This window comes from Pipistrellus kuhlii, unplaced genomic scaffold (genome assembly GCF_014108245.1).
Source record: "Pipistrellus kuhlii isolate mPipKuh1 unplaced genomic scaffold, mPipKuh1.p scaffold_m20_p_13, whole genome shotgun sequence".
Lineage (NCBI taxonomy): Eukaryota > Metazoa > Chordata > Mammalia > Chiroptera > Vespertilionidae > Pipistrellus > Pipistrellus kuhlii.
In genome coordinates, this window is record NW_023425438.1 from 12,033,357 (window position 1) to 12,176,012 (window position 142,656).

Here is a 142,656-nt window from a genome sequence, read left to right on the forward strand (position 1 = left end):
TCCACAAAATACCATGGCCTGGGCGAGTCTATTTTGAAGAAGTGGCATTAGAAGAAGTTTAAGTTTAAAAAATTTGGCTTTCCAAAGAAATTTCAGTCGTTGTACTGTTGATATTTGGCTCTGTTGACTAATTAGTTTGCGGAACACTGCCTTAGAGAGACATATTTGCAAATGTTTCTCTGAGAACTATTAGCTGGGGAAAGAAATACTGGGTGGTGGGTTCTTACTTCAGTTATACTAATTAAAAAAATATCCTGAGGTTTTGCATATTTTCTTAAAATTTTAAAAGACATGTTCTTTTGTTATTTTAAAAATAATTTAAAAAATCATTTTCTTAATTTTAAAAAGTTAAAAGCATGACTTCATGTAATACAGAATGAACACATGTCAAAGACTTTTCAGCTCAGTAATTAATGAGGGAATGATTAAGATGGTGAAGTTCGGTTCAAAGAAGAATCTGAGGAGTGGAGATTTGCAATTAGCTGGCTAAAGGAATGCTGAAATAATGTTGCTTACAGACACAAAACTGGTAACTGATACAACTAACCTTTGGGTTATCTATCCCACTAGTCAGAAATCCCCATGCCTGAGCTCTAATCCAATAGTAAACAGCACAGCCTAACAGTGTATTCCAGATAACCGAAAAGCTCTTAGATGAGCTTGTGGAGCGAGGACACTGACAGGGCAGGTGGCTACTTTCCTGTCTTCTTTCCAAGTTTTGGATGTTTTTTTCTTAACAATACTGACCTTTGTTTCCACGTTTGTGGTGAGGATCAAATGAGAAGATGCTGAAATGCTTTGTAAACTGTAAGGTGCCAAATGTAGTTTCATTATTATGGTTCTTTTACAAAGCCCCTTGAATAACCACTGATGTGGGAAGGAAGTATTGAATGCCCATCCTTTAAACTATTGTTTTTATCCCAGTTCTTACAAAAAGACTGAAAAGACACAGAACCTGCTTTAGTTGCCCTGTCTGTAAGATTTTGAGCTAATAGTAGGGTGTACCTCCCTGGGCTTTGTGGGAACCGATGAGTAATGCAGACTTCCCGCTAAAAACAATGCCTGGTACACAGTGAGTACCCAGGAAATACTGCTTCACCAAATACCTACTGTTATCTCTCCCAAAGTTTAATCTTCTTTAACACCAATGTATTTGATTTCTAGAAGTTCTATTTGATTCTTAGTTCTTTCATAAATCTGCTTTTTTTTTGGGGGGGGGGGTGCCTTATTCTTGTCTCATGTTTTAAATCCCTCATCTTTAATCTTTCTAAACAAATGTATAATCTGTCTTCAATCCTGTTGTAAGAAAGACTGTTACGTAAAATGTGGGTCTAATCTTGCCATTTGTTTTGTCTACTGATTCTCACAGGGATTGTATCTTCATTTTATTTTTCTAATTAAAAGATTTGCCTGCTGTTGAAACTCTACATAGATGCTAGTAAAATAAACCATAGTCCCTTCCATTAATTTTTAAAATAATAGCTTATTAACTAGAGATGACTTAATTGAAACAGAGGAACTCATGGTGCCATCCTAGCCTTGTGAAAACAATGTCCTCTTTTTTTAGACTTTTATTTTGTACCATGTTTATCTGCAATTTGGCCCAATTCCCTGCTAGATCATCTGCTTTATGCTTTGGGATTTTCCCTTTCCCTGGACACTAGTTTTCATTTTGATGAATGTCCCATTATGCAGTGAAAGTATAACTCGGGGCCAGTTACCTCTCTTCTGAGTCTTGGTTTTCTTCTCTGTAAAATGGGATGACAGTTCTGACTGGTTTGGCTCAGTGGATAGATCGTAGGCCTGCGGACTCAAGGGTGCCAGGTTTGATTCTGGTCAAGGGCATGTATCTTGGTTGCAGGCACATCCCCAGTAGGGAGTGTGCAGGAGGCAGTTGATTGATGTATCTCTCTCATATATGTTTCTAACTCTATCCCTCTCCCTTCCTCTCTGTGAAAAATCAATAATATATATTTAAAAAGGGGGGAGGGATGACAATAGGGTTATAGAAATTTTAATTATTGTGCACCATGATGCCTATCATAGTGTAAGCCCTCTGTCAGCTCTTATTGGTTTTATTTTTCTTTTTACCAACTTTTTAAAAAACACTCTTTCTAAATTTTTATGTTTTATTGATTTCAGAGAGGAAGGGAGAGGGAGAAAGGGATAGAAACATTGATGAGAGAGAAACATCCATTGGCTGCCTTCTGCACATCCCATACTGAGAATTGAGCCCACAACCCTGGGCATGTGCCCTGACTGGGAATTGAACTGTGACCTCCTGGTTCATAGGTCAACACTCAATTACTGAGCCATGCCAGCCAAGCTGTACCAACCTTACCCCAATTGCATTTAAAGTCCCAAATCAAATGCGGCCTGATATTACAACCTTTATAACAACATAATCACTATTAACTCCTCACCCCCTCCATAGTGTCTCCCTAACCCAACTCTCCCTGGCTTATCCATCCTCATTTTCTCTGGCTTTCTTGTTGTCTCCTAATCACATCTTTCCACTTAATGAAGTTTTCTCAGTCTCCACGAACCCTTTCTTTTTGGCCTCTAACTAAATCATCTCTCCATCCTAAAGAGCACAAAGTTCCATGTCCTTTATGAAGGTTTCTGACCAAATTTAATCCATACAAATCTTGTTTGCATTAAAAGAGCCTCTATGGAGAGGAACATGGACTGTAGCTTCCTCAGGATTTGTTGGCTTGCTTTGTGGTGTGGCTGTGGGTGTCACCCTAGTGAGACAGAACATTTTCCTACGGGTCAGGGACATGGCATGGGGTCAATGTGTGAATACTACCACCGGGTTCAAGTAGGTACTCTCATGTGTTTTTACATTTTGGCTTTTCAGCATATATTTGATGGGAATTTGGGGCCTGGTCTGTGTCCCTTTAGAGAGTTCTCTTTGTTTCTATCAAGTGCTCCTTGGTCACCAGCCTGGGACCACTGTTTGTTGTTCATTTTTCAGCTCTGGGGGCTTCTGGATTACTCAGGTAGTGTAAATTCCAACTCCAACCCAAGTGAGGGACTTGAGGTTAGGAATTCTGTGATTTCTTGAAATGGGAACTATTGGAGGTATAGAGACTTGAGGGCAAACTGGGCGTGTATGGGGGGAAGACGAACTCTCAGATTTAATGGTTCTCTTTGTTGCTACACTGTGGTAAGCCAGGAGCACAAGTTATGATGAGGCAGTTTTTTAGGACGTGTGTGCCTTTGTCACTGTTTTTTGGTCCTTAGGAAGAAGTGGAGCAGGTATGCTATTCCCACTGGACAAACAGAAATTGAAGCTCAGAGAACACTGGGACAGGACTTAGGTCCTCTGGGGACTCTACCCTGTTTTTCAAAAGATGATGACCCTTCACGAGAGGAAGGCAGGCATTCTTCATCCATCCATCCATTACTGCCCCGATCCCACACCTGTCTTCAGTCTGAACACTATCTCAACTCTCCACAGAGGAGAAAAGGGCTCCTTTCCAGGTGTGCAGTATTTTAGAGCATTTTCACAGGCATTTCTTGTTTTCCAGCTGTGCTGCGAGGCAGGCAAAATGGGTTCTCTGAGTCCACTTTTATAGAGGAGGAATCTGAGAGACCAGGGCTCAGGCTGCTGATGGGGTTTGCTCTGTGGGCCACACATTCAGATGGTATATATAACTGGGGTTCTAACTCACATTCTTTGTCATCCCACACTATGTGATCAGAGATATATGGAGATATGCTTAGAATGCAGATGATAATGGATTCATTTTGCTTGCTTTTTATTGGGGTGAAATTCACAGGACTTACAATTAACCTTTTTAAAGGAATAAGTCAGTAGCATTCACAATGCTGCGCAACCACCACTCTTAGTTTCAAAACTCATCCCCTCCCTGGGTTTTTGTGCAAAATCAAAGGAATGATCTGGGAAAGTCATCCAGTCGGGGTCTTGCCGTGGTAGGGCCTGGGTTGTCAGACTCTCTATCTCTTTCTCAGCAACCTGGTAACGTAGAAAGAGGAAATCACTCCGAAATTTAGTCCCTGGATTAAGCCAGGTTGAGGATATGTAAGGTGTTCATGTTCCAATCCTTTATCTTTTTTTAAATGGCATTTCAACATAGTCCTCTTTCAGGAAACTTTTGCCAAGGAACTCTTCCCAGTCTTGAGAGCAATCGGCTGTGTTTACCTGTCGTTGCCGTAGCGCTGACTTGCACTGTCACAGAGCTTCTTGTCTCTTGAAGGAGTTTTGTCTTCTTGGCCAGGAACCTCACAGCTTTGGAGGTACCACAGTGCTCTGTGTTGTCCCGGGTCCAAAACAGGTGCACGGCAGGTATGTGTTGGACTGTAATGCATGGTGGCCAGCCAGCTCCCGAATTCTATCCAGCACCTGCTGACCAGTGTCCTCCCCACACTCTAAGTAGTGGGTTTGGGCACTGAGGATCTGCTCCTCCAGTGCTGACTGGAGCCCGACAGGGGCTGGTCTGGCTCAGGTCTGCCATCACTTGGGCAGCACTGGCTGAGATGACACGGAAGGCTCTAGCTCCCACATCCTCATCACATGACAAGATGGAAGGCAAGAGCTTTAAGCAGGTTAACCCAAGAACAGAATGACTTTGGCTTTCATTTAAATTCGCCAATTCCAGGAGCATCGGTCCCAGGCTTCGGTAAGTCGGGACGGTCCTTTTGGCTTCCTATGTCACCAGGTGTGGAAGCGCTCTATGGTGGCTGAGGTAGAGGGCTGGGGAGGAGTGTGTGGCTGGGACTTCTAGGATGAGCATCCATGCAGCTGTTGGGCCTACAAACTCACAGTGTTCAGGTTTATTGGAGGATCTTCCTTCTGGCGGCTTCTCATGGCTCTCCATGCCATCACCACGCCGACACCAACTGCAAGGCCACCTCCTGCCGCCACTGGCACAGCCCAGGGGAGCATGTTGGGGCCTTCTTCAGCCTGGCTTTGGAGTAGCTGACTATTCCTCAGAGTGTGGAGGTAAGGACTCTCCTGCGGAGGAGGAGAGGGTCAGGCGTTGGGGCCTCTGAAAACCATCTAGCTGCCCACCTTGGGCTCTTTGGGTCCCTGGCTGGAGATGCTACCACACAGCCTTGCACATATCCCCAGCTCATGGTCTGCAAAGCTCCTTCATCCCACTGGGCCCAGACCTTCCGGAGGAGGGTGTCCAAAGTGGTCAATACCCAGTTACAACCTCCTGTGTGTCTCACCAGCATCTCCCTCCTGTTGACCCCATTGTGAAAGACTGGGAACTGACAGTGGCCAATAAAAGTCTTGGGGGAGACCCCAACTCTTTCTTTTAGGCCATACTGAACAAATATTCCCATCCTCCCATCCAGGGGTGCTGGGGGAGCAGAGAAGGTCAGGGTGGAAGGACAGCTGGTTCTGCAGTCAATTGGAGAACCAAAATGAGAGGGACCGGGAGAGAAGGCGCTTGGGCCTGCCTTCCTGGGTCCCTTCCTCCCTTTCAGCGAACACGGAGTGCCTGTTGCGGGAGCCATGGCTGGGGGAGCTGTGCGAGTGCCTGAGAGCTAAGATATGACATCTCTCATAGCCCAGGTGGGAGATAAGACATGTTGAGAAGCGATCACATCACTGGAGCCTTTCAGTGTCTTAGGAGCAGTGTAAACACAAGAGAGACTAAGGCAGGTGTGCAGGGACAGTAGCCCAGACAGGGCCTGGAGGATGTAAAGATTTTCCAAAGGCTGAGATGGGGGATGTGCCTGCAGAGGAGGCAGCAGTGAAAGCACAGACAGGGCAATCGTGGGGCTCATCAGGGAACTGCTCTATTTTCAGGAGCAGAGAGTGTTGAAGGTGACAGAACAATGTCTAAGGTGCCTTTCTTCCATGGACGGTTTCATGGAGGGAAGGGTTTCAAGTAGTCCTGACAATCCTGGCAGGCTGGTGTCTGCAGTGATCATGAGATGGATAGAGTGGGGAGAGGAGAGAGCTGGGGAGCAAGTTTGGGACTTAGCCAGTGGTCCAGGTAAAGGCAGTAAGGGCCTGGAAAAGGCAGTGGTGGGAAGGGAGGAGGTGGATTGTAGGCTCCCAGGGCAGATTCGGTGTCTTATTTCTCTCTGCCTCCCAACCCCCCAGCCCTAGTGGCATGCCTGGCTTGGGAGAGCTCCTCCACCTTGTTTAAGACAGAGCATGACTCAGACTCCTCAGGGTAGAGGGTGACTCAAGCTTCCGCCAGTCCTGCCTGCCTCCCCTGAGTGCCTCTTCCCCCTTCAGTCAGGACCTCTTGCTTCCTCCTGCCCCTCACCCCTGGCTGCCCCCACTCTGAGGAGCTGAAAGGTGCCTGGAACAGTGGGGAAAGGTGAGCTGTGAGAATGGTGGCAGTGAAAGAAGTGTACGATGCCAAAGCCTCCCAGGGGATTTGTGTGTCTCCCGGTGGCTCTATCGCCCCCATCCTCACCCCAGACACCTGTCCCATGCTGGACAGGTGGGACCGTTACTCACAGGAGAGGGGCACTTGAGTTTGGTTCGGCTGTAGGTGAAGTTGTTGGAGGTTGTCTTACGGCCCACTGGTTCCAGCTGAGGAGAGAAAGGAAATCCTGATTCCTCCGAAGCTGGGAGACCCCTCCTGAAAGAGTGGTCTCTCATACCAGACTCCTTCTCTTTCCAAAACTGAAACCAGCTATGAAGCAAGACCCACAGCAGATACCGGCAGCTCCGGGGCCAGAGCTGGACCTGACTCTCTCACAGAGTGACAGGCCCACCAGAGCGGGGGGCGGGTGGGGGGGTGGGCGGCTGAGTCTGTGTCCTGGCTTTACTGAGGCCCAAGAGAGACTGACCGGTCTAGAGGTCACACTGAGTGGAAGTCAGGGCCCAGCACCTCCATTTCCTGTTTTCCTTGTGGGTGGCTGTGATGGCAGACATTCTGCATTTTCAATTTGTAAAATGGTCATCCTCGTCGTATTTACCAACTTCTTTTAAGTGTATGGGGCTAGTCAACTTCAGGAAAACACATTGGTTACCATGACACCATGACTAGACTCAGCTTGTCAACCTTAAGAAATTGGGTTTTCTCACTTGAGCATCTTTGTATGTTTTCTTCATAGATAAAAAGGTCTACTGACAACATTTCTGTGGTTTAGAGAGGTTCTCCCAAATACGTTTGGCCCTGGGGCCCTCTGAGGAAGAGTCGCAAGCTGCTGGATTTCTTCCGCCCAGCACCTTCAGTCCCAAAAAGGATGAACACCGATTCGAACTGTCCTGAACTTCTGGCCTCCACCATCGGATAATCTGTCCCTACCTGTTCCTGACCTCAGCAGCTCCTGACTCCAGGTATTGCCTGTGAGGTAAGTGGAAGTACTCTGTGCCAGCTAATGACCACACCTGGCTCATGGTCTTGTTTTTGTGTTGACTTAAAGCCTTTATACCTGTTCCTTAGCAACACAGAGGAGGAAGGGCAGCTCTGGTGCCCACATGGTGACTGGACAGAGCACAGCAGGGTCATCCGCTGGGGTCCTGGCTCTGCTGATAACGGCCAGTATGAAGCTAGGCTGGCTCCTGAACTGTCCCGAGGTTAGGGGCAGGGCATTAAACCCTGTCCTGACAATCCCACATTGGGTTGTTGTGAGCATCAAATGAGAAGATGAAATGAAAGCACGTGTGAGCAGGACGTCACTTACACTTGTAAGAGAGCATTATTTCTACTTAGCACCATGGTAACAGAACCACCTGGTGAGAGATGAATACCGAAGGCTAGTTTGGATGATTCCCAATGATGTCCCAGGGACCCAGGAACCAAGTGGTGCCGAGGAAGGCAGTGATCATTTGGGTTTGATGATTGTATGAGTTTCTCTCTTTTTACGGGTTCCCTGCTATCAGAGCAGAAACTATTCTATCTCCAATCATTTAACTGCCCTCCCCTGGATCCCACATCCCCTCCAGCGACTTTTGCCATTACTTCTCATATCCCTAGGGCGAGTTGTTTGTAATCACTGACTGGGCTTCCTGGTCTTCCCTTTTCTCTGACACCCATTCCAATGGGTCTCCAGTCTCCTCACTTGGCTGAAGCTGTCAGTCACCAATGGCCTCTGCCTTGCCAGGTCCAATGGTCACTTTTTCTGTGTGTGTCTACGTCTTGTTTGACTTCTCAGCAGCATTTGTCAAAGTTGATGCCTCCCTTTCAAGCCACTCACTTCTCTGGTTCCCTGGAGATCACGCTCTGCTTGTTTCCTTCCTCCCTACCCCTCTTTCATCTTCCTCTGTTGCTGGTATCAAAGGTTGGAATGAATGTCCTAGGGCTTGGCAGTTGGTCCTATACTCTTTTCCACACATTCTTTCTCTAGGGCGCTCAGTTAAACCAGTGGTTTTGAATACCACCTCTATGCTAATGATATCTCCTCCCCCCCCCCCCCCCCCAATCTCCATCCCTGACCAACTCTCTGAGCTCCAGACACAGATATTTAACAGCTCATCTGATAACACCAGGTGATTATCTGGAAGGCATCTCTAACTTACCACATCCAACAAAGAACTTGGAGTTTTCCCTCCCAAGCCTTCTTCCCTCTACCACCTCAACCACCCATTCCATTTCCTTAACCTCAGACTAAGGTTTCATCGCTACTCAACAGCCAGAGGGTAAAAGGGTTTATATGGCTGGAAAGCCATCCAAGGACTAGGCCCTGCTCACCTCTCTGACCCTTTCTCTCCCTCCAGTCACCCTGGCCTTTGTGTTCCTCAGAAGCTTCAAGCTCATCCCTGACTCCAGGCCTGCACAGGTCCTATCTCCTCTGCCTGGAGCAGTCTGGCCCAGCCCTCTGCATGCCTGGCAGCCTCTCTCAGTTCACAGGTCACTTCTTCAGTGAGGCCTTCTTCTCACCCCCCATTCCTCTCTGTCATAGTTCCCTGCTTTGCTTTTTCTTAAGCCCTGAATGTGGTCAGAAATTACCTTGCTCATTTGTTTGTTATTTGTTCCTTCCCAAGGAGACTGTAGGCTCCATGAGAACAGAGCCATTCTTTCTTTTTGATTGCTGCGTCCCCAGCATGCGGAACAGTGCCCACCACCTAGTGGTTGAGCGATTGGGTGGTGGAAAGGAGATTGCAGTGGAGAAGTGCAGGGGCAGGAGGCATGGGCTGGCCATAGAAACAAGGCTGTTTTTCTAGAGTCCATTTTTTTTTCTTTCTGAAGCTATATGCACCAATGAAGAGCCAAATGCACAGGTCTGGGCCAGGGTACAGTGGGGTCGGGTGGGCCTCTAGACTGCTCTGGGGATTCAGAGAAGACTTCCTGCGAAAGCTGGCACTGGAGTGGAGTGGTGAGGAGGGTAAGAAGCAGGTTGGAAGGGCAGACCGGAGTAAGGGGTGAGTGATGGCAGACACACAGAGGCAGAGAGCATGAGCGGCGTGGGAAATTTCACTCCTTATTAGACTGCCAAGTGCAAATCAGAGGGTGGCGGAGTGGCTGCCAGATAGATTGACTGGGGTCAGGTCGCAGGTGGTGTTTGGTGCTAAGGGGCCAGGCCTCTCCTTTGGGGTGGGTGGACCTTGGAAATTTGAAAGCAGCGTCAGCTTTTCATTTCTGCAGACTACTGTGGTGAATAAATCTCAGGCGCTGGTTTGCAAACCCTGTATAATAATGCCACTGGAGAGCTTTTAAAATATACTAAACCCAGGTGCCACCCAGACTAAGTCAGAATTTCTGGGAATGAGGCCCAGACATTTTTCTTTTATTGTAAGCAAATTTTTCAATGAGGCTGACACACATATAGAAACAAGTACAAATCATAAGTGAGCAGGAATTATTACCAGAACCCTGGGCCCCTCTGCCTCCCTCATCCAGTATAATTCACCCCCAATAAGACCATATATTAATTGACTTGTTTTTGAAATATATGTATGTTGTTGAAGTGTGTTTCCCTAAGTGTAAGGTATTCCATTGTATGAAGGTGTCACAGTTTGTCCATTCTCCTGGTGGTGGACATGGGGACTATGAATAATGCTGCTGGGAAAAGTCTGTATGCAGCTGTGGTGGACCCATGCATTCCTTTCTGATGGGCACATGCCCAGGAGTGGAATTGTTGGGTCACAGGGAATCCATACGTTCAAAGTAGTTGCAGGCATATATTGTGTTTAAAGTCTCCAGAGGATTCTACTCTACAGCCAGAGCTGAGATTTGCTGTTTTAAGGGCCATAAGCCTGGAGACAGCGATGCCATCATGAGGCTAGGCTATCACTCAGAGCCTGGGGAGATGCAGATAGCAGGTGGGGAGGGCGGGGGGGAGATTTCAATACTGCTGGCTAGGCATCAGAAAAAAATAAGGAAAAGCTTTATAAGAAGACAAAAGAATAAAAAGGAGGAGAAAAACATTTCCTGGTATTGCTAATATTTCTGGCTTTGCAAATGTTCCGAACGAAGCCTAAATTGTTAAGAGAGGAGGTGCAGGAGATGATGAATCTATAGGGTGTTTGCTGCACAGTAGGATACCTTGGGTTCACCGGCCAAAGCTTGCAGACACTATGTCATAGGACTCTAATTATGAGACATGAATTCACCGGGTACATATGAGCTTATCTGGTTGGGAGCGGGAAGGCCAGGTGGTGCTGTATCCAGAACACTAGACAACTAAGACCTTTCTGATGGGCATATGCCCAGGAGTGGAATTGGTGGGTCACTGGTAGGGTACCTTGGGATCACCGGCCAACCCCTGCTCTGCCACTAACTGGCTGTGTGATCCTGGCAAATGGCTTCGTGTTTCTGGTTTTAGTTATAGAGCATTCTGGCCAGAGGACCTCTAAGAGTCTGCTATTTATTTATGTCACTCTACGGGGGAAATTCCAGTAAGAAAATACTCTAAAAGTTGGTGTGATGCAATAGCTTTATAGCTGAGATGGCTTTGGATGAAAACACTGGACTGGATAATTATTTCCCAAAATTACACAGCAAAGCATAAGTTATTCTTAGATGATTTTCGTCCAGTTTTACTTTGTTGTTTCTTAAATTAGAAGTATGGCTGGGACAATGATGGGCAGGGAGCCACGGGCAGTCTTGTATCTTTATCTATATGGCTCCATGTCAGTGTGTACCTTTTGTTTTCAGATAAAAACCCCTCCCAGTTTCCTTTATGTATAAAAACCTCTCACCTGGGTGAATAGAGAGAACTACTGAGCTGCTTGGGAAGAGGCCAGAAAGACATCCTTAATTCATGCAGAGAGAGACCAATGAGCTCTGTCATTTTTGAGTCATCAAGCCCCAGGAGACTCCTGGCATTATGCAGGCTCAGAATGCCACCAGAAAATGCTGGGAAGGAAAGGCTAAGGGCTTAGAATTCTGGGCCCTTCTTGAAATCCCCTGACATCTCAGTAGAATAATTGCATAGAAACCCATTTCTTGGGAGCAGGGTCGGGGGTTTAAAAGGAATGAAGTTGTGTGACTCAGCCACTGAAAGACAATAGGACTTTGATTCATTTCTTTCATAGATTTTTGTTTTAGGCTGCACAAACTTGGATTAAAACAATGACCCCGTGGAGGTTGGGTGGGGAAGGAACTAAAAGATGTTGTGGTTGAAATTCAGAGTCCTGGGCTGAGAGTATGATGAAAGATTTAGGAGTGGGTAGAATGTGATGTCAACAGATGGGAAACAAAAAGTGGAGGAAGGCTGAGTCTGCAATGAAGCAGGCCAAGGATAAAACCGGCTTACGTGCTGTTCTGAGGAGAAGGGATGGTGTAGCTAAGGGAAAAGTCAATATTTTGAGTCAGCCGAGTGAGATACTGGACCCATTGGGTGAGTTGACAGGTGTGGGAATATTTGGACAGTGGTGGTTGGCAGGGACACGGTGGGCCTGAACGGCAGTAAAAGTAGCAGGAGTGCAGTCTGTTTAGTCACCATGGGAGAAATGAGGGAACATGCACGTGGGGGTGGAGATTGGGTTACTCACTGAGATTAAAGCAAAAGAAGCCAGAGGACTGGCAAGGCGTTTCATTGCCCTGTGCAGACGGAGCTGGTTGCCTAGTAGTGAGTAGCCGGCTATGCAGGGCAGAGGCAAGGCCAGGGGTTCCTGTGGCCCCTGGGCTGTATGTTCATTGTATAACGTCCCTTTGCCACCTTAAGAAAGGATGGGAACAGGTGACAACCTGGGAAAACAGGCCAGAGGCTCTTTTCTTTTTGCTGTTCAAAGAAATAAGAGTTGGGAATGTGTTGAGACTGGAATGATGGGGCTGACATTTGTTGAATGTTAATTATTGTGCTGAGTGCTGTTTTCACATTACCTTCAATTTCTGAGATCTGTGCCATTTTCATTGTTTTTACAGATGATGATGGCCAGAGAGAGAGAAAGATCATTTGTCCAAGGTCACACAGTAAGGGGTTGAAACTGTTGTTTTCATCTAGTCTACCTGATTACAAAATCATCCCCCCACAATACTAGGGCATTACTGATAGGATCATCTGATCTGTCAGTACAAATGCGTGTGCTACCCTCCTGAGCTTTGGGGAGAAAGGAGCTCTGACAGCCACTAGGCTTTTGTTGTCGACATCCTGGGGTGGCCCTCTTTGACAGGAGCCCACTCGGACCCAGGCACTCACCATGTTGTTCCAGAGCGCAATGGCCATCTCAGCATGCCCGCGTTCTGAGAAGTGGAAACAGTCTTCGGAGAAGAAGGTGAGGTCAGCGCCTCCTCTCTGTGACCAAAGGCAAGGGCATTATCTTCCTGGGACAAGGGCACTGCTACCTGCCCCCACCCACCTAGCAGGCGACCTGGGCATTTCTCCTTTCATTCTTTCCACTCTGCTGATAATGGGGACACCCTCCCAGATATTGATGAAGTTGCCCAATTTTTCAATTTTTAGTTTGTAAACAGACATGAATTATAGCCACCCACAGTCCATCCTTTTCTGTGAGCATCCCTGCCCTAATGTGTTGAAAAAGAATAACATATTTAGGAAGATTTCCATTCTATCCCAATCTAGCAAATAGCAGGGCCAGGCCTCAGGAGCTTGGTCAATGTCGAGTTTCTCCTTTTCTTTCCAAATGAAGCTAGGTTTTAATCATATTAAAAAAAAAAGAGAGAGAAAGAAAATTTAAAAAGGGTAAAGGAGAAGCAGACAGAAAAGCCTACATAGAGAAGAAAACACACCATCTAAGATATGGCCCCACACACGTGCTTCCTAGAAATGCCTGCAGCTTACCTTGTTCAGGGGGACAAGGGTGTTTTGGAAGAAAGGCTGCACGACCACCGCGAAGTCCTCACGCTGCAGGTACTGGTGCCAGTAGGAGAACCTGGACACACCACTCTGAGGACGGAGAGAGAGGCTGCTCAGCCCTCCTGGCCAGGACAGGCAGGTCCTAGCCTTGGGCTGGTCATGATGGAGGCCAACCCACCCTAGGCAATGGGGACTTAAAGGGGCTGCTCTAGGGTACAGGCAGGAGTACCACCCAATTCTACTCTGACGTTTCTGTAAGGCTGGGTCTGAGCTGCTGGCCAGACTGCATGGACCAGAGGCTTCCCCGGTTCACATGGCATGAAGAGGTGAATTATCACATGGGCCCCAGTCCAATGCCAGCTCCCCCAAATGCTCATGAACTTAGGGGATGAGTGTCCTTAGTCTTTGGATTTAAAAACTATGGACTCTGCCGGGACCGGTTTGGCTCAGTGGATAGAGCGTCGGCCTGCGGACCGAAAGGTCCCGGGTTCGATTCTGGTCAAGGGCATGTATTATACCTTGGTTGCGGGCACATCCCCAGTAGGGGATGTGCAAGAGGCAGCTGGTCGATGTTTCTCTTTCATCGACGTTTCTAACTCTCTGTCCCTCTCAATTCCTCTCTGTGTAAAATCAATAAAATATATTAAAGAAAACAACAACAACAACAAAAAACTATGGACTCTAAAAGAGATAGATGAGGTATGCTTATTCTTAAGGAGCTTATAATCCAATTGGGGAAAATGAGACAAGATGTAAAAAAACCCAAAAAACCCATGAGCAGCAGGTAGGGTCAGTGAAGTGCAGGCTGCTCATGGGGAGATATGGGGAGATATCTGAGGGTGAAGTTGCTCATGGGAAGTGGCTTAGAAGAGGTAAGACGACATGGCCTGTGCATGAGATGGGTAAGCTGCAGAAAAGCTCAGAGTGGCCATGTCAATGGAGGAGACGGTAAGTTGGGAGAAAGACCAACAGGCAGTAAATGCCCTCCTCCTCCTCAGGGTGGGAGATGGCAGCCATCACATGACATCACCTCTGGGAGCCCAGTGCTGCTACACTTTCAGGCTGACCCAGTGCTGGCAAGCGGAAGTTCTCTTAGCTTCCCTTCTGAGATTTCTCACTCCCCCCTTCCATCCCCACCCCGCCCCCCGCCTTGGTGTTCAATCCACCTGAATAAATATTTCAGGGCCTGTGACTTGCCCTTAGGGAGCACTTGCTTTCAGGAAAGCCCTGCTGAACGCGTGACTTTGGACCCTTGCTCTGGAGTAAAGGTGCCTCTCACCTGGGGCAGGAAGAGAAGGGGTGCAGATCTACCTGAAAGTTCCAGTTCACCTTCTTCAGTTCCTGCATCTCTGGGGAGTTCTCCTGGAAGCGCCTGAAGCAAGTGCAGTTGCTCCTACAAGGCAAGGAGTCCTATGGAGAAGCTCCCTGGGGGCAGCCTGACTCTGGGCCCCTGGGAGGATGACCCCCCACCCAGAGGAAGCTGCTGCCCACAGAGACCTGGACCCTGTGCTGCCTCACATGGAAAAGGGATGACATCCAGGTGCCTCCACAACACAGCCTTGCTGACTCATGGACCCCGGTCACAGAACTGAACCTCAAGGTCCAGCAGGTACTTGTTGAGAGAGAAGGTGGAAGAGTTGGCACCTGATGCCTAGGCCTCTGTGTAGAGAGCCTTCCCATTCCCCATGCCACCTGGCTGCTCCATCCCAAGCTTGTGGCTTCTGTGGTTTGTCCAGAGAATGACCAGATAGGGAGTGGGATGGAGTTGGGTGACGACTGCCATGATGGCCCAGTCCCTCTCCTTTATGTTCCTAAGGCCTCCCTTCTCTAACTCCAGCTGCTTGGGGATCTCCCTGAGCGCCAGAGTGAGAGGGTAGGGCGGGTCAATCAGCTTGAGATGCCTTGACAAGGTGGAATGTAAGGCCACCTTGCTGGAGGAACCCGCCATACCCCCAGCTGATGCCACTTCACCTGGGGATCTAGGTTTCTATCAATAATGGGAACTAGCTTGTCGTCTTCCCACCAAATCTATTTGACCCCAGATAGGACCCTTCAACCCCCTACAGAATCTCCTCCCCATAGCAAAACTCTGGGAGACCCCCTGGCCTCAGAAGACGGCAACTTCCTGCCAGGGTAACAGCTGAGCTTTAAATAAACTCTAGCCCCCAACAGAAATTCTCTTGCAGTGGCTTTCAAGGACAGTCCTATAAAGGACATTATAAAACCTACTATTTCCCAAGAGCCTGCCTGACTGGGGCCAAGTACTTGGCATGCATTTCCTTTAGACTTCCCATCTCCTTTGCAAGGAGCTTCACAGGTGAGAAGTAGAAAGCACAGAGAGGGTTGGGTGGTTTGGGCAAGCTCCCACAGGTCCTAAATGGCAGAGCCAGGACCTGAGGCCAGGTGTAGCTCAGTGCCTGCTGCTGTCTCTCAAACACAGAGCGACTTGCTGGAGCTGGCGTTTGGAATTATTGACAATTCAGGAGGCTCTAAGGATCATTTGGTCTGCCTGTCTCCCTTTATGGAAAAAGCAAACTGAGGTCCTGAGAAAGGAAGGGACCTGTATATAGTAGGCATTCAACAATGTAGAGGCCTGTCCAAGTGATTTTGCAAGTCCTGGCTAGTTGCCCGTTAGATAGGACTGTGTGCTCTGAGCAATGGTCTCACTGTTGGCATGAGTGAGCCCTGCTCCCTAGAGTACACCCTCACCCTGGGACTGGGACCGTGTACTTACTGAGCTGCCAGTGGCATGTCACATTTCCCGCCTTGGCCCTGGTGTAGGCTGGTCAGCTCCATGACCTCCACCACATTGACAAAAGCCCTTGGAAGCTGTGGGATCAGAGGGGTGGGCTTCCTTAGTCCCCAAGCAGTTGTGAGGGGGCGGGCACTGATGACTACTGGAATGAGCCTAAGGGATCATCTATTCAAACCAACTTCCCCGCCCTACTTTTACCAATAAAGAAACTGAGCCTCAGAGAGGAAATATGATTCTATCGATCTCACTGCATCTTCTGGATCGGCCCCACTTTCTACATTGAGAAACTGAGATCCGGAGAAGTCCCATTGCTGGTAAGCCACACTACCTGGCTGCAAACAAGGCTAACGGGGTTCAGAGGCAAACTCTGTGCCACCAGCAATGTAGTCTGATCCATCAGGATGTCCCCGCAGCGAGCCGGCGGCTGCCTCTCCGTGGCATCCGGTGTCTTAGGCCTGCTCGCTGTGGGGCTCTGCTCAGCGTGCAGCTCCCTGAACAAACTTGCCCAGGTGCACCCTGGGAGCAGCCCCAGGGAGTGAGCGGCAGGAAGGTTACCAGCAGGACGTGGTGCTGCTCTGTCCTACCTCATAGAGGATGTCCAGGGCCTGCTGGATGTGCCGAACGTATTCCCCAGCTGAGTGGGCCTCCTGTGAAGAAAGGAGGGGCTCTCCTCAGCCCTGGGCCCTCCTCAGAGGGAGGAGAGTGGTCTGCTTCCAGCTGAGGGGGCCCGGGGCACCCGGGATGGTGGCAGAGTTAGTGCAGAGGGGCTTTGATGGCACTGGACCGGCTAGAAGCCCAGCCCTCACTGCTGGTGGACAGGGTCTCTATTGGACACCATGAATCCTCCCCTCCTCACCCTACTCTGTGGCATCTCAAATCGACAGGCAGCCCCTGGCAGTGCTGGGCCTGCCACTCCTCCACTCCCTTCCATCACCGGCCTCATTCTTCTCCAACCATATGGCCATGTTGGCCCCATGGGCTCCCCCTAACTCCTACGGTCCTTTTAGGGCTCCTCTGACCTCCATCTTCCGACTGGAGGCTGGTTAGGCCTCTTCCTAGTTAGTCCTGTGGGGTGGCAATTGGGTTCTTTTCACAAAAATACTCTCAGTATAAACCTGCTTACACAAGGACAGGCATTTTCCTGACCCAAGTGCCCACAGGTGGCTCCGAGGTCACTTCTGGCTTCTGGGACCCCGTTGAGTTTAAGATGCAATGACATTTCAACGCCCCTGGGGCGGTGTTGCTGCCTCCAGGATCTGCACAGTGAGGCAGTGAACAGAGGGGCTGGGGGGACCTGGAAGAGCAAGCCCCATGTGTGGGGGGAGGAATTCTCATGCAGCCTCCGGTGGTGTCTCTGAGCCACAAGGAATGATGAATGCCTTCTCCCCCCGCCTGCGCCTGTCAAACATCCTACCATGACCTCTGAGTAATGGCAGCTGTCTTTTTCTGGCCAAATAAAATACAGGATGTCCTCAACTTAGAACAAGATGTATTCCAAAAGTTACAACTTCCCAAGGTTTGTAAGTCTGGACCCGTTTCCTCAGAGAAACAGCGTTAGGCACGGGGGAGGGTTCCCAGGCCGGCAGGCTGAGGCTGGTTCACTCATGATGTCCCTGAAGCGCAGGAGCCTTAGCCAGCCCAGGTGTGACATGGTTTCAGCTCCCCTGCACCCCCTCCACCATCATGAAAAACACCAACAAACAGGGCAGGGACGACAAGCAGGTGGGGGTGGGTCTCGCAAGTTACCCACTGGCTCCCAGAAACCAGTGTGTGTGCATCACAGAGGCCACCCCATTGGCAGTGCCCAGCATGGGTGCTTCTAGACTCTTCTGGAGTCAGACCAATGAAGCTGGTCTCCGAGGGGCCTCCCGCAGTGGGAAATGCCAGGCCTCATGGGGCATGTATGAGCCCGGGCTGCCAGGGCAGACTCGGTGCCTGGAGAGCAGGCACAGTGACTCCCCGAGGGAGCTCAGGGCCCCGGGCATGATAACGCCGCTGGTCAGCATCTCCCTCCCCTGGTCCCCGAGGCGCAGGCCAGTGGCCTACCGGATCCTCGCAGTAATGACACAAGTCGTTGCTCCCAACGAAGAGAGTGATCAGCTTCCAGTCTTTCTCCAGGTTGATTTCCTGCGGGGACAGACATCCTAGGTTTAGCGCTTGGTGTGGGGCATATTCAGGAGGGGCTTCCCTGGCCAGACATCCCCCAAGTGTCCCTCACTCTCTCTGTCTCACAGTAGAGAGACAATGCCTCGCCATCACTGTGATGCTGGAGCAGGAAGAGAGAGAGGGAGAAAGAGAGAGAGAGGGAGAGAAAGAGAGAGAGGAAGAGAGAGAGGGGGAGAGAGAGGGAAAGGGAGAGGGAGAGAGAATATGAGAATATACAGGTGTACACATGTATCTGCTCACACACTGCAGGAGACTATTGTCCTTTGAAATGCTCTTTAGAGAGCTGCAGTCCTGTGTGCAGTGGAGGCATCAAGGCCTTCCGAGGAGCCAGGGCAAAAGATGCAGCTGGAAGCAAAATCCCAGAGCTGCCTCTTGGGAGGGCTCTTCAGGTGAGGAGCAGGGAATAGACCAGGTGAGGGAGCAGGGGGTGGACCAGGTGAGGGAGCAGGGCATAGACCAGGTGAGGGAGCAGGGGATAGACCAGGTGAGGGAGCAGGGGATAGACCAGGTGAGGGAGCAGGGCATAGACCAGGTGAGGGAGCAGGGGGCGGACCAGGTGAGGGAGCAGGGGGCGGACCAGGTGAGGGAGCAGGGCATAGACCAGGTGAGGGAGCAGGGGGTAGACCAGGTGAGGGAGCAGGGCATAGACCAGGTGAGGGAGCAGGGCATAGACCAGGTGAGGGAGCAGGGGATAGACCAGGTGAGGGAGCAGGGGATAGACCAGGTGAGGGAGCAGGGGGCAGACCAGGTGAGGGAGCAGGGGGATAGACCAGGTGAGGGAGGCAGGGATAGACCAGGTGAGGGAGCAGGGCATACCAGGGGTGAGGGAGCAGGGATAGCAGGTGAGGGAGCAGGGGGTGGACCAGGTGAGGGAGCAGGGGGTGGACCAGGTGAGAGAGCAGGGGGAGGACCAGGTGAGGGAACAGGGGGTGGGCCAGGTGAGGGAGCAGGGGGCGGGCCAGGTGAGGGAGCAGGGGGCAGACCAAGGTGGGGCCCGGAGAGGAGCTATGCGGGGACTCAAGAGGTGGGGTGTGGGCTGAGAGGCCCTCCAAGGAGCTGCTCTCCACTCAGCCACCACCATAATAGGAGTCCTGCCAGGAGCTGGATTCCGAGGCATAAACACAGAGCATTAAAAAAGCAATGACTAGTGAGAAGGTTGCGAGGGGCTGGGATCGGGAAGGAGGAAGGACTGGATGAGAAGCCTATTTTTAGAGCCAGCATTTACATAATAGGGCTCTGCAGAGCCAGCTCCCTAAAGGGGGACGCTGTTGGAGGCCTACACCACAATCTCCAGCTCTCTGCTCCATCTCTCCCTTCTGCTGCCCACCCTAGGGGTAGGGGGCAGGGCCTGCTTCTGGTGGCTCCTTTGGGCCCTCATAGGGACATGCCTGGAGCAGGAGCTGCAGTGGGACGTCCCTAGGGGTCTCTCAGAGCCACTGACCCACCCCAGCTGGAGCGCCGGGTCCTATACTCACAGGGCTGTTTTTCATTCGCGCCACCAGGTCCCGAGCCTGGGCTGGCATGTCCCTAGGCAGGAGAAGAGAGGGATGGTTAGAGGGGGCCCAGGAGCAAGGGCTCAAGCGGCAGGAGTTTGGCCCAGCAGGGATGTGTTTCCGAAAGACTCACATTATGTTAAGTTTATTCCCTCAGAATGTATTGAAAGGCTTGACTCTTAAGAAATGGCAGCCAAGTAATAATCAGAGCCTCGGAGCCACATGGACCCAGACCCTGCTGGAGGCTCGTCTGATCCCACCACCTCTTCCTGCCGGCCAGTCCTCCTGGCCACATGAGGTGGCATCTGCTCAACCTCCCAGCAGGGAAGCGCCCTTACAGTTCACCCAGTGCTTTCACTGCAAGCTGAGCCCGGGCACTTCTTAATCGGCTGCCCGTTTTAAAAATAGCCTTTTGTGTATTTGAAAAAAGCCACAGCCCTCCATTATCCCTCCGCGTTCCCCTTCCAGGCTTCCCGACTCCGTCAGCCTTCATGTCGGAGCCCCACTCTCTGCCCTTTAATCCTTTTGTTTTCCTTCTCGTTCAACACCATTCTCCTTCTCCTGACTTTCCCCTCCCAGCAAGACAGGCTGGGGAGACAAAAAAGGACAGGGTTCGCTCTTCCTTCGCCTCCCGATGCCTGCTATGAATAAGGCAACAACTGCCCCGGATGAGAGACCTGCGGGTCAGTGGAACGCTACTCAGCAATCAAGACGAACGGACTACCGGTACAAACAACAACATGGAGGCATCTCAAAATAATCCTGCTGGCTGAGAGGTTAGACACGAAGGCACCCATGGTCTATGATTTCAGTTACATACGATTCTAGAAAAAGAAGGCTCATCTTAGCGACAGACAGCAGGCCAGTGGTTGCTTGGAGTGCGGTAGGGACAGAAAGGGGCAAGGGGGAGCGATTACAAAGGGGCACAGGGAGACTTTTGAGGGTGATGGATGTGTTTATCATCTTGATTGCAGTGATGGTTTCACAGGCATATGCACATACAAAGCATCAAACTGCAGACAGTGTACTGAATGCCAGTGAAACCTTTTAATTTTTATTTTATTTTTTTAAAGTATGTATATGAGAAATTATGTCAGCAAAGAGAAACAGCCAATCGAGGCTTCCTTGGAGGATGTCTTAGGAACAGTTGCTGGTACAATCTGGCCATTTAAAATCTCTGCATGCCCACAATCAGCTGTGGCCGAGCACACATGACACCTTCCCTGCCCTTGTGTCTCATTTACACAATCTGGGCCACACCCGTGCAGTCCTGCTATCAGTGGGCACGTCAGAAAGCTATAAAGGAAGCCTGACCTGGTTAAAGGTGACCACAGAAGTATTTATAACCTTTTAATGGGTTCAAGATGTGACGAGGGGCCCTTAGGGGCGATAAGCTCATGTGAGCACTGGGGAAGTCAGGAACGCCCACTTCCTCCTCTCTTCCCAGCCCTGTTCTTCAGGCTCAGAGCAAGTCCCACCTTCCCTGCGAGCCTTCTCTCCGCTGAGCTCATTCATCCATGCCTCCTCCATTTCCTTCTCCACCTCAGCGCCAAGACTTACAGGGCCTGTGCTCTTCTTTCAGCTCTGCTACCAACTTGTTGCACGAGCTCACTCCAGCTAGCCAACCCTGCCAGGGCTGAGTTTTCCTCACCTTTTACAGGAAGAGGCCGGATGTATCACTTCTCGGGTCCCTCCTGCATCTGTATTGAGACCGTCTAGTCCTCACGCTACACTTTTCTATCCTCTAGGTTTGCACTCCAAGTACGAAATCATTTCGGTCTGCAGGGTTGCCATACGGAACATTTCCCCCCAAACATTATTTGTTTGCTTCACTAGACTGTAAGCCCTTGGAAGGGAGGGAGGTCACCTTCTGACTTTTCTGTATGGTTTAGTAGCCACCGTGGAGCAGCAGTGAAATAGGAAAGGCAGTGAGAGCAGTGAAGCGAGAGAGGGGCTAAAATGCCAACAGACTGAAGAATCACCTCCTGGCTAACAGCCTGGGCTGTAAATAATAATGAAACGATGACGATGATGATGACGACAATGGAGGTAATAATAATAATAATAGTCCTAACAGCAGTTAGAGGTCGACCCCACGAAACCCAGATTTTTTTTTTTTTTTTTTTTGCAGAAAAAATTAGTTCCTCCTGCTTATGACGTTGAGGAACTGACATGGCTTCCTGAGTCTCAGGGCCAGGCCGAGCGTGGGGCCCTCCGGACTGACGGACTGACGGAAAGGAAGGCTCCTGTAAACACAGTGAGTCAGGGCCGCGGCGTTTCCTTGGTGATGGGAGTGCAGCAATCGTGCTAAAAGCAAACACCCAGCACGTTCGGTGCAGAAAATCAATGAACTCTGCCAGGCATTTCAGCTTTAATTATCTGAATTATTGTCAACAACAGAAACCGGAGTGAAAACAAACACCTACCCTGCTGCTCCCCGGCCCCACACCTCACTCCCTAATGTCAAAATAACAGCCCTTTCAGAACCCACACTGCAGGATCCGAGGCGATGGGGAGAGTGGAAGGGGGTTGCCCATGGGGTCACGCACTGAGTCCGAGAGTCCCTGGGAAGTTCGGTGACCCTCTGCCGGGCAGGGAGCTCAAGACCCGAGTCAGCCAGGGCAGATCCTGGGTCCCCTGACAACTTTCACTGCTAAGCTTGGACCCTTCGGGAAACTTTCTAAGCCTCCGTGTCCTCATGCCAGTGCCCATCCTGAAGGGCACGAGGTCACAGGAGATCACCTGCGTGAGGGCCAGCTCAGGGCCAGCTCAGAGAAGTGCTCCGTGTCCGGCAGCAATGACTGCTCATGGGGCCAGGCTCCCAGGTCCCGGCCTCCTCGCTGCCTCCGTTTCCCTCCCTGACTTCCCAGTCCACCCGCCCGCCCGCCTCCCTCCCGTGCCCACGTCCACTCACCGAGCGCGGGCGCCTTCCACGGCCATGTTCAGGCCTGCTGTCTCCTCTTGGGTGCCGGTGGAGAAGCCAAGGATTTGAGGATTGAACTTCTTGAGAATGTCTTTTTGGAGGGAGAAAGCAGGCGGCACAGGTGAGTGGGAGCTGGATGGGCAGCGTTGGGGCTCAGGTGGGGGGCAGGGCGGTTTGGGGTCTTTTCGGGGCTGGGCGACTTCCCTCCTTGCAGATAATGCCTTTGCTGCTGCTCAGGGGAGGCCCTGGCCGCAGCGAGGGGTTGTTGTGGCCCCAGTGATGCCTCTGCGTGTTGCTACTTACTGGGCAGCGTGGTGTGGGTCTCCAAGACCCCATCCCCTCCAGCGCTGGGGAGAGAAACACATTTGTTCAAACCGCCCGGCCTGCTGCTCCACAGGGCATCATGTTTCTGAGTCAGAGCCAGAGAGTCTGCCCCTGGTATGGGATTCCCACCCCCCTTAGGACCAGCATGAGCACCAGGGCTTTGGCATCTCGGCGCTGGGCCACGGAGCCTTGTCTCCGCAGGGCTCACAGGAAAACACCACTCATGGCCGCTGGGGGAGTGTCATCCAGAGAAATGAAGTGGGAACATCCTTACCTCCAGGACAGTCCCCGCCAGGACACCAGCTGGTCACTGGAGTTGCTGGGGCGGGCTCCTACTGCTGCCTGCGAAAGACAAAGAGAAGGCAGGCTGCAGCCTGGGGGGCGGTAGGGGGTGGGAGGGCAGGCTGGTGGCATTGGGAAGGCCCCTGTGCCCTCGTGTAGCAGCCAGGGCCTGGATGGATCTTTTCTGAAAATGTACCAGCTCCTCTCCAGGCCACGTAACCTCTGAGCCGTCTTGATGCCCCAATCCGCTACATACAACCAGCAACCAAGTCCTAGAAGAATCAAGGTCCTTCCTTCCCACACTCTCTAGCTCCCACTTCTTTCTTGTTCCCTTTGCCATAGTCTGAGGTGAGACTGTCATCTTCTCACCGTGGGCAACACAATGACCTCTGACCTGACCCCACGGTCTCCAGGGCCTGCTCCCTTCTTACCAGTTGTCCAGCTGCTCTTCTCAGCTCACCTGTCCTCACACCTCCCCTTGACTCTGACCTTTCAGTGGGCCTCCCTTACCCGCAGGGTCAAAGCCAACCCCCTTTACCAGCTTCCTGAGTTCACCATATCCTGGTTTTCACCTTCCTTCCTTCCTTCCTTCCTTCCTTCCTTCCTTCCTTCCTTCCTTCCTTCCTTCCTTCCTTCCTTCCTTCCTTCCTTCCTTCCTTCCTTCCTTCCTTCCTTCCTTCCTTCCTTCCTTCTTCCCTTCCTCTTCCCCTTCCCCTTCCCCTTCCCCTTCCCCTTCCCCTTCCCCTTCCCTTCCCCTTCTCCTTCTCCTTCTCCTTCTCCTTTCCTGTCCACACAAATCTCCAGGTCTAAGCAAATTGATGTGATACATGAGGGCCTTGGACCGGTGCTGAATTCATTCTCTAAGACCTTTGCCAGTTTTTGTCTCCTTTATAAAATTTTCTCGAAATGCCCTATCTCAAAAAAGAGAGAGGGATTTCTCTTCAAATCTTATAAAAAATAATGCATAGTCGCCATAACTAGTAAAATGATGCAAAGATTTTTTTTAAATTAACCTATCCCATCTTATAATCTTGCCCCATCCCCTCCTCATCCCTGACCCACATACACACGCCACCAAAGCTAATCATACCAAAATTAAAACACATTCACACACCTGGGGGGAAAGTTGTTTGTTTTTACAGAAATACCTGGTTTAAAAAAAAGGGGGGGGGGCTGTGTGTCATCTATATGATTATGTAGCTTCTTCTGTGTGCATTCCTTGTTTTCAATAGATTTCTTGAGGCTACAGCTATGTCTTTCTTCTTTCCCCTCAGAATTGCTAGCAGAGTGCACACAGCAGTAGCTAAAAAGTCGGCTAATAGGATTCACTTGGAGAAACTGTGCTAAGTGCAGGAATTGGGCTCTCTCTGCCCCAAAGAACACATCTTCAAATGGGGTGAGGGGGCTCTGGGCAAGTGTGGGTAAGACCACCACTCTGTGAGTCCGGTAGATGGAGGCGAGTTTTCTGATATAGGTGGCAGGTTTGGCTGAGTACCTTAGCAGAGACAAAATGCTTGGGGACAATGGGGCAAGGGCATGTATAAGTTTATGGCTTCTCCCTAGGGAGGTGGTGTTTGAGAGAGACCGTGGAAGGGCAGAGGGCAGAGCATTATAGATTGTTTGGTGATGTTTTGTGGCTGCCTGGCTGTGTTTCAGTGCCTGACACAGGTTGGTTCTCACTAGTGCCAGCCAAACGCAGAGCCAGTGTGGAGGGAATGTTGATTCCGCACAGGGCTTGCTGGGTGCCCGTGCTGGCGCAGTTCAGTACTCACAGTTAGCGAGTCACCCAGGGCGGCCACCACTTTGATGTCTCCTGGTCGGAGCTCATGGACTAGGATAGACAGGCAAAAGGATGTGGTCAGAGGGAGGTCTTTCTTTTAAAGCACCAACTTGACTAGAAGTCTGAGATTCTGCTGTAGTCCCACAGGTCTCCACTACACTATTTCCAGCCTAGGGCCTTAGCTACTTTGCCTCTTACATCCATTAGAGCAGTGGTTCTCAACCTTTCTAATATCTGTGTTTTCCGATGGTCTTAGGCTCTATAGCAGTGGTTCTCAACCTGACCCACATCGGAAAACACAGATATTTACATTATAATTCATAACAGTAGTAAAATTACAGTTATGAAGCAGCAATGAAAATAATTTTATGGTTGGAGGCCACCACACCACAAAGAACTGTATGAAAGGGTCAAGGCATTAGGAAGGTTGAGAATCACTGCATTAGAGGAACCAAGGCACTCAAGGTAATGACCTTGATGGCCTCATCCATCCTGAGAGGAGCCAGATTCCCACTGGAGCAGTCCAGGGAAGTCCTAGCTATAGGGGTCATGAGTGTAGGCAGAGAGGACCCTAATCCCTGACTGTCCCCACCTCACAGGGCAGGGAGACCTGAGGGACTGCCCCTGGGACTAAGTGGACTGAGAAGTATGATTGGTGGAGAGGCCTGGCAGCCCCACAGGGCTTTTAGGCCAGCTATTCTTGGGTTGCACCAGATCTAGGACTGCATTGCGTGGGAATGGGTGAGGCCCGCTCAAGGCTCCAGGATGTGCTTGCAGGATCTCCCACCACCTGGACACTTAGCAAGGCCCTTGAGTGGCGTGGGAAATGACGCTTTCACTCACCCGAGGTGGGAACACTGCTGGACGGAGTCCACTCCTTACACAGGAAGTCACTGCCCCAGTTCTAAATCAACAGGAGGAAAGACACAACGCCCAACACTCATTGTGCAGGGAAGTTAGCTTCGGACCGAGACTATTATTATTGATTTAAGAGGGGGCAGGGTAAGGAAGAGGGAGAGAAAGGGAGGGGGAGAGATTTGCTGTTCCACTTATTGATGCATTCATTGGTTGCTTCTTGTATGTGCCCTGACCAGAGATCAAACCTACAACTTTGGCATATCAGGACAACACTCTAACAACTGAGCCACCTGGCCTAGCTAAGAAACATTTGGTGGCCACTAGAACTATGTCACTGCAGGGGGTCACGCGAGGGAAGGATCTATTAGTTTGTAGATGGTCTTTGAGGGAAATGAGAGAGGAGAAAGTGGGTGTCTGCTCATCCCTATGCACAAAACACATATTGGTGGGTGCACACACACACACACACACACACACACACACAACAGTCTTTCCCATCTTCACTATCTCCACTCTTAAGTGGAACCAGCAGTCCTGGCAGAACAGGGGAGAAACAGCGCAGTCATTCACGCTGCAGGGGGTCTCCCAGAGAACACATTTCTGGACGCCTAATAAGCGGTTCCAGCTGGGTCTTGGTGTTGTTATTTAACATTAAACTAATGGACACTAATTAGGATGCCAGAGCCGAAACAATAATTACAGTTAGAATATATTTAGAAAAAGAACATGGCATTTTTACAATCGCAGAGTCCCTGGTTTCTGCGTGTTTTTTCCTGCACATGTGTGTATCTTTTTGGATATTTAATGTAATAGCCACCCATTTCCTTGTATGTGTGAACATTAATGCCTGTAACCTGGGCACTTTTAGTCAAATCCCTTCTTTCTTCCTCTCTAAAATACAGAGCACCTTGCCCTGGCTGTGTGGCTCAGTTGTTAGAGCGTTGTCCAGATATGCCAAAGTTGTGGGTTTGATCTCTGGTCAGGGCACATACAAGAAGCAACCAATGAATGCATCAATAAGTCGAACAACAAATCTCTCCCTCTCCCTTCATCTCCCTCTTCTTTCCCCTCTCAAATCAATAATAATAATATTATTAATAATAATAATACGGAAGCAGAGGACACATAAATGACCAGTACCAGTAAGCTGGGGGAGACCCAGAATCTCCTTCCCTCTCCAGAGGAGCAAATACCTGCATGTCCCTAAGATGGCCTGAGGGACAAGCCCAGTGCTGAGCGCACATTAGGGCTCCACAGACAGGCACTGACTGGTTGGCTGATTCTCCACAGAGGTTTTGGAAGCTTATTTCTTCTGTTTTAATCAGATGATGACAAAGACAAGCCTTCTCAAAACACTATTCTCACCAGGGAGCAAAATGAAACTTCTTTTAAATATTATTTGCTTAATTTGATATAATTCAGTTTATTCCAAGGAATTGCTCAATTCACCACACGCATGGATTCCTTCTTCTGTGTGGACGTTCTACGCAAGACAAGAATGTGCTTGCTGTGCTATGGCAAACATCAGGGAGCATTTTAAAAAATGTTCTTTAATTGTGAGTACTTCAGAACTATCTCAGCCAGCCGGTGAGCCAGAGTCAAGCAAGTGCCGTACCAATGAAGAGACACAGTTGGGGTCTGTCACAGGGGAGAACCCCACACTGCAGTGTGCCCCATATCCTGTTAACTGCAGACGCTGGTTCAGTAGGACTGGGGTGGTGTCCGGAATTTTGCATTTCTAATGAGTTCCCAGGAAATAATAATGTTGCCTGTCTGTGGCTAAAATAGCAAGCTATTGAAAAAAACCACACCTTGAAGGGCTGGGTTTTGAACTCGTCTAAAGCAGCAGAAGCAAAGACACATAAGACAGAGGACAGGCCTGGTGTGGTCCAGGATCCCCTAGCCCAGTTGTCGGCAAACTCATTAGTCAACAGAGCCAAATATCAACAGCACAACGATGGAAATTTCTTTGGAGAGCCAAATTTTTTAAACTTAAAACTTCTCGTAAGGCCACATCTTCAAAATAGACTCGCCCAGGCCATGGTCTTTTGTGGAAGAGCCACACTCAAGGGGCCAAAGAGCCGCATGTGGCTCGAGAGCCGCAGTTTGCCGACCACGGCTCTAGGCCATCATCTTTGGAGTAGTAATCATTAAAGCTGTGGGCCCTGAATCCTTGGGGTCCCTCAGAGCCAGTACCATTAACTGGAACCCAACCAGGCTCGGGAACCGCCTGGATATGCATCAACTGCCTGTTGGGCCCGGGCCCTGGAATTGAGATTCTTTCCACTCAGCTTCCACCTTTCAGGAAGTCAGTGGCACATCATACCTATGGCCTCCCCTTCATCCTTTGAAAAGCTCAGTTGCCTAATCAGAAATGATGTTTGTACAAAGGTCAAACATCCATGGCCACTTCCTCTTGCTGGCTGCTAATGTCAGGTAAGCTCCAAAGAACATGTTAGGACAATCCTGGAACTCTGTGGTTCAGGCGATTTTTTTTTTTAACATTTCCATTTTCAGTATGTAAGAAGGGCACACTCCTGCTTAAGCTAACTACCACTCTGAGACCTCCATCCCACCCCGAGTCACTGGCAGGTGGGAATGGTTTGTCCCCGAGAGAGGCAGCTGGGCACCAGGAGTTACCTCGATGGCAGGCTTGGTGGGGTATGTGTAGTTACTGTTCCGGAGGGTTCTCAGGAAAGGCTCATTCTGAGAGAAAAAAGAAACCACAAGGAGAGGTTATCTGACAATATCAGAGGTTGCTTAGGAAAGAACTAATAATCCTGTCCTCTAGATTTATTTAATGTGAGTTTTCTGCACTCAGATAAAAAAGAACTGTGTAAACATAATTTTGTTCATTCCTTAGGGGGTTTTTCATATTGTCTTTGGCAAGGGATAAAGGAAAGGCCTAAAAAATGGCCATGTATGTTTTATTCAGGGATCTGAGAACATCGCCCTAATCATCACACTGATCTGTTTTCTTTCCTTTGCGATTTCTCTGGCAAGCGATTCACATTATAGCAATTTTTTTTCCTTTTATAAACAGTGTTATGATGATCAATTTGCTTTTAATGTCTTCTTTCCCCTCGTTTCAGAAGAAACAGGCTCTCTTCGGTGCCGGTCCTGCCACGGCCTCTCTCGCATCCCGATCCCATTCACACCATCATGTTCCTGCCGGGCATCAGATCTGAGTTTGCAGCCCCAGGAAACACTCATTTTACAGAGGAGGAGCAATTGAGGCCCAGAGTGAGCGAGGGGTCTGTTCCAGGAACTGAGCAAGTAGTGAGTGAGAACAGGGCCTGACCTGCCTGGGCAGGCCCTGCTGACCAGAAACAGCCTGGTTCCATTCCTCACACTGTCAGGCCCTGTGTGGTCAGACACCGAGTGAGTGGAAAATGGACTCAGTAGAACATTTTCCTGAGACATTTCATTTACTTTGATTGAAGAACCAAATCTACATACGCCAAAGTCCCAGCCCCCCACACAGGCCCTGGCTCCCTGGGCACCACACACGTCTCTCCTTCCTCCTGAGTGTCAGCATTCCTGCTGACACATGGGCTGGAGTACTCAGTGCCGAGAGCAGGAAGGGCGCCCTGGACCACCTGCAACTGTGCGAGGCAGAGAGGCCTTACGTGGTGTGTCCCAGCGGCTAACCAGGCTTGTCTCCGGCTCATGTTACTTAGCATTCCAGAGCATTCGCCATCAAGAGGGCAATCTGGGAGCTTTCTATACATAACTGGCCCACTTTCGTTGTGCCCCCTGTGTTCAGAGCACCGTGCTAAGTGCTAGGATACAGGGAAGTGTCCAAAACAGGCAGACAGAGAGCGTGAGAAGCTTCCAGGCGGCGGTGAAATGTCAAAGAATAGTGTGCCATAGTGCAGTGATTGGGGAGGAATGGCCGTGAGATCTGGGGATGTACGGTTCTCAAAGACCAGACCAGCGGTGGGTGGGTCTCTAGTTAACATGCTCCCCCCACCAGTTCAAGGGAGCCCTGACTGGGCCTAGGGTGTGGGGCCTGGAGCTAGTCCCAGAGTGAGAAGCACAGGAAGAACCAGAGAGCAGAGGCACACCCTGCTCTCCTGGAGGTGCTGAATGTCAGACTGGAGAGTGTGCCTGGTCATCCGCTGCAAGGGTTGGGAGAGGGGCCAGAGAGGGCCAACTGAGTCAAAGAGTCAGAGGTCAGGGAGACACTGGGATTCAGCAGGGAATGAGGTCAAAGCTGGAACCGTATGAACAGGTCCAGGGCAGTGGCAGACGGGTAGCCAGGCGCCCAGGGCTTGTTTTATTGACCAGAGGCTGCTGGTACGTGCATGAGTCAGAGTGGCTTCCAGGCCTGGAGTTGAGCAGATGCCATGGAGGAGAGAGCCTATTGTTTGATCTGATTGGCTCTCTTCGGCTCTGCTTGTAACACCCGTGAGCAGAAGGTGAAGCCCATTCAATTCCAGCACAAGGAAGTCTTTGCAAAGACGGTGTGGCCTGCCTGGTGGTGGGGGCAGAGCCGGGACAGCCACCTGATGTGAGTCAGCACCATGCGTCAGAGGCTTTGGGAAAAGGTCACGTTCGTCTTGGCTGTGTCACAGGTTTAAAGTTCCACCGCAAAGGAGTGGTGCTTCTGGCTCTGTCTGTGCTGCTCAGACCAAACAGGCAGGTCTGGGGAGCCCCCTGGAGAGGGGCCATGCTCCAAGAAGGCATGCCTGCTACGTGAGGCAGGGCTCGCGAGGCTGTTCTGCCATAAATGGTTCAGGGCACTGAAGAGAAGATCAGGGAAGGGTGGTGGGAGGGAGGAGGACATAGCAGCCATGACCTCCGACATCCCATCCCATCCCATCCCATCCCATCCCATCCCATCCCATCCCATCCCATCCCATTAAACTGGGCTGGTTCATGACCTACGAGGCTAATTTCACAACCTGGTTATGGGTTGCCACCGCCCGGAAAGTACAGACATGTAAGTAGAGGCTGTGTCGATGCCTTGGGAGGATGTGGTAGAAGAATTCATTTATCCAACGAGAGTCACATTAACAGGATGCCAAGGCCCTCCCACGGAGAACCTAAGGTTATAGAGTTCTCTGTTGTTTTATGATGGGAAGATAGGACCAGGTAACCTTTAACCTGCAAAGTGCTAAGAACCTGAATGGGGATGGGGGGAGGGAGGGGAAGAATGGAAAGCAGGGGCAGGTGGGAGGGGCACTGGGAAGTCTCCTATCAGGTAGGGTCCTGCCTGAGGTTCCATGCTTGTAGAATGGTGGAAACCACGACAGCGACAGAAACAGGAAAGCCCTAAGGAGCACAGAGTCTGGGAAGACAGACATTTAGTTCCTATTTTAATACTTCATATTAAAAAATGGGCTTTTGAATGAGAGCTTGTTGAGTTTGAGGTGATGGTGAGGTCAGGGCAGGATCAAGGGATTCAGAAGTCCAAAGCATTCAGAAGGTCACAGTGTCCCCCACGTGTCATTCGAAATAGAAACACCATCAAACAACATGCACAATGGAATCCAAAAACCTCCGCGTTTTCAAAAATAAAAGGCTGGCTGTGCTATTGCTGGAGATGATTTTGGTTTCTCTTTCTCTGCCTCTCTCTGTGCCTCTCTCTGGTTTCCCTGCTTAGCGGATGCCCTGACCATTCATTCCTTCACGCTGCCGTCTCAGTGACCTTGTAGCAGAGAGAGCATCCAGGGGGAACGGCTGGATAGACAGGGGTTAGATAGACAGAGGGGAGTTGGGAAAGAAAGAAATGAAGACACAGACTGGGGAGTCTGGTGCAAAGGAATTTAACAGGAAGCCCCGGAAACGGGCAAATCTCCAAGTGAGGGGAAGGGAGGAGAGAGAGATGAGAGAACAGGGCTGAAACGTGATTGGACAATGTCCACATTTGCAAGGCTGGAAGAAGAGAAGAGGGTCATTAAAACAGATAAGTGCCTTGGCTGGACAGCTCAGTTAGTGTGTCGTTCTCAAAAGCCAAGGTTGCAGGTACGATCCCTGGTCAGGGCACATGTAAGAATCAACCAATGAATACATAAATAGATGTAACAAGTCAATCTCCTCCCGCCTCCCACAATCTCTCTCTAAAAAATCAATCAATCAATCAATCAATCAATCAATCAATCAATAAAATAAATGAAAAATTTAAAAGATAAGAAGGGGAAACAACTAGAAAACAGAGCAACGAGGTGCTTTCACATCTAGGAAACTCAGGGAGCAGAGGGTTAACTGTCAAACACTTAGAAAGAGCAAGATGAGTAAGAGCTTAGAAAGGACGGGGCTGGTCTTCAGCTGCTTTCTTCCAAGCCTGAGGAGCCGCCGCCAGCTTCCTGAGTTAGGTAATAAAGGCAGGAAGGGGAGTCCACAGAGTGGCTATTCAAAAGTTGGCTGTGAAATCATTTGTCCACCCCGAAAATCCATTAGAAATCCATGGAGTGTTAAGGGCCTGAGCTGGCCCGGCAGAAAGCACTTGCAGTTGGCTGGGGCAGGGGAAGGGCAGGGAGGAGTCTGAGAAAGCTCCCCATCGCTCTCTTCTCTCCCGGCTGGGTCCTGCCTGTCACCTCTATGTTTAGACAGGGCTCGCACTAAAATACGAGCTGCCTGGCCCCCGTCAGCTCACGCTGAGATGCTGGTGGACTTTATATAGCTCTCGGGCGGGCACACGGGAGGGAGCAGATGGGACCTGAGGAACACAGAATGCTACATTGCCTGGTGCGGTGAAGTGGGGCTAGCTGACAGATGGAGCCTTTGGGAATGGGCCCCGGGGTTGCCTGGCAACCGCTTCCTCCAGGCTGGGCTTCTAGGGCTCTAGGAGGTTGGATTTGCTCTCCTCTGCTCACCAAGGCTCAGCCAGGAGGAGGAGCGGAGCCCACTGTGGCTTGAGTATTGGTGGAGCGGCACCCTGTCGGGGCTCCTTGCTGGGGCAGAGAATTGGCACAGGTCCCCTTGAGGCCCATGGCGCCCCAGTGCCAAGGCTCCAACCTGGTACTTAATAAACGTTTGTGGGGAGGAAGAGCAACGACAGACCCCTGGAATGGGCTGTTATCACATTTACTATTTAGTGGAAGGTTGAACGGGCAGAGTGAACATCTATGGCTGATGCTCAATGTAATCATACGGGTGTAAAAATATTGAAACACTAGAGGTCCAGTGCACAAGATTTGTGCACTCAGGGAGGGGGTCCCTCAGCCTGGCCTGCACCTCTTGTAGTCTGGGAGCCCTCAGGGGATGTCTGACTGATGGCTTAGGCCTGGTTATCTAAGCCATCAGTTGGGACATCCTCAGCATTGCTGTGGAGGTGGGAGAGGCTCCTACTGCCTCTGTGCTGGCCAGCGGTGAGCCTGGCTTCTGGCTGAGCAGCACTCCCCCTCTAGAACACACTGACCAGCAGGGGGCAGCTCCTGAATTGAGCATCATAGCAACTGGTCATTCCACCGTTTGGTTGATTTGCCTATTAGCCTTTTATTATATAGGATTTACCTCCAGCATGGTTTATAGTCTCTTCTCTGAGTCCCCAAGTGCCCCCACTACAGAGGTTGCCTGGTTCCTCCCCGAGGACCCCTTAGCCATGCTCAGGATTTTGCATTAGTCTATTTACAGCTGGCACAGCACAGTCCTCTGGGGCTCCCCAGCCTCTGGGCCAGCAGCTGGCCTCTGAGTGGAGGCATCCACGCGCACTGGTTGTTACTATCTCCTTTGCTCCAAGAACCAGACCCAGCCACCAAGCCCTCTGCTGCCTCCGCCCTCACTTCTGCATTCCTTCTTCCCATCACTCGTGTTCTCCAGACTAAGGCTGATGGCACAGAGACTGAGCCTGGGCTGCAGACTGGGGTGAGGAAGGTAGCAGACAGGGTGCTGTCACCCTCTCTGGAGCCCTGGCAGACACACGGGGGAGCTATAGGGCCACTCCCTGTCCTGCCGGAGGGTGGGAGCCGGTGATGCAGCCGATCTAGGAGGGAACCCAGCATCCCAGATTGGGTCAGGCCCCTCTGCTTCTATTGCCACTGAGGGCTCTCGGGCCTCAGCCTTATTTGGTTAACAAGTCGTGAGACAGGGCCAGGCCGGGAGAGCTGCAGGCAGTGGGAACATGAACTTGCCCCTACCCTAGGCCCGAGATCAAGTTGAATAACCACGTACATTCGTTCCTTAAAAGGAGCTGAGTCCTCACCCGAGCCCTCACAAAGGCCACTGCGATGTGCCCTTCTCCACACAGCTCCCAGGCCGTCCTCTGACCCTCTTTCTGCTGGAAACTCCCCATTCAGGCTCTACAGACACTGATCACAACTTCTGACCGGCTGGCTTCTCTCCTGGCCTCCACCTGCAGACTGACTTTCCTATCTGCCTCATGTGTGGCTACTCAAAGGAGCCTTCTTGCCCTAGCCAGTTTGGCTCAGTGGATAGAGAGTCAGCCTGCAGACTGCAAGGTCCCAGGTTTGATTCCAGTCAAGGGCATGTACTTTGGTTGCAGGCACATCCCCTGTGGGAGGTATGCAGGAGGCAGCTGATTGGTGTTTCTCTCTCATCAATGTTTCTGACTCTCTATCCCTCTCCCTTCCTCTCCGTAAAAAAAAATCAATAAAATATATTTAAAAAATAAATAAAAGGAGCCTTCTGGTCATCCTTCTGGCTTCCTGACTCTCCTGCTCAAGAATCCATGTTCCCCAACCTCATCCTCAACCCAAAGAAATAAGTGCTTCTTCCCTTTCCATTCTCATTCACTTCCTTCCACCCTCCAAAGGCCATCCGCTTCCAGTGGACAGCAAGATGGGCAAGGAGGAAGCTGGGGAGGAACATGAAGGGGGAAGGGCGGGGTCAGAGCTCTGGGCTCCTCCCTCATTACCTGTGTGGGGCAGGAGAGGGGTATATCTGCTGTCAGGTCCAGGGTGTCCGTTTTCCTTCCCAGGGGTTCAAGCTGATTGGGGAAGGAGAGAGAGACACAGGTGTACTCATTTGTTTACACGGATATGAACATCTCCCTGCCCTGGGAAGGCTCCCAGCTCGATGTAAGGGGCTTTGGCTTCCACTCCTGGCTCTGCCACTTGCCAGCTGTGTGATACTGGGCACATCTCTCAGCTTCTCTAGGATTCGGCTTCCTCATACATTCATAATGTAGCTGGGCTGTTGAGAAGCCTCAATGAGAAGCCTATGTGAGTGCCTGGCACACAGAAGATGGTACATGTATGTGAGGGCTCTGCTTTGGATTCATGTAAAGAGTCATCAGCACAGAGGAGAGAGTGTGGCTAATCCTGGGATCGTAAGGACTCTGTGTTTTCAAATCCATGGACGTGTACAGATGTGCGGCCACTGCTCCTCTGTACCTTGCTGGCCAAGGGAGGCCTAGAACTAGCTCCTCCAGTCTGTGGGGGCGGGTGCTTTGCTCTAGACTACCCCAGAGAAACAGGACCCCTCACTTTACCATGTTGACCCAAAGGGCTCTGGAGAGCTGGGAGTGGAATTTCTGGCTTGGGTGGATGCAGTCGGGGGCGAAGAAAGACATATCCAAGCGCCCATCCTGGAGGAGAGAAACAGACCTTCCTCAACACCCTGTTGGTGCTGAAGGTGGAGAGGGAGCCACAGCTGACTGGCTTCACCCCTGGGATTGACCCTTCAACACACGTCTCACCTGGGGGTGCTCTGAGCCACTGGGCAGGGCCTGATTACCTCAAGAGGGAGATCATAGCAATTCCACAGATTAATAGCCTTGGGTGACCCCAAACCTCATTGTCCTTCTGGCCCCACAATTTCCCTTATTAACAAAAAGAGTCCTATTTGATTTTAGGCACATTGGTGTGATGCCCTAGTCCATGCCATGCTTGAGGGCATGAGATCTAGTCCCTAAGGAAGTCTTGGCCAGCCAGATGGGGAAAGCTACTTCCCAGCCATTGGCCAAATGCTCCTGGTGGACTTGGTGGGGAGAATGGGACCCACTCTCAGGGAAGGCCTGGGCAAAGCCAGTACCAGGGCAGTGTGCCACCTTCCCCCTTCCTGAGGCACTCAAGGTTGCTCAAAGCTTCTTCCAGTCAGGTGAGGCCCTTAGGATGGACACCCAGGTGGACAGAAGCAAGTCCCCACCAGGGACCCCTCACAGCTCTTCTGCTCAGAGTGGGAATGTCAGGTGCAAAGCAAGCAGGGGTGGAACCTGAATGCCCAGGGCCCTCCTTTGTGACCACAGCGCCATGTGTAGGTGGCAGAAAGGGAGTATTCTGGAGCCGGGCATGTTCGAATCTTGCCTCTGTGTCCTGTATTTCCTCTATGATTTCAGGAAGGCTACTTCACATTCCTGAGCCTCCGCTCCAGGGGGAAAATAAAACTCACCTCCAAAGGCACTTGTGGCAAGCACAGTGCCTGGCACCTAGGAGATGCTCTATAACAGGGAGGCTGCTTTCCCACCTCAGGCTGGCTCTGGGAATGCAGCTCAGCTGCTCCAGGAGGCTGCGCTCAGCAGACCTGCACCTGGGGAGCTGCCCGAGTCTTTCCCACGTTGCTCACTCTCTCGCGGGGAGCACCTGGCATTTCTGCCCTGACTGTCCTCCTCCCTCCGGGAGCCCCGCTGGGCGGGGCAGGGACGTACCTCCAGGACGGGGAGCCTGGTGTTGCGGAAGAAGGGCTGCAGCACCACGGAGAAGTCCTCCCGTGTGTCGTAGCGGCCGGATTCCACTAGCTCGAGCATGCTGCTCTGGGGACACACCCATGGGGGCCTTCAGCACAGGCCCCCGGTGGCCCCAGGGCCCATGGGGCAAGGGTGGGAGTGGTGGGCAGAGCGCCACCGCCCTGGGAAATGGGGGTGGTGGTGCTGACTCAGTCCTTCCTCGGAGCTGAGCAGGCAAACACACTTGATTGCAAAGCTCTTTCCAGAGAATTGGAAACAGGTTGGGTCGCCTCTTTGGTTTTGTTTTTAAGGGATCTGCAAGCTCTGAAGGGCCAGGCAGAACGTCCCACAAGAAATGGAAACCTGAGAAGTGTCTCCCAAGAGCCCCCCCAGACTGGGGACCTGCAACCTCTCCACCCGCTGAGGAGGTGAGGGGGCAGCTGGGCCCCCGTGCAGGGGAGGGGAGGGTATCCCATGAGGTATCCAAGGCTTTGGTCCTCCTCAGGCCAAGCGTTGGGCCATGGGGCTTGGCCACCTAGACTCCCTTGAACCCACTCCAACCAGGTGCCTGAGACGGAAGGGGCTTAGATGGTGAAGTCTTCCCTCAAACCCTGAACAGCTCTTCCCTTCCCTGTGTGCCTCCCTCCCCTCGGGGGCTCTGGGCAGGTGTGTACATTGCATGGGGGCGGAGGGTGGGGGACAGAGCACACCAAATGGTGCCCTTCTTGTCTCACCTGGTAGGCTCTGGTGATGGCTTCCAGCCTGGCCAGCTCCAGGGAGCTCTCCCGAGGCGTCAGCACGCAGTTACACAAGACGCTGCACAGAGAGGGAGGCAGGAGGGCCGGAGCCCGAGCTCCAGTAAGGGGCTGGCTCCGCTGCACCGGCAGCTCATGGAGCCCGGGCTTCGGAGCACCTGCGCCTAAGGCTCTGATGCATGCGCTGGGGGCGGGTTTCAGGCCTGACACGGGGCCTCAGGATGCAGGGAAGAGCATCCTCTCGTAGTAACAGAGCACAAACAGTGCTCTGCAAGCGCTGGGCCAGAGCAAATGACACCGGAAGAGTGAATCTAGGCCCTGGCCGGTTTGGCTCGGTGGATGGAGCGTTGACCTGCAGACCGAAGGGTCCCAGGTTCGATTCCGGTCAAGGGCATGTACCTTGGTTGCGGGCACATCCCAGGCAGGGAGTGTGCAGGAGGCAGCTGATCAATGTTTCTCTGTCATTGATGTTTCTAACTCTCTCTCCCTCTTCCTTCCTCTCTGTAAAAAATCAATAAAATATATATTTTTTAAAAAGAATGAATTTAGGCAATGAAAGTGCAACGTTTCATTTTTACGAATAAAATAAACATGCATCCTTTGGCATTGGGCTTCCCGTGCTCAGGCCCTCAGAAACCTCCTTAGTTGGCACCAGTGCCCAGTGTGGCGTTTATTTTGTTATGAATTATTTCATGCCCATGAAATGCACTTCATGCTATCAGCTCAGATGGCGTGGCTCAGTGGTGGAGTGTTGACCTATAAACCAGGAGGTCATGGTTTCATTCCCAGTCAGGGCACATACCGGGGCTGTGGGCTCCCTCCCCAGTGGGTGGGGGAAGGGGTCATGCAGGAGGCAGCCAATCAATGATTCTCTCTCCTCATTGATGTCTCTATCTCCCTCTCACTCTCCCTTCCTCTCTAAAATCAATTTTCTTTTAAAAAAGAGAGAGCACTCAGGACAGTGCCTAGTTCATAGTAAGTTCTGTCCAAGTATTTGTTACATAAATACGTGAACATAGAAGGTATCTTCTGCTTCCGTTTCGCCATCCCATGCTGTACCCCCCCACCCCTCCACCACAGGCTGGGGCCACCTGTCTTTCAAGCACTAGCCTTTGTCCCAGCTGGCCTCTTCCCTGGGGCTCCCCCACATCACAGACACCCTGCTGACACGTTGAGGTTGGATATGGGGTGAATCATGGCTCTAACCTCTCAAAAAGGAGTTGTCCTGGCACAAGGCCCCCTGTACAGACTTTGGGCACGTGAACAGACCACGTCACAGAGACCTGAAGGCGTTCCCGCTGCACGAGCCAGACCAGGAGTGAGCGCTCCTGCCGCCGAGGGCAGCCAGCACCTGCCTACCTGGCCTGCTGCACCGGGCACTTGTCTGGGTTTGCCAGGAACACCTGCCGCATGACACTGGGGCTCATGAAGTCCACAAGGTTGACCAGGGCCCTGGGCACCTGAGGATAAGGACGGGGGTAAGAGAGGGGATCCAGGGGCGCCTCCTCCCTCTGGCTGCTGAGTGGGGGTCGGGGAAGCACCGACACTGGGCTTTCACCCAGGATCCTGCTGCCGTGCTCCCCATGGCTGCCCAGAAGGGCAGCCCAAGGGAAGGGGTGAGGTGGCAGACACAAGTCTAAATGCCACGAGCTCAGCTCCGTCCAGCCATCAGTCAGTGAACCCAAACCTGTTAGCTTTCAGTGTAGTGGGCTAGGTACCCTGTTTGCCAGACATTAGCCCTGGACCATGTCTCTCTGGCCCCGTGGTCGGCAAACTGCGGCTCGCGAGCCACATGTGGCTCTTTGCCCCCTTGAGTATGGCTTTTCCACAAAAGACCATGGCCTGGGCAAGTCTGTTCTGAAGAAGTGGGGTTAGAAGAAGTTTAAGTTTAAAACATTTGGTTCTCCAAAGAAATGTCAATCATTGTACTGTGGATACCTGCTGGTATTTGGCTCTGTTGACTAATGAGTTTGCCGACCACTGCTAACCTGGACTAACTCTGCTGAGCAGGTCCAGACTCAGCCACCCAGAGAACAGCCTGGTGGTTAAAGGGGCTTGCCTATGCCGGGGGTGGGGGCAGAGCCCAGTGCTGGGAAAGGGCTTGCTCTGGACACATGTGTGGCCCAGAAGGCAGTGCCCAGCCTGAGAGTCACCCAGCTGCTGCCCCCAGGGTGTCCTGGGTATGGGTTGGAGGGACAATGAGCGCCCACAATGCCTTCCCTGGTCAAGCCCAAGATCCTTCTGGGCTGATTCCAAAGGCAATGAGGCTTCTGTGTGCACAGGCCCCAGCCTCTGGAAAGGGGAGGAGCCTTCACCTTCTCTCCCCCCTCCACCTTCGCCCTGCCCCCCATGCCTGAGCTGTGCCACCCACCTCTCTGTGCAGGGTGTCCAAGGCACTGCGGAGATGGTCAAAAAAGTTGGCTGCAGAATAGAGATTCTGGGAAGAGACAGGAGGGAGAGGAGGAGCTGGTTAAGAGGAGAGGGCTGTGGGGTGGGGCGGGGGGGGGGGGGAGGCGAAAGCCCCCTTGGCTCCAGCCTCAAGGACTTGTCCTCTCTCTGGCCTCCAGCCGTCACCAGCTCATCGTCGGAATCTGAGACGAGCAGCCGCTGCTATCAAAGATGGGCCAGCAGAAGACTGGAACCTTCAGCCAGAGCTTGCGTAAAGAGGGAGAAATGGAGAGTCCTCCTTCAAACTGCTGGGGGTGTGGGGGTGTGGTGTGGTGTGTCCAGTCTTTTTCTTTCGGAATTTTCAGGAATTGTAAGAGGGAGGGGCAGGGTAGAAGCACCATTGAGCTGCCACCTGATACCCTCACACTACCTGGAGCCAGAAACCTGAGGGTCCTGGGGTAAGGAGTGTGCCCGTGCACACACACACACACACACACACACACACATAGGTGTGGGCGTGCAATCCGAGGGTGGATTCTAGGGATCGTCCTCAAAGAGGCGCTCCCGAGCCTACATGCCAAAGTCAGGAGCCATGAGCAAGCTGGGCCCCCGTTACCGAATCCGTGCAGAAGTCACACAGGTCGCTGCCTCCAATCAGCACCGTGATGACCTTCCAGTCCTCATGGAAATTTACTCTCTGCGCAGAGGGAGGAACAGGCTTGATGAGTTCCAACAAGCAAATCCAAAACACCACCGCGCTAAGACGTCCTTGTCTGCTTGAAGTCATAAAATCAGAACGGCAGAGCTGAGAGGACTTTAGGGGTTTATTTATAGATCACAGGATCTTAGCATCCGGAGGGATGCTCAAGGACGTGGTGATCAGCAACAAACCTCTCCCTATCAATGCAATCTCCTCTGAAGGGTGGCCTTGTTGGGTGCCTCTAGCGACAGGGAGGCTCGCTGTTCTCACAGCACACCAGTCCACGTGGGGACTTTTGTGGGTTAGGGCATGAGGGTTTAAAAGTAGCCGTAAATCAGACTCACGTGATCATCTTTCATCCGCTGGACCAGAGTCTGGACCTGACTTGTAAGTTCCCTGAAAAGGAGAGGAGATCAGTCCTGTTCAGGAACAGTGCCCGGGTTTTCCCTCCCAAAGGGCCTGTCCTGCGTGAGCTGGCGGAGACCCCTCGGCTCAGGGACAGGAGCGCCTTGCCTGTTCTGGAGAGTTATTACAACAAACAACCCTTTGAAAAGCCCACTGAGTGTTTGTCCTAACGCTGTAGTCAAAGGACCTGCCAATCACAATTGTTCCTCATCCTCTCCTTTCTAGAACCACACGTGCAAAGCACCTTTTAGGATTCCATGCTGGGACGCAATGTGTAGCCTCTGAAGGACTGGCCTCGCTCCTGAACTTAGGTCCATAGAGCATTGGCATGCTTCCCCTTTCTGCCCTGGCTGCCAGGAAGCTCACAGCGTGATGCTCAGATACAGGAACCATCCAAATGCTCCTACTGATGGAGTGCTTTCCTCTCCCCGTCATGGCTGTGGTTTTTCTCTTAAGTATATGTTATTTTTAAAAATAAACGTATCTCAATGCTCTTAGAAATAGACGGAGAATAAATACACATGGCACACGTGTGTGGGTTTGTAATTTACGAAAGGACTGGGCCCCGGGCACCCCAAGCTCCCACTGGTTCAGGGCCCTGTTGGGATGGATCCTCAGCCTGGTGATCTCCTGGGACCTGATGGTGGGCCCGTCTGCCCTGACTCCCATTCTCCAGGCTCAGCAAATAGCTCTGGGCTGTGCCCATCAACCAGAGGGCACGGGCGTCAGTAAGAAGATGACAGTGTGACAGAAGCGCAGCCGACGGGGCTGAAACAAGGAACCCAGGCCTCTGGGACTCCTGGGTCCGCCTTGGGAGATCGGCCTGGGAGGCTGGGCACTTCTGCTGCTGGACTTCTCAGTGGCACTGCTGCACACGCATACATGCCCCCTTCGCACACGCAGGGCAGCATTACCCCGAAAGGGGGTGCCTCCCACAGGCCCCCTCCCCAAATGCGTACTCAGCCTTTGCTCCAGGAACAGCCTGATTGAGGAACGCGTTGGTGTCGTTAGCTTCGCCTGTGCCCAGCGCATAGCCTGTGAGGTACCCGTTAAACTTCCGAAGGATGTCTGCGAGAAGAGGGGGAGAATGGGACGCGGAGCTCAGGATGGAAGGCCAGGGATCTCTTCTGGTCTAGAGTCGCCAACGTGGGCTGTGCTACCACTCTCATGCAGCCCGGAGGGAACAGGACGGGACAAGACAGCAAGGGCCTCCCAGCTCGCGCACTCGCGCGCTCGCTCTCTCTCTCTCTCTCTCTCTCTCTCTCTCTCTCTCTCTCTCTCTCTCTCTCTCTCTCTCTCTCTCCCCCCTTTACAATCCACAGAGAATCCTCGCTGTCTCATCTGACTGCCTCCTCACACTCTGGGCCCGCTGAAGAAGAGGAGGCTCAGAATGTCTGGTGACCTGCCCTGCGTCACCTGGCAAACACACAGAAAGGACAGGGCTTGAGCCCAGGTCTCTGAGCTCCAAATACGGTGTTTATTCCAGCCCTATAAGCCGCCTGTCCCCATGCCTCTCCTTCCTTTCTTTCTTTCTTTCTTTCTTTCTTTCTTTCTTTCTTTTACAGAATATTAATTCAGTGTTTGGTTATTCATAGATTACCCCCATTAAAATTTAATGCATGCCTCACGTACACAGTCTTTTTCTGCCCCAGGTGCTTTGAAGCAACAGAGGCATTAGATAGGAGTGCAGAAGGCAGAGCTGAGCAGGGAGCAACGGCAGCACACGTTAACAGCGTGGCTGCTGTTCTGCAGAGGGCTCTGTTCGATCAGGAGGCTTAGTGGAGTTCCAATGAATGTGTCTAAACATGATCACAATTCATTTATATTGGCCAGAGAATGACCCCTACCCAGACAGGGCGCTGAGGGTATTTCATTGTCAACAAGCCCCTCCTCCCAGGTCAATAGCAGTCCAAGGAAGACGCCGTTTCCTCCTTTCCTAGCTGAGAGGCATCTCAAGAAACCCGAGGGTCAGATGCAAGGAGTGGGCAGACGCCAGCCCCTGGCGGTTACTCACTCGGCAAGGTGGTCACGGTCTCCAGGGAGCCGTCTCCTCCTGAACTGCAGGGAGGAAGCCGGTGAGATCACATCAGTACGTAGGTTTTTTGTTTGTTTTTAGCATCCATGCCATCAGATGTGCTAAACCCACCCGTCTCTTTGTGTTTGAGGGATTCTGAGAAAGTCTGAATTTTCCAATGGGTTGGTTTCCCCCAAGTCCAAGATTTGAAGGCAAAAGAGAGCCGTTTCTTTTCTCCAACAAATCAAGAGGGAGAGAGCTTAGCTGAGTATCTACTATGTGTCCAGCCAGGAACTCCACTCTCTGCATTAGTTACCTCACATCTCCCCAAGCTTATGAGGTCGATGCCACTATTTCCATTTCACAGAATAGGAAGCTAAGGTTCCCTAACTTTCTAAAGGCTACTAAAACCCAAAAGGTGACAAAAACCAGCTTGAGCTGGAAACCTTTAGAAAACGCATAACTCCTTTCTGTCTAGTGAGGAGGTCAATCTCACAGCCTTTCTACCCCAGTCTAATTTCATCTAATCTAATTATTTTCTGGCCTTCAATCTAACCCTAAGACACTCAAAATTTCCTTTCTTTCCCTGCATTAAAATTGAATATATATGGGAAGGAGAGAAGTATACCTATTTTAACAGAGTTCAATGGTCAGATGCACTGCATTTACTGTTATTTTTTCCCTCTGCACTTCTCTCCTCAATCCCAGCCTTAGTCTAGAACCATGGTCGGAAAACTGTGGCTCGCAAGCCACATGCAGCTCTTTGGCCCTTTCAGTGTTGCTCTTCCACAAAATACTACGGCCTGAGCGAGTCTGTTTTGGAGAAGTGACGTTAGAAGAAGTTTAAAAAATTTGGCTCTCCAAAAAAATTTCAATCATTGTACTGTTGCTATTTGGCTCTGTTGAGTAATGAATTTGCCGACCACTGGCCTAGACCAATAGATCATAAAAACACAGTGTTTAGCATCCAGCCCACCAGGACAGGCTTCCGGAGCACAGGCCATGAATCAAAGTCATAGCTGTACTTTACTCAAGGAATGGAATGCTTGGCATGAAGTTGACTCTTGCATACCAAGGTGGTCAAGGGCTTACTTAAGCCAAACGCTTAGCAGTCCCTGGTCCTGGAGAGAGAGAGCAGCCAGGTGAGCCCTGCCCTACCAGCCTCACTCAGGTCTCTCTCTCCCGCCTCCCAAAAAACGTCTGACCCGAAGTTGGCAGATGGTTGGGCATTTGTATGAGCTTCTGATTCTTTCCCAATTCTCCACCACGCTGCTGCGTTAGCTGCTTCTGACCCTCCTTTCTTTGAACTAAAAGCACGAAATCAGAACACCCCACACTTGCAAGAAAGTGATAAATCATGCAGCGTCTCTAATCACGGTGTTCTCACTCTGCTTCTTTTTCTCCCTCAATCAACACAGAAACATAAACACAGAGACACAGGTAAACACACAGGGCAAGTACTTTCTACTGTAAAAGGTACCTTTGTTCTAAAAATAAGTGTTCTAGCCGATCAAGACCAATAGGCTACGGAATCTCTCTCTCTCTCTGAGCCCATTTTAGAGCGAACATTTCCAGGAGAAAAGAGAGAATTAGACAAATACATATGGAATGGGAAGTGTAAGCCCTCATTGTGACCAGAACGATGTGAACCGTGAAAGAAAACGGATCCATACGAACAGCGAGTCTACAGGAGAACTGCAGACTCATGTGATTGGAATGACACCATGAGCTCAACGTTACACCATGAGCTCAGCGGCTGGGCTTGCGCCTCTGCTGCCAGCACAGCGCAGGGAAACACAGAGGAGATGCTCAGGAATGCTGGCCGAAGGAGCTTCGGTAATGTGAGGCTGAACTCATTAACAAGACCAAGAAATGCGTTTTCTGGTAAGTTTTATTTTGGTCCTTTGAATGGTGTCCAACAAGCAAACTGAGTTCGATGAAAAGAAAAGGCAATGCTCTGAAGTCCTCTGGCCTGCCACACCGTTAAGCTATGGTTCTCACAGGTCCAGCGACCTCAGAAATACGCTCAGCCAAACCTCCTGCTCACAGCCACCCACCTCCCGATAATTTGGGGTCCACTTCTCCCCGGTCCAACTCCATGAGGCCCGCCCTGTCCACTTTCCTTAGAGGAAGCAGATCTAATTGCATTTTTAATTTTCGTAGGATCATTCACTGTCTAGTATTTCCAATCGGGGAGCATTATTGACTTCAGAAAAACTGCTTTTTTCAGATTAGTCTAGTACAGAGATTTTTAACTTTTATTCACCTCATGGCACACATAAGCTAATTACTAAAATTCTTCGGCACACCAAAATATATATTATCATTTTGGCTGATCTGACACAAAAAAAAAAAAAAATAGGTATACATTTGACTCATTCACAGTGATGACTGACAACCTAAGAAAAAGAAGTCAGTGTCCCTGACGCAATAGTCAGGTATTGCATGTTTTAAAATTGCTGTGGCACACCAGTTAAAAATCGCCGGTCTAGGATGTGGACCGTTTCCAGGGGATGCTAATAGGTATACAAACAAAGCAGGCCTTCTGGGATTAAGGGAAACACTGGATTAAATAGATACAATGAAAAAAAAATTTTTTCTTCATTGTAGATCATCTCAGAGCCTTTAATATGCTAACATGCATGAGGAAGGCTATGGTAGGTAATGTTTCCCCCAAAATACAAATAATTTTTCCCTCTTCAGGAACGTGGCTGGGGCTGGTGTTCCCTGGAACACACTTTGGGGAACAGTCTACATAATCCACCGTGTGTCAAGCTGTCTCTCAGGCTCTGACCCAGAGCTTCACCTTGAACACCTGGGAATCCTGGGGCAGGTATTTGAAACATTTAGAGCAAACGAAGGGCTTAAAGGACTAGCAGCCATCGAACAGATGGGGCCTTGGAATGAGAACTCCAAGACAAACGTGAGTTCCTATGGGACCTCACTTGCAGGAAGAACCGGCACAACGGCCACATGTCCCTCTTGCTGCAGAGAGGAACGTTAGGCAGAAGGTGGCCTTTGTGTGCATCTGCCTCTCAGGACCTGTCCAGGCCAACTGTTTGTAAAAGTGTCGGGTCACCTCCCTTCCCCAACTGCACACCAGGTCCAGCGTCGCCATTACCCATGGGCCGGCGCATCTATTTTCTGTTTCCCACATTTTCTGTGATGTGAGGCCAGGGCCCTCGCTGGCTAAGACTACATGCAGCTGCCACGGCCTCAGACTTTTTCCGGGTTGGAGTAAGCTCGGCTTCCTTCCTTCCTCTCTCTCTCGGGTGTTTCTGTTCCTCACAGTCTCAGTAACGTTTGGGGCACAGGAGTCTGGAGGGGAGGCTCAGTTTTGCTCCCAGGCAGCCTGCTAGTGGCCACTTACCTGGCTAAGATATGTGGAAACCTAGGGGACATCAGGGCTGGGAGGCGATTTCCTCAGCTCTCAGGGTGATGGCCTCTTGCTACCCACGCCCTGGGTCCTCTCTGTGGGTGGCTACAGGCTGAGAGAGGACACCTCTGAGTGTCCTCAGGGATGACCGGAGAATGGTCACAATCCTAATCACCCCAGTGTTCCCTCTCACTTTCTCAGAAGGAACGACTCATCGGAATAATTCACTGCGAAGGAGAGGGAGGAGGCAAGTGCATGGCCGGGCCACCCAGCTTCTTGTTAGCACGCTGCCCTCTCGTGGCTGGCTCTGTTCTAGTTGTTCTGAATCCTGAGCTCATCGCCAATGACTGGCAAGCATGCTTCAATTCTAACTTTATTAGGAAGGAAACTTAAGAACACCCACATCTAACCACCCCCCTGCTACCTTGAGCTTTTCTACTTCTGTGGCTGGAAAGCTCTCTTTCCCCCTTTCCCCAACCTAATGGCTAATCTGTGTCTCAACATGACTGGGGACCCGTCTTCTCTGGGAAGCCAGGTTGGAAGTCCCCCTTTGGCATCCATGTGGCACTCGGCCACTGACCGGATGAGCACAAGCATTGCCGGTGCTCCCCCTGCATCCCCCTCAGTCCACGTGTGTTGGCTGTGACGTTGTCTTGGTTATTTCCTCCCGAGGCGGATTGCATTGTGGAGTTTTCTGAGTAGGTGTGTACATACACGTAAAGGCAGAGGTGCGACTACAGACCGACACGAGTGGACACATAGAGACACAGTAGACAGAGACGTGGTGCACGGATACATGCAAACGGGTGGGTGGAGACTCAGAGAGCTGGTGGGTGTTTTTCAGGTGCATTTCATGTTGGCTTTGCTGACCCAGGAGTCTGATAAGGACCCTGGTTTGCTTTTTCTGCACAATTAAAAAAAAGAAAAAGAAAAAGAAAAAGAAAGGTCACCAGCAGTCAAAGATCTCTCTGCTCACCACATGGTCACATCTGGCAGACAGACACAGAGGTTTTCCTTCTGAAAGCCCCTTCCAGACCTGGTCCCAGCTCTCTGGTATAATATTTATGTCTTTACAGGAGACAGCCCCCCCCCCATCTCTAGGAGTGGACATGGGATAGAAGGGGGCTATGGGTTAACGTTACCTATATGACAGCCCCCGATACTGAGTGGTGACATCAGAAAGGTCGTCTGGTTTGGAGCCGATTCCATTGCCAGCCTTAGGAAACACACAAAAAACGCACGGGGAACTCAGCAAGGGAGAGCGCGCGGAGGCTGCGGGCGTGCAGGGGGTCCCCAGCACACGCATCGCGCATGAGCAGAACGCTGGACGCGAGTCAGAAACCCTGGGCTCGCGGCCTGCTCACCGCAGCTGCCTCCTCGCTGCACGGAGGGCCTGGCTTGCTTATGTCACAGCGCTCCTTGCATGACCAAATGGGATCAGAGTTGTAAAACAAAAAAAAACCAAAAATGGTTTGGAAGCCTCTGAAGTGCTTTACAAACGTGAGACACCGTTATGGTTTTACTGTCAGCGTCATGCTCCGGAGTTCCTCCTAAGCCCGAGGAAGAGGCCGAGGATCTTGGCGGGCTGCAGTGGGCAGATTTCTCATGAACTTGACGCTCCTCTCCTTCCCCGCTGGGGCCTTCTGCAAGGCAGCCCATGGCTATAGAAGAGCGGCCTGCCTGCAGCCCTCTGGGACGGCGGAGGCCTTCTCTGAACTTAGGAGCAGCACGCCAGCCACAGCCCTGGAGTTGCTGCTGCTCTCCGTGCCAGGCAAAGGGGACAGGGCCTGAGCTGCACCGTCTGCAGGGGAAGCGCGCCCACACGGCGGGGTGTAGGAGGGTTTTTGAGTCCAATGGCATTTTTGCAATGGTTAAAAAAGTGGAATAGGTGTCTGAAACCTCCACTGCCCGAGAGCATTCAGTCCCCTCCTGACAAGGACCTCCCTTGGCACAGCTGAGTGAGAAAGGGGCTGCGAAACAAGCCATGGCCATGTTCTTAGATGGGCAAGGCCAGAGCAGGGAGGGGGACACGGCAGGGATCGGGAGCGCAGGCCCTGGAGTTGGCACTGGCACCGCAGCTACCCCCCACCCCCAACTCCACCCCTGGGGCCTTACCGTCAGAGAATCCCCCAGAGCAGCCACGACTCGGATGTCTGCAGGTCTCAGGGCGTGCACTGCGGAGACAAGCGGACACACTTGAGTCTGTGGGAAGGAAGCTGGGTCGGAGCCTAGTGCTTCTTTAAGCAAGATCGGGAATGCCAGCGCAGGGCGCCTGGGCCTCGCGGGGCTGAGGGCCCATGGGCCCTGGAGGCAGGGGTTGTATAAGGACAGACTTTCCCCATAAGGACACAATAGAGGAATCCTGGACCTATGGGAGGGAGCGGTGCAGGGAGAGAGGAAGAAAAGGGAATGGAAGGAAGGATGGGAGGAAGGAAGGGAAGGAGGATGAGAGGGAAGGGGAGGAGATGGGGAAGGGGGGAAGAGGGAGGGAAGGCGGCACAGTGGGAGGGAGGGAGGGAAGGCATGGTGGGATCCCACCACTGTGGTGCCAGCTGTTATGTGGAATACCAGCTGTGGCCCCAGTGCAGAACCAGGTGGGCACTGCGCCATCGGAGATGCAGTTCTGGGCCTGACGCGCTCCTCCGCCCCCCTCCCCCTCCACCCTCCCCCCCACCCCCACGCCCATTTGGAGTTGGTTCTGGATTTCCAACAACAACTGAGAAATAATCGGATCAGGCCTTCTTGTGCCCCAAGTGCCTTCTAAAGCTTCAGGTGACAGGGATCGCAGAGCCTAGAGCCCAGGACAACTCAGAGCTGGGCCACTCTTGGGACTCTCTCAGCACCCCACACCTTACCTCTGGGCCTCAGTGAGGTCAGGCCACTGGATGGGAGGTCACACGCTCCTCCCCGTGCTCCCTGTAAGGGGCTGACATGGAAGGGCAGGGAGCAGCTCCTGGCCTGATACCTTGGGGCCTGCCAGGTGAGGCATCTCACAGGGCAGAGGGAGACCAATCAGGGACTTGTCCCAGGCGACTGCCCAGACAGGAAGCAGGCACTGAGTTGCATGTGAAAAATGCTGTCAGAACATTCACGGGCTCCGGCGACCCTGTGGAGAGCCCTGGGCCCTGGCGTACCGCTGAGGGCTCACCTGAGGTGGGTGGTGAGTCCGAAGGGGTTTTGTCGCCGCACAGCAGCTGGCTCCCATGACCCTAAGGGCACAGAATGAACCTCAGGGGTGAATGGACCTGAGCGTCAGACCCTGAGAGAGCTTTAACAAACAGACTCTTGTCCCCTTTTCCCCCGGGGAGGAGCCAAAAGGGCATTTGAAGAAGGTTTCCTAGGTGATTCTGGACATCAGCCACTCCTGGGATCTGCTAACAGTGCAGACCCCTCCACCAACTATGCAAGAATCCCGGGATCAGCAAAATGACCACACCCCACCCCACCCCACCCCCAGCCCCCGTCCTGCTTCCAGAGCAGCTTTATGGGGAGGATGGGATCGCCACCTATGTCTTTGCTGACGCTGTGACCTGACAGGCTGGGCCCATTGATGGAACTTACCCCGCCCTGCACCTCGCCTAAGGTGTAGGTGGACGGACTTCATAAAAGAGTGTGAACCCCTTGTTCTCACCCACCCTGTTGGGCCAGTCCCAGCTCAGGGGCCGCCCCCTGCATTGGCTGGTGAGATGGGAGAAAGCAACTGGCAGATACCTGCACGCTGTTCTTGTAGGTGCTCAGAAACGGCGAGTCCTGTGAGAATAGGGGGGGTGAGCAACACTGTGAGCCCCTCCCTGCCAGGCTGACCCTGGAGCTCCTTCCCAGGATGCACTGGGGCCCTCTCTGCAGCCCTGACCCAACCTGAACTCCCAGGAACAATTAGAATAAACCCTGCGGTGGCTCCCAGGAATGGCCCGGCCTGCTCTTCACCTCCCACCCCGCTGGCTGGGTGGCTGTGTCTCCTCTTTCTCAACCCTGCCCCTCCCAACAGAGCACCCCTTTCTTCTCATACAAGCCCTGTCTCTGCTCCCCAGGCCCCCTGGCCACCCCCTGCCACCCATACCCTGCAGCAGCCTGGGCTCCTTCCTGCCCAGGCAAGACAAGTCCAGCTTCCTGAGGTCCTGCCTCACGTGAGCCCAGCTCAGTGGGACCCACTGGGAATTCAGAGGAGCTCACAGAGGCCCAAGAATCTCCCAGCAACATGTGAGTGAGTGTGGGGGCCTGATCGACGTTGCCTTCCTGGCTAATGTCTGCGTCCCAGCGCCAGCTTCCAAATGACCACCCCACCCACCTCCCAGCAGATGTTATTCTGGAATCGGTTCCTGTTCCTCGCTCTTCCCATCGTGCCCTGGAGACAGTGGCCACATGGCGATGGAGTGTCCTTCTGTCCCATCCTGCCCTTGAGCTTCTCCCCCCCGCCCACCTTCCCAATGAGAGCTGGGTAATGATGCCGTGTTCCCCCTTCTGCCTGGAAAGAGCTGCCCATAGCCCAGGCCTGTGCTAGGGCTGGCAGTGCCAGGAAGAGATGGAGGAGCCCCCTAGGGCCTCCTGGCCACAGGGCTGTCACCCATCACAGTCCAACCGGAGAGGGCACCATGGGTGGTTCCCCGGAGCCTGGGGTGGGTGAGCAGGCGAACAGAGCTGTGGTGTACAAGGAACTGAGAAACCTTAATGTGACTTTAAAAGGCTGGGAATGACGGAGCTGTGGCAGGATGTGCTTTTACTGTACCTCGTTTGGACACGTGATATTGATCTTGCTTTGAAAATCATGCCATCTTGACTTCTGGCCAACGGGTTCCAGCTAAACCAAGAAGCAGGAAGGTGGGGGCGGTGAGAAAGAGGTGGCAAGAATGGAGAGGTCAGGGCTGGAGGAGGGAGGGAGGGACAAAGAGGTGGATCTGATATCGGTGCTGTACCAGGACTCACAAAGCCCGAGTGATGGGCCTCTGAGGTCCCGGGAAAGCTCTCTGGGGTCTTTTCTCAGCAGAGGAAGGACATTTTCCCCTGAACTCGGTCATCTTACCATGTTGTTCCAGAGAGCACTGCCCGAGTGGGCATGAGACTTCTTGCTGAAGTGGAAACAGTCTGGAGCGAAGAAAGAGCTGTCCGGCAGCCCCTCCTGGCACAGGGCAGAGAAGAGGGGCTGTGTTAAGCGACGCTGGGGAACATGGATTATGCTCAGACACAGCTGGGCATGACCTGGGCCTCCCATTTCTCCACGGCGCGAGCTTTCTTTACCGGGGTCTTTGGCATGTCCACTCTTTCGAAGAACGGCTGCACAACCACTGTGAAGTCATCCCTCGTGTCGTAGCGCCCACCCTCAACCAACTGGTGCGTCCGCTCCTGCAGGAGGCAAACGGGAAAGGGTCAGGGCTCCCTGCACCTGTTCCGGCTTGGTGCAACCCTCTTCTCCGCCCAGGAAGGAAACAGAGTCTGGACTTGGAGTGAAATCAATCTCAACTGATCTGGAGTCCACTATTTTTAAGATCAGCCTTTATCTCAACCTGTCCTCAGCCTATGTTGCCGTTGCATACATTTGACCATGGAATGTAGGGGAAGACCCAAGTCCATCGGCTTGATCCTCTTGTAAAGCTCTTGGTTAAAATTTGGGGAGAGGGCCCGGCTGGTATGGCTCACTGGTTGAGTGTCAACGTATGAGACAGGAGGTCACGGTTCAATTCCTGCTCAGGGCACATTGCCCGGGTTGTGGGCTCGATCTCCAGTGTGGAGTGTACCGGAGGCAGCTGGTCAATGATTCTCTCTCATCATTGATGTTTCTATCTCTTTCTCCCTTTCCCCTTCTCTCTGCAATCGATAAAAAATATATATATTTTTTAAAATTTGGAGAGGGGTACATATTTGATCAAATGACTTGTTGGGATAACCCTTACATTTACTTTATTCCTGTCCTACATTTGTTCAGAAAATCCAAGGTGAGTCCACACCATTGAATGCCTATTTCTATAGCATGGTGTGTGAGCACACGGCTCCCGGACTGCACACTCCTGTGAGCCACTCAGGTCTGTCCAAGAAGGTGATGAAGCTGTTCCTCTCACAGCTTCCACTCGGGCTCCGTTCCAGGAGGACCAATTAGCCCAGTTCTGGCTCTGCTCCTGCCAGACTGCCGTCTGCCTGCTTGCCAAGTGCTCACCATTTGGGGCCAAAACCCTGGCTGCCGGGGGAGGTCAGGTTAGCAAACCCGAGAACATTAGGGTGGTCACTTCAGAAGATACCATGCACCATCTCTGTCCAGGGACAGCCAGAAAGAGGGCCCCTGTGTGGGAATGCCTCAGTGTGACCTCCCAGGGGAGTCTCCTGGATACAAGCCGAGCCTCGAGTGAGGCAGAGGGTGCGGTGCCACTAGCTAGATGGTGGATTTCAGCAAGATGCTTTCCTTCTCCAGACCTTCATTTCCTCATCTGTAAGTGGAGGATGTTTGGCAAGACCTCGACCATCACTTAAGTCCTTCCCAATGCTACTGGTTACTCCATGGATCAACCACAATGGCTCACAATGGCACCATGCCTCTTGAGAAATGAAAGAAACTGTCTAGAATGCCTGGCGCCTGGAGGCACTAATAGCAACGATCGTCTCCAGGGGGAACCCATCACTTTTGCTGGAAGTAGGGAGGGAAAGGGTCCTGAGAGAGGGCCTAATGGCCTCAGGTGGCTGAGGTGTGAGTTCCTCCAGGACACTAAGTTAGAGTCTCAGTGGTAGCAAGGTCAGGCCTGCAACAGCTGGCTAATCTAGAAAGGTTGAAGGCAATTTGGTGAATCGTTCTTCTTTTTGTCTACCCAGCATCTGAACCCCCCCCCCCTCTCAATATATATTTTTATTGATTTCAGAGAGAAAGAGAGAGAGAGAAACATCAATGATGAGAGAGAATCATTGATCAGCCACCTCCTGCACGCCCCTTCCTGGGGATGGAGCCTACAACCTGGGTGTGTGCCCTGACAGGAATTGAACCATGACCTCCTGGTTCATAGGGTGACATTCAACCACTGAGCCATGTTGGTCGGGCTGAACCCACTTTCTATGTCTGAGAAACTCCTCTGTTAAGAGGACAGCCTGCCACTAACTGTAGAAGATGAGAAAGGAAAAACTAGCTTCTCAACGCCCCTTACAACTAGGCAAGGGCTTGTGCTGAGGGTCCCCAATGGACACTCCCATTGGAGTCACACGAACTCCATCCTGCAGAGGGCAGCACCTGATCCAGTGGTGTCCATGGTGTCTCATGGACTAGTTCTTGGGCCTAATTTTGATTCTTAGGGCTTAGTCCCTAAAACCCCATGATTCTGGTGGCTTGGCCTCTGACCTTACCTTTCTAGCTCTTTCCAATATTTGGATGAAATGATAAATCTGATTCAATCAACCAGAATGGCACAAGCTTTTGTAGCTTGCACCCAAGAACCCCACCTGGAATAGGTCTACTCTCACGGCCATCATCTCCACTGCCTTCCCTCTCCTGGTGCCGGCCTCGGAGACCAGGCGCCTGCTCACAGAGAGGGCGGTGCAGAGGGCAGTCACACAGAGGGCTGAGCAATGGCGTCAGAGCCTGAGAGAGATCCTTCTCCTGAGCCCTGACACCCCTGGCAGGTGGTGTTCTCCTGAAAGGGTCTGCAGAGAAGTGGTTCTACTCTAAGGAGACCTTGGACTTGAAGGATGAACCCACTTTGGACGATGTTTGCAGGCTGGGAGTGACCGGACAATTAATTTTGGGGAAAGACAAAATAGAGTCAGGGGAGTCTGCTGCTCTGATCAAAGTTTTGATGGAGAAAGGCCAGGCATGAACGACCCATAGGATGTCTGAAGGCCACCTGCTGACTTTTTTTCTCCTCATGTTCCCCAGTAACACTCATTCCCCCAGGAGGGGAGGACACGGGGAATGCATGTTCTCTCACGGAATCCTCCAGACTCCATTGGTGGAAATAGTTTCCTACCGGGAGTCAGAGGCTCCTACCCATTCTGCACAGACAACTGGAAATAACTGAGACTTGGTGATATGTGTTCAGTTATGTGACTCCATAGCTGATAAAGTAAATGAAACCACAGTCGTCCCCCCCACCCCCACCCCCGTCTTGCAGGATGTCTTTCAATATGCAAACTGGTCAGAGGTAACCTCACACCCGGTTGGGATCACAATAACTTTGGCACAATCTCTTTCCAACCTGAGCAACCAAATCCACAGCAGCCCAGAGCCCTTGCCCGCCTCACCTGATACTTCTTGTTTAATTCGATGAGGGTGGCAACCTCTGTTGAGTTATCATCATACTTCAGGACACAGGGGCACAGATTCCTGCAGAGCAAACAGAAGAGGTTCCCACCCCACCAAGTCACGGTCTGAGTGCATGGTGCAGAAATGCTGGCCTGAGATTCGGAATCTGTTCAGCTTGGAGGTGTCAGGAGTCTGTACTAAAGGACTGGCTAACCTGTCCGGTGTACCAGATGGAACTGAGAAAATCTCCCAGACCTGGATTTGCTCGTGAAGATGAGACAGTCACTTCTGAGATCCGCAGGCATGATTTTTACAGAGTGGAGTTGCCTCATGACTGCCTGAGGACAGTGCAGTACGGGTAAAGAACACCTCCTTTTCAATAACAATAGTGATACCGATAATAATAATGGCTAACGCATATTGAATAGCTACTGTGCCAAAAGTCTTATGAGTATTAACCTGTTCAGTTCTCTTTAGCTATTCTAGAATTATTATCATTATCCCCATTTTATAGTGGAAAAAACTGAGGTGATTTTTCTCAAGGTCACATGGATATAAAGGGTAGAGCTAGGACTTGAACTCCAGTCTGTCTGGTCTGAACCTGAGCTCCTAATTCCTGGTGAAACTGCCTCTGTCCAGTCTGCAGCTCTGATCTGGGCTTTTTGTCCAGGGGGATAAGATGATACTAGTGTGGGGAGCTCAGTCTAGACTCAGCACCCACTGCTGAGACGGAGCAGCAGAGAAGGCAGTGCACTGGACAGGTGGCAGGACAAGGTGACTTTGAACCTGTCTAACCCACAGTCTGTGAGTTGGCCATCAGATTTGAAAATGAACCTGGCAAATGCAATGCTCTGAACCTTGAGCTTTAATTGTCTGAAAACCCTGCCCATGATTGGCAGCAAGAGGCTCTTGGGTGAGCTGCTCTGAAACGGAATGAAAACACTGAACCCCACGTGGCCCGGGGACTGGAGAAAGTGGGAGCCAGCGGATGCGTCAGTAGCTGAAAATAGCTCGCCTGACACCGGCTGTGTTAATAGGCGTGTGTCATCCGGCAGCCGCCCCCCTGATCTCAGCTCCCTCAGGCCTCCTGGGGGGACCTGTGCAGTCTGGGCCCTGAGGTGAGGTTTGGCATGGATCTTCAGGGGACCAGCCAAGTATCCCTTCATTTCAACGAGCAAATCTGGACCTTGTGAATTATTCATTCAGCCCTTCAGCCAACAGCCGCTGAGCCTCCGTGCTGTGCTGGCAGTGACTCAGACATAGAGTTCAGGGCTGTGGCGGAGAGGCACATGAATAAATACCATGTGATATGCTGAGGCGCTACAGAGCTGGGGGCAGTTGGGGGATGGGCAGAGCCACCATGACCTCAGTGGATGGTCCAGAGGAGGCCTTGTGCTCGGGCTAGAAGGACATCTTGTTCCTGAGGGTCATGCAGACGTGGGATACCAGAGAGGGCACCCCCTCTGTTTGGCTTCCTAGGAGCTGGGCGTCCGTTCTCCGGGGAAGACTCTGTCCTCTGGGCCCTCTTGGTTCTGATTGGAGCACCTTCTTTCCCATCAAGTGACAACAGCCCTACGTTTGTGAGCACCCAGCCTGGAGCACCATGCCAGACAGAGGCTCCCTCTGTCCTAGAGATGGGGCCCTGGGAAGGGGGCGCTCTGCATACACTGAAAAGTAGGTCTGCACAGGCCCCCATGACTCACGCTCAACTCTTCCCTCCCTGGCCGATGGAGGGTGTCCTGAGCTGCCGTGACAGCAGAAGCATGTTAGGTTGCAAATGCATATTCCAAGGGTAGCTGAGGTCATAAGAGTCTCCTCCACTAGACCTTGTCAGGCTAGAAAATGGGGCGGTCCTGGCACTGCTCACACTCTGCATTGGGCTCTCCTAACTCATCAGAGTAACTTTCTGCTCAGGGTGCTATGTCCCTTGCAGGAGCAGGAGCAGGAGCAGGAGCTTACCTGAGGATCAGCCGTGGGCAGGGGACTTTCTTCTCTTGGTACAGCTCCCTCAGGTTGACGATCTGCATAGCCTTTACCAGGTTTACAAACGCCCGAGGGACCTGAGCAAAGGCAAGACCAGTCCCTGAGAGGCTGGAGGCTGGGCAGCCCCCCTGTTGGCTGTCAGGCCCATGGCCTTCCATCTGGCCCAATCCACTTCCTGCATCACCGCCTCTCCCTGCCTCTCCCTCCTCCTCCCCATCGACACCCATGTGTTTAGGCTGCTGGGACCAGGACAGACAGCATGGTCGTTCTGGTCTCCAGGTCAAGGCACCAGGAAAAGGCACCTCAGCCAGAAGCCAGAGCCGCCTCCAGGCTGGTCTGAGGCCTGAGGAGAACTGTGGTTGAGCTGCACAGAGGCCCCGTGACCCGGCCCCGGTACCTCAGCGTGGAGGATGTCCAGAGCCTTCCCAATGTTGTCAGTGAAGTTCTGGGGGGAGTAGCGGGCCTGCAGGAAGAGGAAACATCTCAGACCATTCGTCACCCAATCTCTATGCAGACCAGGCGGCTTCTTCTCTTGGATTCCCTCCTTCCTATATTTCAGCCAGAATGGGCACCACTGAAGCATAGGTTTGCATTGGGGTCCCAAGCCTCCATACCAACCCTACAGCCTCAGGCTTTTCATGACCCCTTTCTTCTGCAGGGGAAGTACCCTTTCTCCTCCATGGAGCGATGGAAAGCTCTAGATCCACGTCCTATCAACTCGATGCAGGGCCTTAGCTAAGCCACAACCCATCTCCGGGTCCCTCTATAATGGGTGTTGGAGCAGAGGACCCCTAAGAGCTCCTGCAGCTTGAACATCCTCTGGTCCTCTGCCTTGACCTCTTCTGCTGAGGCAGGGGTGGGGGAGGTCCGTTCCGGGGGCCATCTAAGGCCCAAGAAATCATTTGGTCTGGCCCTGCCGAGGCATTAGGGATGAGTTAATGAAATGTTTGAACAAATAGAGCAGGCCAATTTTTAAATTGCTAATTCTGTATGGCCTGCCAATGATCTGTTATAAATATTCAGATGGCTTTTGGTAGAGAAAAGATTCCCCACCGGACCTCATGTGCCAGGGAATCCACAGCCCAACCAAGTCACTCCAGGAGATAATGGAGGGCAAGGGGGTCCTGTGAACCCCTCTCGCAGGCAAAAACATACTTGAATGGTCATTTTCTCTTGATTTCGGTGTGGTCCTTACACTTTTTTAAAGCAGTGGCATCCTTTCTGAATGAAGTCTAATCAAAAGCCTTGCCCTACCAAACTAATCAGAGTTGTGGTGAAGTGGTGGAGGGCCCATGATTCCACCTCCCCACCGGCCCCAGAGCCCCAGGGCTCCACTGTGGGCCCCTTACATCAGAGCTTGAAAAAGCCAGATGCCAGGACTTCAATGCAGGAAAGGAGGGGCCTGGGAGCAGGGTCACCTCTTAGGGCCACAGCAAGACTCACCACTTCCTAAATTTTGCTCAGCTTCCTAAATTTCTGCCTGACAAATGTCCTAGCCTTCAGTGCCAGCTGGGAAGTCTCCTAAGTCTGTATAAACTCTGACACTCCTCCCACCCCATGCCAAATTCCCAAGTTCCCAGGGCAATTCTGCCTTCAGTGTTTCACCAGACCCACACATGGGATTTTCTCAATTGTGTTATGGTGAATTGCCTGTGTCATCCTCCCCTGACGGTGGGAGTTTCTTGAGGACAGAGACTGTGTTTTCACTTGTTTGTTTAGCTCCTAGTACCATGCCTGGCGTATAATACGTGCCCGGCAAACGATACTAGAAATAAAATTTAAAAAAAGTCCTGTTTATCAGAAAACACTGTAAACAAAGCTAAATGGAAGGCAACAAATAGGCAACATATATGAAAAAGGGTTAGTATACTTGACATAAGGGGTTTTTGTAAATCAATAAAGAAAGATAAATGCCTTAATAGGAAATGGCCAAAGGGCATAATGTAGAATTTATCAAAAGGAGATATTCAAACAAAGGAAATAAAAATGTATTCTCACCTAGAAAGTAAATAAATGCAAAATTTGAAAATGATACAATTTTTTTTTCATTGATCAGATTAGCAGTTATTAAATAACATACATTGCCAGTTGGAATAGGGAGAAATAGGCATAATTGGTATAAACATTCTGGGAGCCATTTGGCAATATGTACACAAAGCTTTAAAAATATGCAGAGTCACCCCCAAATGAGATAGATGGACAGATATAGGTTAATGTGGCACAGTATTAACAACCTTAAAGTCTCTGTGGTGGGCTTATGGGCACTTACTGCACCAGTCTTTCAGCCTCTCAATATGTTTGGAAATTTTTCATAATAAAACATGGGGGGTGGGGAGAAATATATATATCTTTTTGCTTAGAGAGCTTACTACTCAGAATATAATATATCAGGAAATAGTTCTGGATGTACATAAAGGTGGTTGCTTATCCTGGTGTTATATATAATAGGCCTAATCAGAAGTAATATAAGCTAAGTACTCAATTATGGCCAATCTATATGATGGGCTACTACTATACAGCAACTAAGAATTAAATATTGATATAGGAATATCTTCCCAATGTGTTGCTATTGAAAAAAAGAAAGAAAGCAGGTTACCAAACAATATTTTCAGGTTGATACCAGTTTTAGAAAATAAGAAAGCATTTTCTCCATAGTTACAGAAAATGCTAGGCACATATCAAAATGTTAGCAACGGCATTTCTGGATGTTGTAAATATGGTACAGAGAACATAATTTTCTCTGGGCTTTGATATGATTTCTGTGTGTATTACTTACACAATTAAAAAAAAAACCTACTTAAAAGAAAGTCAGCTGAATTGAGTGTAGAAGAGGCGTGCCCAGCATAGATATCACCATTGGTATGTATATCACCAAGTAGATTCGGGCTTAACACAAAGCAATTTACACCGACGCCAAATACTACTTAGGGCTGCCTTACAAGTTCAAAAGCTGCCCATCACTGGAAATGTTCAACCACTGAATTCTGCGAAAGGCGGTTTTGTTGTGGGTGGAGACTGGTCAGGATTGCTGTGGGTTTCTTCCAGCTCAGAGAACCTGGGATTCCAGGAAGAGGCACTGAACCCACAGGGCAGCCGCCTGGCTCCTGGGCTTCCCATCAGCCTAGAATGACTGGGCTCTGGACTTTGCCCAAGTGCCTGCATTAGGAAATCAACTTTCCCATACAACTGACGGCACGAAGGCAGAGAAGCGAGGCTGCTCAACCCAGGAGAAAGGAGCTGACTTACAAAGAGATGCCAGGTTTGGGGAGCACTGGAATGTTATCTTGGTTTCTATTATAGAATGATAGGATCAGGCCTCCTCCACAGAAACCTAATGAGGATTGATCTCATTGGCAGTGCTGCTCGTCCTGCTAAAATCTCATCCTGGAGGTCAATGCCCACTCAGTCTTGGGATTATTCCAAGGTTGGATCCATGCCAAACCACAAGCCCCAAGTCCCAACCCAACAGCACTGCTCCAGGCACCTGTGGTGGAAATCCGTCCCTGGGGGGGAGGGGGGGTTGTGTGTGTCTTGAGTTAAGGGCCTGGGACCTACCAGATCATTGCAGTGATCACAGAGGTCATTGCCTCCTATAAACACGGTGATAATCTTCCAATCTTCCTCAAAATTTACCCTCTGAAATGAAAACAAACAAACAAGTAAATGCCTTATCCCAGAGTCAAATCAAGGAAAATGCAAAGTGCTGAATACTCTTAGGGGAGGGTCCTCACACACCACAGGGTTTAGAGGACACTGATGTTTCCTGTTTATTGGTTTTGGGGCTCTGAGGTCATAGGTCACAGGTCAGAGGTACTAAATCACATGTGTCAAACACAAGGCCCACGGGCCAAATCCGTCCCGCCAGGCCTTGCAATGTGGCCCGCACCACGCTGTCATCACTGCACTCCGCTGCGTTTCCATCACAATGACAGTTTATGACTGTTCAGTAAACCATTCGGCCCGCGATTTAGGCTGGATTTTAGATTTTGGCCCCTTCTCTGATTGAGTTCGACACCCCTATACTAAATCATTGTGTGTTTTTTTGTTGTTTTTTTTGTTGTTGTTTTCAAAAGGTGGACTTTCTAGACTTCCACATGGCCCTGTCCTCCTCCTAAGCTGACTCTCTCTGTCTCCATGGATTTCTCCCGTCCAATCCCTGCTCTGGGGAGTCTGACCTCAAGTGGCCCCAGGTGGCTCCTCCCCGAGACTTACCGTGTCATTCTTCATCAGGCCCACCAGCCTCCTGGCCTGAGCAGGCAGATCCCTGTGGGCAGACCCAGGAAGAAGTCATGTGAGGAGCTGGGACTGTGAAGCTGGGCTGGGAGGGGACTCAGCAGAGGACAGGAACAAAATAAACAGCAGGGAAGTTGGACTGAAGGCCATGCCATCTCAGAGCTGGGGGGGGGGGGGGGGCGTCATGTCTACGGATGAGCGGAACACTCCACGGTGAGACAGGGACCACTGGAGGACTTGTTTCCTGACTGGATTATACACTTTCTCCCCCAGCCATGCTCACTCAGGGCACATGGAGGCTGCATGTGAGTGTTTGGTGTCATGCATGACTCCTGCCGTGACCTCAGCCTCAAAGGGCCCTCACTCTCAAGGTGACATAGCTGAGCCAGACACACGTGGGTATGACATTTAGTTACCTCTTGCTAACTGTGGGAATGTGATTTATGTACCTAGTAAAACAAAAGCAAAAAAACAACAACAAACAAAAACCTGCAAACATGGAGATAAATCCCCAATCTTAGAGGGTCATTGGGAGCAGTAAGTGAGATGGTCAAAACTGACCCATGGAGGAAGAGCCCTTATGAGCGCCAGGCAGCATGGGTTTGAGTGCTGGTCCCACCACTGGCCAGCTCGGAGACCTTGGCTAGAACTTACCCTTGCCCACTCTCAGTTCTTGCCTTTGTAAGGCAGGGATGGTAAGCATACTTTCTCCACAGAGTCACTGGGAAGATTAAATACGGTGCCCATAAAGAACTCAGAACAGCCCTAACCAGTGTGGCTCAGTGGATAGAGTGTTGGCCTGAAGACTCAAGGGTCCCAGGTTCAATTCCAGTCAAGGGCATGTACCTTGGTTGCAGGCACATCCCCAGTGGGGAGTGTGCAGGAGGCAGCTGATCCACGTTTCTCTCTCATCATGTTTCTAACTCTCTATCCTTCTCCCTTTCTCTCTGTAAAGAAATCAATGAAATATAAAAAAAAAAAACAACAACAAAATCTCAGAACAGCACATGGTGAGTGTCCATATTATAAACCATCCACTGAAATATTTGTACTATCATCATCACCATCATCACCAGTAAAGTCCCTGGCACAGTGCCCTGTAGGAAACACGAGCAGTCTTCCTCCTCCTTTCAGCTGCTAGCCCAACTGGCCTGGTCTTAGTCACTATCAACCAGGTACCAGTCAGCCTGGGCAGGAATTCTGGGTAAGCCTTGCAACCTCTTGGAGGCCCGATTTCCTCATCTCAATGTCTGAAATTATCAGATGTGGGGCCAGAGTTTGGGGTGATTCATTGGCCTCTCTGAGCCTCAGTATCATCATTAAGAAAACATGGGTATCTGACCCTCTGCTTTGTCCAACTCACAGTTACTGTGCAGAACACAAAGAATAACAGTAACAGAGGCACTGTGTAACTTGTGCTCTGCTGTACCGGTGTAAGGGGTGATGATCAAACCTCGGATAACCCTGCAGGCCATGTCATTGAGTTGATGCATCTTTCTAGGCCACTTGGCCTCTTTGTGCTCCCATTTCTGTGATACGGGGATAATCATCTCTCACTCTTCCCTGCAACTCAGGGTGTGCTTGGGCAAATGCATTACTTGCATGAAAGAGCCCCAAGGCCCGTGGGGCTAAGGTTTCATTCTAGGGTGCCTTCCTGACATGGGCATGTGAAGTCCAGAGCCCAACAAGCATGTCTGAGGAAGGGACAGAGAAGAGGGCGTAAAATATGAATAAATTAATAATAAAAACGGAATCTCTGGTCACATGAGATTCACAGAGGAGAAAAGGAATTTGCTCAAAGCATATACCTGGCATCAGGGTCAATTGTGACGAGTCCCTGGGGTGGAGTTGGAGGCAGGCTAGCAGCTTTCTGTGTCCCACAGCGAGGGATACCTCAGGAGAGCCCATCTCGTCCAGTCTTTGACCCTCAGACCCTCCCCCTGGACCAGCCTCCCCGACTGTCATATATCCCAGTCTAGGCCACGCCCCCAACTAGGTCCCCAGAGACCTTGCATTCACCCCCGGGCTCCCCTGCTCACCCAGAGACGGCTCCGGCCACAGCCTGGTTTAGGAAGGCTCCGGGGCTGTTTTCTTTCCCAGTGCCGACGGAAAAGCCTGTCAGGTTTGGGTTGAATTCCCGGAGAATGTCTGGAAATACAAGGAAGAGTCATGCTCAGGAGTCTCCCACCCCACCCCCAAGTAATGTTCAAATTCCTCTACTAAGCGCCAGTGATATTCAGAGCCAAGCAGAGCTTGGGCAGCACTCCCAGCCACTTACAATGAATGATTGCTGAATAAACGTGAGTCTGAGTAGTGCTTCTCCCATCATTTCCCTCCCCTCCCCCAAGTATATAACTTTATTAGGATAATGCACACACCATTTCAAAGTATACAGTTCAATAGCGTTAGTGCAATTGTGCATCCATTACCACAGTCAACCTGAGACCATTTCCATCACCCCCAAGAGAAACCCTGTACCCATCATCCCAAAGTGAAACCCTCCATTCCCTCCAGTCACTCACTCTCCGTTCCCTCCAACCCATTAATCTATTTTCCTATATACAAATATAGGCGGCCATTCATCTATTTTCTCTATATACAAATGTCCTTATTCAGGACATTTCATATAAAAGGATTCATACAGCACAATAGGTCTTTTGTGGCTGGCTTCTTTCATTTAGTATAGTGCTTCCAATGTTCACCCACGATACAGCAGGTGTCAACACCTCGTTCCTTTCTATGGCCAAATAATATCCCCGTGTACAGACAGGCCACATTTTACTTGTTCATCCATCAGCTGAAGGACACCTGGATATTTCCACCTTTTTGGCCATTACAAATAATGCAAATGTAAACATTTGTGTACAAGTTTTTGCCTGGATTTTTCTTGGGTACAGATTTAGGAGTAGAATGGCTGGGTATCTGTTTAATCTTTGGAAAAACTCACAGAGTTTTTTCCAATGATGTTACCATTGTATGTTCCATTGGCATCGTATGAGGGTTTCAGTTTCTGCACATCCTCACGAATACTTATTGTTATTTGCTGTGTTTTTATTATAGCCATTCTAGTTGCTGTGAAATGATGTGGTTTGATTCGCATTGACTGTCACTGATATCAAGTATCTTTTCAGATGCGTATTAGCCATGTGTATATCTCTTTTTGAGAAATGTTGATTCAAATCCTTTGCCCAATTTTTTAAAATTGCAGTAAAACTAACATAAAATTTACCATCTTAACCATTTTTAAGTGTACAGTTCAATAATATTAAAAACGTCCATAGTGTTGCCTTTGCCCATTTTTAATTGGGTTGTCTTTTTATTGCTGAGTTATAAGAGTTCTTTATATGTTCTAGACACAGTTTCTTATCAAATGTATAACTTGCAAATATTTTATCTCACTCTTTGGGTTGTCTTTTACTTTCTTTGGGCTTTTTCCTTTGAAACACAAATGTGTTTAACTTTTGTCCAATATATTTATTTTTTTCTTTTTTGTCACTTGTGTTTTTGGTGCCATACCTAAAAAGGCATTGTTTAAACTAGAGTATGAAGATTTGCTCCTCTATCTTCTTCTAAGAGCTAATTTTAGCTCTTACATGTAGGTCTGCATTTCATTTTGAGTTGATTTTTGTGTATGGTGTGTGGTAGGGGTCTCACTTCATCCTTTGCATGTGGCTGTCCAGTTGCCCCAGTACCATTTATTGAAAGGACTAACTCCCCCCCCCCCTCCCCATTGAATGGCCTTCGCATGGGCTAAGTGTGTAAAGAGAGTCCACCTGAGGGGTGACATAGTCTCAATCCTTTGTCAGTCTCTTTGGTGAAAGCTCTTGGGCCTGTTGATTTTCAATTATGTTATCCATGATAACAGTGTGGGAATTAGAAAGCCCAGCAAGCTATTGTATAGGCGGGGCCAGCTCAGAGCCAGTCAATCACACTTACAAAAGCAACCCAAAGCATCTCCTAGCAATAGGGAGGCTATTTATAGCTCTCGTGTGTAGATCTAGAAATAAAGAAGACAGGGAGTCCTTGTGCCATAGGACTGTACCTGCTTAAATTCAACAGGATTTATAAATAGCAGAAACAGATAACCAAGGTGAAGCACAATCAACTCTGCCTATGTGGAGATGAAGCAATCCCCAAATTCTTAGTGATTTAGAGCTCAAATAACTTCCTAGCTGCTAAAGATAGATGACAAAGGCCTATATTACAGGAAGAGTAAATGAGAACTGGACCGAGGGAATTCCTCTCAGGTATAATTATTAGCTATAGATTTTAGGGGGGGGGGGGGATTCATTTTTAACATTTATTGCAGGTATCCTTAAGAACCAGCATGGTGATGTGCACCCACAAAGGGGAATAAAAAGATGAGTAAGACAAGGTTTTCAGAGAACCTAGTCAGGCTTGAACACATCATTGCAAGCAGGCTGTGGGTGAAATAATTGAAAGAAAACTCCAAAGGCGACTGTGTTCGCATAGCCTGAGCGAGGTAACTTCTTTGTTATCGCTCAGTACGCGTTTCCTAAAGCGGCACCTGGGAATTCAATGCCTGCATGTGGTGCCTAATGCAGCCCTAGCCTCCATCACTGCTGGGCAGAAAGGTGAGGTGCTCTGCTCTTTGGATAGGCCATAGCAGAGATGGGTTTCCTTTCCTTCCTTCTTGAATCATTTCTTCATAATGACTTGCACTAAGATTTGGCCTGAGGTGTCTTTTTTTTCCTTTCGTGTTCTCTTCCTTGGACAAATACAATTTCTCAAAAGAAAAGAAAAACCACCTCCCAGCTTTTATCACTCTCCAGAAGCAAAGCAGGGCGACCACAATGGCGAAGCAGCGCCCCCTGTCCAATGCGGCTGCCTCCTGCCACCTGGTCCCCTGCTATGCCCGCGGCCGCCACCAGGGGGCGCGGAAGACACACGCAGGGTGACTGCAAACCCGCCCTAAACTCCCGAGGGAGGGAGCGAGTACTCACTGGCCAGGGTGATGACGCTGCTGACGTTCCCGTCTCCGCCCACGCTGTGTTGTGGGAATAAAAAAAAGAAAGAAAGAAAAAAAAGAAAATGAAGATTAGAAAACCCAGCGATGCCAAAACACCCAGACGCTAGCAAGACAGACCTCTCATCTTTTGAGAAACACCCAGGGGGCTTGGAGCCTGTCTTTCATTTATGATTTCAGTAAAAAAAACAAAAAAAACTTTGAAAAACAAACCAGACTACAGCAACGCCTCTCCCCTCTCCCCCGCAAACCTGAACATCTAAGCAAGAAACAGTCATGGCTGACTTTGCACATTTTACCTTGAATGTTACTGGGGCAGGGATCCAAGTGGATCCCCTTCTCCCCAGCTCCCGTCCTGCCCCCTGGCCAGGGGCTGGGCGTGGCTATTGTTACTGAGAACACAGTGCAAGGGTTTGCCCTCCATGTTCTCCTCCCCTTGGGCTTGGGCAAACCCGCTTTCCAAGGTGTCTGAACCGAGAGAGCACCAGCTCCCAAGCACTTCTAACATTCTGGGGAAGTAAACGTTTCTAGGCATGAAAACATGCACCATTCCGGAGCTTATTGGGTTCCCTGCTTCCCATAGTCCTTCTTCCTCTGCCAACACGCCTGGGAACTTGTAAAAGGCTCTCCAAGTGGGTGGGGCTTAACGAGCCAGCGACGATGCCAGGGACTCAACACCAGCTGGTGCCAGGGAGGCCGGATTCCAGGCTGAGCAACCCCCAGGCCTGTGCTCGCCTGGGTTCAAGTCGGGGCAGGAACAAGCCTGCAGGAAGCATCGGGCAATGGGGGAAGCCGCCGTGTGAAGTGTCCACAAGCCTCCACACTACTTCCTGGCCTTTGACCTGGCTGTGTGATCTGGGACAGGTCATTGTCTTCTCTGAGCGTTCCTCACCTGTCCACCGAAAATCCTTTCATAGGGATGCCAGCTACCATTTATACCTACTTTGTGCCAGGCATGGCGCCGGGAGCTTCGGTTCTAATCCTCCCGACAGTGCTCACACAATATTATCAAAGATGAGGGGACGAGCTCAGAGAGGGTAGGTCACTTGCCCAGGTTGCACAGAGCTGGGCAGCCAGGGTTCCAGACACACTCTGGCTCCAAAGACCACTGCCTCTGCCTGGGATCCGTTCCCACGGGGAGAACTGGAAGCTGGAGAAGCTCTTCCACCCCAAACATTTCCCTGGTGTCTCCCCCAGACGGCTCCTCCCGGTCCCAGGCCCTGCTTTAGGAAGTGCAGTGGTTAGGGAAAGCTGATGAATACCTTCCTCGAATTCAACCCAGAAGTTTCTCACGAAAAATACGAGACGGCACATCCCTCTGTGGGAGGGATGACTTTCTACGCTGCCCAGGGCTCCTCCTGATACTGGGGCAGGGATCCAAGTGGGTCTCGGGGGCCGGCCGCACCTCACTCACCTCCAGGACAGGCCTCGGTACTGCGTAAACACGTCCAGGACGTTCCCGGGCGTGGACCCGGCCCCGTTGCCTGCCTGAAGGGAGCAACACGGCGGTGAGTGTCCCTGTCCGCTGGCCGGAAGCCCGCGCCTTGCTCTGCTCGGGACGCCTGGGCCCTCTCTCGAACCCAGAGTGCGATGGCTCCTGTCTCAGAGCCGAGCAGCCATTCCTGCTGGGACTCCAGGCTGTCCGCCGCTCGGCGCACCCCAAGCAGCCCTGCCCGGGCCAAGCAGGTGTCCCTGGTCTAGCCAGGTGCTCGAGGATGAGGCTGCACGTCCATGTCCTAAAAGGACACATGTCAGGGCCTGTTTTCTTCATTTAAAAAAGTTGTGAGATCTGGCGTGAAGGAAGCATATCACCATTCTTCTATATGGCGGTGCCTCACCCAGACGGCTGAAAAGTGGCCATCAAGTGAGAGGCTGCATGCCTACCCCTCGGCTGAGGGAAGAGCAGGGTCTTTTACCACCACCATGGGGACCCTCTCAGCAGGCGGACGTCCCTCGCCTAAAGCTGCTGCTTCTGAGCAAGGCCATGCCCGAGGGCACACGGAAGGCTCCCGGCAGCCTGGGGAGGAGGGCGGGCCTCCAGGAGAGCGCCCCTCTCCCCCCAGTGGTCCCTGCTCTGGTGCCCAAGTCCTCTGCCGCTGCAGGTTATGTCGCCCTCAGTGCGGCCTCCCCAGGGAATCCCAAACAGGCTGGGATTCCTGGGGACTCCTTCTTCCCAGAGCCGTGGTCCGCAAACTGAGGCTCACAAGCCACATGCGGCTCTTTGGCCCCTTGAGTGTGGCTCTTCCACAAAATATTATACCAGGTGTGGGCGTGCACGTACAATGCGATTGAAACTTCGTGGCCCATGGAAGCTTCTGTAGGGGAACCTCAGGGACCCCCCCTAAGCAGGCTCTCGGAGAACCTGTGCTGGCTTTCAGGGACAGCTCTTTGTAGGGCCTGGGAGTCACGGGGAGAGGCTGCAGAGAGGGGCTTCTCTCCCACTGACCCACTTCCTCACCCCCAGACCCCTCATCAGACTGCTCCTGTCTCATCCCTCTGCCCCTCCCTTAGCTTTGCCACGTGGACAGACAAAGCCTCAGGTCTCTGAGGGACGGCAGCTCTGCGGGTGGGGCACCCGGTCCAGTTCCGTTGTGCGACCTGGGCTGGGTCACTTCTGCCCCAGATGCTCCCTCTGGGATCCCCCGACTTCCTGCTCTCTCCTTCGTCCCAGTGCAGGGAGAAGAATGAATGGGAGTGCAGAGTGTAGGTGGGAAAACCAGATGGGCAAGGAACGCCGGGTTCCAGGGAGCACGGGGATGTAGAGGGACTGGCGATCGGGACCTGAGATGGCAGCACTTGAGAGCCAGGGGTGAGGCTTTCTCTTGCGGTCGCCCCATGACCCCAGGCCAGGCCCTACCTGCTCCTTTCCCTCCCCTCCACAGTCAGGGTCACTCACCGTGAGGGAGTCGCCCAGGGCTGCGATCACCTTGATGTCTGAGGGCTTCAGCCTGTGAACTGAGAACCAAGTGGGAGTGAATGGAAGATCGGGGTTCCTGCCTCCCGGGAGCCTGGGGCGCAAGTCTGCTTTCCACAGCAGTTCAGCTCGGACAGAGAGAGTCCGGGCCCGTCCTTGCCAGGAGGGTCAGCAACAGCAGGTCCTCCGGGGGCACCTGGACACAGGGCGCGGGGCTGGAGGTGGCCCCGCTTGCAGGGGGAGTCTGCTGGCTTTTGAGGAAACCTGAGGCCACAGGTGAGCATCATCCTCAGGGCACGAAGTGGCCCCAGACATGGGGACAAGGGAGGGAACTCTGGTGGACTCACGGCCAACACAGACTCTGTTCTAGGATCTGGTCACATTCGGGGCAAAGACTCCTATCATCCTGCTAAAAAGAGTAGCTCAGCTTCTCTACAGTGAAGATGGGAAATGCTTTCATACCTCCATTTTCTAAAATTGAGGTGAGATTCTTACAACATAAAATCAACCACTTTAGTCAACAATTCAGCGGCATTTAGTGCTACTGTCACAGTGGCACTAAATATTCGTGTTCCCAAACATTTTCCTCTCAAAGGAGACCTGCCCCCTTTGCAGTCACTCCCCATCGCTCCTTCCCCCCAGCTCCTGGCAACCACTAGCCTGCTTTCTGTCTCTGGATTTGCCTCTTGAGGACATTTCCTACAAATGGCATCATAAGATTGCAGCCATGTGTGTCTGGTCCTTCCACTTTGCATGTTCTCAGGGTTTGCCCATGTTATAGCATGTGTCAGTGCCTTGTTCCTTTTCACAGCTGAATAATATTCTATTGCATGGACACACCATATTTTGTTTGTCTATCTGTCCATCATTTGAAGGATTTACATTTGGGTTTGTTTTCACCTTCTGGTGATTGTAAACAGTGCTGCTATGAACATTCATGTACAAGTGTCTATTTGAAAGCCTGTTTTCCATTATTTTGGATATATATCTAGGAGTGGAATTGGTGGGTTATATGATACCATGGTTTTTTTGAAGAACCACCCAACTGGTTTCCACAGCCTGACTCTATGTTTTATCTCTTGGGATGCACATACTGTGCTGTGGCTAAGCAGCTACCTACTCACACGACAGACATATTCAACACCACGCCGTGGCTGGAAGCCCTGAGACTACAGAGTGATCAGAAAAGTTAGGTGGCCTCAAGAACCTCATGGGCTGAGGAGGAACGGGAAACAGCCATGGTTACAATAACTGATAGGCTGGTAAATGTAATAGCTGAGAGGTATGAAGTGATAAGAAGTGCTGGAGCTGAAGGAGGATTGACCTCTAGGGGTGTGGTGGGTGGTTCTGAGCAGGCTTCATGGAGAAAGTGGTGTTTGAACTAAGCCTCAGGACATTATGAGATGAGATGGAGAGAGAGCCAGGCAGGCGATGGAAAGCATACAGGATGGATGTGGTATGGTATGGCCTGGGATGCCTATGAAGAACAGATAGTTGTACGGTTTGGTTAAGGGATCAGTATGGAAGACTAACAAAAATAATGCTGGAAAGTAGATTAGGGCCACAGGCCTTTTATGCCTGGCAAACATGAATTTTGCTAACCAGGGTTCATATGGGAAGTATGATAATTAATATGTAATAGTACAAGAGTAAATTCTGTATTTTGCACACTCACACCTGTAGACCTACTTATGCCCCACCCTGCATGTATACAGACTAACTTGCATGGGTATATCTGCCACTATATTTATCTACCCCTTCACCTTATACACGTAGGAATGCGAGTCCAAGTGCATGCTTGGAACCACACCTAAGATTCTTTCTGCCTTGTGTAGCTCTGTCCTTTCAGATCACAAGCCTCGCCTCCTCCTACCCCCAGTATCTCCCGTTCCCCTAGAGTGCCTTGTCCCACAGTTATGCTGACTTTGCCATAGCTCCACATTCCTCTTAGATGAGCCTCCCTCCTCATCTCTGGTAGTGCAAGGCCGAGCTACATCGTCAAACAGCCTTCAGGCCTTCAGAGAAGTCTAACAGCATTTGTGCCAGGGAGGGGCCCACTCCCCGAGGGAAGACGCCTGTTGTTTCAGCAGTCATTGCTTAAAACAGATGGACTGAAATGTGTGTGCAAGGAGGCTTTCTCTACAGCTCTTCTTTGGCAGGCCACTTTATAAATACACAGTGACACCCAGGAAAAAGATGCTTTTGACACAGCTGGACAACCTAAAGCCCACTTCACTCATCAACATCCCAATCGTGGCTGTGTCATGACACCTCTGGAGGAAGCAGCATCAACACTCGGTATATCCATGTCTTATTTCCTTCCATGGAGACATCTTGTCTACCTGACTGACGTCTGTGCTGTCTGCAGATCGGGACCTGCCACCCCCGAGGAATCGCTCTCATGATAGAAGTCCCTGCCCTTCCCTGACAGCAGGCAAACTAACACGTACACCGTTGTGAACGTGCGTATGCAGAATATATAGGCTCACGGTCCTCAAATGTGAGCACGCATCGACCATCTGGAGAGCTTATTAAAACACAGATGGTTGGTCCCCACCCTCAGAGTCTCTGATTTGGTAGGTCTGCGGTGTGCCCAAGGATATGTGGTTAGGAGAAACAATATCAAATCACAAAGCCAGCTGCACACATTAGCGAGGCTGAGCCTAAGAACTTCAAAACGACCTCTTCATCAAAGAAACCAGAAGGTTGATTTTTAACTCCTGTTGATGAGAGTTAATCACCATATTCTTGTTGGCGTAATGGGTAACACAGTGAATTCTGTGAAACTCTAAAGGAAAAAGGTTAGGGGAAACCCTTGGGGTGACACCTGTGGAAGAAATGGATATATATTTGCATCAAAATCACATTTTCATTTGATCAAGAGGCAGCTGAAACCAACCATTCCTGTCTCCAAAATTTATAGCAAACAGAAAATACACATTCACATGCATGCATACATATGTGTGTATATACACACGTGTAGACAGATTAATTTATGTGTGATAGGGGAGGGGACTTCTCCCGTTGGTCATCCTAAAGGATTTCCTGTAAGAGATAAGAAACCAAATGAGCCAAGGCTAGATGGGAGGCGTTTGACTTATCTGGGATTTTATTAAGATAGAGTCCAACACGTATCATCGGTTTCATATCTGTAGACCTTGATTTGAGCTTTGTTAATAGCATCATGTACAACACAGACACAGCCTGGAAACACAGCAAGCACTTTAGCAATGGCTCTCCTTGGGAAAAGAACTATTTAAAGATAAGATTATGTTTGTGCGGACTGATTAGCTAAGCATTATCTGGTACAAATTGTGCAGCACCTTGGAAGGAATTGATAAACACATCATTAGCTCATCAAGATTTCTTCAGAGGGGACCTCTTATCAGAAGGCCATCAGAATGATGAGGAAATACGATGAATAGCAAGGAAAGGGTAGGCAGGAGTGAAGAATTGGGGAAACTACTCTCTTTACATGAAGAGTTACACCCAGGAGAAAGGCTTGGCACTTTGGAGTTTTGTCTTGTGAAATCCAACAACTTAACCAAGTGGAGCCATTTCAGAAACAAAAGCTCTCTGATTTTGGGGACCTATGTAAAGACTTCTTCAATGGTGGTAAACTGCTGGAATAAGAGGGGTCCTTGTTTACTGCCTTTGAAGTGCTTCAGTGTGAGTTTATATAAAACATGTGCCTCGCACATAGTAGGAGCTCCAAGAAAAGTGTTATGGTCAATGCCAGGCTAAGAAAGGGGCTCTGTGTCAGGGATCTGACAGCTCTCCAAGCCTAAAATTATGGAAACTACAGGGAAGGGAAACTCTTATTTATCCAGATGTCTCGGGGTGAGTTTGAATTTGCCAAGCAGGCTGGTCTTACCTAGGCGCAAGCAGGCTGTTCCTCCCTGAGGGGCATCATGACTTCCTGGTCACAGGCTGGATTAAGTGGCAAGACCCAGAGCAGCGAGTGGCTACACAAACAGCATCAGGGTCTCCACTGGACATTGCAGTGCTGGTCCCAATGCAGTGAAAGCCTTAGGGACCACTCAGTGCTGTGCCCTGGGGCATTTTTCACACCAGCTTTTGAGTACAGTCAGTCCTCGGGTTACATTTCATCGCCATCTCCCATTTATTTATTAAAAAAAAAAAGTTCTGTCATTTCGACCTATGTACATATGTGCTTTATGTTTTTTATTATTTATTTACCGCAAGTAAAGGTCAGGAATTGTTCTCTTTTAAATTCTTTTTACTGTCCCACTTCATTACTGCTGTAGATGTGCCCTCATGTGAGTGGCGTTGGTGCTCATGTAGGTGGGTTCCGACGTACGGCGAAACATTCCGTAGGAACGGATCTCGGACATAACCCGAGGACCTCCTGTAGCTCGTTTTAGCCAAATGGGTAGAATAAATCATATCAGGGACTCAGAAAGAAACCAATGGCTTAAATGAATGAATGGTTCTGAATCACACTGTTGGTGACAGTGGCATATAATGAGCTTTGTGGATCCCCATTTTCAAATACACTGGTTTTTATTTTATTTTATTTTTTTATTTTATTTTTATTGATTTCAGAGAGGAAGGGAGAGAAAGAGAGAGAAACAATCAATGAAGAGAGAGAATCATTGAGGGGCCACATCCTGCACGCCCCACACTGGGGATCAAGCCTACATCCCGGGCATGTTCCCTGACCAGGAATTGAACCGTGTCTTCCTGGTTCATAGGTTTTTCACTCAACCATTGATCCAAGCCAGCTGGGCCAAATACTATAAGTTTTCTCCCTGCACAGAATTTGAAGCTTGACTTTAACTTCAAAAGACAGCCAATGAGCCATGTCCCTCTGGTTCCTTATCATTGCCACTCTTCTGTTTGCAAAATGCGACTCCTTTTCTCACTGGGAAAACCTTAAGCCAGCTACCAGGCCCCAACACCTTTTCTCTCAGTTATTCCAACTATGTTAGGGACAGGGTCGTGGAATAATGTAAAATGATGTAAGTGTTTATGAAGTTGTGAAGCCCACAGGAGACAGTGCCTAGCAAACTGCACAGGTGAGCGGACTGGGAGGAAAAAATCAAAGGCTTGCATCCATTCATTCATTTATCCACCCACCCGTTGGCTATCAAATTCCAATTGGTTATAAAAATTACATCAACCCTATACATCTCACCCGAAGCCCATAGACCAGTGGAAGAGGTTTATCTCCTGGGGGCTCCCATGGAATGAGGGTGAGGCTGCCAGGAGCTCTGGCTGGCCTGTTGAGGAAAGCAGTATCCTATTAGGAACCATCACATTTGGTTAGCTAGGTGTTGTCTCTGGGTTGGGTTGAAAGAAAAAAAAGCAGGGGGGGGGGGGAGTTGCTAAGAAAGGTTTCTGAAAATTACTCTGAGGGCAAAACAGTTATTTTATAAGAAAAATGGTTTGAACAGGAGATACTTTGGTCGTCAAATTGTGGCTTGAGAACCACATGCGGCTCTTGGGCCCCTTGAGTGTGGCTCTTCCACAAAATACCATGGCCTGGGTGAGTCTATTTTGAAGAAGTAGTGTTAGAAGTTTAAGTTTAAAAAACTTGGCTCTCCAAAGAAATTTCAATCGTTGTCCTGTTGGTATTTGGCTTTGTTGACTAATGAGTTTGCTGACCACTGGTCTAGTTGGTTTGAAGGTCTTTTTCTACACTGAGAAGTTGTTGATTTGCTGAATTAGAAATATTCAATAATTCAGATTAGTTCAGCAAACATGCATGGGTCCTTACCAGGTGCTGAGTCATTGGGGATATAAAGATAAGATAACCTGTTATAAGTATGTATCAGATGCCTTCATCTTGATTAGAAATTGTAGATGTGATCTCTAGAAAAGTGAACGACCTCACCAGAAAGATGATCATTATCAAGAGAAAATAATAACGTGGCCCTGTGCTAAGTCCATTTGCCTACTCCATTATAAGTCACACACATGCTTAAAATGTCCAGTCATAGGTCATGCACAGCATTGAAGTGTGTTTTTCATTATGGGCCAGTTAGCAGTGGTCATTTGCCTAAATAATATTTTCCAGGTGGGACCCAGTACTGATCTGTGAGCGCAGCCCCACCCTCCTGCCCCGCTGCCTGGGGAGTGTTTCCGCCCCATGCCCGCTTGGTTAGAGCAAGCCAGCCTAAATCTGCCCATCTGCTTATCCAAACAGCCCCTATCACCAGCGTATCTCAGATCTCAAGGCCCTGAGATGTCTGGCACTTACACGTTCAAGTGCCAGGGAATACCAATCCCTGGGGTCAAGGCATGAGGAGGAGGCTCAGATTTTATGTGGCTTTTAGATGCTGAGATATGCACTCATGGATTGGTTGGTTATCACTGTCATGACAGGAGCATAATCTAGGCAGATTGCAAAAACACTTTGTAGATCATTCTTGCAGAGTGATAAGATTAATGAGAGGACGGATAGCATTTCACTGAAAGGACTATGGCTATTAAAACATGGATATTCCTCCTCTCCTCTGCTCTCTCTATACATAGACACATAGATAGCAACTCTGAGGGCCTACATATGAAGTTAATAACTTATTTCTACTGCTAAAAATCCTGCTAATAAACTAACCAAGAGAAGTGGGTTGTCACCAACTGTATGAGGGGAAAGTCAAAGACTAAAAGAGCAAGAGAGAGAGAAAGAGAGAGAGAATGTAACTCAACCACCTATTTTCTTATTCTGCATTATAGTACAAGAGCCAGTTATACACCAAAGTTTGTGGGAGATTTGGCTTAAATAGAGTGCATAGGGTCGAGACATGTGTGGGAGGTAGGCTAATAGCCAGATATTTATTTGTTCTACTAAACAATCAGCAAAAAGAGGCAACCTAAATAAAGATTTACATCCCTTAATAAGGAACATTATAAACTGATGAACAAAAAGATAGATACAGAGACAGTAAAGAAACAAACAGACTGTCAAATTACAGCGGGGAGGGTAGGGAGATCTGGGGGAGATAAGAGATCAATCGAAGGACTTGTACGCATTCATATAAGCATAACCAATGGAGGAAAAACTATGGGGAGGGAGGGCATGTTTGGGAATGGGGGTGGGGTGGGGTGGGGTTGGGGATTGGTAAGGTATGTACACATATAATATCTTAATTAAAAAAAAAGTTCTCAAAAAAAAAAAAAAAGATTTTCATCCCTGAGATTCCTGCTAGACAGTGCGGCCTCTCCAGACTTAATTGTCTACCCTGCAGGGCACACAACATCTCAACAATAAATGAGCAAGTGAACAAGTCAATGAACCAATGAGTCACCCTCCAGGACCCCATCTCACTGCTACAGAAATGTTCCGGGGCTGGTGTTTGGAGTTGCCTGGGTCACCATATACTCCCCGCCCCCAACTCCCACCTGTGAGTTCCCATAGTCACACACACAGCCATCACTCCCAGACTCACAGGCCTGGAGCAGAAGGCTCGGCCCCTCCCCTTTTGTGGCAAGGTCTCTGCCTAGAACATTCCATGACTTTCATTTTCATATCCAACAACATTTTAGAAATATCAGCAGCAAAAATAACACATTTGTAAGACAGCTTTCCTGTTCTGTGTGGGGTTTGAATGTGTGTCCTGCACGTCGCTCTGACAGGGACTGTGGCCTAGTTACTTCTCTTTCTGCTTCCAGGTACATTTGCTTTTTGGAGAGCAAATCACCTTATCAAGGCTTGATGGCAGGGACAATAACATGAGCTCTGCAGAATATGGCCCAGCACGCGGTTAATGCTTAATAAATGCTTTCTGATCGTATCATATTACATCACATTAGAACATATCATATCTTATCACATCACATCCCATCATATCTTATTTCAGTTAAAGAATAATCAAACACAGGCATGAACTTACAAATATACAGGCATACTTCAGGGATATTGCGAGTATGGGTCCAGGGCACCACAATAAAGGGAGTGTCGCAATAAAGTGAGTCATCATCTCTTTTGCTGGGGGAGGGTATTGCCTTCAATTATGTGACAAATGCAATATCTGTGAGGCGCAATAAAATAAGGCATTCCTGCACATGCAGAGCTATTGCTACTGTCCTTGAAAAACCTCCCGGGTATAGCTCAGGCTGTGTGCAAAGCCCTTGTGACTCTACGGGTGCCCTTACTCTGACGAGTCCAGGCCTCCCACAAGCTCACAGATCACTTGATTCAAGCGTGTACCTGAGGTGGGAATCTTGTTGGAGGGATCCATGGAAGGGCACCTGAATTCCGTTCCATCTCTCACCTGAAACAAGACAGAGAAATAGGAGAAATGGGATATGTTGAAATTGGGTAAGGCGTGGGGTCTCTAAAATTGGAAAATATTAAAAAAAAAAATAGCAACCCAACCATCTTTTAAGATTTCTTCCTCTCATTCAACACACAGATTCAGGTGCCCACAACATCTTCTCTGAATGCTTCCAAACCTGTCCCCTCTTCTCTGGTCCCTTCACCTCAGCTGACATCCAGGCCAGGTTCTTCTTGCCTGGACCACTGCAGTATTCACAGCATCACCACCTCAGGCCCTGGCTTCCTTCCCAGCTTCTTGGGGGCCTCTCTCTCTCAACCTAATACAATCAGGCCACTCCCCTGCCCAAATTCTCAGAGAAATCAGCACTCTTTTAAAAGTCTGTTTTGGGTATTGCTACAGCCCCAAAGCTGAGAACAGTACACAGTAGATTCTCATAAATATTTGCTGAATAGTAAATACATTTCTACTCTGATTAATATCCACACAATGGATTAATATCCATCCTTCTTAGCATGGTCTACGCAGTCCCAGTCATTCAAAACCCTAAGAATTGACCTAATGCTCTGCACTCTCCATGCCTCCATCTCTTTGCCCAAGCTCTTACCTCTACTCTCCCTTTTCCTTTCCTTTCCTCCGTTTCCCCACATTCCCATCCGCCTGGTTTAACCTCAGGCATCCTTCAGGGCTGAGGTCCTGGGGACTCTCTGGGAAGTCTTTCCTTCTCTCCTGCCTCAGTTAGCTGCTCCCTGAAAGCTCCACAGAGTTTGATTCCAGAACATCTTCCCTTGTGCAATAGTCCAGCTTGGCTCCACTAGACCAAGTTCCTTAGGACCAGCGAGTATTTTATTGATGTTTTTGCCTCCCATGCCTGGTATCCACCCATTCCACCCACCCACCCATTTAGTCACTCAACAAATAATGATTAGATACCTACTCTGGGTTCCTGCTCTCAACGACCTTGAGTCCTAGAGGCGTAGAGCAGGTAGGTAATCAATAACTGTAACCTGCAGGAATGTATCTCTCCCTGTCATCAGATGAAAACAATGGCAGCACGGAACGCATAACTCTAGCATGCCGATCCTATCACACATGCTTTATACTTATTATTTGTTATGATTTCAAAACAACTCCAGGAGGTAGGGCTATAACTTTCATCACTTCCCATATCCAAATAAACAAGGCACAGAGAAGTTCATTAGCTCGTCCAGTGACACAGAGCCTGCAAGTGCAAAAGCCTGTACTGGAACCCAGAGCCAGTTCTCTGCCCTCAGATTGTCCTCATTGCTGTGGTGACAGTTAGAAGGTGCAAGACAAGTGGATGTGCAAGAGAGTCTTCCACACTGTGCTTCTCAGGCCCCGGCCATCAGCACTGCCTCCACCACCAGGAGTAACCCTCTCCCTCTTTTATACAGTAAGGAGGCAGTGATGGCACGAGGCCGAATTTGATGAACCCGTTTCAGCTCCCAGTGCCCAAAGAAGGTGGACATCAGCCTGCAAGTGTCTCGGCTGCTCAGAGCAGTGCAGGTGCCCTATCTAATCTGACAGAGAGGATCAGAGTCATGAGATAAGCAATAAGCAGGACATGAGTAAGTGTGAGGTGGCCCTTGAAGTGGGAGCCGATATCAGAGGCCTGTTTGGCTACAGATTTTGCTATATTTCTCAGCTTTTCCTGTTGATTTTCTCTTCTGATGAAGGCCTCGGATGAATTTAAACTGATGAACGAAACAGAGGCATGGGTACAGGGAATAGACCGACAGCTGTCAGAGGGAGGAGATGGGAGACTAGATGAAAGAAGGTGAAGAGATTAAGCAAAAAAACATATATATATATATACATATACATACATACATATATATCTATATATATATCTATATAAATATAGATATATATAGATATATAGAGATATATATAGATATAACTCACACAGACGTAGACAACAGTGTGGGAATAGCCAGGGGGAAAGGAGGTAGGGGCAGGTGGAGGTGGCCAAGGAGGAGGTAATGGGGCTGGAGAGAGACTTTGCTTGGGGTGATAGGCAGACCACACAGTGTGAAGATGATGTTTTGTTAAGTTGTACACTGGATTGCTGAAACCTGTGTGGGTTTGTGAACCAATGTCACTCCAATGAACAAACAAACAAATAAGACTGCAGAAATGTTATTCTCTTAATTGCATTTTCTTAATCCTCAGAGATTGGGCTTCCAGGCTAGTCCTCAGTGTTTGGCTCAAATAAACACTCATAAAAGCTTCCTGTTAAAAACAAAGGGGCTTGTCCTAGATTGGGGAAGGGCCTGAAGAGCCTTGCTTTGCAGCAGGACAGACAGGGGCAGGCAGTGTCGACACCCAACCTCCCTCCCGCCGTCCCAGCCCCGGGGAGCTGTAGGACGCTGGTTGCCAGGCTGCTCTCGAGGCGGAGATGAAGGGGAGACCTCCTTCAAGCACCAAGGAGACAGCCACACCCCTGACCGTCACCACCCAGCCTGCCCTTGGGGTGCCAGGACGTTTCCACAGGCTTGGCCAGCGGTACAGCCCCTGGCTCATTTGCATGAGTGTCAACCACAGAACACCTCTCTGTACCTCCGGCTTCTCACGGGGCTTTGGCGGCCAGGACAGGTAGTTGCTGTTGTTATAGGTGAACAGATATGGCTTTTCCTGCAGAGAAAAGCAATGCGTTGTAACCAGGACTCAGACATCTGCACCCTTTAACCATCAGGCTGTGTCACCCACAATGCCTCTGGCCAGCTTGGAGCATGCACACTATCCCTTCAATGAAAGTCATTCTCTGGCTTTTCCTCTCTGTGCTGCCTATGAGGTCCCTGAAGGAGCCCATTCACGCTTTAAGATTCCCCATTGGCCATTGCTGGCATCTCGGGCTCTCTACCTGTAGGTCATGTTACCAGCAAAGTACGTATGCTTCCATGAGAGAAGAACTTAGTTGAAAGCGTCCTGGCAGCCAGAGCAAAGAGGGAAACAAGGTGAATTGCACTGTTCGTATGGCCTCGCACCAAAAACTTACCACTTCACCCAGAAAGCCAAAACCCGGACTACCATTAAATGACAAAAGGAATTCTACCCATTTCTGGTATTTCCCCATTCATTCATTCATTCATTCAGGAACATTACCCGCATGCCTATTACATATGTAGCACGTGGTGAAGAAACCCATCTTCCCATTGGGGACACGTGGGGCCAGGTGAGATACGGCCTTGCCCCTATGCCCTCCCCCTGGGTGGAAGGGGCCGTAACGCCATGAAAACAGCTCAGTTCTGCCACAACGGCTACGTTTGGTAAACCTCACATGTGCCAGGTATGCAAAGCCGTGACGGGACCCGGAACAGACCCACAATGCGAGAGCGGCCAACACCTCGGCCAAGTGAGACCCCACCTCACAGCAAAGCCCGGTTGGTGGCCCCATCTCTCTGCCGATTCAGCGAGAGGTTTCCTCTCTCCCAGGCCTGGCCTACCTGAGACGGACACTTCATGGGCCAGCTCTCCTTGGCACTGAGCAGCTCGTCTTTCTGTCCTGCGGGCTCCATCTAGGAAAGAGGGCGATCTTTAGAACAGAAGGTGATGCTCGGGTGGCAACAGCATTCCAGGTGCCACCGAGAAAGACTCATCCATCCAGCGTTCCTCCGAGTTGACCCTGGATGCGGTATCATGTCACCTGGGAACACGTGAGAAACGCAAGTGTCCTCCCACCCCCACACTCCAGACCTATGGAGCCGAAACCCTGGGGTGGGGTCCAGCTCTCTGCATTCTAGCATGTCCTTCGGGTGATTCTGACATATACTCAAACTGAGCCCACTGCAAGCGAGGAGTCACTGACTCCTACCCCTCTTCCCCCGCCCTGAGATCACAGGAGAAGCTGAGCACCGGGGAGGCTGGGCCAGGACAAGGACATCAGAATCCTTGATTCAACTTAACGGCTCTCCGCTTCCTATGTCTCTTGATTCGGGAATGGGCCATGGTGGCATCAGCCCTGACACAGGCAGCTACTTAAACAATAACCAAAGTCTAAACGATAACCAACGTCTAACAACCAGACGAAGCATGCACGGTGTCCCGGCAGGTGCAGGCATCAAAGGGGAGAGAGGAGAATGAAGGCTGCTGAAGGACTTGATGTGGGAGCAGTGTTGTACAGTTCCCATTGTTATTTGTCAATGCCCTGGCTGCTAGCCCGCCTCTCACACATGCCTCATTGTACGTCCATAAACACTGAGAGAAAAGCGCAGAGGCTTTAGAGCGCCTGGGTTTCCTCCTGCAGGAGCCGTCTTCTCCCACGGGAGGGCTACTCCCCGCAGGTGCTAGGCTCCAGGAACACCGTAGGCCCTTGACCTGACGGGACACAGGGTCAGGAGGCTACAGGACGGAGCACGCTGCCTGCCTCAGCCACAGCTCTGCCAGCCTCCACGCAGCTTCTGGCCATATCTTGTCCCAGGATCTGTGCCCACTAAGCAAGAAGCAGGAGGAGAACATGAACTCTTCTCGGGGCTGGCTCTTCACCCAAAAGGGCAGAGTCCGATAAGAGGGTGCAATTAACCTTTCGGAAAAGGAGTGGCCTCCCTCTCCTGGGGGAGGAACTGCGGTCCCTTCTTCCAGTTTCATTCTGAGGGGAGGACCACCTACAGGGTCAGCCTGCGCCGAAAACAGGTGTCCAGTGGGCCCGGGGTGGTGGCCAGGTGTCCACCTGGCCTGCTTTCTTCTTTCCAATCTCTCAAACACTTAATCAATAACGGAGTCTGGAAAGGAACATGGGAAGAGCCACATCTTCATAATTCTAGTAGAATGAATACAGCAGAGTCATGGGACTCACTCAAAAAACAGCCAGAAGACGCCTCTAGGGAAACCCCTCCCTCTTCCCTGGCCTGGAGCAGGAGCCCTGAGGACTCTCGGTGGGAAATGCCTGATTTGAAGAGAACGGGGCAACTGCTCACTCAGGAAAGCCCGCGCCTCTCCTCGGGCCCTGTGACATCTGCTGTCACACTGAGCGGGAGACCCTCCTCCCCCCGTGTCCCTCTCACCCTCGTCCTCGCCTCTCTCACAAGGGGTTAAAGGGCGCATGTGTGCCTGTTTAAATGGACAGGATGTCACCTGGGCTCAGTAAAGGCGTTGCCACTACTGCCACCATCACCAGATGACACGCAGTGGCAGGATGAAGGGAGAAGGAGAAAGAAGGAGGAGGGAGGAGGGAGAAGGGGTCCTCCCTCCCTGTCTGCTCTCCCCAGCTTCTCTCTGTCTGGCCTTCTGAGGGCTTCCTTTGTTCCCAGGGCCTCCTTGTCCTGTTTCCTGTGCTGTCAGACCAGCTTCCGCTGTCTCTCGGCATGCGTTTGGCTTTTGTGTTTCTCTAGTCTAGATCCTTTGCTCACAAAGGCCTTGGCCTGGGCACACTGGCCTGTCCTCCTCTGCCACCTCTCACAAGCCCCCCCACCATGGGGCTCTCCTGACCGCTTGCTCTGTCACTGTGGATGCCCAGTCCAGCATCACTGCTGGCTGAGTTCAAGTCTACTCTTGTCCCTCTGAGGCTCCTGACCCTTCCAACTGGGCTGGGTGATGGCCAAGACCGTTTGGTGTGTCTTTGTGTCTGCCTTGGCCCCAGCACAGGGAACACAGTAGGTTCTCTCTTGTTTCCTGGGAGACAGATGGCGTGGGAGGGGAAGGAGGTAGTTTGGGCTGAGCTGGAATAGTCGGCCCTTCTGTCCAGAGAGAGGGCGGCGGGAGGGCAGCCCTGCCAGAGGGGGCAGGTTTGCTTCCTCTGCCTCCTCAGGAGATGGGCAGCAGGTGGTCCCCTCGGAGATATTCCACCCAAGGGCCAGGCCCACTGACAAAGAAAGCAGATGCCTTCTGTAAGGAGAGGGTGACTCCATGGACAAGGGCTGCAGGGGCCGGTCCCGCCCCCGCCCGCTCGCTCGCTGCTGGTGATACTCAGCAGAGTACTTAGTAGAAAAGATGGAGAAAACATTTTCTAATCCAAGGTAGAAGAAAAACAAGTTCCTGTCACTGGAATTCTAAAAATAGGGTAGCTTGGATAGGGAAAAAATAGGGAGAAAAATAAACGGCAAAATCAGGTGCCTGTCTGGTACCAAGGCTCGAAGTTTTGACATTTCATCCCACCCACCAGGCAGCCCTGGGGGGCTTAGGAGAGGGGAAACCAGGCACAGTTACGTGAGGAGCGCCAACACACATCCAATACGCGCTGTGAGCCAGGAGTGAGCTGCACACACGCCAGGTCCGGCCAGTGTTAGAATCTGGGGTTTTTTGTTTGTTTGTTTGTTTTTAATATACTTTGTTGATTTTTTACAGAGAGGAAGAGAGAGGGAATAGAGAGTTAGAAACACTGATGAGAGAGAATCATCAATCAGCTGCCTCCTCCACAACCCCTACTGGGGATGTGCCCGCAACCAAGGTACATGCCCTTGACCGGAATCGAACCTGGGACCTTTCAGTCCGCAGATCGATGCTCTATCCACTCAGCCAAACAGATTTCGGCAGGATCTGGGTTTTGCAGAAAGGAAGGGGAGATGCTCAATTCACACAACCTGTGAGAGATGGCATTAGGATTCGACCCAGGCCTCCATCGCTCGAAAGTCCATGCTCAGCCCAGGTGCCACCCTGGGCCATGAAATCACGTGCTGGTGCTGAAATGTCACGTGATGGAAAGCTGGCCTGGATCTCTGCGTGAGATGGCCCCTAGGCCCCACTGCAAGTGCATCTCCTCACATACTCCCAGGACATCCTGGCCTCTGCACGCTGCCAGGGCTGTGCCCCCACTCTTGGAAGAGGCAGTGAAACTCCCAGGTGGGCAGAGCTAGCCATGCCCACATGTGGGAAGGATCCCTGGTGGCCTGGCATCATTGCTCTGGGACCCGCCAGCGTCCCGCAGTCCCTCCATCAAAGCAGTGGACAGGGTGGGTGTGGTGGTGGAGGCCCTGCCCCTCCTTAGGCCAATCCCCGGGCTGGCCCCGCAGCCCCCGGAACCCCTCCCAACTCACCATGATGTTCCAGAGATTCAAGGCGAGGGTGCTGGGATCCTGGTGTGGCCACTTCCCCTGAAAGAGAACCACATGAGAGCGCCTGGGCCCCAAGGACGGGAGGGCTTGCCACGCCCTGGAGCTGTCCCTGGCAGAGACGAGGTGGCCCTGCTCTGTCCAGACTCCTCCTCTCAACCTCTCCACAGCAGCAATGGCAGCCACATGGGACTGCTGTCGGGGGTCAGGCATGGAGGTGAGGCCTGCAGGAGCGGGCCAATCCCTCACCATCACGGCTTCTCCACACCTGAGCCAAACAGCAGGAGCAGTGTGACAGGAAGCAATTCCTGTGTGGTCTGAGTGGCAGGGGGGATGGGAACTAATATACCTCTTCCTTCTTTAAAAAAAAAAAAATTCTTTTTTTATTGATTTCAGAGAGAAAGGGACAAGGAAAGATAGAAACATCAAGGATGAGAGAGAATCACTGATCGGCTGCCTCCTGCATGCCCCACACTGGGGATGGAGCCCACCATGCCAGCCAGGCCCTCCTCCTTTTTTTAAATCATCATTTAGACGTTGTTTAAGCCCGGCCAGTGTTGCTCAGTGGTTGAGCATTGACCTATAAGCCAGGAGGTCACGGTTTGATTACTGGCCATGGCACATGCCTGGGTTGCATGTCTGTGTTTAAGTCCTGGAAGGGGCACAACTCCAACAGGCAGGAGCCAGAAGCCTGGAGGGGGGACTGTCCCGGGCACACAGTACGTCAGAGAGACCCTATTGACCACGTGAGGACCCACCCCATGCTCATGGTCTAGGCACCCCACTGGGAGAAGGGGTACTTGCCCAGTGACCTGGGGGGAGTAGAGTCAACTCAAGCCACCCTTCCTTCCAGGGGTGGAGGCAGAGAGCCTGCGGCAGGGGGAGGGTGCCCTGAGCCCCTCACACCTGTTCACTCACGCCACCACCTGAGAGGGCGGGGACAGCAACAGTGGCCCCGACTTCACAAGCTGGGAGCCGGGCAGAGTTCCGACAGCTTGCCCAGGTCACACAGCTGGCCCGTGTCAGAGCCGGGAGCCTTCCACTCAAGCCCAAGCTCTGTGCCCCTGGCCACTCTGCCTCCAGGAGCCTCCCTCGGGGGCTCTCCAACCCCATGGGGAAGTTGCGCAGCAAGTATAAGGGAATATTGCAGCCTTTCCCCCTGAGAGCGCCTGTCCTGGGTTCAGTGGGTCCCACCTGGGCGGGAGAGGGAGAGGGAGAAGGAGAAGGAGGGGGTGCAGGCCCGGTTGCTCACAGTCCCCCTCACTCACCGAGCGTGGGGACAGGGCCTCCTCGTAGAAGAAGGGCTGGAACACCACCGAGAAGGACTCCTGATCGTTGTACCTGCTGGAGGCCAGGAGGCGGTCCCAGCTGTCCTGGAAGGGAGAGCAGAGCGTGGGCACGAGGAGCACAGCGAGGCCCCGCCTCGCCCCCCCAGGAGCTCCCAGCAGCCCTCAGCCATGAGCAGCGCATGCCACACGCTTTCTGAATTCATCCCACAGACAGCAGCCGGGCACGCAGCCAGGGTGCCATGCTCTGCGAAGGGCTAGTTCGGTAGAGAGACGTGCCGTTAACTGTACAGAACGTGTCGCCTCTGGAGAGAAGGGCCACAGGGCTTCACACATAACTTTCTGCTCGAACCAAAGTCCTCGTGTGAACATGTCAACAGGAAGTGTGTTTGAGCTGTTTGCTGGCAGGCTTGGTAGCCTCCACAGAGCCATCCTCATCCTCTGGGGGTCTCATCTCTAAAACCAGCGGCCCACCTTCAGGGCCTCTGAGTCGCCTGGGGCTGTGGGCTGGGGTACGGGCCCCCAGCCTGGGTACACCCGGGTCAGCAGCCACAGTGCAGTGGTAGGCACACTAGGTGATAATGACCCCAATCCTTTCTGGATGACTCTGCCCAGTCCTTCACTAGCGAGGGAACCACCGCTGCCAGTATTGTCCTCACTTTACATGAGGAAAAATCTAGTCACACTCGGAGTGAACCGAGAGCAGCTCTCTGTTCCTGACTCTGTGGGAGAAGGGGGGGACTTACACCCTAACCGTTCCTGCCACCCTGTTCTCCTCCATGACCTGCCCCTGAGAGCCGCCAGCCTCTCTGAGGGGCTCACCTGGTAGGACCACTGTGCCACCACCCGGGACATCTTCGAGGTGTCTTCCGAGCAACTGCAGGGCTCTGCTGCGAGGCTGCAGGGAGAATAAGCCAGAATGAAGCTCGGATCAGGGGCTTGGCTGCTGTGGGGGAGTGAGGGGGCTGGGGCCTGGCCGCTCGGGGAGTGGGAAGGAGAAGCTGTGGTCTCAGGGGTGCGCTGTGACCTGGCTCCCGCAGTTCCCCCATCAGGTGGGGAAGGGAGGAAGGGAGGTGGAGACATGCCCCCTCACTCCATCTCCGGATGCACCGCCCTCCCTGCCTCCTCACCACACACCCACCTCCACATCTCCCTCCCGACTCCCTGTTCTTTCTCTTCACCTCCCCTTTCTGCTCAGACTGTACTCTCCTCTCCATTGCCCCCACCCCCAGCTGTCCCTACCCTGACTCTCGCCACGTGAACTTCTTTTCTGAGTACAAAGCCAGAAATCTCAGGATCTGGGGTCAAGGAGTTTACATTCTATGACAAATCTCAGACCTACATGCCAATCACATTCTGTGAAGACAAAGTACATTTAGGCTAAGCTTTCTTCCTTTCCAGTTTCTACAAGTATCACTTCTTGGCTTATGGATATTTTCCCAAACCTGCTATGTAAACTCTCAGGTCATTCTAGTGGGGGCAGGCCATCTGACTAAATCCCCAAGGGAGATTTAGTGTGTAGTGACATAGTGACATGCCCCGCCCAGCTCCTGGCACCTGGCAGCTCCTCCACAGATGCTGGTCCCATTCCGCTCCCTCTTTACCTGAGCTGGGTCCCGTGGTGCCGCGGAGAGCCACCCGCAGTCTCAGAGAGGTCCACCAGGTTCACAAATGCTCTGGGGACCTAAGAGAAAATGGGGGTTGGGGGGGGGGGAGAAGATGCGGTCATCATCGCTGCCCAGGGTCTTCCCTGGAGCCCTAGGTGTGAGACCATTGGGGGTCTGGCTAGCGTGGTGGGCCTCTATGGGAGAAGTTTGGTTGGGGTTGGTCCAAAGCTGCCAGCCCTGCTGGTGATGCAGAAACGTGGCATTCACCACCCTCATGGCGGGTAGGGCACCATCCCACCAGGTGTCAGCGAGGAAGCAGGACAGGACCACACTGGTGACAGGACTCCGGACCCTCGGCCACAGGGACGCTGCCTCCCAGGAGTCAGACCCGCAGAGCTTGCCCATCACGGTCCCTCCACAGAGGGAAGCCCTGGAGGGGTTTCAGGGACCCTCCCGCCTCACTGCCCCCGCACTGTTCAGGGGAGAGGGGGGGTCAATGAGCTTCAGGGAGGGGCTGTGCGTTCTCCTCTTCCTGCCCAGGAGTCTGCCGGAGATATCTTTTGCAAGAGTTGAGGGCGCTAAAACCAACCCAGGTTTTATTCCAAGTCTCCTCCAGACCCTTCCCCTCGTCTTGCTCTCCCTCCTGGGAGGTCTGCCACTAGCTTTCTCTCAACCCATGGAGGCAGTTCGAGTAACCAGGACCTTCCCTGCCAGCCCCCAGCCCTCCGAAGGGCAGCACCATCTATCCTGCAGAAGGCAGACACTAGGCAGCATGGAGGGGGAGAGGGGGCACCCAGAGCCTCACCTCCTGCAGCAGGTAGTCCAGCATCCTGGTCAGCTTGGCCATGCTGCCTGTCACGTGCTTGTGCTGGGAGAGGAGACAGGTGCTGAGTGTGGGCGGGGCCAGGGAACATGAGGCCAAGGATGCCTAGACTCAGGCCGCCCTGTCCCTTCTCCTCCCCACCCTTCACTCTCAGTGGAGATGACAGTGACCAGGGCCCTACAAACTAGACGCCCATTTCCCACACACAAACTGTAGAGTTTCCAGAGCTCCAGGGTTTTGTCCATTCTGACTTCCCCTGCCCATCATCCGCTGGGACAAAATCAAAAGCCCCCGAGTGAGAAGTTCCACGTCAGGAAAGGGCAAGCTCAAGGTCAAAGAGACGCTACAGCTAGCATTGCATCATGGGATGGGAGATAGGAAACAGGACTTATTCCCATAGGGCGAACACAATTACCCTTGGGTTTAAGGTCCCAGATGGGCCTCGAAACTTCCAGATGGCATTCTTTCATCAGACCTCTCCCTGCCACATCCACCTGAGTGAGAGTATTTAAAAACACCCTTTTCCCACTAATGCCCTGCAGGTGATAAAAGTAAATACACAAATGAGAGCACTCTGAAAACAGCCCCTGGTTTACCTCTTCAGGGTAAAAAACACCAACAAAAACACAAGACAAACAAACAAAAAAATAAAACACACCAAATAAAAATAAAACTTGACGAGACAAATTGCTAAGCCGCCTGTAGATCAGCTGTCCCCCGAAGGAAGACAAGGCAGGCCCAGGAGCTGTTCTGCCTCTCGGGGGAACGCAGGCAGTGATGCTGGAGACAGCTGCCAATCACCCGCACTGTGACCGCACTAGACTCTCTCCCCACCCAAGTCCCCAGGCAGGCGGGAGGCCGCGGGCGGGAGCTTGGCCTCTGGAAGCCAGTTGAGCCTGCTCTGTGGCCGTAGCCAGAGATAAAGTCTGCTGTCTCCCTTTCCTCAGGTGGCGTGAGTCTTTCTCTGAACATGACCATGAGCACCTCACTTTTCCTTCTGCAGAGCCTGGGGACCTCTGGGTGGAAAGGCCCTCGCTGCCCACACTCAGGGCACTGAGCCTCCACAGGGATCCTGGGGGTCCCTGTGTGCTTCTCCCCGCCAAGGTGCTTGTCCACGGCTGCAGAGCGAGTGGGGCCCACTGGTCCCTCGGGTGCTGGATGCTTGTCCCCTGGGCACCAACTGTCCCTGTTCCTTAATGGAACACAGCAAACTCTTATAGACATGCCCCTCGTCTGTACGGTCACACATAATAAACTCCCCCTTGAACCCAAAGTCAGGAAAAAGCTTGTTTTTCCACATGAAAGGACACATTTTTGTGTGTATCTTGCTTTCACAGTCAGAAGAATGCCTCAGTCAAAAGGTACAAACTCTTTTACGTTTCCTGAAGCCCCCTGCCACCGTGCCCTCCCAATGCCGACTGAACCCTGTTTCTAAAGGCATTTGCAACAAATGAATGATAGATTTCTTGCAGTGTCATTGGCTTTGAGTTTTTTCTTCTTCATGTTTTTCTCTTCTTTTAACTGATTTCTCTTCCATCTTACTCATTCACAAAACTAGATTTTAACCTGAGAGCAGTAAAGAGTCCAGACCCTGTAAGTGTCTGGCAATGGGCTAGGCCAGTGGTCAGCAAACTGCGGTTCTAGAGATGCATGAGGCTTTTGGTCCCCTGAGTGTGGCTCTTCTACAAAATACCATGGCCTGGGCAAGTCTATTTTGAAGACATGGCATTAGAAGAAGTTTAAGTTTAAAATGTGGCTCTCCAAAGAAATTTCAATCATCCTGTTGATATTTGGCTCTGTTGACTAATGAGTTTGCCGACCACTGTCCTAGATAGTCACCTACTAGAAATAAAAAAATGCAGTCACATAGTTCATGTCCTGCATCCAGGAATGCTAAAGAGCCTGGAGGATGGTCTACGGGAATTAACAGTAGGCTTCCCAGTTCAAGAGGTGATGACAAGAGTACACATCCTGCTTTATTTCCTAAATTCCGTACTTAAATGACATCAGAGTTAAGAGAGGTAAAACAATTTTTAACTAGGGGGCTGATTTTTCTCAATTGTATAATAATCATTGACTTAGCTTATCTATAACTCAATTTCCTTTACCTGATATCAAAGATGGTAAAATACCTTTCCCTGTATATGTTTCCTTGAATCATTAGGTATCCATCTATCCATCTACCCACCCATCCATCCATCCAAATCCTGAAATACTACCCTGTTTCCCCGAAAATAAGAAAGTGTCTTATATTAATTTTTTCTCCCATAGTTGCGTAGGTCTTATTTTCAGGGGATATCTTATTTTCGGGGAAACATGGCAGTAGGTGCCATCAGACCCAGCCCAGGTGTAGATTAGTTCATTCACTCTGCCCCCACCCTGGCATTTGCAATCCCTCTGACCCCCAGCCTGTGGGTTACCTGTTGGGTGGAGGGACACAGGTGACACTGGTTTGTGTCACTGAAGAACACATTGATTAGCTTCCAGTCATTTTGAAAGTCAAGTTGCTGAAGAAAAAGGCAACAGCATCAAAAAGCGATAGTGGTAAGACCTGATACCAAAAGGGCTTTCTTTTCATATCTTTCAATTTCACACCCCCACCCCCTATAAAATCTAATTTTTTTTTTCAAAAAGAGAATTATATGGTGGGAAACTCAAATTATATAACTAATTAAGAGGGCAATTTGGAAAAATATAGTTAAAAGACTTTTAAGGGCATACTCTTTGATTCAACAATTCCATTTCCCAAAACATATTGTAAAGAAATAAGAATACAGGAAAGATTTAGCTGCAACGATGAAGCCTGTTTATAACAGTAAAAAAGCGGAAATATAAGTGTCTAACATAGGGGATTGAGGTGCAGATTGTTAAACACTCATAAGATGAAACACTGTGTTACCCTAGCTGGTTTGGTTTGGCTCAGTGGATAGAGCATCTGCCTGAGAACTGAAGTGTCCTGGGTTTGATTCTAGTCAAGGTCACACGCCTGGGTTGCGGGCTCAGTCCCCAGAAGGGGGTGTGCAAGAGGCAGCCTATCAATGATTCTTTCTCATCACTGATGTTTCTATCTATCTCTCCCTCTCCCTTTCTCTCTGAAATCAATATATATATATATACACTGTGTAGCTACTAAAACAATGTTGGAAAATATAATTATTGTCATGGAAAATACCACACTTAAGAAAGCAGTTATAAAAGTATCTACACCGAGTAGCATCCTATTGTACTTTTATAAACTATACACATGTGCTTGGAATAAATGGGCAGCCCCAGGCACAGAGCCAGAAGAATTCTTACCTGGTTCTTTTTCATGCTCTTCACCAGTTCCTTTGCCTGAATCCACAAGTCTCTGCACAGAGGGAGGTGAGCGGAGAGGAAACCAGTTCCGTATCACTTTGTCCAGGGCTGGAGGCTGGCCCCTTGCCCTGCCCAGGAGCCAGTCTCCGAGTTCAAAGCTACCCTACCAATCCTGTCCTGGAGGGCAGACCATGTCCCGATTTTTAAAATTAGGCCCACTAGGCAGACTTAAATCGGTGCAGGAGATGCACTGTGGCTCTGACTTAACCCAGAACTCTATTTTTAAGCCCCTTTGACTTTGCCAGGTCCCCCCTTCCCCAATGTCCCTACCCCGGAGAGAGTCAGGAAAGAAACTTACTCAGCACCAATGTGGGGTATCACTCTCCTCCCAGGGGTGCACGCGGGCCTCAGAACTGAGGGGTTGAAGTGTTTGATGATGTCTGAAAGGACTAGAGAAAGGGAGGGCTGGTCTGAGGGTTCTGGCTCTGACAGCTGCAGGTCACCTGTAGGGACTGTCCCCTCTGGGGTGAGGGGCCCAGGGTCACCGACCCTCTTCCAAACCATGGCCTTCACACCGGCCTTGGGCCGTGAAGTCAACCTCGTGGCAGGCCCCCAGAAACCGAACGAATGGAGCTAAAAATGAACCTCTGTCCAGCGCTAGGCCAGGCTCAGTACTCAGCATCTTCTATGAGGGAAGGGGACACAAGCTAAGAAGCTAAGCAACGCACTCGAGGTTCCCAGGCTGAGAGAAGCTGGGTGGCATGGACCCCTGGGAAAGCGTACAGGACAGGGGACCCGGGCAGGCTGTCTCCCGGCCCCTCTCTCCGGAGAGTGACAGCAGGTGGGAGAGCTCTGGGGAACGGAGATGGGAGATCGTGTCCCAGCGCTGACAGCCAGGGGCCGCCAGAAATAGCGCTGCCGGGAGCAGTGATGTGATGTCTTGCTCCGGTAGAGAAGAGGGCAGAGCGGGGAGAGCGTCGTGAGAGGGAGATGCCCCCGCACACTTCCCCCGGGTCCTCCTCTCTTTCTGCCCCCACCCAGAAGTGCCGGGGGCTTCGTGGGAGCAGGATCCAAAGGGCTCCCGCTGAAGGAGCCGGCACTGTGCAGGCAGCAGACAGGGAAGGGGTCGGGGAGAGAAGCTGGGCTGCAGGCAGGACACTGGCCACTCAGCCTTGTTGGCTTGGCAGCCATTAAGGTCCCGTGTGACTCAGTCTTCTTCCTCAACCCAAACTCATGAGCATCCCTTTCTAGGCCCCAAGCAGCTTGCAGAAGGAGCCCCTTCTCACGTGTGGTGAGAAAATGGGGAGCTCTGTGGCCAGTGGAAGACTACCTGTGTGTGCATGTGTGTGTGAGTGTGTGTGTGTGAGTGTGTGTGCATGTGTTGTGCAGGAGTGCGGGGCCGAGGGGGGGCGGAGGGGAGAGGCATTTTTCCTCCTGGGCATCAGGACAGCTGTGAGGGCGAGAGACCTCTCTGTCGCTAGGTCTTTAAAACAGAATTGCTTCCCAACTAGAGGAGTTTGTGCTGGGTGGCCTCTTTGTGCTCAGACAGTTCCGTGGTTCTTTTCGCATAAACCTGCCTGTCCTTGTGTCTTCCTTCTGATGTGCACCTGTCCATCCTCTCTGTCCTCTGGTTCTCAGGCTGCGGGGCTGGACCCCTGTGTTCACAGGACCCCTGCCATGTACTGACCATGTAACCTGGGGAAAGCCCTGCCTCACCCATCCCGCCTCAGTTTCCCTCTCTGCACCTGGCTGTGGTGGGGTAGGGCTTGGTGAGACTTGAAGAGCTCTGGGCTCCGGGGCTGAGCAGGGTGGGCCGAGCGTGGGCGGCGCCATTGCACACTGCATGGGTCTGGGCGTCCCCAGCGCTTTCTCCTTGGAAGGCCTAGTACACCTGTGCTGGCTCAGCGCCCCCTACCCACCCTGCCACACACACACCTGCTGAGCTCCCAGGATCTGCCCTCCACCCCGCCTGCCCGCTCGCCCTGCCCTGCACATAGGCTGGGTCCCCTGGCAGCTCCAGAGTCCTGCCTCTGAGAACACTCAGGGGCCAGACCTGTCCTCACTGCCCTGCTTGTGCGTGGGCACCTCCGGCCTGGTGAGGTGAGACTCCTGGCCTCGCTGCTTAAGGAGGGGCCGCCAGGACGTGGCACCAGGCGGGCAAGCAGGCACAGCCCCTGTGCTTGCGTTTCAGGATCTAAACTATACCCTATCTTCCCCAACACCACAAATACACCACCCATTTCTTTCTTCCTGCCACTTAAGGGTAAACAGGGCCAAACCTAGGAGGGCTGTGACGGTCACCCAGTTTGTCGGAGCCTCCTCTTTCAGCAACTCTGGCCCTTTCCAAGGGACCCTCCCACCACTTTGGCCACCAGTATCCCCTGGAGGCGGAGCACCGGTCTCCACCTGCCCCGCTAGAGGGCGAGGCTGAAGGCAGGCCCAGTGCCTCCCTCACTCCGTCCTTTGCAGGGAGCCCAGTCACCCCCAGGCCCGTGGGGACCCTCCTGGCTGCACTGAGAGGCCACCGGCCCCCTCACTGCCATTGCTCTCAGGAGGTCAGCTCAGCAGAGCACACGCTGCATCCGAGCCGCCTCGCTCTAATTGTAAGGCAGCGAACAGTGGTTTCCTTGTCATCGGCTCTAACATCCCACGAGCTAGTTCAGCAGGCGCTGGGGGACTTGAGGTTTCAGGGTGACTTTTAATAGAGTCACAAGGGGTGTCTGATGTTAAGCGAAGGAAACAGGTTGCAGAGAGCACATCATCAGCACATTCATATGTAAAGTAGCCCGAGTGTTAACAATGATTATCTCCAGATGGTGGCATATCGTTGATTTTCTTTTTTTTTTTTTTTTCCTTCTGAATCCAATTGATATATTTATAGCTTTGGGAGTTATTGCAAGATGAAAGAGGCTGAAAATTAGACCGGGCCCTCTCCTGTAGTGGGGGGTGGGCAGTTCCTGCAGATGAAGTGCTTTTGGTCCAGCTCCAGGGGCTGGTGTGTGGGGTGGGGGAGGCTCAGGACTCTGGCCCAGCCACCCGACCCCTCTCCCACGTCCTCTAACCCACCAACGCCTCCTGGCATCTGTTCACTCAGGGACCCTCAGACGCAGTTTTCACGCCCTCCTTTTAGGGTGACTGTTCCCCCTTTCTCCTAGACTCCACAACCAAGTGGCCAACAGGGCACATTCTCTCCATTTACCAAAATGTGCTCTGTCGGGAGGGATGGGACAAGCTGGGATCTGGCCCCGAAGGTCCAGGGCTCACCTGTCACCACTCCCATGCATGCCTGCTGCGTCCTCTTCCCAAGCCTGCAAGCAGAAGCAAACACGCACGTGTCAGACTGGATGTGTCACGGGGCCAGCAACCCCCTGGGCCTGACAAGCTTTGGCTCAGCCTGGCTCTGCTTTTTTGACTCTCCTTCCTGGAGTTGGAGACACAGCTCAGATGGCAAAGGAGTCACCCAAATGAGGTCCACAGCTTGGTCTGGGCCCTTCTCCCCACACCCCCAGCTGGAAGGGGCTGCGGGCCCCGGGAAGAATGAGACAGACTCTGGCCCACCCTGCACGCAGCCCCTGAGCAAAGCAGGGCGCCTGGATGATGGAGGGAAGCAAGAATGCCGAGTGTGGCCTTTCCTGCTTTTCCTCCAGGGGATTCACAGGCATGGGGCGTGCGGGCCTGGAGGCAGGAGACTGAGGTCTCCTAAGGGACACCTCTCCGAAGGGAGCCGGAGCAAGGCCTTTCCTGCCTGGCCCTGGAGAGCAGAGCAGGCCCTCTGAGGCTTGCCCCCCTCCACGGCTCTGTGATTCCAACATAGTTACCATGGCTGCTTCTTCGCACCGGCCGTCCCCAGGTCCGGGAGCTGGAAGAGACAGCAGGTGTCAGTCCAGCCGGGAAGGCCGCCCAGCCTGTCCTCCTGAGACCCCAGCTGCCCATCAGACAGCCCCTCCCACCGACTAAAGGGGAGCATTGATCCAGAGGAAGGTCACATCACCCAGGCAAGGTTTTCAGGGAGGAAGAGTGGCAGGCTCCCTCCAGAGCACATGGGGCAGAACCCAGAGAAATAGAAGGTGCATGCATGTGTGTACTTGTTTGTGTGCACGTGCAATGTGTGTACATGTGTGCATATATGCATGTTGTGCGTGCGTGCGTGTGAATGTGTGTGCATGAGCATGTGGGTGTGTATGGTGTATGCATGTGCATGCGTGTGGTGTGTGCATGTGTGTACTGTGTGTGTGTGCCTCTCCTGAGGCAGAGGAATAGGAGCTGTGAATGGGTCTTCAATATTTTACACGCAGCCCCTGAGCAAAGCAGGGCGCCTGGATGATGGAGGTTGCATGTGTTGTGGTTGACTTGTACTTATATGAGCCACAAGTGTTAGTTTGAAAATGATTTTTACATTTACAAATCTGATGTTTAAAGTTCTATGAGGAAAAGGGAGTTCAGAGCAATTAACAAGCCAGTGCCGGTTCCTGTCACAGGCGAGTGCTTGCGCCTTGGTTACAGAAAGCCCCAGGAACTCAAAGCAAAAGTGTTTGCATTGTGGGCTTTTCCCAGGTTAAATTCACTGTCTCTCTTCCCCAGGCCTGCCATTTTATACACCAGGCTCGGCTCACACAGCCAGCTCTCTGGGCAGACAGGTCTTACTCTGCGGGTGGAGGTGCCCGTCAGTGTCATGATAATGCCTCTGGGGCTGGGGCACCATCCTGGACGGAAGCTGTGTTCTGGGCCTCAGGCTCACAGACGGAGAAAGGATTCCCTGAGTGACAGGCAGGAGCTGGGATATGAATAATTCATGAACACGGAGCCTGGCAGAGCTGGGGCCAAAGGCTGGAAGTCATTGATTGGCTTGACTTCGGAAGCCTGACACGGAGTGATTTTCCTGCCCAAAGTGGAAGGCTGTGAGTCCTCCAGCGAGTGTCACACATTCCGGGCTCTGGAATGCAAGCATCAGCATGCAGGGCACACGGCTCAGCAGTGTCAGTGCGCTCCCCGTGACACAAAACCTTTTTTCTCACCATCTCCCCTCTCCCAGCTCTCCCAGCAGGAAACTTCCACCTTCACCCCAGTCCACACACACACAGACACACACACAGACACACACACACAAACACACATCACACACACGCGTCACACACACATGTCACACACACATCACACACACACACACACACACACACACACACACACACACGTCACACATGCAGCTTTGCCACCACCGGCACAGCTAGAGGAAAACGAGGACAGGGACTCTGTTTGCCGATTTCACTGGGTCTGTGGTCAGTTTCTGAGTGAAGTCCCATACTCTGCACACAGCCGTCACTGTGCACGGGGAGTGGGCTGGGGCCTGTGCGAAGGGGGAGCAGCTGAGGCTGTGGGGAGCACAGCCTGCAGCAGGGACAGGGGAGGGACACTCCTTATATAACAATCCCAACCCCTGTCTCCCACCTCCATCCCCTTGAAATACTCACAGTTTCCACATGGCCAATGGCTGCCACGAATTTAATATCGGAAGGTCTCAGAGAGTGGACTGCAAAGAGAGGAACCCAGGGAAGAGGGTCAGGTCTACATTCCCCACAATGCGGGCCAAGGATGCTGGATGGAAGGGGCAGACTCCTGTCCTCCCGTCTGAGGACAGCTGTGAAAGCTGAGCCACGGGTGCGAAGAGCTGAAGGCCCTAGGAACCTGCTCCCAAGAGGCTCACTCCTCTCCAGAGGCCACACTGCGAACTGAACTCCAATCTCCAAAAGGTGTCCCATGGCAGGTCACCCTGGGCCTCATTTTCCCTCCCACCTATTGCACGGCTCTATTTCTGGACCACCCTTCATGAGAGGGCAAAGCACTAAAATGAGAACCACTTGTGCACATAAAGGATCACACTGACTTGAAGATTGCCGGCGAACAGCACTCAAAGCCTATGAACAGACGTAAACATTGGATGCAGTCTGTACATGAATGGCACACCAGCAAGCCTCCATGTCCATGTGGGCTGCCAGTATTTCTAGAATTCAGTCTCCCTAGAAACCTCTTTCATCCAATGGGCTCCCCAAGAAGCCGTTTCCTAAGAAATGCATCGGTTTCTTTCCCGCCTACACTCCTTGTGTAACAGTTCCTGTCACATGGTCTGTGGTCTCTCCTGGAAGTTGCTCTCATCAGCCAAGCCACTATGGGGTCCTGTTGGTTTTAACTCTGACTAGTGTGTCAGTCTGAGTCCCACAGTAGAAATAAATGAGGGGGAAGGTGAAGGGGTGAGGAACTAGGGATGGGGAAGAGGAAAGATGCGAATCACCAAGGTACAAGAGAAGGCGAGCTGGAGCCTCTGTTGGCCACACCAGAGCCATGGCTCAGGGGTCACGTACCTGACTCAGAAGGCACATCGGGTCCTGACTTCCTTAGGTTGCATGCAAATGGAAAACTCTTCAGGCTTTGCAACTGAAATCAAACATCAGAAACATCAGCTGCCTTAGATGGAAACACTGCAGGTCCTGGAAGCTTGATGTAGAAACGAGCGTGTACTTGTTCTAGCTACATTCAAAGTCCAGAAGCAACAATTGTCCACAGTCATGGTTTTACTAATCCCATACTGTTCACCTAGGACAAGGGGACACTTGGGTTTTGTTTTGTTTTTACAACAATTTTAGCAGGTGGGATGTCAGGGTGACTCTGAAAAGTGGGATGGAGAAGGAGGAAGCCTAAAAATCCATTCTTGGGATGATGACAAAGTTCTGGAGGTGGACAGCAATGATGGTTGTGCAACAATGTGAGTGTACCTAATGTCACTGAAGGATACTTTCAATATGATTATAATGGTAAATGTTATGTTATGTGCCTTTTACCACAATTAAAAAAAAAGAAATACATTAAGAAGAGACCCACTGTGCCTAGACGAAAAGATTTTTGAAAATCCATCTATGATATATTTATCTGTATTATCTACCTTCTCTCATATAATTTGATTATTTGCACCAAAGCAGGTGGATGGGGCGCTATGTTTATATGCTGGGTAAACTTGAAGCTGGAGACTTGAGTCTTCACCAGATTGGCGTGTGCTGAGCCCAGAGGCCTCCTGAGAGCAGAGGAGGGGCTGTGGCCAGTGCTCGGGTCCTCAAGGCCACTCAGGCATCCTCAGCTCTCACAGGAGTCCAGAGCATCTGCTTCTGGGAATCACATGAGTGGCTGTGGGAAGGGAGATCCTATGTTTTATCCCCAGAATGGAAAGGGGCAGAAGAAATACTGCAGGTCCTTAAATAAAGTCATTTCATTCAACTTCTACCCTGTTTCCTCGAAAATAAGACAGTGTCTTATATTAATTTTTTCTCCCAAAGTTGCGCTAGGTCTTATTTTCAGGGGATGTCTTATCTTTCTATGCACTAGGTCTTATTTTCGGAGGATGTCGTATTTTCAGGGAAACAGGGTAACAGAGATGAGATGCCACGGAAACGTAACTCTTGTCTACGGCAATTAGCCTCTGGTAAAACCGGTTTCATTACAGGTCCTTTCAGCGCAGTTATAAGAACCCCTATGTTCATAGCAGCACAATTTACAATAGCTAGGATTCGGAAACAGCCTAGGTGCCCATCAGCAGATGATTGGATAAAAAAAACTATGGTACATCTACACAATGGAATACTATGCTGCCATAAAAAAGAAGGAATTCTCATCATTTGCAGCAACCTGGATGGAAATGGAGAACATGATGCTGAGTGAAATAAGCCAGTCAATGAAAGAGAAACACCACCTGACCTCACTCATTTATGGATAATAAAGAACATTATAAACTGAAGAACCAAAAAATAGATATAGAGACAGTAAAGCAACAAGCAGACTGTCAAATTACAGTGGGGAGGGTAGGGAGATCTGGGGAAGATAGAGATCAACCGAAGGACCTGTATACATGCATATAAATACAACCAGTGGACTCAAAACTCTGGGGAGAGATGGCATGTATGGGAGGGGGGACAATGATATATGTACATAGATAATAACTTAATAATAATAAAAAAGAACTTATCAACGGTGTTAAGTGAGGACTCACTTGGCCATCTCTCTCACTATCACAAGACACAAGTTAATTCCTCTTGAATTACCGATGGCAGTAAGAGATAAAGCATTTACTCTCAGTTCTTATCTTGTGGATATGCTGGGAAGACCTAACCCAGATGCCTTCAGATAACTCACAGCATCTGCTTCAAGGTTCATAGAGATAGCAGCCCATTTATAACTCGTCCGGGACACTTCTGGGAACCACCCACTCCATCTGCAGGATTGATGAGCCCCAAATTCCAGAAGATACAGTCACGCTGCCCTTGTCCTGCCTGGCAGGCAGGCCATCCCTGGGGGCAGCAGCTGATCTGGCTCATTCCCTCAAGGAAGGGACCTGCCAACTTGCATCAAACCTTGGATGTCAGTGTGGCTCACTGGTTGAGCATCAACCCCTGATCCAGGAAGTCATGGTTCTACTCCTGTCAGAGCACATACTGGGGTTGCAGGTTTGATTCCCAAGTGTAGGGTGAATAGTGAAATATGGTAGCACTCATACTTGGGTAAAAACTGCTGTTTGAATTTTAACCTTGCTATCTGACTTCTACCTTCGATTGCTTGCTTAAACAATAGTAGTTACAGGAGATTGACTCCCACTGACTCAGTAGCTTCAGGGGTAGAAACTGTAGATAACCTTTAGTTCTGCTTTTGTATTATGGGCAAGATAGGGCCACATCCAATGTCAAGCAGATGTGACTGGGAACCAACCCTGCAGGCCGTCCCCAGTCTTTAGAATTTAGTCCTGAGGGGCCAATCAGGGTTAGCCGAGGCAGTGACATCACCGACCTGAATAAAACTCCTGGACTGGGCGATATTCGCTCTCTTCCGCCATGCTGCCAGCATGAGTGGGATAGCCTATGCTAGCATAGAGATGGCTCTTTTGTTTATTGCATCGGACTCGGCTCCCTGGTGGTCCTTGGGGATCATGACTGGAATCCCCAGCCAGGACCATGAGGGACCCCAATCCGGAGAGCCTGACTGGCCGCGGTAGGTGTGTGTTTGTCTGTGTTTTTGTGTGAGCGCTCTGGAGGGACTGCCCCTCCATCAGGGCTCTCACCTGGGTGTTTACCGGCTGCTGCGTCAGCCATGGTTTGAGTCCGGATTCGAATCTGTAATAAATTCTAGCATGCTTAATCAAATTGGCTCCGGTGGTCCATCTCTTGGGGACTCGCTTCGTAACATTTGGAGGCCCCAGCGAGATCCCACAAGGGGGGCTTCTCAGTAAGCCCCTCTAAGAAATTTAAGAAATTTCAAGTCCTCTGGAACTTCGGACCACACCCGGATCTGCCTGCTCGGCGCCGGTAAGTCAGGCCTGGTTTCTCTTTAAGTTTCTTGAAGCTTCTTCTTCCTGGTTTGGTACGTACCCTGTTATCGTGAACTCGGGAGGCGGGACGCCGCTGAACTCCCGGTTCGCAACCGAGGTGGTGACGACCACCGAGGCCTGGTTTTGGAGTCTGGAGACTCCCTGGTTCTGTCTGGTTTTGGAGTCTGGGGACTCCCTGGTTCTGTCTGGTTTTGGAGTCTGGAGACTCCCTGGTTCTGCCTGGTTTTGTAATGTGGAGACTCCCTGGTTCTGGTCTGAGTGAGTGTTGTTCTGGTCTGAATGAGTGTTGTGAGTGTTGAGAGAGTGCGGCCGCAATTGAGTGTGTGGGAATTGGTAAAAGTGTTTTCGTTTTTTCTCTTTTGGATTTGTTTTGGACTTATTTGTTGCCTAACTGTTTATAGATTGGGAAGAAAGAGAGAAATGGGGCAAGGAAACTCGAAGGAGAGTCACCTAAGTCCCCTTGAATGTATGATTAAAAATTTTTTCTGACTTCAGAAAACGGGGTGAAGGCTATGGTGTTTCTGTAGATGCCTTCACTCTCCGGAGACTCTGTGAATTGGAGTGGCTGACATTTGGGATTGATTGGCCTTCAACAGGGACCCTAGACATGGGGCCCTGCACGGGAGTCCGGCAGATAGTCTATAGAAGCCCTGGGCATCCGGACCAAATTCCATACATTGATATCTGGATTGATGTTCTTTTTGATAACCCCAAATGGCTGAAGGAGTGTGGTTGTCTCCCTGACAAAGGAAAATTGGGAAAGAGACCTCCCAGGTCCGTCTTACTCGCCCGGCCACAGGCGAGCAGAGAGAAGCCGATCCAGGCGCCTTCAGCACCCCCGGTTTTAGAGGCTCCTGAGGAAGACCCGATGCCGGGCCTGAAATTCCCTTGCTCACCCCCTTATGTGGCCACTGCTGTCTCCACTACTTTCCCAAGCGAGGGGAAGGGGCCTGACCCCCCAGTGAGATCTCAGAGGAGAGTGGAGTATCCCTGCTTTTGGCAGAACCCCCAGGGGCTGGTAACTTTACACTCACCAGTCCACCCGCGATGACTGCCAGCAATTATTAAACACCCTGTTTACCACAGAGGAGGGAGAAAGAATAAAGACTGAAGGGAGAAAACAAGTTCTTGACGGCCATAGGGAGCTGGTTACGGATTCAGCCCAGATTGACACAGTCTTCCCTTTTGGCCCACCTAATTGGAACCCCAATTTGGTGTTAGGAAGGGTCTCAGAATTGTTTGTTTTAATTGGCCATTTAAGTTTAATGTAATTAATGATTACAGTACATTGTAAAATCTTTAAAAGAAAAGGAAAATATTTTGTAGGCCACTTGGTCCTTGTGTGTGTGTCAACTCTTAAGTTATAATTTTAAAATCAGTAAGAGCTTGTCAGAAAGTTCAGGGAGTCTGATTGTAGTGTAGGGGTCACCGGTTCCCCCATGGCACCTTTGCTAGCAAGAGGCAAGCGGCGGACAGCCTGATGAAAAAGCCCTGGTGGAAGCACCACCTTCAACACCTGGGACCCCTTGGACCCGAGTGCTCCCTGCCTCAGCCCACCTGGTGTCTATTCCCTCCAGGGGTTGTTTTGAATAGCTGGAGGCAGCATATAAATTCCCAAGTCATTGTAAGCAGCTTTTGAAATTCCCCACAGTGAGGAGGAAACTACCTAAATGGTAATGGTAACAAGTTTACATGGATGGCTGGCCGGGAGTCTTCAGCTAAAGAATGTGTTCATTTGCATTTGAATGCTACTCCACTGATCTGCAGGGAGTGGCAGGTAATTCCATGGTGAAGATACCCTGATGGCCTTGCTTACAATGTTTAGTCTTTGTCATTGGTATCAGCTAAGCAGAGTCATATAGCTACTTAAGTATGAATTGTGATTGAGAAATGTAATGTTACTTGCCAGCTTTAAAAGTTCAAAGTATAAATTGAATTAGGAAAAGTTAATTGCAGTAACTAAATGCCTAGAATATGGCAGACTAAACTGTTTTACATGTGTTAAGAATAAGCAGTAATGATCAAAGATTTCAAGGATTGATTTATTCTCATTTGTCAGATGAGGAATCTATATGATGCTTGAGCCCTATCCAGGTTGTTTCATACAGACCTAAGTAAATTTGTTGGGAATTTATAGTGTGCCTCTTGTGAAGAAGTAGGCCAAGTCATATATTTTTCTCTTAATGTAGAAAAAGTGATAGCCATATTAATTTGTTTTGTTTTGCTTTTCTCATATGTCATTGTTATCATTTCTAATTGCATTGTAAGCTTGAATTTGGGCTTGTACCTGCATCTTGTATTTTGTTTAAACTTTGGGAATCATTTTTGGTTTCAGTCATGTGTATCTACTTTATAGATTTAAGTAGACTTCATCACAAAGGTTTATAATTTATTTAGAATTGTGTTAAAACAATGTGAAAACATGGTTTAACCCCCCCTTGACTGCTTGGACACTTTTCACCGGTTCTATTAGGGGACTTAAAGGCACAGTTAGAAATTCTCCCGTTCCCCATTCCAGGCTTATCAGAATCTGAGATCTTTATCTGTAGGAAGAATGTGGCAGTTTAAAATTCAAGCGGCTACTGGGAACAGAGTGCTAGACCTGCTCTCTCTTACCTCTGCCTTTTCTAAATATTCTAAAATAATAAAAGATTTGAGGTATGGTTATAGACTTTTGAAGGACATAGAAAGAAGGTTTAAAAGCTAAAGTAAAATAGTGAAAGTTTTTATGAAAGTTGTGCATGTGATGAGAAGGAGAAACAGGGAGAGAGGGAAAGAACGAAAAAGAGACTCTGGGAGTCCGAGAGGGAAGGATTTAGACAGAAGCAGAAGAGAAAGTGATATGAATGTGTAAGTATAAGTACAGAAGGTGAGGCCAGAAGAGACAGAGAAGGTCTGAAAGAAAGAGAGACTTAGACTCCAAGGGTTTTTAACCTCGAGGAAGAAGACTGACAGGACCAGGGTTCCTTTCAATTAAGCCCCCAAGGGTAACCTTACAAGTGAGAGGCAAAGCTATTAATTTCCTGGTGAGCACTGGGCAGTTTATTCAGTCTTAACAGAGCCGATGGGACCTCTAGGAAGATATCAGTCCAGGGAGCCACCAGACAAACTGACTGTTTTCCTTGGACATCAAGAAGGACTGTAGACCTAAGAAGGAACACGTACTGGAGGAACGCAGCCGCTGAACTGGACTGAAGTAGAACAACAGGCCTTTGAGGCGCTAAAGAAGGCTCTCGTCTCAGCACCTGCCCTAGCCTCGCCAGATGTCACGAAGCCCTTCCACCTTTACGTGAGTGAGGTAAGAGGCATTGCCAAAGGGGTTCTCACTCAGACTCTAGGTCCCTGGAAGAGACCTGTGGCCTATCTGTCTAAGAGACTGGACCCTGTGGCAGCAGAGTGGCCAATGTGCCTCTGGGCAGTGGCCACCACAGCATTGCTGGTGAAAGCAGACTCTGGGCCAGGAGCTAGCCCTGACAACACCCCATGCCGCTGAGACCCCCCTTCGGGTGCTCCAGAGAGATGGATGTCAAACACCAGAATCACCCAGTGCCAAGCTCTTCTCCTGGACCAGCCCTGCATCCGGTTCCATAAGACACTGGCCATCAACCCTGCCAGCCTGCTTCCAGATGATCCAGAGGAACCCATTCATGACTGCATACAGGTAACAGACGCAGTACTGACAGATGTCCTGCCGTCATCACCAGATGAGGTACTGTACACTGATGGGAGCAGTTATGTTCAGGATGGGATCTGATATACAGGAACAGCAGTAGTCACCCTGGACCATACCATTTGGGCACAGTTCCTGAACAGAGGAACATCAGTAATCCTTTGGCCCTAATTGAGGCCCTTTGATGGGGACACTGTGCCATTCACTGGGAAAGAGGGTTACCAACTCCAGCCAGAAAGGACATTATTTTAGCCTTATTTGAGGCCATCTGACTCCCAAAAGCAGTTGCAATAGTGCACTGCAAAGGACATCAGAAAGGGGAGACAATTGAAGCCAGAGAAAATAGAGCCACAGACCAAACTGCAAAGGAAGATGCCCAAAAACCAGTGGGGCCTTTACAAGTCTTAGTAACCCTGCCGGATCCCAACCTCTACACCAAAGAAGAGGAGGAATTGGCTGAACAGAAGCAGGTCATCAAAGGACCAGATGGTTGGTGGACCCTACCAGATGACAGACTGTTGGCTCTAAATCGAATGTTAGTTGCCCAGTCAAGCCAGGTTACCCACTTAGGCATCATCAAGACTCTTGAACTTCTGTGAGGCAGATACTACAAAGCTTAAGTAAGGTAAAAGCATAGTCACTAGAAGTACTGTCTGTATACAGGTAAATACTAAGCAAGAATAGAGAGACCCCCTGGGAATTCGGGCCCCAAGGAAATTCCCTAGGAGAGCATTAGAAGGTTGGTTTCACAGAGATTAAGCCACCAGCATTAAGGTATAAGTACATTCTAGTTTTTATAGACACCTTCCCAGATTAGGTTGAAGCGTAGAACAGAAACTGCCTCTATAGGAGTCAAGAAATTACTCCAGGAGATTATACCTGGATTCAAGCTGCCAGTAGTCATAGGATCAGATGACAGCACAGTCTTTGTATAATAGCAAGGTATCTCAAAGTATAGCTCAAGCCTTAGGACAGGCATGAGTAGAACTCTAAAAAGTTTAATTAAATTTGTCCTGAAAACCGGTGAAAATTGGACCAACCCCCTGCCCTTCACCCTCTTATGGGCCAGGTGTACCCTCTAACGGGAGAGGTTCCCCCCCTCTTTTTGAGATCATGTATGGTAGAGCTCCCTCCATCCTTCCTGGGGTCAGGGAGAAACTGAAAGCTAGAATTCATAACCATTCCCTTGCTCAAGTCCTTACATGCTCTGCAATTTACCCAGAAGCCATGCATAAGTTTGTTCCAGATGCACTGCCAGTGCCCCACTGTGGACCCTGTACACCCCTTCCAGCCCAGAGACTCTGTGTGGGTAAAGAAGTTCACTGTCCAAGGACTCACCCCAACCTGAAAGGGATGCTACACTGTTATCCTGAGCACGCCCACGGCTGTTGAAGTAGACGGCACCCAGACCTGGCTACACCACTCCCAGCTCCTGCACAGAAAATGGCCTGGATCCTGGCAACCAGCAGCCTCACCGTGAGATCCCTAGCCTGGGCTCCACACAGGCCAGGAGACTTGATGCCTTCAGGAGGGGAACTGGACTTCAGTGAGGACAGTACTGATGGGAACTGTGTTACTAGGGGTCTTGGTAACTATAAAAACATTTTTTGCTAACCAGTGAGAAAGTCTAGGGCTAAGTAAGGCTACATGTGCTAGGGGACTGGAAAGCAAGGAAGTAGGATGAGTCAATGATTTGACTCATGTACATAAAAACCAGTGGGGAATGAAATATGGTAGCACTCATACTTGGGTAAAAACTGCTGTTTGAATTTTAACCTTGCTATCTGACTTCTACCTTCGATTGCTTGCTTAAACAATAGTAGTTACAGGAGATTGACTCCCACTGACTCAGTAGCTTCAGGGGTAGAAACTGTAGATAACCTTTAGTTCTGCTTTTGTATTATGGGCAAGATAGGGCCACATCCAATGTCAAGCAGATGTGACTGGGAACCAACCCTGCAGGCCGTCCCCAGTCTTTAGAATTTAGTCCTGAGGGGCCAATCAGGGTTAGCCGAGGCAGTGACATCACCGACCTGAATAAAACTCCTGGACTGGGCGATATTCGCTCTCTTCCGCCATGCTGCCAGCATGAGTGGGATAGCCTATGCTAGCATAGAGATGGCTCTTTTGTTTATTGCATCGGACTCGGCTCCCTGGTGGTCCTTGGGGATCATGACTGGAATCCCCAGCCAGGACCATGAGGGACCCCAATCCGGAGAGCCTGACTGGCCGCGGTAGGTGTGTGTTTGTCTGTGTTTTTGTGTGAGCGCTCTGGAGGGACTGCCCCTCCATCAGGGCTCTCACCTGGGTGTTTACCGGCTGCTGCGTCAGCCATGGTTTGAGTCCGGATTCGAATCTGTAATAAATTCTAGCATGCTTAATCAAATTGGCTCCGGTGGTCCATCTCTTGGGGACTCGCTTCGTAACAAATAGGAGGCAACTGATCAATAATAATCTCTCATCACTGATGCTTCTCTCTCTTTCTCTCTCTTCCTCTCTGAAATAAATACAGATATATTAAAAAAAAAAAAAAAAAAAAAAAAAAAAAAAAAAAAAAAAAAAAAGCCCAACCTTGTTTGACTCAGTGGATAGAGCATCAGCCTGCAGACTGAAGGGTCCCAGGTTTTATTTCAGTCAAGGAAACATGCCTGGGTTGCGGGCTCAATCCGCAGAAGGGGGCATGCAGGAGGCAGCCGATCAGTGATTCTCTCTTATCTTTGATATTTCTATGTCTCTCTCCCTCTCCCTTCATCTCTGAAATCAATAAAAAATATTTTAAAAAACAAACAAACTTGGATTTGCCCACTGGAAGAGATCCCTTCATCCCTCAAAGAGGACAGAGCCCTTACCTCTGGTGATAGTTGCTCTTCCAATGTATTCTCTCCAGGGAAGGAATGGACTTGGGTGGTCCCTAAAATAAAGCAAAAATAGTTCTGGTTATTTAGCTGGAATTAACTCCCACCCAGAAGTGCACATTGCCTGCCCTTCCTCCCAGCCCTAGCTGTGTGCCCAGCTCAGTCACATCCCTGTGTTAGGAAAGTCTAGATTCCGTTCCTCCCGCTATCACCTCCATTGTTTGGAACACCCTACTTCCATGAATGCCGCCAATTAGAGCAGAATCCCCAGGCTGAAAAGCAGACGTGTTATCTGAGAGGGGTCAGCAGTGACTCTACGCTGTGCACAGGCACATCATGGCACACTCCTTCACTGGCTCCTTAGCAAAAGGCAGAACTCTCGAGGAAGGTCACGTTAGACAAATAGCTGCTGTGGTTTGGGGAGCCAGGACAAAGCAGGGGGGTGAAGGCCTTTCTGGAACAGTCTCACCAGTGCCGTGAGCTTAGAAGAAGAGCTCCTCGCGGGATTGCCAGCAGCCACGACTGTACATAATGGCTGGGCAGGGGCTGTCTCGGGGGGGTCTTGCTGAATGCAGGCGAAGGGGAAAAAGTCAGGTAGCAAGATGGCAGAGACACTACCCATCCCAGCTTCCTGTGGGACAGTCTTTTAAACACTTTTCTCTTTTAGTTTTAAAAACAGACCCCTCTAAGTGTACAAATTAATGTGTTTTCCCATAAAGCATTGACCTTTTAAATATCCAAATAATAGTACAGTGCCATCCAGCACCTCTCATCCTCAACGAAAGCCATTGGTCCCCTGATCTATGAAGTTGTTTTCTTATATAAAAAGGTTTTTATGATAGCGAGCTTACTCAGAACTCTATACAAATTTTAAATGAAATAACCCAAGCAGAAGATCTAGCCCACTGCCTATGCAAAGTATATATTGAAAAGGGTTAATTTTGGTAAAGATGCTATTGCTTTACCATCCAGACAATCCAGGAGGACAGATGTGATTATTAATACACTTTTGTAACAGCAAAAGTGAAAAATTATTTTAGAGAGGCAGAGCTGGGTTGAGAGATCTTGCCTGCTGACTCTAGTTCTAAAAGGTTTTAAAGGGGGCTCAAAGAGGCTATTTTTGAAGACAGTTGACGGATCCCTTCATTTTTCTCCCCTGCAACTATTCTGAACTATGCTGGGCCTTATTTCTTTCCTCTGCAGACATTCTATTATGCATTTCCACATTGAGGAGCAGGGAGGGAGAGAAGGAGAGTGGGAGAGGGTAGAGAGAGATAGAGGGAGAGAGATAGAAAGAGAAGCTGTTGAGAGTCATAAATGCAGCAAGAATTTGAGGGGTCAAGAGCCAAAGAGAAGTAAAGAGAATAAGCCCAACAGTTGATGCTGTTTTTACCCTTGAAGCATTTTCCAAACTACAGGCCACAGATATCAGCAGGTCGGAGGCTGATGTGCTGTGAAGCTTCAGCAGTTCCATGGAGGTAGGGAAATATTGGGGCTCCATGCCCATCAGAAGGAGGGTTTGCGGTAAATGTCCCGGGGTTTCAGCTGGGACTCAAAGAGCTAGACCCTAGGCATAGAGATGCACTTGACACAGACCAGCCTCCAAAAAGACTAAAGCCAGGCTTTCTTGTTTGTTTTAGTTTTCAATTAAACTTTACATTCAGTATTATTCTGTATTAGTCTCAGGTGTACAGCATAGTGGTTAGAAAATCATGTACTTTATAGAGTGGTCTCCCCAATATTTCAAGTACCCACCTGGCCCCATACATAGTTATGACATTATTGACTATACCAGGTATTTCCTAGTCTGTCAGTTACATCTCTGTGGTTATTCTGTGACTACCAATTTGTACTTCTTAATTCCTTCCCTTTTTTACTCAGCCCCCAAACCCCCCACCCCTCTGGCAACCATCAGTCTGTTCTCTGTATCTATGGCTCTGTTTCTGTTTTGTTTGTTTGTTTTGTTCTTTAGATTCCATGTTTAAGTGAAATGATATGGTACTTATTTGTCTTTGTCTGACTTGTTGCAGTTAGCATAACGCCCTGTGGGTCCATCCATGCCTTCGCAACAGGTAAGATTCCATTGGGTATATTTGTCACAGTCTGGCTCCAGATTAGATTAAGGCAATCTGCCTCTATCTAAACACCTGCCAAAAGCAAAAGTGAAGCCTTGATGGAAAAAGATAGCAACACCCAGAACATGAAATTATCTTTCTGCTTTTTCCTATCCAGTGCCTATCGTGTAATAAGAAAAACAATTCCCAGGAGACAACACACGCACAATAAACAGAAACTAAGAGAGAAAAACAAAACAAACAACAGAAAGTGAAAAGTGGTGGAATAAGGGTAATGTCTGCAGCTCTGTTAGCCTGCCGTTTTGTTCCCTGTTTGGGATTGGAGGTGAACCGATCAGATATTTAACGGGGAAACCCCAGCAATGAGAACTGAAATATGCTCGCACATATTCTGGGCTGACTGGAAATCTATGTATGTGGTAAAGAAACCTGCAAGAGCCCTATGTACAAGTAAAGGAATGAGAAATGGGAATTGGATGCAATTTTGTGTTTATTTTCCCATCTACTCACAGACCAATAAACAGAACCTTACAAATGCCGGGCGTCTGAGCATGACCTCTGTCCAACCATTGGCTGATCAAGAAGCCATGTAGACCCAGGCCTGAGCCTCTAGGATTCCAGGTTAAAAAAAAAAACACACACACAAGAAATAATAAACTGCCGAAACCGGTTTGGCTCAGTGAATAGAGCGTCGTCCTGGGGACTGAAAGGTCCCAGGTTCAATTCTGGTCAAGGGCATGTGCCTTGGTTGAGGGCACATCCCAAGGGAGGGGCATGCAAGAGGCAGCTGATCGATGTTTCTCTCTCATCGATGTTTTTAACTCTCTATCCCTCTCTCTTCCTCTCTGTAAAATATCAAATATATATATTAGTGTGTGTGTTTTTTTAAAGAAATAATAAACTGAGCAAAGAAGACATCAGTGGCAGGATAGATGAGAGAGACTGATTCCACAATTTAAGTCCAGACAAGTTTCTAAGAACTAAACCAACAACTCCCAGAAAAATAAAGCTGAATCCAGAATTGCTAAATTTTATTGAATACATCCAGTTATCAACCAAAAGTTGCTAGAAATGCCTCAAACCTGAAAAGTTAGGCTTCTGCTCAGGAAAAAGAGCAATGAATAGAAACTGGCTCTGAGTGGGCTCAGTGTTATATTTTGCAGGCAAAGTCTTCAAGGCAGCTATGAGTTGAAAAGAATTTAAAAAATTATGTTCAAAGAACTACAGAACTAAAGACCCTTTTACATATATTTACATAGCTATAATATATACTTATAATCAATTCCAGAGCTGAGAAGCATAATAACTGAAGGATTTACTAGATGGGCGCAGCAACAGACTTAAGATGGCAGAAAAAAGAATCTGTAAATGTAAACAGATCAATAGAAAGCACATTTCTGAAAAAGATAGAGGGGAAAATAAACAGAGCCTCAGAGATCTGAGCGTACTGTCAAGCATACAAACATACAGGTAATAATTCCTAGAAGAATCAAAGAGAGAAAGAGGCAGAAAAAGATTTGAATAGATAATTACTGAAAACTTCTCATATTTGATGAAAAATATTGAGCCATACATAGAAGAAGCTATATAAAAACAAAACCGTACGTAGGAAAATCACAAAGAAAATTTTACCAAGATGTATCAACTATAATAAATATGTCTAGGCATAGTACTAAAGATAAGGGGGGGGGGAATCTTGAAAATAGCAGAAGAAAAGCAACTTTTTAAATACATGAGACCAACATGATGATTAATGGCTGACTCATCATTAGAAACAATAGAGGCCAGACAACAGTGGAAAGACACATTCAAAATGCTAAGAGGAAAATAGTTCTAGAGGAATAAAGAACAGAAAGAATAAATATGAAAGGGAAATCTAAAATAATAATGACTGTAAAAACACACACAAAACAAACAAACAAACAACCAAACAAACCAACAAAAAAACCCAGAAGCCAGAAAACTATGACCCATAGGGTCAACTCTGTCCACAGCCTATTCTTATATGGTTCTCTAGATAAGAATTGCTTTTACATATTTAAAAGGTTTGCAGGGAGAGAAGGGGAAATGGAAAGAAGAAAAATATGTGATAGAGACCGTATATGATTCACAAAACCTAAAATATTTACCATTTGGCCCTTTACAGAAAAAGCTTGTCAGTACCAATATAAATAAATAAAAATAATATAGTGTGGAGTTTAAAATATATATAAAATTGCTGTGTGAGCAGATTTGGCTGGAGTAAACAGAGTAGCACTGATATTACACTTTAATAATTCAAGGTTGCATGTTGTAATCTTAAATGCCAAAATGACAAAAAAAATGTATAATCAGTGAGATATTAATGTTGGTAGGGTGATGGGAACTGAAGCAAAGAAGAAGAAGAAGAAGAAGAAGAAGAAGAAGAAGAAGAAGAAGAAGAAGAAGAAGAGGAGGAGGAGGAGGAGGAGGAGGAGGAGGAGGAGGAGGAGGAGGAGGAGGAGGAGGAGGAAGGGGAGGGGGAGGAGGGAGAAAGGAGAAAAGATCATAGAACAGGTAGGACACATTGAAAGTGTTAAATAGATCACTTGGGAAAATCAGAAAAAAGATGCTAAGGGGAGGTGTCTGACACATGGTAAAGATGCAGTAATTACTAGTTACGATTATTATAATTCAGTGTCAGAGAGATGGTTAGTAAAGGCCATTTTTCAGACCCTTCCCAGCTCCATATTCTGGGGTTTCCTCATAGAACTATATAGTTCACGTTTTCAACTTGAAGATCTTGATCATCCATGATAACTGACTGCCCTGGGGTGTCACAAAGAAGCTCCGCCTGGAATCAATGTAAATGTCTAGACCTGAAGACTCACATGGAAACTGTGGACCCCTTGGTCCTGTCCCCACTGAATCCTGGGATAGCGTGGGCCCTCTCTCTGGTTCTCTGCTTCCCACCAGGTACATGGGAAGAAAGTTTCTTGCCTATTTCTGCAGCGCCCTCAGGCACTGTGGGGAAAATTGTCAAAGCATCTGTGACATTGTTGAACCCAATCCAGGAATCCCAAAGGAATTTTTCCTATTTGGAAGGTTGTTTTAGCCCAAGCTCATGAGTCTATGAAAAGCTTAGAGCTCTAAAAAACAAAAACAAAAAAACACAACAACTCCTCACCTCCATAAGGTCAGTAAGGGGAAAAAACATGTACTTTTCCACCTTGATGGGAATGAAAGAGAAAGACATCTGTGTACACTCTAAGAGACAGGCTTGGCTAAGATCAACCACCCGCAGTGGATACAGCCACTAGGGAGGGCCTGGAGCTGACAAAGGACCCTTAGAGCATCCAGCCTTGGCTCCCAGAAGTCACACCCAATTCTCCCTCAGGGCAGTGCCTCCTGGAGCAGTGATTCCCAGCACATGGCCTGCTGCCTAGACCTACAACCCAGAGATGCAGGTTGGACTGGCCCTGCCATTTTGTGACCTTGATTGAGGGTTTCTCTCTGAACTTGGACTTGCTCACCTAGAAAGTGGGGGTGAGACTGGCTTCCCTTCCTCCCTCATGGGGTTGTCATGAGGATCAAAGAAGAAGAAAGTGCTGTGAACCAGAGGGCTGTACACATGCCAGGGGTGAGTGATCTTTCTGGATGAAAGGAAGGTGCTTGCCCCGGGCAGTGGGGAGGACGGTCAAGGCCAACACATGTGGCCTTAAGTCCACTCTTCAGTGTACATTACATTCTTGGCCTCTTTGAAAGTGTATAATGTCCTCACGGCAACCCTAAAGAGGAGGCAGATAGGATCCTGTGGGCATGTTTTACACGCTCAGAGAGGCCAGGCGACTTCCACCAGCTCACACAGACTGAGGGTGAGCAGGCCTTACACTCTCTCCCCTCCTCCCCACCCCCTGCACCCACTAAGCAGAGAGTTGGGAAGGGGAGGGTCCAAATCAGCCAGTGTTTGTCCCTGTGCTGGTTTGGACCGGAAGCTGCCAGGCTTTCACTGTCATTCCTACTCGCACCCACGGCCTGTGGGCTGCTGCTGACCCCCTGTGAGCAGGCACATGACTGTGGTGGGACCCGAGTCAGAAGCCATGAGTCACATCTGGCTGCTGCTCCAACATGAGAATTCCATGTGCTCCGAGGAACACGGGATGTTAGCTTGGGGAGTCACATGCCAGAGTCAGCGGAAGGTGACACGAGGGCCAGAGGACCTTTCTGGGGAGCTAGTCTGACCTCTGCATGTTTGTCTTAGAATTCTGGAATGGCTGAGGTGGGCAGATCTCTGAGGTCATCTCATTTAATACTTCTGGACACTAAAACACAGAGGGGTTAGCAAACTTGCCAGAGACCATTCAGCAAGTTGCTAAAAGGGTCCTGTGTGGAGCTCGAGTCTCTTTAACCTACTCTGGTTTGCTTTCCCTGATGCTAGGGCCTTCTTACAAGGTTATAAAAAGGCTTATTAGTATGGATGTTGTTCTCTAACCCGAGTTCCCAGCAAATGGGAATTTACTCTTCGGCCAATAGGACTTACACCGTCACAGCCCCTGGGCAGACACAGCCTCTAGTCTGATGAGGTGACAAGAAGCACTAGAGATGATGTGGACAGCCAACCCATCAACCTCTAAATACTCCACGTCTTGTGCTGATGACCACAGGGAGACCCCACCACCCATTGCAGATCCCAGTCCAACCAGAGACCAGTGCGCGCTCATGTCTTCACCTACTCATGTCACCCAAGATCCCACAAGCACACCCGTGCCCCTAGGCCGGCAAGGAGGTCCTAGGGAACACCCTAACAGGAGAGAACCTACTCGAAGTTGACATGAGTTTTGCAGTTGACTGACTTTATGACCTCAGACAGGAATGCTTTGCTTTTAGACTGTATTTTCCCCAACTTCCTCCCGTCCCGGGGACAATGAGGCAGACCCAGAATCAGCAAGGAACACCCTGAAGGGGGTCCCATGGTGAAAGTGAATAGATGGCGCCTGGGCAGCAGCCTGGAGCCCTGACTCCTCCTACACTAATATCCTCCTGGACCCCTCCCAGCGGCAGCCACCAAGGCCAGAACATTAAAGAGGACAGACAAGAGACACGCAAAGCTGGGGGTGGGGCATGATCATGATTAGTGAGCTCCAACCAGAAGGATTCTTAGGGAACTGTGTGCCCTCAGGAAGCTCTCCTCCCGAAGATGAATGGGAATTTCTGGTGAGAAGAAAGGATCAGTTTCTCACTGCCATGCTTGGGCCTTCCCAGAGCCCAGCACACCCACTGCTGGGCTCTCCAGAGCTGGGTATACTGATTCACCAGTGTGCCATCTCTTTCGACTAGTGACCTTTTACGTCCGAAGCCAACAGACACATCTTGCCCCAAATGCCACTTGCATAGGCTACTTCCTGCGGGAGAACCTTTCATAGCACCCCACTTCCGCTCTAGCAAATTCAAATTCCAGAGTTCAGGGTGACCTGGGGCCGGTCACTTTACCTCTGTAGGGTTCCGTTTTTTGTAAATGTGAAAGAAAAGATTTGGATGAAATTGTTTCAGAAGTCTCTTCAAGCCGAAAGACACCAGGATCATCTCCATTGCTCTTCTTGTCTTGGGATTTCAAAATTTCCCTTTATGTGGCCATTGCCTCCCAGCACCAACCCAGACCAGGCCTGCCCTGCTCCTCACGCCCATGTGCTGGGCCCCCACTTTGCCTTTGGCGGTGCTGCTCCCCACACCTTGTTCCTCTGTGTTTACTTAATCCCATTCAGCCTCCAGCGCTCAATCGAGTTTCACCTCCCACATGAAACTTCCGCAGCCCACATTCATCTCTCAGTTCTCTCAATCCTGGTGTTTTCATTGCAGCCACTTGCACCTATTTTGGTACTTAATTCTGTCAAGTGATTTTATGCAGATCAGCTCTCTCTCCCCAGAGGGTTCCTTACATTTGGTTTATGATCTACCAGCCAGGCTCAGCCAATTCCTGTTCTTAGAAGAGTACTCAGACAGTTGACTGACAGCAGCAAAAATGCAGCTTGATGAAAATGATTGACAACAAAGTCCTAAAAAGTAACAAAGTACAGATGACATCCCAGGCAGGCAGGACTCCTGAGCCTCCAGAAAAGACCCCATACCTGGGTGGGATGCCACCAACTAGGGATAGGACCCACGGAAGTCCCCACCCATCTCTTCTCAAAAACTGGAAGGACTTGGGCCACTGGAAGTTGAGATTGCTTCCAACTCTTATTTGGCAAGACTGTATTTCCAGAAGGCTAGCAACTTCCAGGAAGGAGGAAGGACTCTGGGCCCTTGTAAAACGAACATTGACTAGCTTCACTTGTGCTGATAACAGAAGAGATACTTCTTCCCCACGTTTGGCTTTGAGGTGATATGCCTGGGATAGGGGCATTACCAAGGCATGACAATCCCCTGGAAAATGAAATTCAGGTGAAGGTTGTCTTTTCTAATATTCTTAGAAACAGTGATTTATTTTTATTTTTTTTAAATTATTTTTTGTTAACTTGCTTTTGCCAATTGTAGTTTTGAGATAATGATACTTCAGTTTTATAAACCCAAACTTTTAGAGCAGGAATCTGTTTTCCTTATCAATGTTAAAGCTTAAATAAAGCCCAGTTGCAATTCTTTCTTCCCTGGGGCTGGACTGTAATGCAAGGTGGTGGTCAAGGGTCCCAGCTCTGGACTCTGACTCAGGACTGAATTCTGACTCCTGTGCTTATTAGCTGGGTGACCTTGGGCAAGTTATTTAAGTTCTGAGACTCAGTTTTCTCATCTGTAAAATGGGGGTAATAGTACATCCCTCTTAAAGGGAGGCTGTTATATATGCACAATGCTTAATGCGGACATTGGCTGTTCTAAAGATCACACTATGAGCTTAATTTGAAGTGATCCTCAAATGGGAATGTCCCATTGCCTGACAGAATGACATATATAGTCTCTGAACACAGACATTTTTATCCTAGGCCTCAAAGAATCTCACAAATAATTTTTTAAGGAGTTTGAGCAGCTCACACACACACAAAAAAAAAAAAAAAAAAATAAAGCACAGAAAAAAATAAGGCATTCAGGAACATTGACTAAAACAAAAATTAGCAAGGAAAAAAATAGAGCAGAATAAGATAAAAGACTTTGGATACTGAAATGATTAGACTGGCTTTTGCACTTCAATTTGGATTTGTCCAAATAATTTCTGTATTGCTAGACAAAAGCCAGCCTAAGTGTTCAATAACACAAAACAAAAAAGCCTAACAAAATGTTCTAGATTGAAAGAGATTAAAGAGGCAAGACAAGTAAACGCAATGTGTGATCTTTGGTGAATTTAATAATCAGTGACTGATAAGTCAACTAATTAACTCAACACAGTAGCAGATTAAAGAAATGAATCATACAACCATCGAATTATGCGCAGAAAAATATTTGATACAATTTGACATCCACTTATGATTTTTTAAAAAGGGTTAGAAAGTTAAAAATAAAATAGAGTCTTCTGGGTTTCATAAAGAGTTATCTACAGAACAGTCAGTAGTGAACACCCTACTTTCTGACAAAACATTAAATACTTAAAAAAAAAACCACACACTTGGGAATAAGATAAGAATACCTCCAACCACCATGTTTGGGAAAAATTATCATGGAGGTACCCACCAACACAGTAAGGCAGAAGCTAAAAAAGGTACAGAGATTACAAAGAGCAATAGAACTGTCATGATTGACAGGATGTATCTATAGAAAATCCAAAAGGATATGCAGGTAACATTAAATTTTGTTTAATTGGGTTCAAAATCAATGTATAAAAATCAATTTTATTTCTAGACACCAATAGCAAATGTTTTCAAAATAAAAATTTAAAAATCTGTTTACCATATAACAAAAGGCATATGCCTAAGACACACATGCAAGGCCTGAACAGAGAAAACGATAAACTTTGAGAGGCATTGAAGATCTAAGAGCATGCTCATGGTTTGGAAAACTCAATATTGTGAAGATCTCTCTTTCCCCCAACGTGATTCATAGATTTCAAAGCAATTCCTATCAAAACCCAAACAGGTGCCGAAGCCGGTTTGGCTCAGTGGATAGAGCGTCGGTCTGAGGACTGAAAGGTCCCAGGTTCGATTCCGGTCAAGGGCATGTACATTGGTTGCGGGCACATCCCCGGTAGGGGGTGTGCAAGAGGCAGCTGGCCGATGTCTCTCTCTCATCGACATTTCTAGCTCTCTATCTCTCTCCCTTCCTCTCTGTTAAAAATCAATGAAATATATTAGGGGTAAAAAAAAACAAAAAACAACAACAACAAAAAAAACAACCCCAAACAGGGTTTTCGCTTGTTTGGTGGAATTGTCACATGGATAGTAAAATTTGTATGAAAGTTTAGGGCCATGTCATTCCTTAAAAAGAAGGAAAAACAGCCCTCACCAGCTGTGCTCAGTGGGTAGAGCGTCAGAACGAGAACTGAAGGGTCCGAGGATCGATTCTAGTCAAGGGCACGCACCTTGGTTGCAGGTTCCCTGGTCCTGGTTGGGGTGCGTGCAGGAGGCAACCAATCAGCGTGTGTGTCTCTCTCACTGTCTCTCCTTCTGCCTTCCACTCTCTTTAAAAATCAATGGGAAAATATCCTTGAGTGAGAATAAACAACAACAAACAAATAAAGAAGGGAAAATAGACTTGTTTTTCGAATAATAAAACTTACCATAAAACTATAGAATTAAGATCATGTGCTTTTGGCACAGGGATAGACCAATGACCTAGTAAAGCAAAACAGAGTTTGAAACAGATGCCAGCATGTGGGGATCCTTATATTCGATATATGAACAGAGGCGGCTGACTAGAGCTGTGAGGACACAACTGCTCAGTGAATGGTGCCAAGACAACAAGGCACCTGCACGCAAAATACGATATATAATTGGGGTTGCCTCTCCCCTGAGTCACAAAAGCCAATTCAGATGAATTAAACACCCGAAAGAGAAAATCAATTCGTAACGTTTTTAGAAAGAAACACAGGCTATCTTCATGATTGCGAGGCAGAAGAGGATTCTCCAATAAGAAGCAGAGAGCACAAACCATAAAGGAAAAGATGAAACACTTTGGAACTAGAGAGACTGAAGATACAAAGGCCAGACCACAGCTGACAACGGAACTCCGAACTCCCACACATCTGCAGCAGCCCAGCCCAGAAGCCCGCCCACCACCCTCAGCAGCCAGCCTAGGCCCTAGAATCACAAGGAACAACAACAGCCTGTAATTATTGGAATCAAGAGTCCAGGTCAGTGGTTGGCAAACTCATGAGTCAACAGAGTGGCAAACTGCGGCTCGCGAGCCGCATGTGGCTTGCAAGTCGCAGTTTGCCGACCACTGCCCTAGGCGGCCTGGACTTGGCCCATGACTGCAGCTTCCCTACTTTTGTCCCTGCTTACCACTCAGGCCCAGCCTGAGGAAGCCAGATATGTTCCCCAAAAGGATCACCTAAGACAGTGGTCAGCAAACCACGGCTCGCGAGCCTCGTGCCACTTGAGAGCCTCAGTTTGACTAATGAGTTTGCCAACCACTGACCTAAGAGGCCTCCAGCCTCCAACCAGAGCACCCCTGCAGCCTCCCCCTTCTCACTGCCAAGCTCTCCATGCCCTTGCCTGCCTTGGAGTCTGCCTAACACAAGCGGCAGTGGCTGACCCCTTGCTATAGCCATTTCTGAATAAATAGCCTCCATTTGTTCTCATTTGGGTAGGTTTCATGCCCTATCCCCTTTTCTCCCCAATTAAGGAATTTGCTCATCTAACGTTCCCTAAAGGGAGTGGAAAGATGATCTTCAGAGTATACAATATCTGCCATGCTTACAACAAAGAGCAAGTGCGCAGCATGCACAAAAACTCCTAAAAACCAACGAAAAAGAAACAAACCCACACAAAAGTGGGAAACAGGCTTGAACAGGTACGTTATGAAAGAAGAATTCAATGGGCAACAAACAATATTTTAAAAAGCACTGCAGCCTCATTGGCAATTAGAGAATGTGATCATCTGGGCAATAAGTACAGCAGGTGCACTCCCCCCTCACACTCCACCCACATTGCACCCCTACCTCAATGCTCCCTACCTTGCACCACCACCTTGCACACACAGCCCTGGGCTCAGGTGTCCAAGGTGAGCAGCAGGACCAGCTCTTGCACCCAGCCAGGCCAGGCTGCTGGCCCATGCCTCCTTCCTTTCTCTGTGGCCTCCAGGCATGTGCTTTGGCTCTGGGCCCGGCCTCTCACCTGGAGGGGCTAACCTGGCACCGTTAAAGCCCTCCTCAGTGTAAAGCACATGTGTCAAACACAAGGCCCTCGGGCCAAATCCGTCCCGCCAGGCCTTGCAATGTGGCCCGCACCGCGCTGTCATCACTGCACTCTGCTGCGTTTCCATCACAATGACAGTTTATGACTGTTCAGTAAACCATTCGGCCCGCGATTTAGGCTGGATTTTAGATTTTGGCCCCTTCTCTGATTGAGTTCAACACCCCTAGTGTAAAGGATTCTGTCTTTCTGAACAAAGGGAGGAGGGCAGAGCCAGGGGTCAGGTGACAAAGGGCACAGAGGGACTGTGGCAGAGGCACAACCTTCTCCTAACCTAACCCTTGGCGTCGGGAGAAACCCAAGTCCTGCCTGGTAGCCCACTCTTTCCGTTGGGGCCAATAGCACTAAAGACAGTGGGCAATCCTTTATAATTATCAACCTGACACCTGCCTTCCTCTGTCCTGGTAGCAAAAACGAAAACCATACATAGGATGATCAAAATGTGCTTATCACTAGCAGTGGCCTTTCCATGTTACAGATGAGAAAAAAAATCAAGGTTCAGAGAGGGAACACTTGCTCTAGGCAGCACAGCACAGAGAACAAGAACCCAGGTCTCTGTGATGCTACACCAGTGGTCGGCAAACTGCGGCTCTCGAGCCACGTGTGGCTCTTTGGCCCCTTGAGTGTGGCTCTTCCACAGAATACCAAGGCCTGGGCGAGTCTATTTTGAAGAAGTGGCGTTAGAAGAAGTTTAAGTTTGAAAAATTTGGCTCTCCAAAAACATTTCAATTGTCGTACTGTTGATATTTGGCTCTGTTAACTAATGAGTTTGCCGACCACTGGCCTACATCATGTCCCTTCTCACCTGCCTCTGGCCCCAGCCCTGGGCACTTCACCGCAGCACTGCAGCCTGCGTGGGCCCAAGCCGTGCATTTTGTGCTGATGCAAAGGACACATTCCTCTCCTGAGCACCGTGTCTCAGCAATGCAGGCCACCAGCAGGGCCATCGCAGACGTACCTGGCCCCAGGAGCAGGAGCAGCCCCAGCAGGAAGGTGTGTGGCCGTGGCCCCATGCCGGAGTCCTCCAGGCGTCGAGGGTCTGGGATGAATCCTGTCAGCAGATGGATGAGCTGTCACCCCTCCTTTTATGCGCCTCTGTTGTCTGATAACGCGCCTGTCATAAATTTTACTGTGTTCACCTTTGAATGGGATAGTGGCAGCTGTAAATGATAAATATTAACATTTAGGCAAATGATATCTCAGGACAGATGGGTCAAAGATAGGTATGCGCTCCCAGGAGGATGGGTGCCCAGAAATGGCCACTGTTGGCATTGGTCTCCACCATGCACAGAGGGTGGTTTCTGTTGTCTCTCATCTCCTCAGATGTGCACACTACACATCTATTGTCTGCATGTTCCAGTGAGAGATACACGCCAGAGGTGAGCTGTGGAACTCATTGGGCAGAATCAGCAGTTTCCCGTGGGCAAACTCAGTGGGAATGCTGGTCTGGGTCTCAACTGGACTGGCAGGGCTGAAATGTAAAGCCTGGGTGATAAAATACCCTTGAGGGTGAGATTTAAATTCCCCCCACAGATATCAAGGAACAAATGCTTTCGGTTAACATGAGCAAATATATTTAAACCACCCATGCATGTGGCTACCCTTACAGCAGCAAGGCCCAGAGCCTGACTCCTGAGATCTAGCTAGGAGTCTGGAGCTGGTTTCTATTACCCAACCTCAGATCTTGATCTGCCGACATGTTTCTCCTGTGCTTAAAATCACAGTGATAGCTTGGTTATCTTGAATATACAGCGAAGACTAAGTGGGCGGCTCTTTGTTCCTCACTCCTGACATTCAGATGTTGTTTTCTTTTCTTATCTGCTCAGAAACATGTGGCACATGCAACACAGAGGTCTCAGGACACAGCAGGAGTGTGTGGACACTGATACAACTAGCCCACTGGCCGTCAGCTGGTCCCAGAGCCTGGCAGAGAGCAGGACACAGAGAAGGAAGAAGAAAATATCGCCAACGTGAGGTCTGCAGGGGCCAGTTGGGCCTAGGTGCTCCTGAACATCTGACACTTACCTTCACTAAACTGCCCAAAAGCTCCACAGAGATCCAGAGCTACTGTCCTGCTAGTCAAAAAGTCAGGAGTCCAGCTCTATGCCCCCAACAGCTCTGAGGACATCACTGAGTCTGCCTGGACTGAATGAGCATTCACAGGTCTCCATTCATGCTTTGGCAAGTTGGAGCCAAATTATTTCTGCCTATTTCCCATCATGCTGGGAAATAGGCAGGAATAACTTGGCTCTACAAGCCATGCATTTGCTTCCTGTCTCTTCCCACTTTTCTGTATGATCACCAGGCGCCACTGGGCTGGCACACACACCAGTCTAGTCTCCTTTACATTTAGAAAATGACTGTGAAAGATTTTTAACCTTTGTGAGGCATTTTGAAATGTTCTCTTAGTTTTAGAAATATTTGAGTCCTCTCAATACATCAAGAAATCCTCAACTGGGCCCAGCCAGGGTGGGTCAATGGTTGAGCATGGATCCATGAATCAAGAGGTAACTGGTTGGGCCGAAATCGGTTTGGCTCAGTGGTAGAGCGTCGGTCTGTGGACTGAAGGGTCCCAGGTTTGATTCTGGTCAAGGGCATATACATTGGTTGCGGGCACATCCCCTGTGGGGGGTGTGCAAGAGGCAGCTGGTCAATGTTTCTCTCTCATCGACGTTTCTAGCTCTCTATCCCTCTCTCCTCCCCTCTGTAAAAAAATCAATAAAATATATATATATATATTTTAAAAAGAGGTACCTGGTTGGATTCTCGGTCAGGGCACATGCCTGGATTGAAGGCTTGATCCCCAGTAGGGGGCATGTGGGAGGCAGTAAATCAATGTTTCTCTCTCATTGATGTTTCTATTGCTACCTTCCCCTCTCTCTAAAAGATAAAAGAAATAAAAGAAATTCTTAACTGGGAGGCAGTGGGGAAATAACATTCCTTAGGCACTCCATGAGGCATAGCAGTGGGCTCTTTACATGTGTTAGTTTAATTAGCACCTACTTATTATGTGATCTCTTAGCAGCTGTGAAAACAAGAGGGAAAGCACTGGTCAAAAACCAGAGACAAACTCCATCACTTATTTGTAAATTTTTGTTTTTCTGATTTTTGCTACTGAAATGTCCCAAAAGGACATGTCCTAGAAAAGGGAAGATGCTCCATTTCAGTTTTCAGCCTCAATCAGCACATGCTCCTATTGGGAAAAGCACAGGCCCATAAATTTAAATCATTTAGAAATGGCAGTCCACGCCTCAGCTGAGTGCTGTTGTCCAACAATCCATAAGGGGGTGCTAGACCAAGCTTGTGGATTAAAGCAGACCTGGCCCTAAGAGTATTTTCAAACTGGGAGTTACATACAACCCATTATTATCCCATGAATTTAATTTGGTGAATGATCAGCCCACTTAAAAAAAATTAAATAGAATACAAAACATCCAAGGGCATTGCATTTGGTAAGGGTAAATAATGTCTTGGGAAATTTTGTTTCAGCTACATGGGGTGGTGCAATATATATTTCTTAATATTGATCATGGAAAAAAAAAAAAGTAAGAAAGAAAGAAAACCACTCAGGAGAGTAGTAGATCAGATCTATAAAGAAATCCCTAGACTTTGAAAGAAAGAAAACATGTTTGTTTCCCTCTGGTTGAAAGATGCAGCTATACCAAACTCCCCTCTATTAGGAGCTATAAGCAATGCTTGCAGTTAGCTCTGAGCCTGGGGAAGAGTGCATAAATCAAACTTTGTACACACAACCACATCAAAATTACAACTAAACCACAGAACAACCATTATTCAGAACTGCCTGAAGTCAAGCTGCAATGAAAGCCCCACAATGAGGGAATTAAAGACGCCACATGGAGACCTGTAGAAGGGGACACAAGGATGGCTGGTTCCATCCCCACACGTGGCAGATAAAAATCGGGAGGGATATCTGGGATGAGGAGGTCTCCCCTGAGGAGTGAGGGGTCCCAGTCCCACATGGAAACCCCCAGCCCAGAATTCCAGTGTCGGGAAGAGAAATCCCCATAACTTCTGGCTATAAAAACCAGCGGGAATTGAGGCTGAGGGGGACAGAGGCTTCTGGAGTCCCAAGCAGTTCCCCTTAAAGGGCCCATGAACAGACTAACTCGGACTTGCTCGCTCTGAGTCCCAGCTCGGGAGCAGCAATTTGAAAGGCACCAAAGACATATGGGGAGGAACTGAACTGTCCAGCATCAGCAAAAGATCTGAGGGTGGGGAGCAGCTTTCTCCCAGTATGAGGTGCTGGCAGAAGCCATTATTCCTTTTCTGAGGACCTCCTTCACTCCTCCCTGTCCTCCCCCCCCCCCCCCCCCCGAACCAGCAGACTGGTACCATATCTAAGAATCCATCAACCTGACTCATACTATTTGCCCCACCCTGATGATTCCCTGAGGCCCTGCCCCATCCAACCTTCCAGCCCAATCAAGCTGTTTCCAGTGAAAGAGACAAAATGAAGAAGGAACCAGTGATGTATGTCTATTTTTTTTAATGTGTATTTTATTGATTTTTTACAGAGAAGAAGGGAGAGAGATAGAGAGCTAGAAATGTCCATGAGAGAGAAGCATCGACCAGCTGCCTCCTGCACATCCCCCACCAGGGATATGCCCGCAACCAATGTACATGCCCTTGACCGGAATTGAACCTGGGACCCTTCAGTCTGCAGACCGACGCTCTACCACTGAGCCAAACTGGTTTCAGCTGTATGTCTATTAAAACACACACACACAGACACACACACACAAAAAATTAAAATATCACAGGAAAAAAAAAGGAGAGAGAGAGAGAGAAAAGAAAGAACAATGAGGCAAATCGCAGTAGACACACTCCACCAGACCTGGCCTTCTGGTTCTTGCTAGCAGCTAGCACTCTGCCTGTTGTAGCAGGAATTCACTCAACGTTGGAATGTAAATCAATACATATATAAAAGGCAGGATAAAGGGAAGGAGACCAAGGCTACCATAAAAAGGGTCAGCTCGCCAGAACAGAATAGCAAAGACAAAAGGAATACAAATCATGTTTTATGATAGAAAACTAAGGAAAGAGGAGAGGCAGGTTAGCCCAATACCATGAAGTAATGGGAGGAAATATTGGAGAAGCAACACTGAGCTTCCCAGCTCCTGGCTCTTCCCCAAGGGGGGAAAAAAAAAAAAAAACAGCCAGAAAAACACCGTTATCCATCCATGCAGTGGCCCTCAATCCTGACTGCATTTTGGAATCGCCTGAATTTTGATAGGCTTTTAGGACAATGCCTGTGCCTGGGCTTCCCCCTCAGGCACTCTGAGTTCACTGGTCTGGGTGGAACCTGGTTCTTTGGAAAGTTCCCTGATGGGCCCTTATGTGCAGCCAGGGCTGAGGGCCCCGGGTCCAGTGGAGCCAGGCCTTCCCAGTGCCCAGGGCCTGCATCTCCATCCAGGAAATTGGTGGGGGGGGGGGTCCCATGGAGACAGGCCAGCCGGCATGGCCAGTAGGCACTGGCACACAGGATCAGACCTGAGATTCTACGTGACAGGGCCCACAGAATGCTCTGGGCCCCTGGTCTGCAAACTGTGGCTCTCGAGCCACATGCGGCTCTTTGGCCCCTTGAATGTGGCTCTTCCACAAAATACCATGGCCTAGGTGAGTCTATTTTGAAAAAGTGGCGTTAGAAGAAGTTTAAGAAATTTGACTCTCCAAAGACATTTCAATTGTTGTACTGTTGATATTTGGCTCTGTTGACGAGTGAGTTTGCCGACCATAGCAGACAAGTGTGTGAGAGTATTCTGCCCACCAGGGCTTCCCGAGGAATTTCTGCTAAACATTCCCTTAACTCAGTTCCCTTTGCATCTTGTCTGTGAGAGCTGTGACCTGTTCTCCAAAGAACTGAAGCCTCCCAGTTTTTCCCAGGAATCTCACATGCTCCAGACCTTGCTGCATCATGTGCTAACCTCCACGCCTCCCTGGCTGCGTTCAGAGCAGACCACCCATCCTGGAAGGCTTCTCCCAGACCAGGGGTCCAGGGAAGGAAGAGTCTTCCTACCGCAGCTGAGACATCCCCCATCCATGCTGCTGCTCCAGAAGGGGCCCTGGGCCATCGGCTGCGGGGCAGGGGGCTGCTGTGGCGTGGTGTCACCAGCTGGGCTGATCCACGCACATTCACTCATACCGTGACACTTCTGCGCACACACACTGCACACAGTGTCATTAGCTTTAGCAATGAGGATAGTGCACGCATGCATTTGCTTTGTCAGCTCCCTGGGCAGGCCTACCACTTACCTCTAAAGGCACCACCTAAAGGGAGGGCTGTGGGGGTGGTTGGGGAGAGGGGAGGGCTGGCCTTCTGTCCCAAGGCCCTGATGCCGATGGGCCTGCTGAGCCGGGCAAGGTCAAGAGGGAAGATCTGCTGGGAGCTCCAGCCACCAGGACGGCCTGGCTGGATGGGGCGCAGCAGCGCTGAGGAGCTTTGTCACTCGGGTTCTGGCACCCAGGTGTGCCTGTGTGCTCTGCCTCCGGGCACTGCTGGCTCAGGCGGCTCAGCCTCCGCTTGTTTTCTTCCGTGGACTCAGGAAGGGCCTTGTTCCTAACTGGAGGGTTAGCAGCCAGAAAAGAAAACCTGAGGAAAAGAACTTCTCAAATTCTATACTTCCTGCATTCCGACCCCATGCACACTAGCCCATACTACAACACTCCTGGAGACGGACTGTCTTTTAGCCGCAGAAATGTTTAGAAACTTGCCCCAGATCACACAGAGAGCAGGCGGCGAAGGCGGAATGTTAATACCGGGGTTTCTGCTCCGAAGGCCAGTTCTCTTACCCCGAGACGCGATCATTCCTTTACTTCTGTTCATTCCAGTCTGTTTCTTAATGGACCCTCAGAGGCCCCCAAGGACACGCGTGACTAGGAACATGCAGGGACGTGCACCTTCATCGCAGGCTCCAGAGAGCAGCTGGCTCCTGGGCCCGGTTCTGTGGGATCCCTGATGGCTCCTTCCCCTTCCCACTCACTTTCATCTTTGCTTCTGGGAGCTACCTCGAGCCAAGTTTGCTATCGTTCCTCTTTGTTGACACTGAGATCCATGTTTTCTTAACTAGAGTGAGGCTCCAAGCTCTTGGGTTTTATCATCTCTTATCTGGTTTCCTGTACCAACCCCTACAGGTGGGCTGCCCAATCCCACACCCATCCCAGGGGGCGGCCTTGTGAAATACTCCCACTTCCTCGCCTCCACCCCCCTCAGGGTGGCTTCTGGTCCCATCACTCTACCCCGAATGCTTTCAGGGCAATATTTGGACAATAAGGTCCTCGGACCTTATCTTATTTGACATCTCAGCAGCATTTGACAGGTGACCTCTCCCTATTCTCAGAACACCCTTTCCTGGCTTCTTCTCTACATGTCCCTTCTCAGCCTCCTTTGCCATTGCACCTCTGCTGCTAGAGCTCCTTAGGACTCCAGCCTGACCTATTTCCCTCCATTTCTCAAGGTGACCCCTCACAACCCCATGGCTTCATTGAAAATCTGTGCGTCAACAGTTCCTACATTTCAATTTTTAGGCAGCCCTCCCTTCTCGCCCTCAAACCCCATAAACTCATGCATTGACTCAACATCTCCTCTTGGATGCTTCATAGGCACCTCACACTCAAGGAGTTGAGAACTGAAGGTAGGATCTCCCCGCCCCCCTCACTTGTACCCCGACAGGAAATGGCAACAGTGTTTATGGACAGACCCAAGAATGACTCTTGAGAACTCCCTCTCCTCAGCCCATACATATCCTCAATTACTGAGGCCCATCAAGTCTGTATTCTAGACCACCTCCTGAAACCACTCACCAGTCTCCATCCTCACCACCCCATCTGGGCCCAGGCCGCCATCTCAGCTCTAAGAATGATTGCAATCCCTTCTGTCTGGAACTCTCAGGCGACAGCAACCCCCTTCTTATTTCTTGGCCTCACTAAAGGTGGACTTAGTTAAAATATTTCATAATTATGAAATGCTTACTCTTGCCCAGTCATTGCTCCTGGTCTTCTGTGCTTCTCCTCCAACACTCAGCACCCTTGTAATTGCTTGTTCAAAGTCTATCCTGTCTGTCTGGCCATGAGTAAGGACCAAGTGGCTCACTGCTGTGACCCCAGCACTTAGCACAGGGCCAGGCATGAGCAGATGCTCAGCAATTCCTAGCTGAATGGAAACACCCAGCCTCGCTCCAGTCACTCCCCAGGGACTCCTGGGGAACAGAATCAAGATGAACGTCTCCTGCCCTTACTGTAGCTCTATTACATCACTTACTCCATCTTGTCAGGTGTCAAAAAGCTGTTCAGTTAGCGCTGTCGCCTTGGCTGGGAAGGGTATGGCATATGCTTCATTCATCTTCGTTACTCATTCACACAGTGGCTGTGCACCAGCAGGAAACTGTGTCCCAAGAATTGCACTCTTGGGACCAAGAACAACACATCGCTGCCCGAAGGAAGGGGGAGCCCTGCGTGGCCTCGGCCTGGCCCAGATATCCTCCTACATCCCCCAGAGTCAAGGCATCTCTTAAAATAGCTCTCCCCAGGAAACAGGGAAGCCTGAAGCTTTCCCACTCTTGTGAATTATGGCTAGGGACCCTTTCGAGGACTGCCACGTGTCCTTGGAGATCAATCTGAGTCTCCCATTTCTAACAATCCTCCCTAATAGAATGCTTGGCAATCATAGACTGTCAGTATTTTCTCTCTCTCTCTCTTTTTTTCCCTTTTCTTTTCTATAAAACGCACTCTTTTTTGAGACACCTCTGAACCCCGGCTGCAATGAGAGCAATGATATACAGTTCCCTTGTGGATCCAAGTTTATAAATAAAAATCCTTGGCTAATTTTGTCTCAGGTTTCGCTTGATTTTTTTTATTGTAATCTGTGGTGCCAGGACTCAGATCCAGCCTGTCCTGCTTGGCACTGTGGACCTTGCTTCTTGCCCAGTGTGATGTCCACCAAGGTCCCTTGAATCTCACTGCCCAGGAAACTTGTCCACCTGGACCAGTAATTCTCTTTGCTTTCTCTGATGTCCTTAGTTCTTTGTCATGAGGAGGAGGGTCCTGTAAGCTGGAAATTTGAGTCAACCTCACAGAGTGGAGAGTAGGCAGTTCTCACCAGACCAGCACCCTCTGAGGACAAGCTTTGCTGTGAGTCACCAACAAAACCGGATGCAAGTGTCCTTCCATCCTGGCTATCTGTCCTGAGAGCTGTGTTTTGGCTCAGAGAGAACACATTCCCTCTCTATAAGTTCCATCTGCCAGGAACTCAGATCATTGGGTCTGTGCTCAGAGGTCACTGACCATTAGGCCAAGGACTCAAGATACAAGGTTAAGAGCACCTTCCCCTGACTTCAACTTTCCACTGAGTGTAATCGGGAGTCGTCTCGGTCCGACTCGTGTCCCCGCTGGGAAAGCAGACATGTCAGTGGAGGTTCACTGATTTGATTTTATATTTTTTATTGATTTCAGAGAGGAAGAAAGAGGAATAGAGTGATAGAAACATCTGTGATGAGAGAAAATCATTGTTCAGCTGCCTCCTGCACACACACCCCGACTAAGGACTGAGCCCACAACCCGGGCATGTGCCCTGATGGGGAATCGAACAGTGACCTCCTGGTTCATAGGTTGATGCTCAACCATTGAGCCACCAGGACTGGCAGGTTCACTGATTTTAAAAATGTACTTTCTGGTGCAGGATGTTGACAATGGGGAGTGGGGGAGGGGTCCTGAGCTATATGAATATTCTCTCAATTTTGCTGTGGACCTAAAACTGGTCAAAATAAAGTCGATTAAAAAACTAAATAAAAAAAAATATTGATTGAATCTTTAGTAGGTATTTATTTTCATTGTTGTTGATGATGATTTTCTCCATATTTTAAAAAAAAATCTTTATTGTTGAAAGTACCGGTATTATGTCCCTTTTTTCTCCCATTGACCCTTTATGCTTGCCGCTACCCTCCCCCGCAGCCCCACCACAGACCTCTACCACCCTATTGCTTATCTATGGATTATGCATGTATGCATATAAGTTCTGTGGACATTTTTAAAAGTATGTTTTTATTGATTTTTTTTTAGAAAGAGAGGAAGGGAGAGAGATAGAAACACTGATGAGAGAGAAATATCGATGGAATCAACTGCCTCCTGCATGGCCCCCACCAGGATCAAGCCTATAATCCAGGCCTGGGCCCTGACTGGTAATTGACCTCTTGGTACATGAGTCTATGCTCAACCACTGAGCCACACCGGCCAGGCAAAATTGATTGGCTCTTGATTCAATCTTGTAAGCAGAGGGGAAAAAAAATGAATCAAAAGGAGATTTTATGGACAGACTAGAGATTACCTTCCAAGAAAAATTCAGGAGTCAGTCTCAAAGATGTCCGCTCATCTCACTTTCTAAGTGGGTTAAACCTAAAACCAGGTAACATCTGGTGGAATACATTGAAAGGACCTCAAAACAAGAAAACAGTATAAAACTCACAACCACCACATGACTTCACAGATAAAACAACTGGCGGTCCTAATTCTTACTGGTTCCCTATGGATGAACACGCCTATAAACATGGTAAACAGCTAATGCTACCCGGTCTTGTTAGGCGGACCCCCTTCCTGACATCTGATGGAGTTCCTCGGAGGAGGCAGGCCTCCTCCCAGGATCTGCCCTGAATTCCTGCAGCTTGGCTCAGCTGGCCTGACGGGAAACTGTGCCTCCTCTTGGCGGTCCCTGGGCCAACTGTTGCCTGAATCATGGCTGAGACAGGAGCTCCTACCTCGGAGCTGAACAAGCCCTGCCAACCCCGTGCCCCTGGCCTCTCCAGCGGCCCTGCTGGTCCTGGGGAGCCATTCTGTTTTGCACCTGGGCTCTCAGGCACACTCTGCACCCCAGCCTCAGCCCCGCGTTAGTTAGCTGAAGGTCAATGTGGAAACACTGTGGTCAATACGGATGTTAGAATTAAAGAGAGCTTAGAGAATCTAGTCTTCTGCTTACGCGGGTGTCATCGGGGAGTGAGTTGGAGGTGGAATCACAGGCCCAACTCAAACCTCCTGGGTCAGGAAGTGCAGTTTAAGGAGGTTCCGGGTGTTTTGTGGGCACTTTAGCGTTAGACAAGCCCTGGTCTCAAACCTTGCTGCATGTCAGAGCCGCCTTGGAAGCTTTAAACACAGACCAGTAGAATCGGAACCTCTAGGGGATGGGGGCGGGCACTGTTTTTGTTTACTTTTTTGTTTGTTTTTTTAATTTAGCGTTTCCCAGGTGATTCAGATGAGTAACCAAGGTTGAGAACCACTGGCACCCTGGCTTGTTTGTTTTAGAGAAGGGGAAACAGAAGCCCAGAGAGGGGAAGAGGACTCAAACCTGGGCTCCTGACGGGTGACTCAGGCCTTTCCCTCCTTCCCTCCTCCCCCTCCACTACCACCTGTGTCCCTTCTCATTACCAAGTGAGCCTCCTGGGTCCCTCATGAGTATTGAGACTTTCCAACATAGTTTCCTGCAATGTTGCAGTTCTTTTAAACTACATGCCTATTATAATATTTGAAATATTAAAAACTCTTTAATTACCCTTCAACAGGGGAGCGGCTAAGTAAGCTGTGGTAGAATATCATACTAGACAAAAGAATGGGGTGGGCCCACATCTAGAAACACAGCCTTTTCAGGGTATAATTTTGAAGGAAGAAACAAAGACACCCAATAATGAGAGATCCTTAAAAAAAACAACAACAACACAATACACACACACACACACACACACACAACTAATAAAAGACTACATGTATTCTATGGAAAGCTAGGTGTGTGTGTGTGTGTGTGTGTGTGTGTGTGTGTGTGTGTGTGTGTGTGTGTGTGTGTGTGTGTGTAGGGGGTCACACACTTCACCATTACTTAAGGCTGATGGTCAAAGCAGTCATTAGTTTTATCATTAAAGTTTTATTTATCTTTTTTACATGGAGAATGTATTTTAACCCTGCTCAGTGTAACTTGAAATCATTTTTAAGTGGGAAAACAATTGAGACCTTCTAGATGCTTTACTGATTAACTTACTAGATTGACAACCAAATTCTGCTTCTTGGCCTCTGAGTCCCTTGCATTTGGGAGCTTCAGTTTTTCCATCCCCTCTCTAAAATGGGAATCATACCACACCCCACCCCTGCCCCACCAGGGTTGAAGAAAGAATCAACAAAGTGAAATGAGACACTTTGCCCCCACCCCCACCCCATGCTGTGTAAATATCAGGTTACTGTCCTCTCCTGGGCTTCCATCCATGTTTCTCCCTGCCCGACCTCTATTTGTGCCTCCCCTGTTCTGGTTCCTCTCCCTGGACTTACTATACCTTCCTCTCTTGCCCCAACTTTTTAGCACATGAAATTGGAGGACACAAATGAGTCTTCCTATTGTGTTGGCATTTAGGCAAAGCCCCCAAAGGCCAAGAACCATGGTGCCAAATATGATGCACCCCAAATCGGGGTACTGACCAACTTCTGCTGTTTTGAGTAAGAGTCTGAGAAATCAATTGTGCCACCACCACCAGGAGACAGAAGAGGCACATGGCCAGCCTCTCTCCGAAGGGAAGTTATCTGTGGGCTGTGTAGGGCCCCTGCTTCCTCTGAAGGTAGGAGGTCTCATAGAATTTGACAGATGTCCCCAGGAGTTTGAGGAGCAGAAGTGGTCTCTGACCCCTGAAAAGCCTCCTTGGGAGAGGGTACCTTAGGAGGAGGGCCTGACCTTCCACGGTGTTGGAAAACCTCACTTTTCCTGTGTGTCTCCTTTATACTCACACTACTGTCACGCAACACTTCTGACCCCAGATGTGTGGGGTTCAAACAATTCTGCAATACCAGCTGGGTGTCCTACTGAGACAGGCCAGTAAGCCAGGACAGGGGAACAGAAAAACTGAAACAGACAGCTGAACAAACTGGCCGAGCCATTTACAGCCAGATACAGAAGGTCTCAGCCTAGAAATAACATCTAGGCCTCCGTCGTATTTCAGCTCCAGGCTCATAAAAACAGCAAAGCCAGGTGGGTGATGCCAGGACCAGCTGCAATGACCAATGACTCCCTGCTCTGGCACTGAGCAGTCAAGCTGCAATGACCAATGACTCCCTGCTCTGGCACTGAGCAGTCAGTGGAGCATGACCCTGAAAGGGCACACCTGGGAAACTAATATTTTGCTGAAACCCTCCCCTGAGAACTTTCCTAAGATTCCCACCTGCAAAAGAGTGAGAAAAATTCCCAAGACAAAGGACCCTGGGCACACTTCCTCCTGGAAGTATGCCTGCGCCTTCCCTTTTCTTTTTTTGCCCCACACGCACCCATCTCCTAAGCTCTAAGGGTCCCCAGGAGACTTGCAACCAGGGGAGCAATGGGCAGTGGCAGCTCGTCCCAGGCTCACCCCCAAACCTGTCTCCAAGACCTTCTTTCCTTTGACTTCTCAGTGAACTAAAGCAGCCTAACCTTGGCTCATTTCTTTCCCATAACAATCTTGGAACCAAAGCAGCCACGACTAGGTCTCTCCTGTTGCTTCTTCTATTCTAAGCCCTTACTTGTTTCACTATCCCCAGTTGTCATACTCATGCCCTCAAATGCACCTGGACGGGGATTGTGAAATCTTTCCTGCATGAAGTCAAGAGCTTACACATGACCGGCCCTAAGCAGACCCACTCAGGGCTACACACCCTGCCCAGTAACCCTACGCTTCTACTCGGTTCTGACGTGGTCTACCTGGTGATAGAATCCAGTCCCCTAGGTCAGTTGTCAGCAAACTCATTAGTCAACAGAACTAAATATAAACAGTACAACGATTGAAATGTCTTTGGAGAGCCAAATTTCTTAAACTTAAACTTCTTCTAACGCCGCTTCTTCAAAATAGACTCGCCCGGGCCATGGTATTTTGTGGAAGAGCCACACTCAAGGGGCCAAAAAGCTGAAATGTGGCTCGTGAGCCGCAGTTTGCTGACCACGGCCCTAGGTTTACAGCTCAGTCCCATAAGACTGCCCCATCCCATACACACAGACTTTAGAGACCAATTGCAAATCCAGGTTGTCACGTGTGCTTCTGATCAATCTGCTATAAGTCAGAGATTCTCATGATTCCATCCTGGTTAGATTAATTTGCTAAGGTGGCCCACAGAACTCAGGAAAACAGCCCACTTGCTCTTTACCAGTTAATTATGAAAGTATATGGCTCAGCAGCAGCCAGGCGGAAGAGAAGGGACATGTGTGGGGAAGGCAGGAGGGAAGGGACAGAGAGCTCTCACCCTCTTTGCAGGCCCACCGCTTTCCCTCCATGTGTTTACCTTCCCAGCTTCTGAAGCCCATCCTTTGGGGTTTTACGGAAGCTGTATTACACAGGCATGACTGAGGAAACCATTGGCCATTGGTGACTGAGCTCCATCTCCAGCCCTCTCCCTCCCCAGATGTGAAGGGGGTGAGGCAGGAATGGGGGCTCAGATGGAAAGGCTCAACCTTCTGAACATTTGGTTGGCAACCTTAGGTGCAGCCATCAGAGACTTACTGGGCTTTCCAAAACCCATCTCCTTAACACAACAAAAGGCAGCATGACCCTTCCTATCGCTTAGAAATCCCAAGGATTTGAAGCACACTGTGTCTGGAACCTGGACAAAGACCAAATATACATTTCTTTTTAGAAATCAACTATCACACAGGATTTGGAGGAGCAGGGGATGGGAGGATACAGACCCCTGAAGAGGATGCTAAAGGACCAAGTGAGGCCTGGTAGAGCCAGAGGGATCCTCTAGGCTGGAGGCCCGGCCTGTGTCAGAGAACCTCAGGGACCCGAGAGGCTCCACCCGGACCCCAGCCCCCATCAGAGAATCTAGCTTTGCAGTCTGCCTACCTGAGGGCACAATGCCGCACACGGATATGAAAAGCCAAGCTCTCCCTCCCATTTCTTGCCCAAGCTTTCTACCCACGGCAGCCTCGCTCTCCCCGAATGAGAAGGGCAGGTGGAGAGAGAGGAGAATGGGCTGTTTTCCTCTGCTCCCACCGCTTCCCCAGCCCGAGTGTGGGAAACCTGTTCAGTGGCACAGAGCTTCAATATCCTAAGGAGCGAGATGTTTTATTCCACAAGAGGGACCAGAAAAGGATACTCTGTCTGCAGGGAAGAATGGAGCCGGAGAAAGGTTTGCAGGGGCTGAGAGAGGACAAAGGTACTTTCCGCTTGGGCCCTGTGTCCAGGACGTTTAGCAAAGCAGCCACCTGGGGTTCGACCCGCTTCCTTGGGTTGGCGGCCACGCTGGGCTTTCAGCACACAGCGCCTCCTCTGGGGTCAAACCTGGGGCTCCCCTTTCTCGTTTGGTTTCAGGCTACAGCCCGGCTTCCTGATCTGCAATTTTTCCTGCCCCATTTGAAGATTGCAAAACTCAGGTGTCATGAAAGCTCTTCACCAGGGCCTTCCCTGCGAGCCGTGAGGGCCCCACTAGGAGGAGCCCAGCCAGCCGAGGGCCCCTGCGAGGGCAGCACCTGCTAACATGGCTGCTTCCCCGGTGGGGCACAGAGAGACCCTGCCCGCGCCTTGCTGAGCACCGCCCCAAGGGGGGCCCTCACTCCCCTAGCCACTCACAGCTTCTGCAGGTAAGACCCCACCTTCTGGAAGGCCCCAAGGCTCCTTGTATTTGCCCCAGTAAGCAGGGGTCTTGGCCCAGCACGTGACTGAGTCTCCAATGTGTAACAATGACTTAAAGAGAACGTAAGAGCCACCCACCGAGTGATAAAGTCTCAGACTGGACTCTCCCTCCTCCTGTCTCACATTGCTAGGAAACAAAGCATTCTTCACACACACAACCCGCCCCCCTTCCCAATTCAAGGCCAAGTCCCTTTGTCATTCCTTTTTTCTTTTCCTGTGACCATCACCCCCAGGCCCTCTTGGCCCCTAGGTGCTCACACCTTACCCAGTGCAGGGACAGCACACATTGGCCCCAGAGCTTGGGGAGCAGAAGCCAGGAGTGTCATCCCTGAGAGAGGCCTGAGCACTGACACATACTTCCTGAGCTGCTCTCATGTGCCAGGTGAGGTCCCTTACCTCATGGCATGCATATTCCAGGCAGGTAGAGAAGCATTCATTGGTTTCACAAATGGATGTAAAATGACAGAATGGAAACATGTGGCCAGGGGGCCTCCCCCAGGCTCATTTCAAGGCTCTGAAATCAGTGGAAGTACGTGAAGAGGCCAAGGCAGCCGCAATGCAGAGTGAAGGGCGGCAGAGGCCATTCAAGGGCTTGCTGACATCCGGGCCTTTATGCTAAGAGAAACAAGAAGCCAAAAAAGGGTCTTAAGAGGGGAAGTGATAAGACCTGCTTACTGTTTTGAAAAGATAACTGGTGGCTGTGTGGTGGGGAATGGCCAGTGGAGAGACAAGGAAGGAAGCTGGGAGCCCGTCAGGAGACAAGGAGGCTTAAGGCAGGCCGGTGTGGGGGTGATGGAGAGAAGTGGAAAAGAGATGTTTAGGAAGATGGGCTCTGGGTGAGAGGGGAGGGAGGAAGATGCCTTGAGGTCTGGCCTGAACACAGACAGGGGAGCAGTTCACGTGCTAAGGAGGGACCCCTGAGCAGGGTTAAGATTTTCTTGGGAAAATGTTGAGGGGATGTCAGACATTCAGGTTTGGAGATAGCGACCATGACAGGTGCCCGAGAGATGCCAGAGAGAAGGCAGCTATCAATCCAAGAGAGAATTCTGAGCCTGAGCTGTGCGGGAGTCAGATGTGGCCTTTCCAGCGGTGGTGGGCGAGTCTGCCTGGGAAGGGAGGGGAAAAGGTGGGAAGAGGAAAAGCCAGTGGCTGCCTGGAGAGAAGAGCATTTGCAAACTGAGGGTGCTGCTGAGAAGTTAAGGATCTGAGGCCTGGAAAGCTGGGTTTTAGCAAAGGGGAGTCATTGCTGATCTTAGTGGTGGGTCTCAGCCTTGGCTCAGCTCCGAGCCCTTAGACGCCTGTGCCCACCTGGGACTTCTGCTTGCCCCTCAGTGGAGGAGGAGGGTGGGATCACCACCAGGGTTCCTTCCAGGTGAGCATCATTCCAGAGAACCATCATGGAGGAGGCAGGCTTTAGCATCTCACCACATCCTCTGAGTGTGTCTTGGGGGCACACTCTTAGAGTGGGTGGAAGGGAATTCTCACTCATTCAATCTTCTGTTAGCCAACCTCGGGTGTTAATGTGGGAGACAGAAAAGAAATAAGATACAATCCCTACCATCAAAGGCCTTCTCATCTCTTTGGGGAGATAAGATGAACACACGTGAAAACAAAATCTAAAGAGACAGTAAGTAAAGGAAAGCCGCCGAAGGGTAAGCCCCCAAGGAAAGCTGCTTGAGAGAGGCAAACCTTGAGCCAGGTCTAAAAACAGTGATTGGAGGAGCTTGATCAGAAGCGTCGGGTCAGCCATGAGCTGACAGATAAAGGGTTGGCTGCGGAGTGGGCATGGCTGCTTCAGTCTGGGTCCAGGGCACAGACCCAGCCCAAAGCAGAGGGAGTGCCACAGGTCCCACGGCACATGGGACAAGCAAGAGCAGGCGTCATCCTGTAGGAACCATTCTCTGACCAAGACACAGACTCACAGCACAGCACAGCCAGGCTGGGTCTGTGGAAAACACCTGAGTACGGCAGTGTGGTGGGCCTCACCAGACCTGTCCCTCCTTCGTCCCACCAACCAAGCCAACAGAGGGTCATGTCTCACCTGTCCATTCACAAGCTCCTTTCTTCCTCTCGCTCTCCACCCCAGATGGTGGGTGCTGCTGGGCTCTTCCCTGATGTCTGCCCGCTGCACCTTCAGCCCGGGACAAGTGTCTCTAGGCGGCTCATCTCTAAGAGACTCCACTGCCCACACGAGGGAGGCAACTCCTCCCCTTTCCTCCTGCCTCCAGCCCATCTCTCCAGCAGGTCCTCCTTCCCCACCCTCTAGGTTCGTTCTTCCCTTTTCTGTCATCACATCTTCTTTTCATCACCCTAGAGTGGTATGACCTCTGGAAGGGACATAAAGCCCTAGCTTGGACCCTTGAGGCCTTTCTACCATAGGCCCAAAGCCTTCCTTCCAGCCTCACCCTAAGACTCCTTTTGAGCTAATCACACACTTCTGGAACCACACTGCCTCCCCATCTTTGCTCAGGCTGTCCCTCCAACCCCAAGGCCTTCCTGTTGTTTTCACCTGGCACGTTCCTTCCCACCTGCCAGATGTTCCTTCCCAACCTCCCATCTGTCTCATGTGGCCACTAAACCAAATGCATGAGTATGCACTTCGGAGTCTGACATCTGACCGTAACCTGGCAGCTGTGTGTGTCCCTGGGCAAGTTACTTCATGTCTTCTGAGCCCATTTCCCAACCCATAAAAGAAAGGGGTGATCCATACCTCCGGGGGGTGAGGATTAAATGAAATTAGGTGTATGCAGTGCCCAGCCTGGCACCTGGGTCCTGGCAGGGACTCAGGAATGCTTGCTACGGGCGCCTGGTTCCAGCCCCTCCCACCGGCGGTGATCTGGCCCTCCTCTGAAGCTCCAGAACACTTCTGGTCTCTGTCAGCACAAACTGGCCATCTGTCGTGGGCAGCAGACTCCTCGGATACAGGAGCTCCTTCTGTAGCCCTTTGGGTATTACAGGAAGGGTATTGGTTGAATGGAAATAGCCATTGTTGACAGATCTGTGATGACCCATGCTGGGGACAACAAACACCTCCCTGAGCCTGGAGATTCCCCCGAGGCCAACAGAAGCCAGCAGCTGCTTTCTGACGCCACCAGCTCACCACCTGGCCTCACACCTCATCTCAGTGCATCAGACCACTTTAGCCACTTCCCAGTTCCTCCTGTCTGTCCAGCACCATGATGCTGGGCAGGACAGGGCCTGGCTGAGCGGAAATGACCCCCAACAACGGCCAGAGAAGCCTCTGTGCCCCGATGGATCCTGCCTCACCAGCTTGGCCACTCAACATGGCCTCATCTCTTTGCACTGCGCAAATGGAATGCCACCCGCAGGGAGTTCCTTCCCCGCGTCCCAGTGCTCTTTCCATTCCGCTGACCTCCGATGGAGGCACCTCCACCCAGGAGAGGTGTTAGCATTGATGGTCCCCCATGAGCAGGCAGCAAGCTTCGGAGGAAGTTCAGGGCCAACAAAAAAAAAGCTGACTAAGGAATATGTAAGGAGGACGAGCCTACACTGTCCCGTCACACCCTTCCTCACCCCAGTACAGTAAGTGTCTATTTACAGATGCCCATGCTGTAAACTCAACGCAAAGAGAATGTGTCCAGGGTGGTGAAGATGTGTCTCTCCTTACTCTGGGATGGGAGACCAAAACCATTTGGACGAATCAGGGATCTGCCAGCAATAAGGGGGTCACCCAGAGACACTGGGCGAGCCCCTCCCAGGGATTGGCCTTTACTAGGAAGGTGAGTGGGGGATGAGTCCATCATCAGGCCAGCAGCCTCACCGGCCTGGAGAATTCTCTGGAACCCTGTGATAAGCTTTAATCTGTGCCCCTGAAAAACCACTTTGCCATTTCCCCTATACCCCTTGGTGTTCCCCCTCCAACGAGGCTTGGTGATGCCCTGTGTTTTCTCCTATAACAAGCACTTATCCCCAGTCTATGGCTGACCACAGGTCTGTCTCAATGCAGGCACAGAGCTCCTTGAGGCATCTGTCTCTCTACAGCCCCAATTGCCAGTAAATACGGCACATAGTAGCTGCTCAAGAAAAAAAAAATGTGTTGAATAGAATGAAGCCATGAATCAAAAGGTAGATTAAGACCTAGAAGTTAAACTCCTCCCATTGGAGTAAGGAAGCAATAAGATGAAGGCTCCTTTTTCTATCTGAGAGACTCCGTTCTGTCCATCTTCCAGCCTCCAAACCTCCGCCATCCAACTCCCTCTTGTTGCTCCCTTCACCCCAAAAAACCCTTCCTGACGACCCAGGTGCCAGGGACCATTTTCCTCTCTGAATCCCCAAGCTCTGGCTGCCTGATCCCTTCACACCTACTATGTGATTTGTCCTTTTTGGGCTCCTAATTATTTTTGAGCTTCATTCCCTCTTCCTAGAAGCCACACAGGGTGTGGCTCCAAGTCAGCATTTTGTAAATTCATAAAATGCCCGAGTGAACTGCTGAGTGGCTTCCCTTCCTAGGGATAGTCCCCATCATGACACAGCTCCACACACATCTGGGCGCCCCGCGAACCTTTCATGTCTTCTCCGGAGCACACTGGCTACGGCATGTGGCACACTTGGGTGTGTCCCAGACATACCCTTCAGTGTGCAGAGGACACCCTGGTCCCTCCCCTCCCCCCACTTTCTGGGTGCCCTCTGCTCCCACTCCAGGACAAGCGTTTCTTTCTCATCCCTAGTGGAGAGAGACCTCAGGGCTCCAGGAGCCGATGTCACCCCAGCTTGGGTCCTGACTTGCTGAGAGGGCCGGCTCTATCTGCTTCAGCTTTCTGTGCCTACCTCTTTCTCGTCTTCCTCCCCTGTCACCACGAAGCACGGGTTTCAGCCTGGCACATAGTAGGTGTTCTCTATGATCCTCTTTGCTTTCCCTCATGGCTGCACAATAGCTGCCACATCTCCAAGCATCCTACTTGTGCAAGTGATATCTGAAGAAAGGGAGAAACAGCAGCTTTCTGTATCTTTCTGCTCTTGTCAGAGGAAATCTTTCCCAGAGGTCTCCAGCCAACTCCTCCTCAGGTCTATGAGGTAGAACTGGGTCACACCACTCCTAAACCAAGCATTGGCAAAGGAGAGGGGAGCCGAAACCGGTTTGACTCAGTGGATAGAGCATCGGCCTGCAGACCAAAAGGTCCTGGATTTGATTCCGGTCAAGGGCATGTACCTTGGTTGTGGGCACATCCCAAGGGAGGGGCGTGCAGGAGGCAGCTGACTGATGTTTCTCTCTCATTGATGTTTCTAACTCTCTATCCCTCTCTCTTCCTCTCTGTAAAAAAAAAAAAACACCAATAAAATATATTTAAAAAAAGAAAGAAAGAAAGAAAGAAAGAAAGAAAGAGAAAAAAAAGGAGAGGGGGATAACCATGAGTGGCCTAAACCAAGCATGACTCACCTCCTCGGGCTGCTACCACTGTCCAGGTAGAGAGGAGGAATGGCTGTGGGCAAGGCAGCCAGCCATCAACACCAAAAGCTCAGGCCAGAGCAGGCTTCATCCATCTGGAAGGACAATAGCCCTGCTCAGTGAGTGCCAGGCAATTCATGTTATGTGAAAGATGCATTTTGAAAACCTGCACATTTTAAAGCTCACGCCAATGAAAACCAGTCCTGACAAAGCATAGTAGCAGTTTCTGTTTACTAGCTAAACACAGTTTACAGTTCACTTGGTCTGTTGGGTTTCAACTGAGCAATTTGTGAAGAATTTTTAAAACTTTTGGGGAGCCCCGGTTGGTTTTGCTCAGTGGATAGAGAGTCCGCCTGTGGACTGAAGGGTCTCAGATTCAATTCCGGTCAAGGGCACATGCCTGGGTAGTACAGGAGGCAGCCGATCAATGACTCTCTCAAATCAATAAAAGTGCCGAAACCGGTTTGGCTCAGTGGTAGAGTGTCGGTCTGCGGACTGAAAGGTCCCAGGTTCGATTCCGATCAAGGGCATGTATGATTCCTTGGTTGCGGGCACATCCCCAGTAGGGGGTGGGCAGGAGGCGGCTGATCGATGATTCTCTCTCATCGATGTTTCTAACTCTCTATCCCTCTTCCTTCCTCTCTGTAAAAAATCAATAACATATTAAAAAAATAATAAATAAAAATAAAATCAATAAAAGTACATTAAAAAAACAACTTTTGGGGATTTGCATGATTTCATGGAGGATTTACTAACATTTTAATTAATATTTATTTTATTTAAAAATTTGTTATTGATTTCAGAGAGGAAGGGAGAGAGAGATAGAAACATCAATGATGAGAATCATTGATCAGCTGCCTCCTGCAGGCCCCACACTGAGGACTGAGCCCACCACCAGGGCATGTGCCCTGATCGGGAATCGAACCACAACCTCTGGGTTCACAGGTCAATGCTCAACCATTGAGCCACACCGGCTAGGCTATTAATATTTTAAAATAAAATATCTTTAAAACTTTATTGATGTTAGGCAAATTTTCTTCTTTGTTAAAATATGATACTATCTCTAAGATGAGTTGCTCAGGCCAGCTGTGAAGTATGTGAGTGGGGTGGGGGCAGGTGAGGGGCAGTTCTGGTTTGTTTTCCCAAGGCACTGGGAGGATTATCTGGACTAGAGGGGCCAGCGACCCAATGGCAAGACTTTAGGCAAATTACTTCCTGCCTCAGTTTACCTGATTTGACTAGCTAGCTGGCTGAAAGGCCTCCCTCGTGCGCTAAAAGTTCATGATTCTGTGGATCCATAATGCACCTAAAATGTTATAATTAGCATATAAACATTGCATGTTTTCTTTTTTTTCTTTTCTTTTCTTTTTAAAATATATTTTATTGATTTTTTACAGAGAGGGAGAGAGATAGAGAGCTAGAAACATCGATGAGAGAGGAACATCAACAAACTGCTTCTTGCACACCCCCTAACAGGGATGTGCCCGCAACCAATGTACATGCCCCTGACTGGAATCGAACCTGGGACCTTTCAGTCCATAGAACGATGCTCTACCACTGAGCCAAACCGGTTTCGGCTAAACATTGCATGTTTTCTATCCTAAAGCACACACGATGCGTTCTTAGGCTCATCTCTTTGCAGAGAGATAAGCCAACAGTCATTGGGAAGGAGGATTTGAAGTCAGGAAGAAGCCAGAGGCCAACCAAAGCCCGCTGTTCTCCTCCAACAAGCAGGGATGTTCCCGCCCCTGGAGAAGGGAGAGGTGGTGGTGGTGGGGGCTGGATTCCATTCAAAGCCCTCCTCCACACGGTACTGCAGCCTCAGGGCTCTCTCCTGCCCGCCCAGAAAGCATGAGTGTGAGACTCAGGCAGGCTCCCTCTGGCTGCTCAGAAAGCAGCCGTTTTCCTGAACTTGGCCCTGGCAGCAGCGACTTGAGAACTGTTTGGAGGCTGGAGTAGAAGTTTCGTGGGCAGTGACCAGGCTCCAGCCCCCAGAACAGAGGTCACAAAGCTGGACTGAGGGTCACAGGGGTTTGGTACAGCCTGGGCGCTGTGGCTTCACACCATACTTTGAAACATTTTTATTAGTTGGTATGTTCAAATGAGATCATTCTATATATAAGACTTCGTATTCTTGGCTTCTTTGGAAAAGTGGAGTGATCTTAAAACCTGAGGACCCACATTCCTGCGTGGTAGTAACTGGCTTGAGCGGAGGGACTGCTTCCTCCCTCGCATGGAGCTTGTGCCGCCCAAGTTCATCATGGCTCCACCACTCCCTCGGTCTCCCTGCAGCTGCCTGCCCCTGAGACAGCTGGTGCAGCCGCTGGGCATCGAGCTCCTCCTGGGTGGGCTGCCACGCTCCTGCAGTCCGATTCCTTCCGGGATGCCAGCTCGTTGATTTCCCAGCATCCCTCCCACACCTTGTTTATCTGGGCTTGCAGTCCTCTCTCTGCTCTGATGCTAGTTATTAATGATCTCGGGCAGCATTATTAGCCACTAAGCACTCAGGTCACGGGAGGAGAGAGTCTCTGTTTGCACCCTCGGTGCCTGCACGAGGAGTCCAGTGTCCTGTTCTGAAGGCTTGCCTTTTCGGAGAAGCATTAACCTGTTAGAAACTTCCTGAAAGTTTCTAGAAGACAGTACTGTGTGAACGTCTCTTTCCAGGAGCGTGAGTGGGTGCAAAGGGGCAGGAAAACACACTATGCCAGGAAGGACCAATGGAACTGGAGATGTTTAGCAGAGAAAAGAGAAGGACCAGGCAATGTGATTCCTTAAACGTTGAAATGAGTTACTACTGTTAATAGCACTACTATTAATAACCACTACTACTAACACTAGTAAGA

The 142,656-nt window shown here is 50.0% G+C and overlaps 1 protein-coding gene and 1 long non-coding RNA gene across 2 annotated transcripts; one reads left to right on the forward strand and one right to left on the reverse strand.

The window, feature by feature from the left end:
• Positions 1–3,740: 3,740 nt before the first annotated feature.
• On the reverse strand, positions 3,741–119,799 carry PLB1 (phospholipase B1). The gene is made up of 58 exons (XM_036434892.1): positions 119,730–119,799; positions 106,402–106,463; positions 96,878–96,950; positions 95,990–96,048; positions 94,340–94,380; positions 93,786–93,829; positions 90,880–90,970; positions 90,522–90,573; positions 89,645–89,731; positions 87,207–87,269; positions 86,399–86,478; positions 85,617–85,692; positions 84,777–84,881; positions 83,494–83,550; positions 79,969–80,040; positions 79,082–79,156; positions 76,435–76,498; positions 68,244–68,302; positions 66,762–66,835; positions 65,325–65,368; positions 62,400–62,508; positions 60,340–60,391; positions 59,683–59,763; positions 56,525–56,590; positions 56,104–56,204; positions 54,144–54,225; positions 51,168–51,272; positions 50,953–51,048; positions 50,659–50,730; positions 49,644–49,682; positions 49,081–49,141; positions 48,048–48,106; positions 47,075–47,148; positions 42,557–42,600; positions 41,502–41,610; positions 40,482–40,533; positions 40,054–40,134; positions 39,421–39,486; positions 38,409–38,509; positions 37,029–37,110; positions 36,277–36,381; positions 35,122–35,217; positions 34,546–34,617; positions 28,365–28,430; positions 25,710–25,770; positions 24,859–24,917; positions 23,079–23,146; positions 22,784–22,827; positions 22,472–22,571; positions 19,540–19,591; positions 17,945–18,025; positions 16,483–16,545; positions 15,878–15,972; positions 14,455–14,536; positions 13,129–13,233; positions 12,526–12,621; positions 6,452–6,526; positions 3,741–4,981 (listed from the first exon to the last, which is right to left on the reverse strand). The coding sequence occupies exons 1-58, from the start codon at positions 119,782–119,784 to the stop codon at positions 4,778–4,780; spliced, it is 4,389 nt and encodes a 1,462-aa protein (XP_036290785.1). The 5' UTR covers positions 119,785–119,799; the 3' UTR covers positions 3,741–4,777.
• LOC123652206 lies at positions 60,193–62,464 on the forward strand. Its single transcript, XR_006741381.1, has 2 exons — positions 60,193–60,393; positions 62,404–62,464. It is a non-coding gene; the product is annotated as an uncharacterized LOC123652206 (long non-coding RNA).
• Positions 119,800–142,656: the final 22,857 nt, after the last annotated feature.

Bases quoted from the DNA above. Each gene is read 5' to 3' on its own strand.
- PLB1 (XM_036434892.1), bottom strand. From the start codon at position 119,784: ATGGGGCCACGGCCACACACCTTCCTGCTGGGGCTGCTCCTGCTCCTG. The intron at 89,732-90,521 runs GTAAGAATTCTT...CTTTTTCTTCAG, and splicing joins AGAGCATGAAAAAGAACCAG to CAACTTGACTTTCAAAATGA. The intron at 59,764-60,339 runs GTAAGTCTCGGG...TTTTCATTTCAG, and splicing joins GCCTGATGAAGAATGACACG to AGGGTAAATTTTGAGGAAGA.